At 40.4% G+C, this 144,179-nt stretch overlaps 5 protein-coding genes, 1 non-coding gene and 2 pseudogenes across 16 annotated transcripts; 3 read left to right on the plus strand and 5 right to left on the minus strand.

The window, feature by feature from the left end:
* Positions 1 to 9,292: 9,292 nt before the first annotated feature.
* LOC117276826 (small nucleolar RNA R71) lies at positions 9,293 to 9,399 on the minus strand. The gene has a single exon (XR_004507085.1). It is a non-coding gene; the product is annotated as a small nucleolar RNA R71 (small nucleolar RNA).
* Positions 9,400 to 13,125: 3,726 nt separating this feature from the next.
* LOC138902543 (uncharacterized) lies at positions 13,126 to 24,818 on the plus strand (annotated as a pseudogene).
* A 9,066-nt stretch (positions 24,819 to 33,884) lies between these two features.
* LOC104110362 (vicianin hydrolase-like) lies at positions 33,885 to 53,241 on the minus strand. 2 transcript variants are annotated; one of them, XM_009619836.4, is made up of 13 exons: positions 53,038 to 53,241; positions 52,294 to 52,363; positions 39,066 to 39,124; positions 38,907 to 38,982; positions 38,691 to 38,768; positions 38,514 to 38,601; positions 37,151 to 37,403; positions 36,476 to 36,591; positions 35,076 to 35,293; positions 34,898 to 34,929; positions 34,694 to 34,796; positions 34,417 to 34,525; positions 33,885 to 34,327 (listed from the first exon to the last, which is right to left on the minus strand). In XM_009619836.4, exons 1-13 carry the CDS (start codon positions 53,206 to 53,208, stop codon positions 34,150 to 34,152), a joined length of 1,551 nt encoding a protein of 516 aa, XP_009618131.3. In that variant the 5' UTR covers positions 53,209 to 53,241; the 3' UTR covers positions 33,885 to 34,149. The 2 variants fall into 2 exon arrangements, with proteins under 2 accessions (XP_009618131.3, XP_070048169.1); XM_070192068.1 differs by lacking the exon at positions 38,514 to 38,601 and having other exon boundaries at positions 37,151 to 37,380.
* On the plus strand, positions 51,774 to 51,852 carry LOC117280088 (U6 spliceosomal RNA; annotated as a pseudogene).
* Positions 53,242 to 64,439: 11,198 nt separating the features above from the next.
* On the plus strand, positions 64,440 to 68,747 carry LOC104110361 (uncharacterized). 10 transcript variants are annotated; one of them, XM_018775661.3, is made up of 6 exons: positions 64,440 to 64,885; positions 66,047 to 66,226; positions 66,314 to 66,517; positions 66,621 to 66,739; positions 66,844 to 67,285; positions 68,497 to 68,747. In XM_018775661.3, the coding sequence occupies exons 5-6, from the start codon at positions 66,850 to 66,852 to the stop codon at positions 68,613 to 68,615; spliced, it is 555 nt and encodes a 184-aa protein (XP_018631177.1). In that variant the 5' UTR covers positions 64,440 to 64,885; positions 66,047 to 66,226; positions 66,314 to 66,517; positions 66,621 to 66,739; positions 66,844 to 66,849; the 3' UTR covers positions 68,616 to 68,747. The 10 variants fall into 10 exon arrangements, with proteins under 10 accessions (XP_018631177.1, XP_009618128.1, XP_009618121.1 ...); XM_009619833.4 differs by having other exon boundaries at positions 66,621 to 66,655; XM_009619826.4 differs by lacking the exon at positions 66,621 to 66,739 and having other exon boundaries at positions 64,440 to 64,732; positions 64,829 to 64,885.
* LOC108947547 (transcription factor bHLH77-like) lies at positions 64,979 to 65,489 on the minus strand. Its single transcript, XM_070190424.1, has 2 exons — positions 65,316 to 65,489; positions 64,979 to 65,236 (listed from the first exon to the last, which is right to left on the minus strand). The coding sequence occupies exons 1-2, from the start codon at positions 65,487 to 65,489 to the stop codon at positions 64,979 to 64,981; spliced, it is 432 nt and encodes a 143-aa protein (XP_070046525.1).
* A 14,853-nt stretch (positions 68,748 to 83,600) lies between the features above and the next one.
* Positions 83,601 to 85,033, minus strand: LOC138902544 (uncharacterized). The gene is made up of 3 exons (XM_070190425.1): positions 84,389 to 85,033; positions 84,037 to 84,149; positions 83,601 to 83,913 (listed from the first exon to the last, which is right to left on the minus strand). Exons 1-3 carry the CDS (start codon positions 85,031 to 85,033, stop codon positions 83,601 to 83,603), a joined length of 1,071 nt encoding a protein of 356 aa, XP_070046526.1.
* A 37,624-nt stretch (positions 85,034 to 122,657) lies between these two features.
* LOC138902545 (uncharacterized) lies at positions 122,658 to 129,860 on the minus strand. The gene is made up of 2 exons (XM_070190426.1): positions 129,246 to 129,860; positions 122,658 to 122,981 (listed from the first exon to the last, which is right to left on the minus strand). Exons 1-2 carry the CDS (start codon positions 129,858 to 129,860, stop codon positions 122,658 to 122,660), a joined length of 939 nt encoding a protein of 312 aa, XP_070046527.1.
* Between the last annotated feature and the right edge of the window lie 14,319 nt (positions 129,861 to 144,179).

The raw sequence follows: 144,179 nt of genomic DNA on the forward strand, positions 1-144,179 counted from the left end.
TCCATTTGGTTCAGTTTGGTAATTGTTGATCGTAAAGGTTATTGTGGTCTGAACTGTTGATTTGACTGTGCATTGAGTATATGGTACTGATATGGTGGAATAAGGTTGCACACTGCAGCAAGTATAATAAGGGTGGATTGATGTTGTTGAATAAGGCTGAATTTGTACTATAAGTGGAATAAGGGTGGATTGACATGGTGAAATAAGAGTGAATTATGATACTGATATTGACATATGGTGGGATCGGGTTGCGCGCCGAAACATATATATATTATTTACTATTGTTGATATTATTATAGTGAAATAAGAAAGAACTTTGTGTTGTCTGGTGGGATCGGGTTACGCGCCGCAAAAACCTATATATTTTCATTTCTTGAGCTGTGTTGGTTTTTCCGATATTTGTATTTGGATTATTAAAGATTGGTAATTTTGGCCGATACTAGTTTATTCTTGAGGCTGTGGTTATTATTTTTAGTTAGCTGTTCAATTCTGTTCAGTATTCCCATTTTCTGTCATTATTATATACTGCATTCAGGTTGTAGTGTAGGTGACCCGCCTTAGCCTCATCACTACTTTGTCGAGGTTAGGCTCGGCACTTACCAGTACATGGGGTCGGTTGTACTGATACTGCACTCTGTATTTCTGTGTAGCTTTTGGAGTCGGTCCCAGGGGCGACTACTAGATAGCTCGAATCGGACAGCCTACGTAGACTTGAGGTATAGCTGCTCAGCGCCCGCAGCTCCTGGAGTCCCCTTCCTATTTTTATTTAGCTGTTTATCCCTTTTTCAGACAACTTACTATTATTTCAAACCCTTGTATGTACTATTCTAGTAGCTTGTGTATTCGTGACACCAGGTTCAGGGATTTGTAGCAGATGTTTACAGTTTAAGCTTCCCTATTTATAAATTTTGGATTATTGCAGTTGAATCGGTTCCTATTCATTAATAAATTTTAAATTGTTAAAAAGGATAAATTGTTCTAACGTTTGCTTGCCTATCAAGTAAAATTTTAGGTGCCATCACAGTCCCGACGGTGGAAATTTCGGGTCGTGACAAGTTGGTATTAGAGCACTAGGTTACATAGGTCTCACGAGTCACGAGCAAACTTAGTAGAGTCTGGAGGATCAGTACGGAGATGTCTGTACTTATCTTCCGGAGGCTATGGAGTTAGGAACAGTTTTACTTCTATTCTTCTCTGTCGTGCGATTTTATTCTATCATTGCTGACTGGACCCTTTTCTTCTATTCTCTCACAAATGGCGAGAATGCGTACCGCATCTTCAGCTGAGAAGCAGCCAGAGCCCCCAGAGGCAGCTCCTACGAGGGACAGAGGTCGAGGTAGAGGTCGTGCCAGAGGCCGAGGCAGGGGCAAAGCTTAGCCCAGAGCTCGAGCAGCAGCAGGAGCACCAGCAGTGGAGCCTCAGGTAGAGTTTGATGAGGAGGTTCCAGCCTAGGTTGTGCCTGTCAGACCAGCTCAGGCCCAGAGGGGTTCATCGCCACCGAGTGTGGCCCATGCCGGTACATTTCCTGTGGCACCAACCATCTCTCAGGCTGGGGAAGGAGCACAGACTCCTACTACTCACACTCTGGAGCAGATGGCTCCCCAGTTTCAGACTCCAGCAGCCCAGCCAGTTGGGGTAGTTTAGTCGGGCATTGCAGCACAGGCCGACGATGGGTCAGCTATGTCTTTTGAGGCTTTATGGAGATTGGATAGGTTTACCAAGCTCTATCCAGTTCACTTCAGTGTTTCTTCTTTAGAGGATCCCCAGGAGTATCTTGGCAGTTGTCATGAGGTGCTACAGAACATGGGTATAATGGAGACCAATGGGGTCGATTTTGCTGCATTTCAGATGACTGGTTCCACCAAGAAATGGTAGAGAGATTATTTGTTGACCAGACCAGCTGGATCGCCTGCTCTTACTTGGGACCAGTTCTCTCAGCTCTTCCTAGAGAAGTTTCTCCCTATCACATTGATAGAGGAGCATCGTCGTCAGTACGAGCATCTCCAGCAGGGCAGTATGACTGTTACCCAGTATGAAACCCATTTTGTGGATTTGGCCAATCATGCTCTTCTTCTACTTCTTACCTAGAGAGAGAGAGAGAGAGAGAGAGGGTGAGGAGGTTTATCGATGGACTTTCTCAGTCTATCAGGTTGTAGATGGCTAAGGAGACTGGGAGTGAGATTTCTTTTCAGGCGGCTGCCAATGTCACCAGGCGAGTCGAGATGGTTCTTGCACAAGAAGGTCAGGGGTCTGACAAGAGGCCTCGTTCGGTGGGCTCAACGGGGCCTCATCTGGAGGCAGGGGTACTTTTGGTAGAGGCCATCCTCCTAGGTCGTTTCATTAAACACTTCAGGCATCCCATAGTGCTTCAGGGAATCATAGTCCTTTTGTGCCTCATTCCGGACAGCCAGCCTACCGTGCACCACCAGCTCTTATCAGTTCACCTCCTATTTAGAGTTATTACCGTGGTTATCCGGCTTGTTCGGGTCAGTCTCAGTTTTCGTAGCCATAGCAGCAGGATGGATGTTTCGAGTGTGGTGGTTATGGGCATATCAGGAGGACCTGTCTGAGATTATTAGGTATCACGCCATAACATCAGGGTTATCGTGCCATGGTCCCGGCACCAGTTGCTGCACTGCCTGCACAGCCAGCTAGACGCAGGGGTCAGGCAGCCATAGGCAGAGGCCAGACTGTTAGAGGTGGAGGTCAGGCCGTTAGAGGTGGAGGCCAGCCAGCTAGAGGTCGTCCCAGGGATGTGGTTCAGAGTGGTGGGGCTCAGCCCCGATGTTATGCTTTTCCAGCCAGGCATGAGGCTGAGTCATCTAACGCTGTTATCACAGGTACTGTTTCAGTTTGCAGTAGAGATACTTCAGTTCTATTTGACCCGGGTTCTACTTATTCATATGTGTCGTCCTATTTTTCTTCATATTTTGTTATGCCTTGTGATTCTTTGAGTGCTCTTGTGTATATGTCCACTTGTGGGAGATGCTATTATGGTAGATCGTGTTTATCATTCATGTGTGGTTACTATTGGGAGTCTTGAGACTAGTGTAGATCTTCTGCTACTCGATATGGTTGATTTTGATATCATTCTGGGTATGGATTAGTTGTCACCTTATCATGCTATATTGGATTGTCATGCCAAGACGGTGACCTTAGCTTTGCCGGGGTTGCCTCGATTAGAGTAGAGAGGGACTCCTGGCCATTCTACCAGTAGGGTTATTTTTTATGTGAAGGCTCGACATATGGTCGAGAAGGGGTGTCTAGCTTATTTGGCTTATGTTCGTGATTCTAGTGCGGAGGTTCCTTCCATGGATTCAGTACCAGTTGTTCATGAGTTTCCAGAGGTGTTTCCTGCAGATCTGCCGGGGATGCCACCCGGCAGAGATATTGACTTCTGCATTGATTTGGCCCCGGGCACACAGCCATTTCTATTCCGCCATACCGTATGGTCCCACCAGAGTTGAAAAAATTGAAGGAGCAATTGCAAGATTTGCTTGATAAGGGCTTCATTAGACCTAGTGTCTCGCCCTGGGGTGGGTTGTGTTGTTCGTGAAGAAGAAGGATGGAACGATGAGGATGTGCATAGATTATCGGCAGTTGACCAAAGTCATCATGAAGAACAAGTATCCATTGCCAAGGATTGATGAATTATTTGACCAGCCTCAGAGTGCCAAGGTGTTTTCAAAGATTGATTTGAGGTCTGGCTACCATCAGTTGAGGATTCGGGCATCCGATGTCCCTAAAACAGCCTTTCGGACTCGGTATAGGCATTATGAATTTCTAGTGATGTCATTTGGGTTGACAAATGCCCCAGCATCGTTTATGCATTTGATGAACCGGGTGTTCAAGCCTTATCTGGATTCCTTAGTGATTGTGTTTATTGATGATATATTGATCTACTCCCGCAGTCGAGAGGAGAACGAGCAACATCTTCGGATCATCTTCAGACTCTGAGAGACAGCTAGTTATATGCTAAGTTTTCAAAGTGCGAGTTTTGCTTGGATTCAGTCTCTTTCTTGGGGCACATTGTATCAGCATAGGGCATTCAAGTAGACCCGAAGAAGATTGAGGCAGTTCAGAACTGGCCTAGACCTACATCAGCCACGGAGATCCGGAGTTTCTTGGGATTGGCGGCTTATTACGATCGGTTTGTGGAGGGGTTTTCATCTATAGCATCCCCGTTGACCAGGTTGACCCAGAAGGGTGCCCCATTCAGGTGGTCAGACGAGTGTGAGGCGAGCTTTTAGAAGCTCAAGGCTGCTTTGACTAGGACGCCAGTGTTGGTGTTGCCCATAGGTTCAGGATCTTATACGGTATATTATGATGCATCTCGTATTAGACTTGGTGCGGTATTGATACAGGATGGCAAGGTAATTTCATATGCTTCGCGACAGCTGAAGGTTCACCAGAAGAATTACCATGTTCATGATCTAGAGCTGGCAGCCATTGTTCACGCGCTGAAGATTTGGAGGTGCTATCTTTACGGTGTGTCGTGTGAGGTTTTCACGGATCATCGGAGCCTTCAGTATTTTTTCAAGCAAAAGGATCTCAATTTGAGGCAGAGGAGGTGGTTGGAGCTATTCAAAGACTTTGATATCACTATTTTGTACCACCCCGGGAAAGCCAATGTGGTGGCCGACGCCTTGAGTAGAAAGGCAGCGAGTATGGGCAGCCTTGCATACATTCCAGTCGGTGAGAGGCCGCTTGCATCAGATGTTCATACTTTAGCCAACCAGTTTGTGAGGTTGGATATTTCATAGCCCAGACGTGTTCTAGCTTGTACAGTCGCTCGGTCTTCTTTGTTTGAGCGCATCAGAGATCGGTAGTATGACGACTCTCATTTTTTGGTCCTTAGGGACACGGTGCGGCACGGTGATGCCAAGAAGGTTGCGGTTGGAGATGACGGAGTTTTGAGGATGTAAGGTCGTGTTTATGTACCTAATGTGGATGGACTTCGTGAGTTAATTCTAGAAGAAGCCCACAGTTCCCAGGTATTCTATTCGTCCGGGCACCGCTAAGATGTATCGGGACTTACGGCAGCATTATTGGTGGAGGAGGATGAAGAAGGATATAGTTGCATATGTAGCTCGGTGTCTAAATTGTCAGCAAGTAAAGTACGAGCATCAAAGACCTGGTGGTTTGCTTCAGAAAATAGAGATTCCTGAGTGGAAGTGGGAGTGTATCACTATGAATTTCGTTGTTGGACTCCCACGGACTCAAAGGAAGTTCGATGCAGTTTGGGTTATTGTGGATAAGCTAACCAAGTCAACGCATTTCATTCCTGTGGCAGTTACCTATTCTTCAGAGCGGTTGGCATAGATTTACATCCGCAAGATCTTTCGTCTTCATGGTGTGCCTGTGTCTATCATTTCTGATCGAGGTACGCAATTCATCTCGCACTTCTGGAGGGCACTACAGCGTGAGTTGGGCACGCAAGTTGAGTTGAGCACTGCATTTTATCCTCAGACGGACGGACAATCCGAGTGCACTATTCATGTATTGGAGGATATGCTCCGCGCTTGTGTTATAGACTTCGGAGGTTCGTGGGATCATTTCTTGCCGCTTGTGGAGTTTGCCTACAACAACAGCTATCGGTTAAGCATCCAGATGGCTCCCTATATGGCATTATATGGTAGACAGTGTCGATCGCCGATTGGATGGTTTGAGCCGGGGGAGGCTTGGTTATTGGGTACAGATTTGGTACAGGATGGCTTGGATAAGGTCAAGATTATTCATGATAGACTTTGCACAGTGCAATCCAGGCAGAAGAGTTATGCCGACCGTAGATTTCATGATGTTGCATTCATGGTCGGAGAGCGGGTGTTGCTCTGTGTATCACCCATGAAGGGTGTGATGAGGTTTGGAAAGAAGGGCAAGTTGAACCCTAGGTACATCAGACCTTTTGAGATTCTTCAGAGAGTGGGTAAGGTGGCTTACAAGCGCATTGCCATCCATTTTATCATCAGTGCATCCGGTATTCCATGTGTCTATGTTCCGGAAATATCACGGCGATCCGTCCCACGTGTTAGATTTTAGCTCTGTCCAGTTGGAGAAGGATTTGACCTATGAGGAGGAGCCGATGGCTATTTTAGCCCGGTAGGTTCGTCAGTTGAGATCGAAGAGTTATCCTTCCGTTCGAATGCAGTGGATAGGTCAGCCCGTCGAGGCAACTACTTGGGAGTCCGAGTTGGACATGCGGAGTAGATATCCCCACCTTTTCACCAGCCTAGGTACTTTTCTATGTCCGTTCGAGGACGAACGGTTATTTTAGAGGTGGAGAATGTAAAGACATGATAGGTCACTCATTTTTTAGAACCCAATTCTGCACTTTGAAGCCTTAAAAATCTTATTTTCACCCTCCTCGATTTGCGTGCGTAGTCCGGACGTGTTTCTGGAAAGCTTTTATGTTAAAACCTGTGCAAAAAATTATAAAATTTTGCTTTGAAACCTATTTGAGTTGACTGTGGTTGACATTTTGAGAAAACAAACCTGGATCCATATTTTGATGGTCCCGGTGGGTCCATATCGAAATATGGGACCTGGGCATATTCCCAGAATCGAATTCGGAGGTCCCTAACTCGAGTTATGAATTTTTGTTAAAAATTGAAAGTCTGAAAGTTTAATAGTTTTTAAGAATTGACTGATGCTTCGTCTTGTTGATACCGGGTCCGTATTTTGGGTTCGGAGCCCGATACATGCCCGTTATTATATTTATGACTTGTCTGTCGAATTTGGTGAGAAACGGAGTTGATTTGACGTGATTCAGACGTTCGGTTGTGAAAATAGAAGTTTTAAAGCTTTCTTGAAAATTTCCTTTGATTTGGTGTCTGATTCATGGTTCTAGGCGTTATTTGGTGTTTTGATCGCACGAGCGAGTTCATATGAGGTTTTTGGACTTGTGTGCATAATTAATTGGTTTGGAGCCCCGAGGGCTCGAGCGAGTTTCAGATAGGCTACGGGTGTTTTGAACTTAGGAAAATCTGGTTTTTGGGCTTCAGCTGTTATCTGGTATTTTCTTCTTCGCGTTCGCGAAGGTACTCTTGCGAACGCGAAGGGTAAAATGGGGAAGAGTGATTTTCTTCTACGCGATTGCGGTAGCTAGGCCGCGAACGCGAAGCAATGGGGGGTCTTACCCTTCGCGAACGCGGCCAACTTCTCGCGAACGCAAAGCTTGAGGTACCTAGGGAGGGAACACTCGTTCTCCTACGTGAACGTGAGCACTGGCTCGCGAACGCGAAGGCCAAGGGGGAGAAGCCTTCGTGAATGCTAAGGAGGAGTCGCGAACGCGAAAGCCATTTAGGCTGCTACACATCGCGAACGCGGCAGGCCCTTCGCGAACGCGAAAAAGGCCTGACGCCCAAACCTTAAAACATTTTGATGTGTGGCTATTATTCCATAGTTTAGCACATTATTCGCCTTGCATTTTATATGCTTTAATGATAAATTACACTTTATTTGCGCGTAATAGAGTCTATTTTATATGTAGATGAATTGGAGATGAAAGTAGAGCAAAAGGAATAAGTAAAGTCTAAAGAGGGCTCGAAAACAATTGAAAAGAAGAAAGAAAGAAGTGAGCAGCCTACAAATGAAAAGTTGGCGAAGCTAGGCCTAGAGCAGGCGTTAGAGTAGGCTGGGTGAGCCCTTTAGCTCGCGTGGGATCTGGCGACGCCAAGCCTGGGGCGAGCTCCACCTCGCATTAAGGATGGCGAGGTCAGGTCTGGGGCTAGCTTCAGCTCCCGTGAAGCCTCGTGAGGCCAGGTCTGAGGCGCACACATTCCGAACTTTAAAGGCTTATTTCGTCGCCTGGTTTGACTAGGACTTGGCCTACGCGTTTAGGTCTTTTCCTACACATACCTAAAATTCCACTTTTGAAGGACTCTTGGCAATTGGAGGCAAGGATAGCTCGTGGAACAACCGTTGGGAGCTAGACTCATCAATTGCTACATCCGTTTATTCGTACTTTATAATTTAATTATGCAAAATATTGTGGATATTGTTACTATGAGCATGAGTAGCTAAACTCCTAATCTAAGGTTTTGATGGAACCTATTGAAGGATGATTTTCTTGTTACGGTAATATAGATTTGCCGTAGTATTTTCTCTATTTGTTCAACTACAATATAATTGTGGTTGATTGAAGGGCCCTCAATTGGTTGTGCCTATTTGGTATGTATTACTCGGGAGAGAGTGCATATTTAGGTAGTTGTTGAACAACATCACTCCTAACGTATATAAGGGATCAATACGAAGGGTTTAAAGGTGGGATTAGGGATAACGAAATCTTGGTGACATCCGAGTGAGCCGTACTTAATGCCGGCTAGCGTAATTCGGGAGAATATGTCTAGTAAATTGTAGTAATTACTCGAGAGAGAGAGAGTTACGACAGTCAGAGTGCTCATGATCGATAGAGAAGACTTAGGCGAATTTATAGAAAACATAGCGTAAAAGATTCAGACAATAGGGGAAATCACAACCTTAGATCATTCCACAACTTGTCTACAACCCGTTAGTAGTTAGTTATTAATTGTTGTATTTTCATTACGTAATATTTAGTTAGTAAACATCCAAATTATTACTTAAATATTTCTGAAGATTGATTGTGTGAGTTTGTGCGAGTCTAGTAGCTGTGTTTGAAAGGTTAATTCCCTGTGGGATTCGACTCCGGACTTATTAGCCATAATATATTTGCAACGATCGCTTAGTCCTTTTTATAAGGCATAGTTGGGCGTGATCAAATTTTGAACCAAATACATTGAAATTCTAACGTTTGTAATCTTGGGTGCTACAGGTGCATGCCTAGAAACTCTTCAAGAACTAATGCGAATGACCCGATCCACACATGGATGACGTAATAGAAAATCCAAATAAAAGAAATAATGTGAATGACCCGAACAATCAGGGTACGGCGCCTCTTATACCAGAAGCATCCATGTATGATTGGGCACAACCCATCGCCAAAATTCTGGCAACCACAATTGCAGTCCCTCAAATACAAGCGGAATCATTTCAAATCACAAACAACATGCTACATTTGTTGCAGAACAAGGGACTGTTTTCAGGGTCTTACATTGAAGATCCTCAGCAGCATCTAAAAACTTTACTATCGATAAGTATCACACAAAGGCAACTTAATGTGACACCGGAAGCAATAAAGTTGTTATTGTTTCCATTCTCGATGACGGGAGAATCTCAGACTGGGCTTAATTCACTCCCCATAAACTCCATCACTACTTGGGAGGAATTAGTCAAGTAATTTGTAAACAAGTTCTACCCACCCAATAAGACTGCCAAACAAATTGATGAGATATTGAGCTTCAGGCAGAGACCAACAGAAACACTACAAGAAATGTGGGAGAGGTTCAAGGGTATGCTGGTTAAGTGTCCACATCATGGCATTCCAGAGCAAATATTGGGGCAAAGGTTCTACATGGGATTGGCAGACAGCTTAAAGGCCAATGTTGATGCTTCAGCGGGTGGAGCATTTTTGAGCAAATCATTCAGAGAATGCAAGATCCTACTCGATAAAATGGCTTAAAACTCAAGATGGATAACAAGAGACTCTACGATCACTCCTGTAGTTCACTCTGTGGCTTTGGACCCAAACAACTCTATAGCCAAAAATATGGCCACTCTAATGACACAAATGAGTATCCTTACCAAGAAGATTGATGAATCAGGCCAGAAGCAGCAGGTACACATAGTTGATGCGACTAATGGGGGCTTATGTACACCATGCATTAACCAACCTTATGTAAGCTCGTGGAGTGCGGAAGGTGACAACCAGCACTATCAGGAAGATATGAACTATGTAGCCAACTATGGGGGACAGAGGAAAGGTGGTCAGAATTAGTGACAACAGAATCAACAATATAGACCAGCACAACAGCAGTACAATAACAACAACAATCCTGGAGCTATGCGACCATAGGGTCAAGTGGTGCCTTACCAAAGGCAATAGGGTTACCACCAGCAAAATCAACAGCTGGCTTATCAACAATCTCAACAACAACAGATTGTGAGACAAGATGATGGGTTTGCTGAACTTAAGGGAATGCTGGACAGTAATAACAAAATGCTGTGACAACTGATTGGGTCCACTGGAAAAATGCAAGGGAGATTGGACTCACATGAATCAGCGATAAATGGTATTGAGATTCAAATAGGACTGATTTCTATGGCTCTAAACAATCGTCCCCAAGGGACGTTACCTGCAGATACACAAGTCAATCCAAAAGATCAGGGCCCAAAACACCTTATGGCAGTGAGTCCACGAAATGATAGAGACCTAGATCTGGAGCAAGAGATTGCTCACGAAAGCTGACCTATAGAAACACTTGTGCCAGTACCCATTGAGATAGATGATTCAGCAGGGTTAACTGAGGTGACGGTACAACATGCACAAGAGAGCACAAGCAAAGAAAAAGAGGTTGTGAAGGAGACTAAGGTAGCACAAGAAATGACAGTAGAGGCAGTGCTTAAGCAAGATAAAACTCAAATCATAGGAAAGAAGCGACCTCCAACACCATTCCCGCAGAGATTGGCCAAATTTGAGAAGGACGAGCAATATAAGAAATTCATGGAGATGTTGAAACAAATACAGGTGAACATTTCACTGATTGATGTGTTGCGGGAGATGCCTGGGTATGCCAAAATGATGAAAGATTTAATATCTCGCAAATTCGACTTCCATACCTGTCCACTATTACATTGACACAGACCTGTAGTGCAATCATGACGAGACCCATAGATGAGAAGTTGTCAGACCCTAGGGAGTTTCACAATCCCATGCACGATAGGCAGCTATGCTTTTACTAAAGCATTGTGTGATTTAGGGGCAAGCATAAATTTGATGCCCTTGTCTATCTACAAAAGGTTAGGCATTGGAAGAGCTATACCCACATCCATGTTACTACAGATAGCTGACCGGACAGTGAATAGGCCCTCTGGTATCCTTGATGATGTATTAGTACAGATTGGGAAGTTTGTATTCCCAGCAGATTTTGTCATTCTAGACTGCCAGGTTGACGAGGAGATTCCCATAATTTTGGGAAGACCATTCTTGGCCATTGAGAGAGATTTAATTGACTGTGAAACTGGAGAGCTCAAAATGAGGCTAAATGATGAAGAAATAACATTCAACATGCAGAAATCTATGCGGTGACCAAGTGAATTTGCTAACTGCTCTCTAATAGAAGCCGTGGATGTAATTTTGGAGGAGGCAGATGAGACCTTAAATGCTAAAGACCCTCTAGCAGCCTGTCTCTTGAACTTAGATGAAGTAAATAGAATGGATTTGGTGGAGTGGGTGTTGGATCTTGAAGGCCAAGGGTTTTGAAAAAGAGAGCTCGAATTTGAGCCTTTGCACTTAGACGAAAGAAACATTCCTCCAGCTAAGTCATCGATAGAAGAGCCACCAAAGTTGGAACTGAAGCCGCTACCACCTCACCTCAGGTATGCTTTCTTGGGACCTAACTCGACTTTACCTGTTATTCTCATCTGGGTTGTTAGATGTGCAGAAAGAACAACTTTTCAGGTATTGAGTGAGTGTAAAACTGCAATTGGTTCAACCATTACAGACATTAAGGGTAATAGCCCAGCCTTCTGTATGCATAAGATTCTATTGGAAGATGGCCAAAAACCTTCCAGAGAACATCAAAGAAGGCCGAACCACAACATGAAGGAAGTTGTGAAAAAGGAGGTGATAAAATGGTTAGATGCAGGGATCATTTTCTCCATCTCCGATAGCAACTGGATCAACCCAGTCCAACGTGTGCCTAAGAAAGATGGGATGACTGCAGTGAAAAATGAAAACAATGAGTTGATATCAACAAGAACAGTCACGGTATGGCGAATTTGTATGGACTACAAAAGATTGAACAAGGCCACCCGAATACCATTTTCCCTTGCCGTTCATTGATCAAATGCTAGATAGATTGGTTGGGAAGTCCCACTTTTGCTTTCTGGATGGATACTCGGGGTATAATCAAATCTCCATTGCCCCGAAAGATAGAGAGAAAACATCATTCACCTGTCCATTTGGTGTCTACGCATTCCGGAGGATGCGGTTCGGCCTATGCGATGCACCCGCCACATTTCAAAAGTGCATGATGGCCATCTTCACTGATATGGTAGAGGACATCATGGAGGTCTTTATGGATGATTTCTCGATGATGGGAGACTCATTAGATGATTGCCTAAGGAATTTTAAAAGAGTGCTGAAAAGATGTGTCGAGACTAATCTGGTGCTCAATTGGGAAAAGTGCTATTTCATGGTACAGGAAGGTATAGTCTTGGGGCACCTAGTGTCGAGTAAGGGCATTGAGGTAGATCGTGCAAAGGTTGATGTAATCGAAAAGCTTCCACCACCCACTTCCGTCAAAGCAATAAGAAGTTTCCTTGGCCACGCCGGGTTCTATAGACGGTTTATAAAAGATTTTTCCAAAATTACTAACCACTTGTGTAAATTGCTTGAAAAAGATCACCCTTTTGTATTTTCTAATTTGCAGGGTAGCTTTTGAGGAATTGAAAAAGAGGCTGGTGATAGCACCTATCATAGTTGCACCTGACTGGGAGCGACCATTTGAGCTGATGTGTGACGCAAGCGACTATGCTGTGGGAGTAGTGCTTGGGCAGTGCAAAGACAAAGTCATACATCTAATATATTATGCAAGTAGAACTTTGAGTGGTTCGCAACTAAATTATACAATGACAGAGAAGGAGATGCTAGCAGTGGTGTTCACATTTGACAAATTCAAGTCATACCTGATAGGCGCGAAGGTAATTGTTTATACTGACCATGCTGCTCTCAGGTACCTTATTGATAAGAAGGAGTCAAAGCTGAGCCTGATTCGACGGGTGCTACTGCTGCAAGAATTTGACTTGGAAATCCGTATCCGAAAGGAAACGGAGAACCAAGTGGCTGATCACATGTCTATGCTAGAAGTAGCCGAAAAGAAGGTTGAGGGGGAAGAGATTGTGGAGACTTTCCCGGATGAACAACTACTAGCCACGAGTCTTGAGGAAGCGCCATGGTATGCAGACATTGCAAACTAATTGGCAAGCGGTATTGCTCCCTATGACCTTTCCTCTGTTCAAAAGAAAAAGTTCTTTTGTGACTGTCGCATGTATTATTGGGACGAGCCTTATCTGTTTAGGATTTGTGTTGATCATATGATCCGGAGATGTATCCCCAAGATAGACCAATCTTCTATTTTGCAGGCTTGTCACGTGTCACCATATGGTGGCCATTTCGGGGGAGTAAGGACAGCTGCCAAAGTGCTGGAGTCGGGCTTCTACTGGCCGTCATTGTTCAAAGATGAACACTTATGGGTGAAAGGTTGTGACGAATGCCAACGAACCGGGAATATTTCCCGCCGACATGAGATGCCTATGAACCCAATTCAAGAGGTAGAAGTGTTTGATGTATGGGGAATCAATTTCATGGGGCCTTTCGTCAGCTCATATGGCAACAAGTACATACTCGTAGCTGTGGACTATGTGTCAAAATGGATGGAGGCTGCAGCGCTCCCTACAAATGATGCAAAGGGGGTAATTAGTTTTTTGAGAAAGAATATATTCACTCGATTTGGCACTCCAAGGGCAATAATCAGTGACAGAGGCACTCACTTCTGTAATTGAGCCTTCGCAAAGTTGTTAGAAAAATATGATGTACACCACAAGGTTGCCACCCAATATCATCCACAAACGAGTGGGCAAGTGGAAGTTTCGAACAGAGAGATAAAGAGCGTTTTGACAAAGACTGTGAATGCTACAAGAACGAATTGGGCGAGGAAGTTAGATGATACACTCTGGGCCTATCGTACTGCTTTCAAAACTCCGATTGGCATGTCGCCGTATAAATTGGTGTTTGGGAAGGCATGTCACTTACCAGTGAAGTTGGAGCATAGAGCTTTATGGGCATTGAGGTAGTTGAATCTCGATATAGAATCTGCGGGTACAAGTACAGTCACAGAGTTGCACGAGCTTGATGAGTTTCGCTACCATGCTTTTGAGAGCACAAAACTATACAAGGAGAGAATGAAGATGATGCATGATAAAAATATTCTTGAGCGGAGTTTTAATCCCGGAGATATGGTATTGCTAAACAATTCAAGATTGAGGTTATTTTCGGGCAAATTAAAGTCAAGATGTTCATGACCATTTTGTGTGGTAGAGATTCACCCCATTGGTGTCATAGAGATTGCTGCGAAAAATGACTCTAGCACGTTTAGAGTCAATGGGAACAGGTTAAAACATTATTTGGGCATGGATGATGTGAAAGTTGTGTCGGTGACTCATCTTCTCGAGCCACCAATGTTGAGCGAGCCTTAAGGGTGATTACATGCGTCGTGCCGCAACGTTAAATCAGGCACTTCATGGGAGGCAACCCATTGTAATGTTGTATTCGTCGTGCCGCGACGTTAACTAAGGTGCTCATTGGGAGGCAACCTAATTCGTAGTTAATTTTTAGTATAGTTAGAATTTTTCTTTTCGTTTTTAGGTACTAACAAGTTTGCAGGTGATTTTGGCATACCGTACGGAGCACTGTGCGTCGCTTGAAGGAAACCTGGCATGGGAGCTCGCCTCGCATGGGTTGTGGTGAGATGTAACAGGCGATAAAGCTCGCCTCGCATGGGTTTACGCGAGTTTAAACTCGCGTTATATCTGGCGTCGCAAGGTAAGAGGCCAGATGGTTCAAGCGACAAGCCTCGCGCAGCAAGCTCTCTAGCTCGTGTATGACCTCGCGTCGTAAGGGCTAGGGTGAGGTAATAATGCAGGCAGCGCCAGGTAAGTATTTGTCGGGCTTATTTTAATTTTTATTCCCTTATTTGCTTCTAACTCCCTCAATTAAACGCCCAAAACAAAACAAAAACACAAAACCCTAACCTAAAAACCTTCACTCCTCACAAAACACTCACGCAGATACACTGCCCTCACACACTCACGCAACACTGCCACCCTTGCCCCCTCCCAACTCCATTGAAGTCAAGCAAGCTTCTCCTATTTCCTTCACTTGCAACATCAGTACCAAAGCAAATTCTTCCTCTTAAAGCATCTAAGGTATGATTTTTATCTCCTTCCTTTGCAATTTCGAGTTGGATGAAGGTATGAAATTAGACACAAAATTTGGGGGTTGTTCTTCATTGTAATAATGTGTTTGTATGTCCCAACCCCATGAACCCTATAGGAATGGTGTTGCTATTGTATGAACACGTGGTGGTACGGAACGCCCAAGCCGATTTGGGAGGGTGAGGCAATCCCTCACCCCTACAAGCACTCCCATGACACTAGTGCATGCTACGTGTTTGCTATAATGCCTCAATGGCATTCCTTGTCCCCATTGGAGCCCGAGTCTCCGGGATTAATAGACTAGTGTTATGCAGTCATGCACCATGTTAAAATCTTAAGTGTGGGGTGCCTCACTGGTAGCCCGATGCTTTGAAATTGGAGGAAGCACCCATGTGTTGTTGTTTGATTCTCATGATTAAGAAAATACGAGGTGAAGTCAGAGTAACCTCGGTAATTTGGGCATGACCATGTATGTCATATTATAATACAGTTTTAACTGTTTGATGATCACTTGTGTAAGAATGACTATGCCTCCAAGAAAAGACACCGGAAAAGGAAAGGCTACTTCCATTGCTCCGGCTAAAGCAAAGGCAACCTCCGCACCTCCCCCAAAGAAGAGAAAAGGGGGTGAAGCTACCTCCAGACAAGGTGAAGGAGCATAAGCTGTGGCAGCTATAGCAGCCATGCATCCACAACCCCAAGCTGGCGAAAATAATTGAAAAGAAGAAAGAAAGAAATGAGCATCCGACAAATGAAAAGCTGGCGAAGCCAGTCCTAGAGCAGGCGTTAGAGCAGGCTGGGCGATCCCTTTAGCTCGCGTGGGAGCTGGCGAGGCCAGGCCTGGGGCGAGCTCTACCTCGCGTTAAGGCTGGCGAGGCCAGGTCTGGGGCGAGCTTCAGCTCGCGTGAAGCCTCGCGAGGCCAGGTCTGAGGCGCGCACATTCCGAACTTTAAAGGCTTATTTCGTCGTCTGGTTTGACTAGGACTTGGCCTACGCATTTAGGTCTTTTCCTACACATATAAATAGACCTAAAATGCCACTTTTGAAGGACTCTTGGCAATTGGAGGCAAGGATAGCTCATGGAACAACCGTTGGGAGCTAGATTCATCGATTTCTACATCTCTTTATCCGTACTTTGTAATTTAATTATGCAAAATATTATGGATATTGTTATTATGAGCATGAGTAGCTAAACTTCTAATCTAAGGTTTTGATGGAACCTATTGAAGGATGATTTTCTTGTTACGTTAATATATATTTGTCGTAGTATTTTCTCTATTTGTTCAACTACAATATAATTGTGGTTGATTGAAGGGCCCTCAATTGGTTGTGCCTATTTAGTATGTATTACTCAGGAGAGAGTGCATATTTAAGTAGTTGTTGAACAACATCACTCCTAACGTATATGAGGGATCAATACAAAGAGTTTAAAAGTGGGATTAGGGATAACGAAATCTAGGTGCCATCCGAATGAGCCGTACTTAATGTCGGCTAGCGTAATTCGGGAAAATATGTCTAGTAAATTATGGTAATTACTCGGGAGAGAGTTACGATAGTCAGAGTGCTCATGATCGATAGAGAAGACTTAGGCGAATTTATAGAAAACGTAACGGAAAAAGTTTCCGACAATAGGGAAAATCACAACCTTAGATCATTCCACAACTTGTCTACAACCTGTTAGTAGTTAGTTATTAATTGTTACATTTTCATTACGTAATATTTAGTTAGTAAACATCCAAATTGTTACTTAAATATTTTTGAAGATTGATTTCGTGAGTTCGTGCGAGTCTAATAGCTGTGTTTGATAGGTTAATTCCCTGTGGGATTCGACTCCGGACTTATTAGCCGGAATATATTTGCAACAACCGCTTAGTACTTTTTATAAGGCATAGTTAGGCGTGATCACATTTCAAAAATGGGATTTTACCCATTTTTCATAAACTCTCCATTAGAGCTCGGTCTAAGTGCGATTTTGAAGGGAAAACTTAACACTAATTCATAGGTTTGTACTCTTTAACTCATTTTCTTCCATTTCTAACATCACCCATTAAATTCCTAGCCCTAATCTTTGTTCTTTCATGGTAGAAAACTAGGGATTTAGGAAGAATTGGGGTTTTTTTGCAAATTGGGGATTTAGACCTCAATTTGGTGTCGGATTCCGAAATTAATTATATAATCGGGCTCGGGGGTGAATGGGTTAATGGATTTTGGTCCGAACCTCGGGTTTGGACCAAGCGAGCCCGGGTGTTGACTTTTTTAATAATGACCTAAATTGAATCTTTTGCAATCGTGGGTGATTCCTAAGACTTATTTTGAATCGTTTGGTTGGTAATCTGCAAGATATTGTTGGTTCGGAGGCTTGTTTGAAAGGCAATGTTGTGGTTGAGCTTTGAGTGGTCTTTGGAGCGAGGTAAGTGTTGTGTCTAACCTTGACTTGAGGGAATTAGGAACCCTGGAACTATGTGCTATGTGATTCTTATGTGAGTGGCGTATATGCAAGGTGACGAGTGCTTATACGCTGCCGAATTATCTGTTTTTCCTGATTTACCGCTTTTCCTTAATTATTTCATTTCCTGTCTTAACTGTTATATGCTCTAAATGCTTTCCATGCTTAATTGCTACTTGTTATTCAATATCTTCTCCTGTTCACGACGTTAGTTCTTCCATAGTTTCATGATTCCCTGCTATTTGCTTAAATTGACTTACTTACACCTTCTAATTGTCAATTACTGGATTGGTCTCGCTGTGTAGTACTACTCATGTAGATTTTCTACATTGTACGAGGTTTCCATTTGGTTCAGTTTGGTATTTGTTGATCGCAAAGGTTAATGTGGTCTGAACTGTTGATTTGACTGTGCATTGAGTACATGGTACTGATATGATGGTATCGGGCTGCACTATACGGTGGGATCGGGTTGAATGCCGCAACATGTGAAATAAGGGTAGATTGACATGGTGAAATAAGGGTGAATTATGATACTGATATTGACATATGGTGGGATCGGGTTACGCGTTGCGATATATATATATATATATATATATATATATATATATATATATATATATATATATATATATATATATTATATTTATTGTTGTTGATATCGTTACAGTAAATAAGGGAGGATTTTGTGTTGTTTGGTGGGATCGGGTTGCGAGCCGCAACAACCTATATGTTTCCATTTCTTGAGCTGTGTTGGTTTTTCCGGTATTTGTATCTGAATTATTAAAGATTAGTAATTCTGGACGACACTGGTTTATTCTTGAGGCTATGGTTATTATTTTCAGTTGGCTATTTAATTATGTTCAGTATTCTCATTTTCTGTCATTATTATATATTGCGTTCAGGTTGTAGTGTAGGTGACCCGCCTTAGCCTCGTCACTTCTTCGTCGAGGTTAGGTTCGGCACTTACCATGTATATGGGATCGGTTGTACTGATACTCCACTCTGCACTTCTATACAGATTTTGGAGTCGGTCCCAGCGGCGGCTACTAGAGAGCTCGAATCGGACAGCCTACGGAAACTTGAGGTATAGTTGCTCAGCGCCCGCAGCTCCTGTAGTCCCCTTCTTGTTTTTATTTAGCTGTTTATCCCCTTTTCACATAGCTTACTGTTATTTCAAACCCTTGTATGTACTATTCTAGTAGCTTGTGCACTCGTGATACCGGGTTCATGGATTTGTAACAGATGTTTACAGTTTTAGCTTCCGTATTTATAAATTTTGGATTATTGCAGTTGAATCGGTTCCTATTCATTAATAAATTTTAAATTGTTAAAAAGGATAAATTATTTTAACGTTGGCTTGCCTAGCAAGTGAAATGTTAGGCGCCATCACGGTCCCGATGGTGGGAATTCTGGGTCGTGACACCACATGTGTTGCTCTGGCTGTAGTACGAGCCATACCTTGGCCTCTACCACGGCCCCGGCCTCTCGCGGTCCTAACTAGTGGTACTGGTGGCCGTCCGTATGATACGGTCACACGTGTCCTCACCATCTGTGAAAGAATAGAAGAGTCAAGTTCAAATTTGGAAAACAATAAATTCACACGACAAAAAGTTTCCTTTACCAATATATTGTAAAGCTCTCCAAACTCCAGAATTAAAATATTAGTAAAGTATTATTTCCTTACCAATATAATTATAAATGTTAGGAATTATGTGTTTATAAACTCACAAGAAGCAACAAAATAACGACGTTTCAGGTCCAATGGTGTGCATAAAGTTTGAACAATGGAATCAAAAAATACAGATATTTTGTGGCAGAAGTGGAAGAAAGCACAAAGGGAATATGGTAAGATTAGAGTCAAAGCATAAGGTGTGTGTACTAATATTATTATGTTGTTGGTGTCCTAATGTATTTAAACATACACTAAATTTGAATGATGTTATCACCGGAGAAGGAAGAACATTTTCAAAGGAAGATCAATAACTTTTTACAAGACTTGATAGCTTTAGAAATGGAGATAGCTAGAACAACTCGAAGGGGTGGTTAGAGTAAAGAGACTTCAAGGTGAGAAGGATCTATTAGACACTTGAAACAAATCTACGTGATAAGAAGGAAGATTTATCGATAGTACAAAATAAGTTTAACAAATCCAGTGACACTTTATTTGTTCAAGACCGTGAAGACATCAGCTTCTAAAATATGAATTATAGTTTTCCTTAATATAAAGGAATTTGATTCCATTGTGTATTTGAACGTACTTTGTTTTAGTTGGCATATAATCTTAGTACCTTATGATTAAAGAAATTTATGCTATTATTATATATAATTTCAACGAGAATATGCATTATAATGATATTATACTTTCCCCCCTTCTTAATACGATTACTAAACTTAATAGTTATTGAACTAATTTTACTTTGTATTTATAAATCACATGATCACATGATCCAGTGACGATTTATTTGTTAAAGACCGCGAAGATATCAACTTCTAAAATAAAATTGTGTTAGTTGGCATATCATCTTAGTACCCCATTGATTAAAGAAATTTTTGGTATTATTATAATTTCAATGAGAATATGCATTACAATGATTATTATATTTTGCGGTCTTCTTAGAAGATTACTAAACTTAAAAGTTATTGAACTAATTTTAATTTGTATTTATAAATCAAATGACTGCTTAAATAAGCAATTTTCAAATTTATACTTATTGGTTACTCCCGTTGTTTCAATTTAAAAGACACACTTTCCTTATTAGTCTGTTCCAAAAAGAATGACACATTTCTATATTTAGAAAGAATTTAACTTTAAACTTTTTATTTTACATATTTTACCTTTAATGAAAAGTTTTTATAGTCACACAAATATCATGGTGCCACAAAACTTTTGCCCCTTAAACTTTTAGCACCAAATGTTTCAAAAACTTTTATTTTTTTCTTAAATTTTGTGTCAAGTCAAATTAAATCATCTAAATTGAAACGGAGGGAAAATTATTTTACAGTGTGGAATATATTATGTTTGACAGACCTCGCGCGAGTGCAAACCTAGTTAATTTATATGTTAGATTGTGGATTCGATCAGAGAAATATATGCTAATTAACTAATAATAACTCATACTAGCATTAGAAATCATACCTTGATGGCTTGGAGTGATTGGGATTTGGGGTGACATCTCTACCTCTTCCTTTTTCTCTCCTCTCTTTTCTCCCTCTTTCCCTCACTAATTTCTCTCTTCTGTTATCTAATGAGGCGTCCAAGAGCTTTCTATTCCTTCGTACAGATTCAATTATGGGCTTCAACCCAATTTTCCCCTTTTCTTAGAAATGTTTTCCTTCTCTTTCCTCTTTTGTTTTATTCTAAAATGCCCTTTCAATTTACTTTTCGTTTGGGATACTACATCAACAAACGACATTTTTAGATTGTCCAAAGGATGAAGATATATATAGTGAATGTGAAGAATTAATCATTGCTTCAAATGTTCTCTACGTGCTAAAAATTTGAGTGAAGAAGTATATGGGTGTTCATTCGAACTTCAAACGTGAATCTGATAGAAGAACAAATTAAATGTTCCAAACTGAGATCGTTAAGTAAAATCAACCTCCATTATATCAATCAACTAGTCTTGTTTTAATACTACGATAGTGTTCTTTGAGTCAAATGAATGTGATTCAATAAGGTAGAAACCTTGAAGTAGAAGGAAAACTGATTCCCATTAATTTTGTCTCTTACATTAAATTGCTAGCTGTAACGGAAGTTATGCTCAGAAAACAGAACTAACTCGAGCAAAACCAGCTAAGTTGGCAAATACGTATTGCCAACGTTACATCAGTGCTCCAAAGCTTGGATTGGAAGGCGTAAGTGAATATTAAAATGGTCTTCAACTCGGAACAAAACCTACATATTTGTCATTTGATAATCAAGTAAAAAGTACTATAAAATCACCATAGTTAATAATTCAAAATATTTAAAAAGGAATTCAAAAAATCATACTTAAAAAGTTTGACTCCCCAAATACTCCTACTACTTGTTTTCACATAAGAAGAGACAACGGTGAGAGTATAATATAAAGCGTTTCAGTCCTCCATCTAGGACGAAATTAAGTAAATGCTCACCAACTCAGATAGTAACCTCATTTCTACGGAGAGTACAATCCCATTCTAAGCTAGTAGGTTATGAATGGCAGTAGTACAAATGATAATGGGGCATTCCTCATTTATTTTCAATAAATAAAGCTCAATGTCACTTAACTAACACATTGTTGGGATTTTAAGCTTGTGTAGCTTAAAGAGGGTGAATGAGAAATGGAGGAAAAATAAAATATTTGAGTTTCCCTTGGGAAAGGGACATTGTACCATATCGGAGTAAGAAAAGGCTTTTGATGGGTATATATATAATTGCTCTTCTTCTAGCTCTTAAAGAGTTAAGAAAAAGGCAAGCCTCGCGCCGTCGTCGTCGCTCGCTCGCTCGGCTTCGGCTTCGGTCAAAGATCGATTGATTGATTAATCTTTCAATCCGGAATAACCCATGACCCGCGACCCGGTTCGGTCAGGCCCGTTTTCTTTCCCGAATTATTTTAAATATATTTTTCCCGCAATTTTTCAAACACCCCTTTTCAACAGCCATGGCTGTTTCTGAAAGGTTGCAAACCTTTTCAGAAACATTGCCAGCAACTCTATAAATAGAGTTTGAATCCTAGAATCTTTCCTTACGAAATTTTCTGAGCTTCTTCTTCTTCTTCTTCTTCTTCTTCTTCTTCTTCTTCTTCTTCTTCTTCTTCTGCACAATATTTTCCAGTGTGTTTTACGACCATTGAGTGGTTCGCAGTTCATCAGAGTTTTTTGGTACCAATACACTGGCGAGTTAAATCGTTCTATCCTGGGAGGATATATTCGAGCACCTCAGGTACTTGAGGGAAATAATTTCCTCAAGGACACACTGTGTATTCAGTGGGCTCGATTTATTCCTATACTTTTTTTTTTGTTTTTCAGAATCTATTTCGTTAAACAAGTATTACTAACTTTCTGTTTTATTTTTTAAGAAAGTTTAATTGTTTATTAAAGCAATACAAATTTTTATAACATTCTTAAGGAAATTTTTTTTTTTTATTCTATATTTTGTTTGTGGAGATTAAAACCTGTGTGGTTTTTTACTCCTTCTGAATTTTACTATTTTGATTTGAAGATATAAAAAACTTCATCAGAGTATTGAAATTCGTAAAACGATTTGAAGAACATAAAAACTTCATCGTTTTTCTGTGAAACAGTATATAAAAACTTCGGTTTTTATTTATTATACATACTATTTTTGTTAATAACAGTATTGTTTACTGTTCTGAATTTGCCATTAATTGAACTCATCTGTTGTTTACAGTAAGAAATGGCAATTCATAACGGAAATTCTTCTACGACTATTGCGGCAACGACGATAGCCTCGTCAAGCCGGACTACTGTTCCACCGGCAGAGAAACCGGGAAAAATTTTCGGAGCCAACTTCAAAGGATGGCAGCAAAGGGTGTTCTTCTGGCTTACCACACTTGGTATGCAGAAATTCACTAGTGAAGATTATCCAGTGCCTGCTGCGGACATGCCAGACAACGAGAAATTCATGATTGTTGAGGCGTGGAAGCAGGCAGATTTTTTTTTGCAAAGGTTATATCTTAAGCGCTTTAGAGGATGACTTGTACAATGTGTACAGTGCGATGAATACTTCGAAAAAATTATGGGACGCACTTGAGAAGAAGTACAAGACTGAAGATGCATCCTTGAAGAAGTTCGTGGTTGCCAAGTTTCTAAACTATAAAATGATAGACAGTAAAACTGTTGGAACCCAAGTTTAGGAGCTTCAACTTATTTTTCATGACCTTATTGCTGAAGGTATGGTCGTGAATGAAGCATTTCAAGTGGCTGCAATGATTGAAAAATTGCCTCCTTCGTGGAGAGATTTCAAGAACTATCTTAAGCACAAGCGCAAAGAAATGAAGTTGGAAGATCTTGTGATTCGTCTCAAGATTGAGGAAGACAATAAAACAGCCGAGAATAAGTCTCGTGGAAATTCAACGATCATGGGAGCTAATATCGTTGAGGAGACTGCTCCAAAAAGTAAGAAGAGAAAGAGGTCTTCTGGACAGACTAAGGAGCAGAACAAAAAAAAATTCAAGGGCAACTACTACAATTGTGGAAAAACCGATCACAAAGCCCCTGATTGTTGTCTCCTGAAAAAGTGTAAGAAAAAGGGACAGGCCAACATAGTGGAGAAGAATTATGACATTGATGATCTGTGTGCAATGCTTTCGGAATGCAACCTAGTTGGAAATTCGAAGGAGTGGTGGATTGACTCTGGAGCCACTCGACATGTTTGTGCTGTCAAGGAAGCATTTGCGACTTACTCTACTGCTGGTCCCGAAGAAGAGCTTTCCATGGAAAATACTGCAACAACCAAGATTGAAGGTTATGGGAAGATATTCCTGAAGATGACTTCCGGCAAGGTGTTAACGCTCAACAACGTTCTTCATGTTCCTACTATTAGGAAGAATTTAGTTTCTACTTCTTTGCTTGTTAAGAACGGATTCAAATGTGTATTTGTTTCTGATAAAGTTGTTGTAAGTAAAAATGAAATGTATGTTGGAAAGGGCTACCTCACAGAGGGCCTCTTCAAACTAAATGTAATGGTTGTTGACAGTATGAATAAAACTGTAGCTTCTTCTTATTTATTAGAGTCAAATGATTTATGGCATATTCGTTTAGGACATGTCAATTACAAAACCTTGCGGAAGTTAATTAATTTAGAAGTGTTGCCTAAATTCGAGTGTAATAAATCAAAATGTCAAATATGTGTTTAGTCTAAGTTTGTAAAACATCCTTATAAGTCTATTGAAAGGAATTCAAATCCTTTAGACTTAATTCATACTGACATTTGTGATATGAAGTCGACACCATCTCGAGGTGGGAAAAAGTATTTTATTACTTTTATTGACGACTGCACTCGATATTGTTATGTTTATTTGCTTAATAGTAAGGATGAAGCAATTGAAGCATTTAAGCAATACAAGAATGAAGTGGAGAATTAATTGAATAAAAAGATCAAAATGATTAGAAGTGATAGGGGTGGAGAATATGAATTTCCATTTGCAGAAATATGTTCGGAATATGGAATTATCCATCAAACTACTGCACCTTACACACCTCAATCCAATGGAATTGCGGAAAGAAAAAATCGGACATTAAAGGAAATGATGAATTCTTTATTAATAAGTTCCGGATTACTGCAGAGTTTGAGGGGCGAAGCTATCCTTACTGCTAACCGAATACTCAACAGAGTACCCCACAGCAAAACGCAATATATTCCATATGAAAAATAGAAAGGAAGAAAACCCAACTTGAAATATTTCAAAGTGTGGGGGTATCTAGCAAAGGTACAAGTTCCTTTACCTAAAAGGGTTAAAATTGGACCAAAAACTGTTGATTGCATTTTCATTAGATATGCTACAAACAGTAAAGCATGTCGGTTTTTGGTTCATAAATCCGATAATCCCGAAATTCACATTAATACGGTAATGGAATCAGATAATGCTGAATTCTTTGAAAGCATTTATCCGTATAAAACTGAATGTGAGTCGTTAAGTGAAAGACCTAAACGACCTCGGGAAGAACCAAAGGAAAATACTCCAAGTATAGAAGATCCAAGGCGTAGCAAACGTCAAAGAACATCTACTTCCTTTGGACCAGATTTTGTGACATTCTTGCTTGAAAATGAGCCTCAAACTTTTAAAGCAGCTATGTCATCTTCTGATTCAGCGTTTTGGAAAGAGGCAGTCAATAGTGAGATTCAATCAATTTTGGATAACCATACATGGGAATTGGTAGATCTTCCTCCAGGAAATAAGCCTTTAGGTTCGAAATGGATCTTTAAACGGAAAGTGAAAGCTGATGGCACTATTGACAAATATAAGGCAAGACTTGTTGTCAAAGGTTATAGACAAAAGGAAGGCCTTGATTACTTTGACACTTACTCGCCAGTAATGAGGATAACATCTATTAGGGTGTTAGTGGCACTAGCGGTCGTGTATGGTCTTGAAATCCATCAAATGGATTTTAAACAGCTTTCTTAAATGGAGAATTAGAGGAAGAGATTTACATGGAACAACCTGAGAGTTTTGTGGTAACTGGTAAAGAAAAGAAAGTGTGCAAACTTGTTAAGTCACTTTATGGACTTAAACAAGCATCCAAACAATGGCATGCCAAATTTGACCAAACAATGTTGGCAAGTGGGTTTAAAATCAACGAGTGCGACAAATGTGTTTACATTAAAAACACTCCAGGTCATGAAGTCATAGTTTGTTTATATGTTGATGTCATGTTGATAATGAGCAAAAACATGGCAGATATAAATGCTACTAAGCGCATGTTGGCTAGCAAATTCGATATGAAAGACTTAGGAGTTGCTGATGTGATCTTAGGAATCAGAATTCACACGACTCTACAAGGTCTAGCATTATCACAATCTCACTACATTGAAAAGGTACTTGACAAGTTCAAGTATTTGGATTTCAAAATTGCCAAGACTCTAATTGACGTGAGTTATGCACTTCAAAAGAATGAAGGTGAAAGTGACTCACAATTGGATTATGCAAGAGTATTGGGAAGTTTGATGTATATCATGAATTGTACACGACCAGATATAGCATGTGGTATTAGTAAACTGAGTCGGTTTACAAGTAATCCTAATCACATACATTGGATGGCAATGAAATGAGTTTTGGGGTATCTCAAACATACCCAAAATTACGCTTTGCATTATAACAAATATCCCTCCGTGATCGAGGGATATAGTGATGCAAATTGGATCACTGGATCATCTGAAGTTAAATCCACGAGTGGATATGTTTTCACAATTGGGGGTGGAGCAGTGTCTTGGAAATTATCTAAACAAACGTGCATCGCCCGTTCTACAATGGAATCTGAATTCATAGCTTTAGATAAGGCCGGTGAAGAAGCTGAATGGCTCCGGAATTTCTTGGAAGACATTCCATTTTGGCCCAAACCTTTGGCACCTATTTGTATACATTGTGATAGTCAAGCGGCAATAGGCAGGGCAGGGAGCGTTATGTATAACGGAAAATCTCGTCATATACGACGGACACACAATACTGTTAGACAACTACTCTCTAGTGGTATTATCACAATTGACTACATAAAGTCAAGAGATAACGTGTCGGATCCACTTACAAAAGTCCTATCTAGAGAGACAGTTTAAAGATCATCAAAGGGAATGGGGTTAAGATCTAGGACAAGTCATCATGACGGTAACTCTACCTAGCAGACTGGAGATCCCACGAGCTAGGTTCAAAGAGTTCAAACAAAGTTATGAATGACGGTTCAACATTGTCAAATAACTCAACCCATTCTCGTGATGAAGACAATGTTCAGAAATCAAGGTAAAGCATTAAGGCTTTTTGATGAGTCAACAAAGCTTAAAGGTTTTTTAATGATTTGCTAAGTCTGGCAGGAAATGACCAGATAGTGTGTCTATAGGATTACACGTTAAGAAATCACCTATGTGAGTGTGAAGTGTAAGTCGCTTCAAGGGGAATGAAAGTAAAGGCCCATTCTCTAAGCATTCATGAAACCAGGCGGTGTTCATGGCTGAAACGAACACAACCGTGAGAACCATAGATGGTTAAGGATTGATTGTGTGACTTATGTTGTCTAGGTATACAACAAAGCTCGACGGTTCAAAGATATCAAATCTACCGATTGACCGAGTATATCCGATATAAGTGTACTACGGAAAGTTCAAAGGGAAACTTACTTATCCAGATGCAATTAATTCTTGCATGTAAAACACACACGCATCCGTGCATTCCTTTATTTTATAGCCATTCCCCATTCATGTGGGGGATTGTTTGGATTTTAAGCTTGTGTAGCTTAAAGATGGTGAATGAGAAATGGAGGGAAAATGAAATATTTGAGTTTTCCTTGGGAAAGGGACATTGTCCCATATCGGAGGAAGAAAAGGCTTTTGATGGGTATATATATAATTGCTCTTCTTCTAGCTCTTAAAGAGTTAAGAAAAAGGCAAGCTTCGCGCAGTCGTCGTTGCTAGCTCGCTCGGCTCGGCTTCGGCTTCGGCTTCGGCTATGGCTTCGGATTCGGATTTGGATTTGGATTTGGATTTGGTCAAAGATCGATTGATTGATTAATCTTTTTGGACAAAATTCCTTTCAATTATTTAATTAATTATTTAAATAATTAATGAAAAATTCAATCCGGAATAACCCATGACCCGCGACCCGGTTCGGTCAGGCCCATTTTCTTTCCCGGATTATTTTAAATATATTTTTCCCGTAATATTTCAAACACCCCTTTTCAACAGCCATGGCTGTTTCTGAAAGGTTGCAAACCTTTTCAGAAACATTGCTAGCAACTCTATAAATAGAGTTTGAATCCTAGAATCTTTCCTTACGAAATTTTCTGAGCTTCTTCTTCTTCTTCTTCTTCTTCTTCTTCTTCTTCTTCTTCTTCTTCTGCACAATATTTTCTAGTGTATTTTACGACCATTGAGTGGTTCGCAGTTCATCAGAGTTTTTTGATACCAATACACTGGCGAGTTAAATCGTTCTATCCTTGGAGGATATATTCCACCACCTCAGGTACTTGAGGGGAATAATTTTCTTAAGGACACACTGTGTATTCAGTGGGCTCGATTTATTCCTATACTATTTTTTTTGTTTTTCAGAATCTATTTCGTTAAACAAGTATTACTAATTTTTTATTTTTTTTCAGAAAGTTTAATTGTTTATTACGGCAATAAAGAATTTTATAACATTCTTAAGGAAATTTTTTTTTTTATTCTGTATTTTGTTTATGGAGATTAAAACCTGTGTGGTTTTCTACTCCTTCTGAATTTTACTATTTTGATTTGAAGATATAAAAAACTTCATCAGAGTATTGAAATTCGTAAAACGATTTGAAGAACATAAAAACTTCATCGTTTTTCTGTGAAACAGTATATAAAAACTTTGGTTTTTATTTATTATACATACTATTTTTGTTAATAACATGATTGTTTACTGTTCTGATTTTGCCATTAATTGAACTCATCTGTTGTTTACAGTGAGAAATGGCAATTGATAACGAAAATTCTTCTGCGACTATTGCGGCAACAACGATAGCCTCGTCAAGCCGGACTGCTGTTCCACCGGCAGAGAAATCGGGGAAATTTTCCGAAGCCAACTTCAAAGGATGGCAGCAAAGGATGTTCTTCTAGCTTACCACACTTGGTATGCAGAAATTCACTAGTGAAGAATCTCCAGTGCCTGCTGCGGACATGCCAGACAACGAGAAATTCATGATTGTTGAGGCGTGGAAGCAGGCAGATTTTCTTTGCAAAGGTTATATCTTAAGCACTTTAGAGGATGACTTGTACAATATGTACAGTGCGATGAATACTTCGAAAGAATTATGGGACGCACTTGAGAAGAAGTACAAGACTGAAGATGCATCCTTGAACAAGTTCGTGGTTGCCAAGTTTCTAAACTATAAAATGATAGACAGTAAAACTGTTGGAACCCAAGTTTAGGAGCTTCAACTTATTTTTCATGACCTTATTGCTGAAGGTATGGTCGTGAATGAAGCATTTCAAGTGGCTGCAATGATTGAAAAATTGCCTCCTTCGTGGAGAGATTTCAAGAACTATCTTAAGCACAAGCGCAAAGAAATAAAGTTGGAAGATCTTGTGATTCGTCTCAAGATTGAGGAAGACAACAAAACAGCCGAGAAGAAGTCTCGTAGAAATTCAACGATCATGGGAGCTAATATCGCTGAGGAGACTGCTCCAAAAAGTAACAAGAGAAAGAGGTCTTCTGGACAGACTAAGGAGCAGAACAAAAAGAAATTCAAGGGCAGCTGCTACAATTGTGGAAAAATCGGTCACAAAGCCCCTGATTGTCGTCTCCTGAAAAAGTATAAGAAGAAGGGACAGGCCAACATAGTGGAGAAGAATTATGACATTGATGATCTGTGTGCAATGCTTTCGGAATGCAACCTATTTGGAAATCTGAAGGAGTGGTTGATTGACTCTGGAGCCACTCGACATGTTTGTGCTGTCAAGGAAGCATTTGCGACTTACTCTACTGCTGGTCCCGAAGAAGAGCTTTCCATGGGAAATACTGCAACAATCAAGATTGAAGGTTATGGGAAGATATTCCTGAAGATGACTTCCAGCAAGGTGTTAACGCTCAACAACGTTCTTCATGTTCCTACTATTAGGAAGAATTTAGTTTCTACTTCTTTGCTTGTTAAGAACTGATTCAAATGTGTATTTGTTTCTGATAAAGTTGTTGTAAGCAAGAATGAAATGTATGTTGGAAAGGGCTACCTCACAGAGGGCCTCTTCAAACTAAATGTAATGGTTGTTGACAGTATGAATAAAATTGCAGCTTCTTCTTATTTATTGGAGTCAAATAATTTATGGCATATTCGTTTAGGACATGTCAATTATAAAACCTTGCGGAAGTTAATTAATTTAGAAGTATTGCCTAAATTCGAGTGTAATAAATCAAAATGTAAAATATGTGTTTAGTCTAAGTTTGTAAAACATCCTTATAAGTCTATTGAAAGGAATTCAAATCCTTTAGACTTAATTCATACTGACATTTGTGATATGAAGTCGACACCATCTCGAGGTGGGAAAAAGTATTTTATTACTTTTATTGACGACTGCACTCGATATTGTTATGTTTATTTGCTTAATAGTAAGGATGAAGCAATTGAAGCATTTAAGCAATACAAGAATGAAGTGGAGAATCAATTGAATAAAAAGATCAAAATGATTAGAAGTGATAGGGGTGGAGAATATGAATTTCCATTTGCAGAAATATGTTCGGAATATGGAATTATCCATCAAACTACTGCACCTTACACACCTCAATCCAATGGAATTGCGGAAAGAAAAAATCAGACATTAAAGGAAATGATGAATTCTTTATTAATAAGTTCCGGATTACCACAGAGTTTGAGGGGCGAAGCTATCCTTACAGCTAACCGAATACTCAACAGAGTACCCCCACAGCAAAACGCAATCTATTCCATATGAAAAATAGAAAGGAAGAAAATCCAACTTGAAATATTTCAAAGTGTGGGGGTGTCTAGCAAAGGTACAAGTTCCTTTATCTAAAAGGGTTAAAATCGGACCAAAAGCTGTTGATTGTATTTTCATTGGATATGCTACAAATAGTAAAGCATGTCAGTTTTTGGTTCATAAATCCGATAATCCCGAAATTCACATTAATACGGTAATGGAATCAGATAATACTGAATTTTTTGAAAGCATTTATCCGTATAAAACTGAATGTAAGTCGTTAAGTGAAAGACCTAAACGACCTCGGGAAGAACCAAAGGAAAATACTCCAAGTATAGAAGATCCAAGGCGTAGCAAACGTCAAAGAACATCTACTTCCTTTGGACCAGATTTTGTGACATTCTTGCTTGAAAATGAGCCTCAAACTTTTAAAGACGCTATGTCATCTTCTGATTCAGCGTTTGGGAAAGAGGCAGTCAATGGTGAGATTCAATCAATTTTGGATAACCATACATGGGAATTGGTAGATCTTCCTCCAGGAAATAAGCCTTTAGGTTCGAAATGGATCTTTAAACGGAAAGTGAAAGCTGATGGCACTATTGACATATATAAGGCAAGACTTATTATCAAAAGTTATAGACAAAAGGAAGGCCTTGATTACTTTGACACTTACTCGCCAGTAACGAGGATAACATCTATTAGGGTGTTAGTGGCACTAGCGGCCGTGTATGGTCTTGAAATCCATCAAATGGATTTTAAACAGCTTTCTTAAATGGAGAATTAGAGGAAGAGATTTACATGGAACAACCTGAGAGTTTTGTGGTAACTGGTAAAGAAAAGAAAGTGTGCAAACTTGTTAAGTCACTTTATGGACTTAAACAAGCATCCAAACAATGGCATGCCAAATTTGACCAAACAATGTTGGCAAGTGGGTTTAAAATCAACGAGTGCGACAAATGTATTTACATTAAAAACACTCCAGGTCATGAAGTCATTATTTGTTTATATGTTGTTGACATGTTGATAATGAGCAAAAACATGGCAGATATAAATACTACTAAGCGCATGTTGGCTAGCAAATTCGATATGAAAGACTTAGGAGTTGCTGATGTGATCTTAGGAATCAGAATTCATAAGACTCTACAAGGTCTAGCATTATCACAGTCTCACTACATTGAAAAGGTACTTGACAAGTTCAAGTATTTGGATTTCAAAATTGCCAAGACTCCAATTGACGTGAGTTATGCACTTCAAAAGAATGAAGGTGAAAGTGACTCACAATTGGATTATGCAAGAGTATTGGGAAGTTTGATGTATATCATGAATTGTACACGACCAGATATAGCATGTGCTATTAGTAAACTGAGTCGGTTTACAAGTAATCCCAATCACATACATTGGATGGCAATGAAACGAGTTTTGGGGTATCTCAAACATACCCAAAATTACGCTTTGCATTATAACAAATATCCCTCCGTGATCGAGGGATATAGTGATGCAAATTGGATCACTGGATCATCTGAAGTTAAATCCACGAGTGGATATGTTTTCACAATTGGGGGTGGAGCAGTGTCTTGGAAATTATCCAAACAAACGTGCATCGCCCGTTCTACAATGGAATCTGAATTCATAGCATTAGATAAGGCCGGTGAAGAAGCTGAATGGCTCCGGAATTTCTTGGAAGACATTCCATTTTGGCCCAAACCTTTGGCACCTATTTGTATACATTGTGATAGTCAAGCGACAATAGGCAGGGCAGGGAGCGTTATGTATAACGAAAAATCTCGTCATATACGACGGACACACAATACTGTTAGACAACTACTCTCTAGTGGTATTATCACAATTGACTACATAAAGTCAAGAGATAACGTGTCGGATCCACTTACAAAAGTCCTATCTAGAGAGACAGTTTAAAGATCATCAAAGGGAATGGGGTTAAGGTCTAGGACAAGTCATCATGACGGTAACTCTACCTAGCAGACTGGAAAACCCGCAAGCTAGGTTCAAAGAGATCAAACAAAGTTATGAATGACGGTTCAACATTGTCAAATAACTCAACCCATTCTCGTGATGAAGACAATGTTCAGAAATCAAGGTAAAGCATTAAGGCTTTTTGATGAGTTAACAAAGCTTAAAGGTTTTTTAATGATTTGCTAAGTCTGGCAGGAAATGACCAGATAGTGTGTCTATAGGATTACACGTTTAGAAATCACCTATGTGAGTGTGAAGTGTAAGCCGCTTCAAGGGGAATGAAAGTAAAGGCCCATTCTCTAAGCACTCATGAAACCAGGCGGTGTTCATGGCTGAAACGAACACAACCGTGAGAACCATAGATGGTTAAGGATTGATTGTGTGACTTATGTTGTCTAGGTATACAACAAAGCTCGACGGTTCAAAGATATCAAATCTACCGATTGACCGAGTATATCCGATATAAGTTCACTACGGAAAGTTCAAAGGAAAATCTACTTATCTAGATGTAATTAATTCTTGCATGTAAAACACACACGCGTCCGTGCATTCCTTTATTTTATAGTCATTCCCCATTCATGTGGGGGATTGTTGGGATTTTAAGCTTGTGTAGCTTAAAGAGGGTGAATGAGAAATGGAGGAAAAATGAAATATTTGAGTTTTCCTTGGGAAAGGGACATTGTCCCATATCGGAGGAAGAAAAAGCTTTTGATGGGTATATATATAATTGCTCTTCTTCTAGCTCTTAAAGAGTTAAGAAAAAGGCAAGCCTCGCGCCGTCGTCGTCGCTCGCTCGGCTCGGCTTCGGCTTCGACTACGGCTTCGGATTCGGATTCGGATTCGGATTCGGATTTGGATTTGGTCGACGATTGATTGATTAATCTTTTTGGACAAAATTTCTTTCAATTATTTAATTAATTAATTAAATAATTAACGAAAAATTCAATCCGGAGTAACCCATGACCCGCGACCCGGTTCGGTCAGGCCCGTTTTCTTTTCCGAATTATTTTAAATATATTTTTCCCGCAATATTTCAAACACCCCTTTTCAACAGCCATGGCTGTTTCTGAAAGGTTGCAAACCTTTTCAGAAATATTGCCAGCAACTCTATAAATAGAGTTTGAATCCTAGAATCTTTCCTTATGAAATTTTCTGAGCTTCTTCTTCTTCTTCTGCACAATATTTTCCAGTGTATTTTACGACCATTGAGTGGTTCGCAGTTCATCAGAGTTTTTTGGTACCAATACACTGGTGAGTTAAATCGTTCTATCCTGAGAGGATATATTCCAGCACTTCGGGTACTTGAGGGCTCGATTTATTCCTATACTGTTTTTTTTGTTTTTCAGAATCTATTTCGTTAAACAAGTATTACTAACTTTCTGTTTTGTTTTTTCAGAAAGTTTAATTGTTTATTACAGCAATACAGAATTTTATAACACACATGACACTAAGGAAGATCCTCACAAGATCATTACTCTTTAAGGAAAAAAGAACATAAAACAATCAGAAGTGAATAATAAATTGCAGAAGAATGGGTGGGTTGAAATTTGAAGAGCCAGGAGCCAAGTCAGACTCATATTTATTTGCCAGTATTCAAGAGGAACTTGTTGTACCAATAAGCAGATTTCTTGAGGTATCTTTTAAGTCCATTTTTGTAGTCAACAAATGTGATGCCAAATCGGACAGTGAAACCAGCATCCCATTCATAGTCATCTAAGAATGACCATGCAAAATGTCCTTTCACATTTGCCCCCGCCCTGCCAATAATGTAGCAGTTACTTATAAACTCCCAAAACAAAAAAGAAAAATAGGAGAAATGACATAGAAAGAAAAAGAAGAATCTTACTTTATGGCTTTTGACAGAAACCATAGGTGCCCCTCGTAATACCTTATCCTCAAATCATCCTTAAGGGCTTGTTTAAGTGGCAATGTACTATTGTTGGCATCTGCCATTCCTTCAGTTTAATGTCAACGTTAAGATGGATTTAGTTATAAAACACTAACACTATTTACAATTGGCGGAACAAAACAAAAAAGGAAAAGCTAGGTGAGGTCTTTCTGAGAGATAACATTTACTAATTTACGTATAAGATAAAGCAACTTTATTTGAAACAAAAACATACCATTTTCAGTGATGTAAATGGGAGGATTCTTGTACTTTTGCTTGATGTAAAGCATGAGATCATATATTCCTCTTGGATAAATGTAAAGCCAATTCAAGGCAGTCTGCAAGATTAATCAAAATAAGCAAGTTGAACATTCATACTCCAATCAATCCAAAATCAAGTGAGATCAAAAAAGAGAAGAGAGAAAGAGAGGCAAAATACCGGTGTACCGATAGGTTTTCCGTCCTTTTCAGCTGAATAATGAAATACAGAAACGGTTAAAACATTTTGCAAGAAAAAAAAGGGATTCAATTAGTTCTTGTGATAGTTGACAAACAAAATTTAACTTTCAATTAGTAAATAAATTTTCTCAAAGGAACGAATTAATTCCATGACTTACCAGCCATATCTACATGATTGTCTGTGGTGTAGCTAAGATTAACTCTAGGGACAGATAGCATTGGAGATGCATAGTAAGTAGTATAGTAATTCATTCCTAGGAAATCGATCGATCCTTTCACTAACTTTGACTGCTCCAATGTGAATTTCGGGAGCCGACGCCCTACATTAGCTCGCATGCTGGCTGGGTAGTCACCATATGTAATTGGATCCAAAAACCTATACAGTACATATTGTGATTATTTGGATATAAAAATGGCATGAACGTTTGATAAAGCAATCAAAATGGCCAAATTATGGCTAATTATATCAAATTTTGATCAGTTCACGAATCAAGTTATAACGCAAAACTCAGTTCACACTAAAAGTTATTCTCTCCGTTCCAATTTAGGCGAAGGAGTTCGAAGTACGGCGGTTAAACCACCTAATTTTCAGTGTTAATTTGCTCACAGATTCTTCAAAACTTTTAAAACAAAATATATTTGAAGATTACATGAAAAATACTACTACTCTCTATTTCCTATTTAGTACTCCCTCCGTTTCAATTTATGTGTACTTATTTTCTTTTTAGTCTGTGCCAAAAAGAATGACCTCTTTCTTTATTTGAAAATAATTTACATTTATGCAATGATTTATAACCACACAAAATATGTGTGCCTCATTTTACACCAAAAGTTCAAAAGTCTTCTCTTTTTTCTTAAATTTCGTATCATGTGACCAGGAGGTCACGGGGGAGTATGTCCAAGGGAGCATTGGGGTAACTGATAAAGTTATTGTCATGTGACCAGGAGGTCACGGGAATTCGAGCCGTGGAAATAACCTTTTGCAGAAATACAGGGTAAGGCTGTGTACAATAGACCCTTGTGGTCCGATTTTTTCTCGGACCCCGCGCATAGCGGGAGCTTAGTGCACCGGGCTGCCCTTTTTTATGTCCCGATAAGAATTGCACATTTATATATTTAGAAATATTTAACTTAAAACATTCTATTTTATTTTTGATGAGCTTATTATAGTCACTCAAGTGTTTATGATGGCATATTTTAGATCACAAGTTCCACGGATCCTTTTTCTTTTTGAAATTTGTTAAATTGGTATGAAGGAAGAACAAGTGAACGTAATTTTTTATATGTTAAAAAAGTTAACATAGTTTATAGTTCAAAATATTTAAAAAAAAAATTAAAAATTGTATAAAAGATTTACTTAACTCCCCAAATTGTAGCTACTTTACATAAAACGTGATATCTGATTTAAGTAATTATATTCTAGAAAAGCATTGAAACTTTACTTTCGTATATTGGAGTGGGGGAGGGGGTGAGTCGAACGTCTTAAGAAAGTCAACATCGCAATACAAAATAACTTGCAAGGGCACAATAACAAGGGAATCTGGTGCGTACAACTCACCATCCTAGGAAAAAATCAAGAGCTTTTAATTGGGCCTTGCGTCCCGGAGGTGTCTTGGTTTTAGGCACGAACCAGTGAGTCACCAGAGTGACTCCTATCTGTCCTTTCTGAGTTTTCTGCATGTTTTCAGAAAATAAAAAGAATCTAAATATCAAATATGTTTTCACAACTATATTAGATATGAAAAGAATGAAGGATTAAAGGAACATCATTCTTTTCTTCTTTGTTACTTATCACTTGTTTCATTTTACTTTATACGTTTTTCTCCCAAAAAAAAAAAATTTATATTTGAAATTTTATTATTACTTCAGATTTCTAATTTTTCCTATTAATGAAATGCTTTTATAGTCAAAAAAGTTTTATGATATATTTAAAAATACAAATTTAAATAGTTTATAGTGTGTGACAAACTTCTTTCCTATTTAAACTTCGCGGCCACTCAACTACATTCTTATTAATTTTTCATGATATGTAGGGGATAATGTTTTGATTTTATTAATAAAAATCAGCGGCTAAGCAAACTGCCTAGTGGTATTCACTAAGAAAAAACACCTCCTTAATTAGAAAATGAAACATGATGAATAATTACCTGCCAAAATAAATTTCTATGTAGATGATTACTTTGAAAAAAGAAAGATATGCTTGGTCCATCTTTTGATAGAATGTTGAACTGACCTGATATTTTTCTTTATATACTTTGACACCAGTTGCATGGGCAAGAAGCAAGTTATGAGCAACAATATATGGCTCAGTGGCAGAATCACCCTCCGTACAGTTACCAACATAACTCGAACATCTTCCTGGTGCAAAGGTACCTCTTGCATATCCGAACATGCTATAAGATAATGGCTCATTCAATGTGATCCAGTGCTTTACCCTATCACCAAATTCTTTGAAGCAAATGTCTGCATAATCACCAAAGTCTTTCCTGAACGCATGAGCATACAGCTTGAGCTTTCGGTATATATATATATATATGGTTGAGGTATAATTTAGCTAAGTAATTAAAACTATGCTTTATTAATAACTTAAGTTTTAGATGAAATGGTTACACAATATAAAAAAAATGGTATCAAATTGGGCAAGAGTTCATAGGTTCAAAGCTCATCGCTACCTGAGCAGCTAAAATATTTGGGCTTTTAATATATTTGGACGGTCGGGCTCAAATTTGAGATGAAGATAGCAGAGATGAAGATGTTGAGATGGATGTGTGAGCACACCAGATTAGATAGGAATAGAAATGAGGTTATTCGCAATGAGGTTCTTCGCGATAAGGTGAGTGTGACCCCTATTGAGGACAAGATGCGGGAAGCACGGCTTAGGTGATTTGGTCATGTGAGGAGGAGGAGCACAGACGCCCCGGTGAGGAGGTGTGAGAGGTTGACATTGAAGGGCCTAAGGAGAGGTAGAGGTATGCCAAAGAAGATGTGGGGAGAGGTGATTAGGCAAGACATGACGCAACTTCAGTTGGCCGAGAACATGACCCATGATAGGAAGGTATGGAGGTCGAGGATTAGTGTAGTAGAGTAGGTAGTTTAGAGTGTTCATAACAGTAGTATTGGCACGCAGTCTCGCTTTCTATTAATAGTAAGTTTTTATGACTAACCGTCGTTTTCTTTTATTATTGATCACCTTACTGTCTTATTGTTTTTATTCTCCTTTTATATGGCTTTTTGGTACTGTCCGTTCTTGTCTATATTTTCATTAATGTGGTGCTTATGCTCTCCTGAGCCGAGGGTCTATTGGAAATAGTCTCTCTATCCTCACAAGGTAGGGTAAGGCTTACTGACACACTACCCTCCCCAAACCCCACGATGCGGGATAATATTGGGTAAGACCCACATGTATAGTTTTAAAGGTGGATCTGATCCAAAAATCGACCAGCGCACACCCGATTGGAGGAACTGAAAAATTAATTGAGAACAAAACTTATTACCTTGTAGATTGATCACACAATATCATCAGGTACTTATGTAATTCTTTTAAGAAAAAAAAATAGAAGTCATGTTATTTCTGCTCGAATACTTTAACGTCTTACGCTATTTTGGAACTGAGAAACCCTCCATATTCGTCCTCAAGGGTTTGTGGTGTGTCCCAGTGGAAAAGCGTTATAAATGGCGTCAAACCTTTTAAGAATAGAAAAGTTAGAAACCTTATAGTAATGGTTTCGTAAAACTGATAGTACAATATTGGAATGAGATAAAGTTATTAGTACCATTGGAGATAAGCTCATTGATGACATTGTTGTAGAATTTTATGCCTTCTGGATTCACTCCTTTGCTTACTTTCCCATCTAGAACAAGTAAGAAAAAGATTAAGTTCAGCAATCAACTAGTATTAGTTTGCCTCTTTTTCTTTTCACCTCCTTATCTATTTTGTTGTATTTACTGCATATTCCAAATGTGAATTAAACTGGAAAAAGTATCCTTACATGGTAAAATGCGAGACCAAGAGATGGATAACCTGAATGCTTTCATACCAACTTCCTTAAGTAGACGTATATCTTCCTATAACATTTCACAATTATTATTTAATACCCACTAAAACATATAAATACCAGCAGAAAAAGTTTAAATGCGGACCGCCATACCTTGTAACGGTGATAGAAATCAACAGCGACATCTCCGGTAGAACGGTCAAATATTTTTTCTGTAATTTAAGGATTATATATGTGAAGAAAATCTTAAACAAAAACCAGGTTAGAAGCTAAGAATATTGTTTACCCGAAACACGGATAGAGTTAAATTTATACGTAGTTCTAAGGGTACGTGGTATAACTTGGCACAAATCAAAAAAGTAAGTAGAAATATATCGAATATTGACGGTAAAGAATAAAATACGAACCAATATTGAATAGAAAATAATTTTATGAACAAGCAAGATAAATCAATGTATAAAACTCACTAGAGAATAATCTCAACTATATTTCTCTGTGAATAATAATATGTGAATATGAGAGTGTATGAATGCCTTAATGTTGGATGCCTTACAGAAATAATAGCCATTACTCTTATAGTTGAGGGATCATACTTTGGATATAATTAAAAATACATAGAGGGAAACCCAAGATAGATTAGTTTTTCCCTAATTCCCGTCGAGATTCTCTCCTTTAGTGTGGCTGTAATGGCTCTTGTCTCTTGGCTCGATCTTGGTCGGATTTTGTATTGGTCGATTTTCGGATTTAGAGCTCGATATTAACTCTAGCTCAATATTGACTCGAGCTCGATATTGACTCGAGCTCGATATTGACTCGGGGCTCGGTATCGAATCGGGCTTGATAATGGTCGGTCTCTGGCTCTTAAGCTCGATGACATCGCTTCACTTCATAGTTCGATTTGGACTCGAGCTCGGTAAGTGACTTCGAGCTCGGTATTTGATCGGTCCCAGAAATTCGATCTTGGTAACCTGAATTCAGATCTCATCTCGATATTATGAAGATGACCCTCGGTTCATTATGTTCCAATCTTGACTAATCATTCGAAAGTCGAAACCGGTTTTGACCGTATACAGATAGTCCCCTCGTTTCTCGGAAAGAATGTGGCGAGAAACGACGTGATTTTCCAACGGTGTGACTAGATATAAACTGACATTTACATCGAGCCTGACCATGACGTACGTGCTAGATGTCCCGTCGGTTCAATTACTAAGGCATTAAATGCGTGTCAGACGATAGTCGACCATCGTTGACATTGAACTGTCATTGCCAACCCTATAAATAGCTCCTCATTTTACCACTTTTTACTTTTACATCTCCAAATCTTCTAAGTTCCTTTTTGCATTTTCTAAGTTCTTCATCTATAAATTTGTGATTTTCACCGCAGAATCCCTCTTTAGAACACCAAATCTTGTCATCTTCCTCTATCTTCAATCTTCAAATCCAAATGGCAAAAACATTGAAAATCGTTCCTCAAAAAGAAAAAGCTTCTTCTTCGCAGCCCGCCGGCGATAAAACACCGGTGGAGCCATGACCTGAGAAGTGTGTTCCCGGGGTGTATGTTTTTACCTCCGATTTTAAGATCGACAAAGCTTTGCCGGTTCCCGGTCGATGTGAGCTAGTATCGTGGTACATGTGCTCGATAACTAAGGGATATCTTAAACAGGTAAGGAAAGATTGCAACTGGGAGAACAAAGAAGTGATAGCTCCCGAATAAGATAGTACTACCCATGTGAAAGGGTTTTTAAGTGTGTATACTTACCCTTTCACGTTGGGCCTTCTCAACCCTGTTGTCATCGATATTTGCCGCCAATATCAAGTAACCTTAGGCCAAATCCATCCTTCTTTTTGCGGATCGTTATTCTGATCCGCTTTTGTGTGAACAAAGTAGAAAGGATGTCTTTCAACCTCGACTACCTCATTAGATTGTACAGCCTCCACATCTATCGAGGTGGGTTAATAAAAATCTAGTGCCGGGCTACCAAAGTGTTGTTCTCGAGCATAGACGACCACTAGGATCGAGGCTGGATGGGCAGGTTCGTTCAAATGAAGACTTCTGACTTAATACCGACCGAGCAGATGCCGTTTCCCGTGGAATGGAACATGAAGCGTAAGTATAATTTTTACTGTTAGCTCCTATTGTTTCGCTCCTTTATTTTTTTTCTCACCGATATCCTTTTCCGTGATGTAGCAGTTGCTTGGATGCCCGGTACTATTCCTAACCTTAAGATCTGGGTACGGTACCTGGCTTCGACCTTCACATATGCCGAGCGCTCGTAGCGCGACTTATCAAATGGCCGATGGGAGGCTAAAAATCATGGTAAGCCTCTTTTCCATGTCTTCGATGATTCGAACAAAATGACTTTCCTATACTAAAGATGCGGTCATGACGCCCCCCCCCCCCCTGGTGAGGAAGATACTTTGGCCCCGGTTTCGAAACCGGCGAAGTACAACAAGAGAAAAAGGGCCTCTACTTCAGAGGATCCAGAACTTAAGACAAGGACAGCTCGTAAGCCGAGAAAGAATATCATCCCTCTGACCGAAAAATCAATTCGGCCCCTAAGGGATTAAGATGAAGAAAAAGAAGATGACGACTCCGGACAGGTGTCCCGAGCGAAAATGAGCGTCGAGGCTCCAAAAGCTACTGAATCGATGAAGGCCGCAAAGATTCTATTTTGTGATGAGGGAGTCTCGGGAAGCTAATTGGTTGAAGTCCTCGAGTCAATGAGGATTGAAACTACCTCCCACCATAATGAGCCAATGTTGGGTATGACTGCGGTGGCTGGTCTCGAGGCCCCTCGATATCGAGAGAACGCCCCAAGTGATTCACTTGGGGCAATGGAAATTGGAGTCTCCCCGCTTCTCCCTTCGTTTTCTTAGGAAATGATTAGAGAGGCTCGGGCATTGAAGACCCTTTTCTGTCGAAGGAGGCCACGGAAGGGAAGATCCCTTTCGTGATTATTTTACTGGGGTCGAAGATGCTACCGGCCTGAGCTATTTGGAATTCTCGAGGAAGGACTTGGGTGAGTCATCGGACCTTTTTAACGAAGTGCAGCGAGCTCTGAATTGGGTAAGCCTTAACTATCTTGGTTGGTATTATCTCTGTGCTTGTTTTCCTCTTGTTACTTCTTTTCTTTCTGCCTAGGCCTCAGCGCTTAATCGGGAAGAATGTTCTCGGACCCGAGCTGAGCTTAGTCGGTAAGAGGCCGACCTCTGAAGGTTCACGGGGGAGATAAATGCCCTCAAACTTCTTTGTGAGCAAAGAGAAGAGGAGACCAAGGACCTCCGAGCCGAGTTGACCAAGGGTCACCAAGATCAGACCGATCTGACCGAGCAGGTAATGAAAATCTTAAAAACTCATGGGCTCGATTCGGGATCGGAGGCTAATATTTCGATCTCACAATTGCAGCAGAAGCTCGAGATGATCGGGCAGCTCCGTGAGGAGGTCGATATAATAAAGGCAGAAACCTTGGGGTGGAAAGAAGGTATGGACCGCCTTGCTGCAGAGAAAGAGGCTGCTCGAGCCCAATTAACATCGGCCGAAAGTCAACTTCAAGGCATGAAGGAGAGGAGCTCGGTTCAAGCAAGAAAAATAGAGGAACTCGAGGCTCAGTTGGCTTCCGAACTTGCCAAGGCCAAATCTGAAGCTGAAAAAGCAAAGGCCGAGGCAGATGCATTCGTGGCCGTCTATTGGGACGTTGCTGAAGCCACTCAAGTACAACCGAGAGAGGCAGCCGAGACCGCTCAAACTTGAGCATATTGGGTTGCCGAACTCGCCAAATGCCAATCTTGGAGGGAAACCCTCGAGGAAATCCATGCTCGAGGTTTCGATCTTACTGAAGAGATAAAAAATACTAAAGATAATGAAGCTAATGCTGGAACCCTATCTTCCGATGATGATGATGATGAGAGCAAGAGCAGGTATATGAGCGGGGAGGAGCTCGAAGGAGAAGAGACTGCTCCCAGAGATAATCAGGAACCTTAGGGTCTTTTATTTTTGATCTTGTTGTGTAGGGTCCTGATCGGACCTTGTAAACACTCATATATATGAAGATCTTTTCCTTTCCCGACCTGTCTTTGTTTCATTTTCTGCCTTGTGAAAATTTTGTTCATTCATGCCTTAGGAAAGTTTTCATAAGTTCGAGGCTTTAGGCAATTTTGATCGAAGTCGGACCTTGTAGTCTTTATAACCGAGTGAGTGTTTGCTCGATCTCGAAGTAAGAGTAGCCCTTAGGCTTAATAGTCGAGTGAGTATTTGCTCGAACTCGAAGTAAGAGTGGCCTTTAGGCTTAATAGTCCAGTGAGTGTTTGCTCGAACTCGAAGTAATGTAGCCCGTTGGCTTTATAGTCGAGTGAATGATTGCTCGAACTCGAAATAAGAGTGGCCCTTAGGCCTTATGGTCGAGTGAGTGACTTCTCGAACTCGAAGTAATGTAGCCCGTAGGCTTAGTAGTCGAGTGAGTGATTACTCGAACTCGAAGTAAGAGTGGCCTTTAGGCCTTATGGTCGAGTGAGTGACTAGTCGAACGTGAAGTAAGAGTAGCCCTTAGGCTTAATAGTCGAGTCAATATTTGCTTGAACTCGAAGTAATGTAGGCCATAGGCTTAGTAGTCGAGTGAGTGATTGCTCGAACTCGAAGTAAGTATGGCCCTTAGGCCTTATGGTCAAGTGAGTGACTGCTCGAACTCAAAATAAGAGTAGCCCTTAGGCTTAATAGTCGAGTGATTGTTTGATCGAACTCGAAGTAATGTAGCCCGTAGGCTTAGTAGTCGAGTGAGTGATTGCTCGAACTCGAAGTAAGAGTGGCCCATAGGCCTTATGGTCGAGTGAGTGACTGGTCGAACGTGAAATAAGAGTAGCCCTTAGGCTTAATAGTCGAGTGAGTGTTTGCTCGAACTCGAAGTAATGTAGCCCGTAGGCTTAGTAGTCGAGTGAGTGATTGCTCGAACTCAAACTAAGAGTGTCCCTTTGGCTTTATGGTCGAGTGAGTGACTGCTCGATCTCAAAATAAGAGTAGCCCTTAGGCTTAACAGTCGAGTGAGTGTTTACTCGAACTCGAAGTAATGTAGCACATAGGCTTAGTAGTCGAGTGAGTGACTGCTCGAACTCGAAGTAATGTACCCCGTAGGATTCATGTTCGAGTGAGTGATTGCTCGAACTCGACATAAGAGTGGCCCTTAGGCCTTATGGTCGAGTGAGTCACTGATCGAACTCGAAATAAGAGTAGCCCTTAGGCTTAATAGTCGAGTGAGTGTTTGCTCGAACTCGAAGTAATGTAGCCCGCAGGCTTTATGGTCGAGTGAGTTACTGTTCGAACTCGAAATATCAGTAGCCCTTAGGCTTAATAGTCATTTTTTTGGTTGGCAGTCCCCGATTTATACGGTAATGGTCGGCCATTAAGCCTGTTTTCATAATAGATCACGAAATAGAGGATAGATTCTGAGATACGAGATATCGGTAAAGAAGAAATTTATCTTTATGTCATTATACATGTGTTCATGTTTTGTTCCAGGGATCGGGCAAAACTACACGAGAATGGTTCGTTTTGACCATTTGGCTCTTACAAATTTTCCTATCGAAACCGTGTTGTCATAAAGTAACTTCCTTGCATCGAACTTGATAATTGAATTTGATATATTTGAGGGTAATGCCCCCCAGTATCCGAGGTTGATTGTAAAGAGGACTAGGATACTGTTGAATTTGTTCTAAGTTAGCACGATTAATGGTTGCCTCATTAAAAACCTTGCCGAAAAACCCATTTGGGACAAAATCAATTTAAGGGGAAAAGAGTGCAATGCGTACTCTCCGACCTCAACTGGGATCAGGGCTTCGACGCCATAAACCAACGAGAATGGCGTTGCTTCGGTACTGGATTTCGATGTTGTGCGGTATGCTCATAGGACTTCGGGTAGTGTTTCTCTCCATTTTCCTTTGGCGTCGGTCAATCTCTTCTTAAAATTTTGGATGATGGTTTTGTTAGTCGATTCGGCTTGTCCGTTCCTACTGGGATAATACAGTGTTGATAGGATCCTTTTGATTTTGTGGTCTTCTAGAAATTTAGTTACTTTGCTTCCGATGAATTGCTTTCCATTATCACATACAATCTCGGATGGCATACCGAACCGACATATGATGTGGTCCCAAATGAAGTCTATCACTTCCTTTTCTCTGACTTTCTAGAAAGCCTGTGCTTCAACCCATTTATAGAAATAATCAGTCATAAACAAAATAAACTAAGCCTTACCTGGGGCCGATAGGAGGGGGACAACGATGTCCATTCCCCATTTCATGAAAAGCCATGGAGATAGGACCGAGTGGAGTAGCTCCCCGGGTTGATGAATCATGGGAGCATGCCTTTGGCAGTTGTCGCATTTTCGAACGAACTTCCTTGCATCCTTTCCCATATCGATCCAATAATTCCCTGCTCTGATTATTTTGTGCACCAATGAATCGGCACTGGAATGATTTCCACAAGTGCCTTCGTGAATTTCACGTAAGATATAATCGATGTCTCCCGGACCCAAACATATTGCCAGTGGACCATCGAACGTCCTCCTAAATAGGATTCCGTCTTTGGACAAGGTGAACCGTGTTTCCTTTGTGCGTAAAGCCCTCGATTCTTTTGGATCTGACGGAAGCTTACCGTTCTTGAAGTACTCTAAGTATTTGTTTCTCCAGTCCCAGGTTAAACTCGTGGAGTTTATCTCGGCGTGGCCTTCTTCGATTACTGATTTCATGAGTTGTACGACAGTCCCCGAGTTGAGTTCGTCATCCTCGACCGATGAACCTAAGTTTGCAAGAGCGTCGACCTCACTGTTCTGCTCTCAAAGTACATGTTGCAAAGTCCATTCCTTAAATCGATGTAGGGTCACTTGTAATTTATCCAAGTACCTCTGCATTCGATCTTCTCGGACCTCAAAAGTCCCGTTGACTTGATTTACCACGAGGAGGGAATCACATTTAACCTCCACGACCACGACTCCTAAACTTCTAGCTAGTTCGAGACCAGCAATTACGGCCTCATACTCAGCCTCATTATTAGTCAATTTTATAGTTTTAATAGACTGTCTAACTACATAACCTGTGGGTGATTTTAGTACGATTCCCAGTCCGAACCCCATTGCGTTCGAGGCACCGTCCGTAAAGAGGGTCCATACTCTCGAAGAGGTACCCGATTTTATTAGTAATTCTTTTTTAATCTCGGGTACGAATGCCGGCGTAAAGTCAGCCATGAAGTCCGCTAAGATTTGAGATTTGATAGAGGTTCGAGGTCGATACTCGACGTCGTACCCGCCGATCTCTATGGCCCATTTGGCCAACCGACCTGAAAGCTCAGGTTTGTGTAAAATATTTCAAAGAGGATAAGTTGTTACAACATGTATCGGATGGCGGCACTTGAAATATGATTTTAATTTCCTAGAGGCACTTATTAAAGCAAGCGCTAATTTTTCTAAGTGTGAATATTTAGTTTCGGACTCACCTAAAGTTCGACTGACATAATATATAGGGAATTGCGTACCTCGTTCTTCTCGAATTAGGACTCCACTTACCGTTATCTCTGAGATAGCTAGATGCAGATAAATATGTTCGTCTGCCTTCGGGGTATGAAGCAACGGAGGGCTCGATAAATACCATTTTAGCTCTTCCAAAGCCTGCTGACATTACGGAGTCCATGAAAAATTGCTTTTCTTTTTAAGCAGGGAGAAATATCGGTGGCTCCTATCTAAGGACCTCTAAATGAATCGTCCCAGGGCAGCTATCCATCCCTTTAGCCTTTGTACGGCCTTTACATTATCTACCACTGTGATATCCTCAATAGCTTTGATTTTATCGGGGTTAATCTTGATTCCTCGATTGGACACCATGAAACCGAGAATCTTACCCGAGCCAACTCCGAATGCACATTTTTTGGGATTGAGCTTCATATTATATTCCCTTAGTATGTCGAAAGTTTCCTGCAAATGCTTTACATGGTCCTCTGTTCGCAGGGATTTAACTAACATGTCATCAATATAAACCTCCAATGATTTTCCTATTTGCCTTTTGAACATTCGGTTTACTAGGCGTTAATAAGTTGCGCGCATTTTTAAGGCCGAATGACATTACATTATAATAGTAAGTCCCGTACTTAGTTATAAACGAGGTCTTTTCCTGACCCTCCAGGTTCATCTGTATTTGGTTGTACCCGGAATAAGCATCGAGAAAACTGAGAGTCTCGTGGCCGGCCGTGGCATCGAACATACGATTGATATTAGGCAAAGGAAAAGAGTCCTTAGGGCATGCTTTATTCAGGTCTTTATAATCTATACACATTCTAAGTTTGTTCCCCTTTTTAGGGACTACCATCACATTTGCTAGCCATTCGGGATATCTTACTTCCCGAATGGACCCTATTTTAAGAAGTTTGGTTACCTCGTCTTTGATGAAGGCATGTTTGACCTTGGACAGGGGCCTTCTTTTTTGTTTTACCTGGTGGAACTTTGGGTCCAAGCTTAGCTTATGAGTGGTGATTCCCGGTGGGATCCCTGTCATGTCAAGATGGGACCAAGCGAAACAATTTATGTTAGCTATAAGATATTGAATAAGCTTTCTCCTGAGCTCAGGATCTAACCCCGTGCTCAGGTATACCTTCCGTTCGGGCAGATATTCGATTAGTATGACTTGATACAGTTCTTCGATCATTGGAAACTATGAAGGATCAAGGGACCTCGTGTTCATCATCTTCGTAAGTCTTCTGATTCTCTAATTGGGTCGAAGATGACGTTTGTGATTTCTATTTGGTATTCTGTTCCTCCTTCGAATCCGATCCTTTTGCTGATGATAATGATGATATCGAAATCACTTCATCGATGACAAATAATTCTTTTGCATCCGGTTGTTCCCCGTAAACCGTTTTAATTCCCTCCGATGTTGGGAACTTCAAAATTTGGTGGAGGGTCGAGGGTATATCCCTCATATTGTGGATCCCTGGTCTTCCGAATAGGGCGTTGTATCTCATATCACCTTCGATCATGTGGAACTTCATTTCTTGAATGGTCCCGGCCACGTTAACTGGTAGGATTATTTCGCTCTTAGTTGTTTCACATGCCATATTGAATCCGCTTAGTACCAAAGTTACGGGCATGACCTGGTCCTGTAGACCGAGTCTCTCTACGACCCTTGATCGAATGATGTTGGCCGAACTACCTCGATCAATTAACACATGTTTAACTTGAGTTTTATTCATAAGTACAGATATGACCAGTGCATCGTTGTGAGGTTGCATGACTCCTTTTGCATCTTCATCATTAAAGAACTGGGTTCCTACGAGTGCGTAATCCTGATCTCGAGATCGCTTCTCTCTTATAACCGATGTCTTAGTGCGTTTGAGCACCGGCCCCTGAGGGATATCGATCCCACCGATGATCATGTGGATTATGTGTTGTGGATCTTCCTGTTCGTTTTGCCTACTGAAATCCTTGTTTTTAAATAGTTTTTGGCCCTGTCACTTAAACATTCTCGAAGGTGCCCGTTATTGAATAACCGGGCTACCTCCTCTCTTAGTTACCTGCAATATTCCATTCTGTGGCCATGAGTGCCATGATATTCGCACATTTGTTTGGGATTTATGTGGGCAGGATCAGTCTGCAGAGGTTGAGGTCATTTAGTATCTTTGATGCCTCCAATAGGCGACACAATAGCGGATGCATCGATACTGAAGTTATACTACGATAATTGTGGTGCTTCCTTAGGTCCGGTATGCCTGTCGAACCCATTTCTGTTCATCACCCCACGAGACCCTTGGCCTCGATCACTTCTTTTATTGCCTTGTACGGGATTATGTCTTGGTTCGTTCCCCCAGTGGTCTCCACTATATGGTCAATATCGGTCCCTGATCGGCCTTCGTTCTCGATTGATGTCCCTTTTAACAACGGGCCCAAAACCCAACTGGTCATCTTCGACTCTTATTTTGGATTGATACCGATTGTGCACATCGTCCCAAGTAATAGCTGTGTACTCGATTAGGTTATGCTTCAGCCGCCGTGAAGCCATCATGCTTCGTTTGTTTAGACCTTGAGTGAAAGCTAGAACTGCCCAATCATTTGTGACTGGTTGATCCATTCGTTCCATTTGGAAACGAGATACGAATTCTCTTAGTATCGCATTATCCGTTTGTCTTACCTTGAATAGGTCCGATTTCCTGGTCTCGACCTTTATGGCCCCAACATGTGCTTTTATGAAAGAATTGGCAGGCATAGCAAATGAATCGATAGAGTTAGACGGTAAATTATGATACCATATTATTGCTTCCTTTGACAGGGTTTCACCGAATATTTTCAATAATACAGATACGATCTCATCGTCCTCTAGATAGTTCCCTTTAATGGCACATGTGTAAGAGGTGACATGTTCGTTGGGGTCGGTCGTTCCAGTATACTTAGGAATTTCGGGCATGCGAAACTTCTTTGGGAGTGGTTTAGGAGCCGTGCTCGAGGGGAAAGGCTTTTGTACGAATTTTTTGGAATCTAAGCCCTTCAATATCGGTGGTGCCCCCGGGATCTGATCAACCCTGGAGTTATATGTTTCCAATTTTTTTGTCGTTTGCCTCGATCCTTCTTTCTCCTGACTCTATTCGTTTTGTCAGTTCTTCGAACATCTTAACAATTTCGGGATTAGTCCCCGATTCTTGCTCATTTGACCTTACTATAGATGGCCCTATTTTGTGGTTGACTTCTTGGGGTGGACTGGGCTCGAGTCTGGTCGGTGCCTATGTTTGTCTCTATAACTGGGCTATCACTACTTGTTAGCTTGCAACATTTCGAAAATCATATGCAAGCTGATTCTGTTTTTCTCAGCGTTTTAGGTATTCCGAGCTGCACACCGAGTTCCACCTTGAATGCTATTTTCAGGGTCGGAACGTTGGTTCGCCTCAATAGCCACATATGCATTAACGTCTATTGGCTTTTCGACCCGAGCTCCAACAGGATCGACGAGTGACCTTTCACCCCCGGGGGTTAAGTTGTTGTTCTCAATTTGAAGGCCTGCTTTGTTATCGATAGGTAGGGCCATTAATTGAGAGATCGTTGTTTCTAACCTGAAATCAAAGACACTTCCGTTGTAGAGATTCGTACCAAACAACCACTATTATCCTTAGCACTACGGTGGGCACCAAACTGTTTACCCGAAAAATGGAGAGAGTTGAATTTATATGTAGTTCTAAGGGTACGTGGTATAACTTGGCACAAATCAGGAAAGTAAGTAGAAATATATCGAATATTGACTGTAAAGAATAAAATACGAACCAATATTGAATAGAAAGCAATTTCATGAACAAGCAAGATGAATCAATGTATAAATCTCACAAGAGGATAATCTCTACTGTATTTCTCTGTGAATAATAATATCTGAATATGATAGTGTATGAATGCCTTAATGTTGGATGCCTTTCAAAAATAATAGCCATCCCTCTTATAGTGGAGAGATCCTACTTTGGATATAATTAAAAATACATAGCGGGTAACCCATGATAGATTAGTTTTTTCCTAATTTCCGCCGAGATTCTCTCCCTTAATGCGGCTGTAACGGCTCTTGTCTCTTGGCTCGATCTTGGTCGGATTTTGTATTGGTCGATTTCCAAATTTAGAGATCGATATTAACTCGAGCTTGATATTGACTCGGAGCTCGGTATCGAATCGGGCTTGATATTGGTCGGTCTCTGGATCTTAAGCTCGATGACATCGCTTCACTTCATAGTTCGATTTGGACTCGAGTTCGGTAAATGATTTCGAGCTCGGTATTTGATCGGTCCCAGAAATTTGAGCTTGGTAACCTGGATTCAGATCTCATCTCGATATTATAAAGATGACCTTCAGTCCATTATGTTCCAATCTTGACTAATCATACGAAGGTCGAAACCAGTTTTGACCGTATAGAGATAATCCCCTCGTTTCTCGGGAAGAATATGGCGAGAAACGACATGCTAAAATAAGGAATACATGTTACATAAGAAGGCAACTTTCGGATGCATCAAGACGTAGAATCTGGATGCATATTTATAAACTTGGATAGAGAGAAAAAGCTCACTCCACAACAAAAAAAGAGTAAATTAATCTAAATGTACTTTTTGATTTCTACTTTTGCGATAATGATTTATATTAACTAGTTTAAATGTGTAGTTGAGTATATCGATATAGATGATTAGGGACCATTACATGATTTCTTTCTTTATTGAGTTAGCTAAATGTGATCAACAATCATTAATTTTAAGAGCTTACAATTTTTTGTTTAAATTTTAATTAATACTTAACTCAAACGTAATTTTTAATATAATAACTATATTATCTTTTAAAATTTTGTAATTATAGAGATTGGATATACGCGCAATAAGAGACTAGTAAACTTAATAATAGCAGCTCATTGATCTCTTCTAGAACTGTGAGACTAATACTTAGTCAATTGTTTTAATGAAATAGTCCACGGTAATATGCGCATATGATTTGACAATTAAAAACTACATGTCAAATTCAACTGCACTATACTATTATGTTTATTTTTTAAAAGAAAGTACGACGTGCCGGCAATATTCACGCCATATTTTAACTGCTCAACCAACAAGTCACTTAATTACTAGATCTGCTCACAAAAGTTTAGTTTGATCAAGGGTTGACTAATTTTGCCAATGGCTTCCCAAGAATCAATAATGGAAATTACTGTTCATGTTAGTTGAGATTGTATGTTTCTTAACATTGTTTACCCTAGCTTCCCCGCAGTGTTATAAACAATTAATTACATCTCTTCTAGAACTGTTAGACTCTAATACTATGCCAAAACTTTCCCTTTTTGTCATCAATAAAGAAACATACTATGATAAAAGGAATGCCCCTTCAGTAAATGATATAGAGAAGATTAGCATGGTCTCTAAGCAAGAATGACATGCACAAATAGAGAAATGGTTAAGATGATAAAAGGAATTGGAGAGAAAGACTGATTGGATGATTAGCAGGTGCAAGATTGGGTATCAATAAGGGACAGGTCACATAATCCATATACTACCAAAATATAGGATCGTCAGGAAAATTTCTAGCCAGTTTATTGATGTAAGCATTAAGGTAGGTTGTTTAAAATAATGTACTCCCTCCGTTTCATTTTATCTGAATTTATTTTTTTTTTGGTCCGTTCAAAAAAGAATAATTCCTTTTTAAATTTAGAAATAATTCAGCTTAAACTTTTAATTGTACTCTTAATGAGAAGCTTTTATAACCACACAAATACTCTTGACTCAATTTTGACTTGTTTAGGATCACAAATTCAAAAAGTCTTCATTTTTCGTTAAACTTCGTATCCAGTCAAACATGTTCACATAAATTGAAACGGAGGAGTAATATATATAGGATAAAGGGAAAACCTGGGTGCTTGTGCGTGAAAGTATCCCATATACTAGGTCTCCTACCTCCTTGACGAGCTCCTCCTTCAATCTGAGAGTTCATTCAAATCAAAAGAAAAAGAAAAAGAAGACACAAAAGTGAATCTTAGTACATATTATGATACAAGATTTCTATTAGGTTAACTTACTTGGAGTGCACTAAACAGAAAAGAATGATTACATAATAGGATACAAACAGATTAAAAAGTTCTAATTTGTCGGTCTTAGATTGGGGGATGTTGAGGCGAACCCAGAATCTGGAGCCAGTAGGTTCAGAATGAACAGTTTTGCATATGCTATACAATTCAAGGAAAATAAACCAATGGATTCAGCTGAACCTATAGAATGTTGGAGATCAAACTCCTCAAGAGGCATGGAGTGGAAGAAAGCAAGGACGAGGCCGTGGCGGTCATGGAAGAGGAAGAAGTAATGGTAACAACTTCAACAATGAAGTTAAAATCCACCAAACATTCAGAGGTCGTGGTCGTGGACAAAGAGAAGGAAGAGGACATGACTACTATCAATAAAATAATGAATAAATGTATGAGAAATAAAAAATTGAGTATTATAAATTTGGCCATTATTCTAGGAATGTTGTAGCAATATTGAAGTAAAAGCTAACCTTTGTGAATCAATTAAGAAGATACGGGAATGATATAGAAGATATTCTTGTGATAGAGAGGGGGTGTGTGAGAGTTCTGTGGGGACTTTGTATTAATGTTATACCTGGTAAGCAGCTGAAGCAGCACCAAATACGAAATCAGAAGGGAAACTTGTCCTGTTAAAAGGAGAAGCGAATCGCTTTGCCGGGACTGTAGCATTGGTAAGAGCAAAAAGATTAAGAATCAGTACAAGGTAGAAGAAGCAGAAGCTCATCAGGATTCTTCTGATAGCCATTGTTGGTTTGCTTCTTCTACCTATGCTGCAAGTTCTTGTTAATGCAATTGACATTATATATAGAACACAACTGAACATAGGTATGTAAATATACCAATATAAAATCACCACGTGTCACAACAATATAAAATCTCCCATTTGTGCGCCCATTCGTCTATTTTCCTATTCCCTAGTGCAGGACATGATTATAAAAATTTCGCATACTTAATGGGATAGGAAAACTAATTCAAATTAGCCAAATGGAATAGCACGAAATTTTGTACTCCATTCCTTCTTTTTATTTGTCATTTTTCGCAAAAAAAAAGCTGCTTCAGAATATTTCTGTGTACGATCAAAACCGATTCTCAATCATAAAGATTGGTCGAGACGATGACGTCTCGATCGAAGGGTATCCACATAACAAGTTCGGACGAATTCTGGAGTAGGGGCGTCGAATTTCGAGCTATAAGACCGATCGACGGCAAAACTCGGTATCTTTATCGAGCCCGTATCCGAACCGAACTACGAGGCAATACCGACCGACACAGGCCCTGAATATCGATGCCCCAAGGCAGAATCGAGCTCGAACCAAGACCGGGGGTTCGATCTAACACTGAGCTCGAGCCAGTACCAAGCTCGCAAACAAAAGCCGTTACAACCGCACCAAGGGAGAGAATCTTGGCAGGAATCAAGGAAGAGACAAACCATCATGTGTCCTCCATTATATGTATTATTTTATTATGTTGTTATAGATAAAGTAGTGACCATCTATTATGAAAAGGAACATAGACTGCAATAGACCCATCTCCCCCAACATACATTGAGATTTCATGTTGCTCATTGAGCCTTCCTGTTGATTATTCCCACTTTATAGTAAAAATACTTGTATTGTCATTTTTCTATCATAGGAATTTGCGTATCCTTAGAACCATACCTAAATTTGACGTTATCTGATTTTCAGGTAAACAGTTTGGCACCCACCGTGGGGCTAAGAGTAACAGTGATTGTTTGATATAAATCTACAATACACTCCAGCTTACAACCTCAAATCAGCAATGGCTCTACCTATCGACCTCGAAACCGGTCTTCAAGATGAAACCAACAACTTGGCGCCCGGGGCCGGAAGGCTACCTGATGACGGCAACGAGGCTTGATTCGAAGAACCTGAAATTCGAGTCGAAGTACCATTGGATATCAATTCACAAATAGCTCTAGAAGCGAATCAGCGTTCTGAACCGGAAAAAAGCGTTCAGGGCGGTGCTCGACCCATAGCCCGAGACACCCATAACACGGGGAAAATCGAGGTCAGCTTGCGTATGATTTTAAAAATGCTACAAGCCCAACAAGCAGTGATAGCTCAATTGCAGAGCCAAACTCATATGCAAAGCAGGCCGAACTTCAATCCACTTCTTCGAGAAGTCACCCCCAGAACGGAGCCCGCCGTAGTGAAATCAAACAAGCAAGAATCAGGGACCGCTCCTGAAATTGCTAAATTACTCGAGGAACTCACAAAACGAGTCGAAGCCAACGACAAAAAAGTGGAAACATATAATGCTAGGGTCGATCAGATCCCGGGGGCTCCGTCGATGATAAAAGGGCATGATTCGAAAAAATTCCTACAAAAGCCTTTTCCCTCGAGCGCGGCCCCAAAACTAATCCCCAAAAAATTCCGTATGCCCGAAATTCCCAAATATAACAGTACAACCAATCCTAACGAACATGTCACCTCCTACACATATGCCATCAAAGGCAACGATTTGGAGGACGATGAGATCGAATCCGTGTTGTTGAAAAAGTTCGGAGAGACCCTCGCAAATGGAGCAATGATCTGGTACCACAATTTGCCGCCAAATTCCATTGATTCTTTTGCCATGTTAGCATATTCGTTCATAAAAGCACATGCTGGTGCCATAAAGGTCACAACAAGGAAATCAGACCTCTTCAAAGTAAAACAAAGGGGTAACGAAATACTGAGGGAATTCGTATCCCGATTCCAAATGGAACGTATGGATTTGCCACCGGTCACAGACGATTGGGCCGTACAAGATTTCACCCAAGGTTTGAACGGGTTAAGTTCGACAGCATCACGTCGGCTGAAACAAAATTTGATCGAGTACCCGGCAATAACCTGGACAGATGTACACAACCGGTACCAATCAAAAATCAGGGTAGAAGATGATCAATCGGGAGCTCCGTATGGACCCGCGCATCAGAACCGCACAACCGTTAAAAATTAGAGGGAAATCAATAGAGAACAAAGATCGAACAGAGACCGATACTAGCCATACGTCACAGATCGGATGGACAACGGTTCAGCACGTGATACGGTTCGGAACAACCGAAGGACTGATCGGGAGAAAAATTCTCGGGGACTTATAAGCAAGAGCGGTTTTGATAAATATACTGATCCTATAGAAGTTCCTCGATTATCAGAATATAACTTCAGCATTGATACATCCGCCATCGTATCGGCCATCAGACGCATCAAAGATACCAGGTGGCCTCGACCCATGCAGACCGATCCTGCCCAAAGGAATCCCAATCAAATGTGCGAATATCATGGCACCCATGGCCACAAAATGGAAGGTTGCAGGCAATTAAGAGAGGAAGTAGCCCACTTATTTAGCAAAGAACACCTTCGGGAATTTCTGAGTGATAGGGCGAAGAACCATTTTAAGAACAAGGACTTCGGCAAGCAAAACGAGCTACAAGAACCGCAACACGTCATTCACATGATCATCGGCGGTGCCGATGCCCCTCACGGACCGGTGCTTAAATGCTCTAAAACATCGATTGTGAGTGAAAAGCAATCTCAAACTCAAGATTACACACCTATAGGAACTTTGTCCTTCAATGATGAAGATACAGAGGGAGTCATCCAACCCCATAACGATGCACTGGTAATATCCGTACTCATGAATAAAACTAAGATTAAGCGTGTGTTAATTGATCCAGGTAGCTCGGCCAATATCATCAGATCGAGGGTTGTAGAACAGCTCGTCCTACAAGATCAGGTCGTACCCGCAACTCTGGTTCTAAACAGATTCAATATGGCATGTGAAACCACCAAAGGCGAGATTACCCTATCGATAAACGTGGCCGGAACCATCCAGGAAACAAAGTTTCACGTAATCGAAGGCGATATGAGATATAATGCCCTTTTCGGAAGGCCGTGGATCCACAACATGAGAGCCGTACCCTCGACCCTACACCAGGTCCTCAAATTCCCAACATCGAGAGGTGTCAAAATAGTGTACGGAGAATAACCGGCTACAAAGGAAATGTTCTCCGTTGAAGAAGCAAAATCAATATCCTCGTCTTCGCCGATAAAAGGATCAGGTTCAGAAGGAGACATAATCGAAGAGCAGAGCACCAAATAGCAATCACAGACATCGGCTTCGACCCAGTCAGGTAAGCGAAACATTGAAGAAGATGATGATCGATGGATCCCTCGATCCTTCATAACCCCCGATGATTCTGATGCCACCAAATAAACAATTGAGGAACTGGAGCAAATCATACTGATCGAACACTGGCCCGAGCGAAAGGTATACCTGGGAACGGGTTTGAGCCCCAAACTCAGGAAGAAACGCATTCGATTTCTTATCGATAACATCGACTGTTTTGCCTGGTCCCATATAGATATAACAGGGATCCCACCGGACATAACGACGCACCAGCTAAGCTTGGACCCTAGGTTCCGACCGGTGAAGCAAAAAAGAAGACCCCAGTCTGAGGGAAAGCACGCATTCATAAAGGACGAGGTAACCAAACTTCTCAAAATAGGGTCCATTCGGGAGGTAAAATACCCCGAATGGAGCCAATGTGGTTGTAGTACCTAAAAAGGGGAACAAACTTAGAATGTGTGTGGACTATAAAGATTTGAACAAAGCATGCCCCAAAGATTCCTTTCCACTGCCCAACATCGATCGCATGATCGATGCCACGGCCGGCCATGAGATCCTCACCTTTCTCGACGCCTATTCCGGGTATAATCAAATTTAGATGAACCCGGACGACCGGGAAAATACTTCATTTGTGACCCAATATGGAATATATTGTTATAACGTAATGCCCTTCGAGCTAAAAAATGCAGGAGCTACTTATCAACGCCTAGTAAATAAAATGTTCGAAGAAAAAATAGGTAAATACAGGACATGCTAGTTAAGTCCCTGCGCGCAGAGGACTATTTGGCCCATTTGCAGGAAACGTTCGAGATTCTGAGGAAATACAACATGAAGCTCAACCCCGAAAAATGTGCTTTTGGGGTCGGTTCGGGAAAGTTCCTCGACTTCATGGTGTCAAATCGGGGAATCGAGATTAACCCTGATAAAATCAAGGCCATCGAAGACATTACCATCGTGGACAGCGTGAAAGCTGTACAAAGGTTAACGGGAAGAATTGCAGCCTTAGGCCGGGTCATTTCAAAATCATCTGATCGAAGTCACAAATTTTTCTCCCTACTCAAAAGGAAGAACGACTTCGCCTGGACACCAGAATGCCAACAAGTGTTACAGGAATTGAAACGATATCTATCGAGCCCACCACTGGTTCACACTCCAAAAACCGGCGAAAAACTGTACTTGTACTTGACGGTATCGGAAGTCGCCGTAAACAGTGTCCTAGTTCGAAAGGAGCAAGGTACGCAATTTCCCGTTTATTACGTAAGTCGGACCTTAGGAGAAGCGGAAACTAGGTATCCACACTTAGAAAAATTGTCATTTACGCTAGTAAACGCCTCCAGAAAGTTAAGGCCGTACTTTCAATGTCACCCCAAAAGCGTATTAACCACTTGCGCACTCCGTAATATTTTACATAGGCCCGAACTATCAGGACGATTGGCCAAATGGGCCATCGAACTTAGTAGGTACGATATCGAATATCAACCCCGTACGACCATCAAGTCTCAAATTTTAGCAGACTTTGTGGCCGACTTCATGCCAACCCTCGTACCCAAAATCGAAAAAGAACACCTTTTCAAATCAGGTATATCATCAGGGGTATGGACCCTTTTTACAGACGGGGCTTCGAATGTAAAGGGGTCCGGGCTAGGCATAGTTTTGAAACCCCCCACGGGTAACATTATTAGGCAAGCTATTAAAACTATCAGACTAACTAACAACGAGGCCGAGTATGAAGCATGATTGCAGGTCTCGAACTAGCTAGAAACTTGGGAGCAGAAGTCATTGAGGCGCATTGTGACTCTTTGCTGGTGGTGAGTCAAGTGAACAAAACCTTCGAAGTCCGAGAAGGTAGGATGCAAAGGTATTTGGACAGACTGCTTATCACTTTGCACCATTTCAAACAATGGACTCTACGGCATGTTCCGCGAGAATGGAATAATGAGGCCGATGCTCTTGTGAATTTGGGATCGTCGGTCGAGGTAGATGATTTGAGCTCGGGGACTGTCGTTCAACTTTCAAGATCGGTAATCGAAGATGGGCACGCCGAGATAAATTCTACTAGCTTAGCCTGGGATTGGAGAAACAAGTATATTAAATACTTAGAAAACGGAAAGCTCCCATCAAACCATAAAGATTCCAGGACCTTACGGACTAAACCTGCTCAATTTACGTTGGCCACTGACGGAACACTATATCAAAGGACCTACGATGGACCGATGGCAGTATTCTTAGGCCCGGGAGATACCAAATACATCCTCCGGGAAGTGCACGAGGGCACTTCTGGGAATCACTCCGGTGCCGACACATTAGTTCAAAAAGTTATCAGAGCAGGGTACTATTGGATCGATATGAGCAAAGATGCGAAAGAATTTGTTCGTAAATGTGATAAATGTCAAAGGTTTGCGCCAATGATCCATAAAGATGTGATAAATGCTATTCGCTCGGTAGCATTTAATAGAGAATATTCCATGGCATTAAGAGCTAGCAATTACCCGTTACAGGGAATTTGATATTTATGTTCACCGTTATATCTTCATCAATGTCCCTCGTAATTGACATTAAAGAAAGGCACGATCTTAGGACCTCCTTCCCTAGACATAGCTATAAATAGTGAGCTCAGTTATTATTGTAAAGGAGAGGAATTTTCTGGCAAATTTACGCTACATTCTATACAAAGCTTAATACTATCTTATCTTCTTACTCTTTGATTTTGTTGTTGTTGTGCCCAGAAACCTTGTTCCCGGAACTATTGCTTCTACTGTTTCGTCTATATTCTAAGGCTAAGTATTGCATAATGCTTTGATTATTTTATTATTTCAGGATCAAATTAATATATTTTTTAGAAATCACGTATAAATTCAACTGTACCGTTTTACGGATAAACAGTTTGGCACCCACCGTGGGGCCTAGACAGCCGTGTAATTAAATTGATCTTTGCCTTTTTCACTAACGTGCTTTGATTATTTTGTCTTAAAAGAATCATATAAAATGGCAGATAACATTGTTAACAACATGCACAACCCCGAGATTCGAGGGGATCAGCCTCATTTCGAGGACTCAATCAGTGACACCCACAATGAGAGGAATAGTGCCACATCGGTGCATGACATGCAATATCCTCGATATGTTCGGGAGACAACTCCCGATGATGCTGATGAGGAATATGTCGTTGACGAGGTAAGGGTCTTGCAAGAGCAACAGACAATCGCTCTAGGCCACCTCACGCGACATGATAAGGTTATGATGAAGTTGAAGTAGGCTTGGTCGGGAGCTTCAAATAATGCAAACAGACGAGATTCGATTCCTCTTGAGGCTCCCGTGAATCAAACAACGCAGAGGGTCGACAATAACACTCCCAAGTGTGAAATTGGCTCTGATGGGGCAGGGGGAGCAGATCTGGCCTCAATAACAAGAATGATCCCTTCAAGAATGATCTTTTACAGTTTATGAGGGAAGTGAACGCCTGCATGGACCAGATTCCGGGTGCGCCACCAGTGCTGAAAGGTTCGGGCTCGAAAAAGTATACTCAATTGCCATACAAGCCAAGTGCGGCACCAAAGTTAATCCCGAAGCGGTTCAAAATGCCTGAAGTGCCAAAGTATGATGGAACTTCAGACCCCCAGGAGCATATTACCACCCTACACAACGACGGTAAAGGGAAATGATTTAACTCCTCACGAAATTGAATCTGTATTGCTAGAGAAATTTGGAGAAACCCTCACAAACGGAGCCTTGATATGGTATTCACTGTTACCCGATCATTCCATAGACTCCTTTGAAATGCTCGTGAATTCTTTCATCAAGGCTCATGCCGTGGCTAGAAAAGTACAGGCCCAAAAGGCCGACATATTCAGGATTGTGCAAGGAGAGTCCGAGTTGCTACGAGAGTTCGTTACCCCATTCTAGAAGGAGATAATGTTTCCCCTGGCTGTCACGGATGAATGGGCGGCTGAATCATTCACCAAGGGATTGAATCCAAGGAGTTCAGATGCTTCCCAGAAATTGAAGGAAAACCTGCTCGAGTTTCAAGCAATGACCTGGGAAGATGTCCACAATCGGTATGAATCAAAAATAAGGATCGAAGATGATCAAGTTGGTTTTCTATCATCGACCAAAGGACAAGAAAAGAACAGAGAAAAATCAAACGATGATTATGACGCGGACAAACAGACTTCGAGGGGGCGGTCTTTTCCCTACAAATGGAATGAAGGCCGCAACAGAGGTTTCCAGACAGTACACAGGTTCGCCGCTGACAGTAGAACTGATCGCAGTCAGAACAATCGATCACTGCAGAATAAAGAAGCGTCAGGGTCACAAGATCCTTCTTACCCTAAGTTATCGAAATACAACTTCAACATCAGTATAGTGGATTTTGTGTTGGCCATGAGAAACATCAAAGAAGCACGGTTCTCGAAACCAATGAGAATTGATCCCAGCCAGAGGGATCCCAACTTGTGATGTGAATACCACATGATGAATGGCCATCGGACAAGGGACTGTCGACACCTCCGAAAAGAAGTGGCAACATTATTGAAGAATAGTCACCTCAGAGAATTCTTGAGTGACTGAGCTAAGAACAATTATGGTCGTAACAGGGATAACGCGGAACCCTCGAAAGCAGGAGAAGATCCCCCGCGTCAAACAATCAACATGATCTTTGGAGGGAACGATATTAACGAGGTTACCTCTTCAGCAGCAAAGAAGATGAAAGTATCAATAACGCATAGCAAAAGGCTTCGGGAAGACGATATCACTTTTACGGAGGAGGACGCAGACAGATTGTTGCTACCACACAACGATGCACTGGTAATTTTTTAAATGTTCCAGATTTTAAGATTAAACGTGTTATAGTGGATCCAGTAAGTTCGACTAATATCATATAATGGAGAGTATTGGAGCAAGCTAAACTCACCGGAAGAATTATTCCGGCCACAAAGCTCTTCACCGGATTCAACCTCGCAAGTGTGACAACTCGGGGAAAATTTTTATTACTTATGAACGTTAAATGAGTAATGAAAACAACTCTTTTCGAAGTAGTAGATGGTGATATGGGATACAACATCATTCTAGGAAGGCCATGGTTGCACGAGATGAAATCTATACCATCAACATATCATCAATTACTGAAGTTTCCAATGCCTGAAGGAATTAAGCGGATAAGGGATGATCAACCGACGACAAGGGAGATGAATGCAATTTTGGTCTCCAGTAGCAAAGTAAAGGAGCACGTGGTATAACAATTACAAGGACCGACACCTACTCCCGAACTAGATGAAGTTAGCCCAGGGGCGGAGGCGTCGGGATATTACCAGGTGCCAAGATATTTCCCAAGTTCCAGAAGATATTGATGCAACGAAGTCCACATCGGAAGAGCTGGAGCAAGTGGCATTATTTGAAGAATTCCTAGAAAGGAAATTCCTATTGGGGACATGACTGCACCTAGAACTCAGGTCCGACTTTATTAAATTCCTTAAATCTAACACCGATTGTTTTGCATGGTCGCATGAGGATATGACAAGCATCTCAACAGAGGTAGCCATATACAAGTTAAGCTTGGAAACCAACATACCTCCGATAAGATAAAAGAAACGCCCGATTGCCGAAGCCAAGAATAAATTTGTCAAAGAAGAGGTAACCCGCTTATTTAGTATCGGTTTGATCTAAGAGGTAAGATATCCAGACTGGCTAGCCAATGTAGTATTAGTTCCTAAGAAGAACAATAAGTTTTGCATGTGTGTAGATTATAAAGATCTTAACAATGCGTGCCCGAAAGACTCGTTCCCACTGCCAAACATCGATCAAATGATTGATGCCACGACCGGGCACAAGTTATTGAGTTTTCTCAATGCTTATTCCGGGTACAACCAAATTAAGATGAACTCGGAGGATCAGAAAAAGACTTCATTTATAACGAATTTCGGTATATATTGCTATAATGTGATACTCTTTGGGTTGAAAAATGCCGGAGTCACTTATCAATGACTCGTGAACAAGATGTTTGAAAATCAAATAGGAAAAACTATGGAAGTTTATATAGACGATATACTAATTAAATATTTAAACGCATATGATCATCTTAAACATCTGCAAGAAACTTTAGACATCCTAAGGAAGCATAATTTGAAACTTAATCCCGAGAAATGTGCGTTCGGGGTAAGCTCTGGTAAGTTTCTGGGATTTCTGATATCACAAAGGGAATTGAGGTAAACCCCGATAAGATCAAGGCCATAGAAGACATTCCGGACTAACTATCAAATATGGAGGAAGTCCAAAGGCTTACGGGGAGTGCCAGCAGGCTTTGAGGGATTTAAAGAAGTACTTGTCAAGCCCTTCATTGCTTTCAAAACCAAAAGAAGGTGAACTGTTGCTAGTTTATCTCGCAGTCTCGGAAGTTGCGGTAAGTTCAGTTTTAGTCCGAGAGAATGAAGGTACGCAATCTCCAATTTATTATGTTAGTAAAATTTTAACGGGAGCAGAAACTCGCTACCCACATTTGGAGAAACTGGCCTTAGCTCTTGTAGTCGCCACTCTGAAGCTGAGGCCCTACTTCAAATGCCACCCGATAGCCGTGGTGACTACTTTTTCTTTGCGGAATATACTCCATAAAGACAAACTCTCGGATAGATTGGCCAAATGGGCCGTCAAAATGAGTGAGTTCGATATAAAATATAAACCAAGGACTTCAATTAAGTCGCAAGTCTTGGCTGATTTCGTGGCCGATTTTAGTCCGGGATTATTGCCTCTGGCAACCAAGAAGGCAGTAATGGTGTCAGAATCGACATCAGGGGTTTAGACCTTATTTACAAACGGGGCTTCCAACATAAAAGGGCCCGGGCTCGGTATAGTCTTAATCACGTCTTCGGAGGAAACCCTAAGGCAAGCCATCAGAACGGTCCCTTTAACTAACAATGAAGAAGAGTATGAAGCTTTGATTGCAGGGCTCGAGTTGTCCTCGGGACTTGACTCTGAGGTTATCGAAATCAAATGCGACTCACAGCTGGTGGTAAATGCGATCTACAGGATATTCGCGACCAAATAGGAGCGCATGCAACAATACGTGGTAAAGGTTCAGGATCTGTTGGCGCAATTCCGGGAGTGGTCAATTACTCATATCCCAAGGGAAGATAACGCAGAAGCAGACGCATTGGCAAACCAAGGATCATCGACGGAAATAAAGGGATCGGAGTCCGGGGCGGTAGTACAACTAATGAACTCAGTCATGGATACAATGGTTACTATGAGGTAAACTCGACTAATTTGGTTTGGGACTGGAGAAATGAAATCATCGATTATCTCAAACACGGGAAGTTACCTGAAGACCCCAAAGCATCCCGAGCGCTGCGCGCCAAAGCAGTGCGATATAGCTTCAAGAGAGGCCAATTGTATTGAAAATCTTTTCAAGGCCCGCTGGCCCGATGCTTAGGCATCCGAAGCTAACTATGTCATGACAAAGGTTCACGAAGGAAAATCAGCCTATGGCAACAGAGTTGTTGCAACGGTTCAGAAACCGTTGCTATAGAGTTCTTATGGCAACGGTTGTAACCGTTCTAATAAGGCATAGGTACATTCCACACACTTCAATCATATAACCGTTGCATTTGTGTAAAAACCGTTCCCATAGCTATTTTTTTTTTTTGCAACGTTTCTTATAACCGTTCATATAGATGAATCTATTGCAACGGATCTGGGAAACAAAATCAATGGGAACGGTTATTAATCCCTCTTAATTATCCCCCTCCCCCCCCCCCCCCCCCCAAATTTTCCTCCAGCCCGCCAAAACCCCAAATTATTTACATTCGATTTTTTTTTTACTTGTGTTTTTTATGTAATAGTACTACTAATTAATTAAAAGGAGAAAGTAAAATATTAAGCCTCTCTCAAAGCTCACGCCCAATATCTCTGCCAAACCTCGCCCTCGCTGGTGACACCCATGCCAGTGACAGTCCTACGCCGGAGAAAGTCCGTCTGCCAACCTCCGTTAAGCCCACCAAATCTCAGCAAACAATTCTCAACTGTTAACCCTTAATTCGCACCATAAACAACCAGCTCTTTCAAACAATTCGAACCATCCAATAAGTTTAGGTTTTTTTCTCGATTAAGATCGGCTAACCCGTCAAGTTCCATAGATCCCTAATTCAAGGGTTTTGCTCGATTCTCATAAATTTCTGATTTATTTCGCATGTTTTTTTTGTTTTTTTGGTTTTGCAATTTCTCAACAATTGAGCCCTAATTCGCAGATTTCATTCCTCTTTGAAGAAGAATTTGCCACTGGTAACTGTAGAATAAATATCATCGTAAGTTCCTTTACACCAGATTAATTTATTTTAATTTTATTTTTAGGGTATTTGAGCGATGTACTGTTATTGATTGGAAATACACGATTTTTGTTATGCTGTGATCTTTTTTCTTGGGGAATATTGTGCTGATAATTTCACTGATAGACTATGGCTATCCGTAGCTTGTCCTCTCCTTGCTATAACATGAATATAGTCCTTTGATCGCTTATGAGGCTTTTGATTTTGAGTTTCATCACCTTCATTATTTCCCTTTGATTCCTCCATGTTAGCTGCTCCATTTTCTGTCTCATTACCTTCTACTTCTTGTTTACATCGCTTTGTTCTTGCATTATCATCACCTTCACCTCCCTAAAATGAAAATTTGATTAGCCACTAATTGCATTAGTTAAGCAAATCAAAATTATTTCGACTTTATAATAATCCTAACCATGTTTCCATTAGCGGGGGCATCTTCTTTTGTTTCCTCTTGAAGAGTTGTTTTTCTTTTTCTAGTAGAATTCAATTCAGTTGGAGTTTTTGGTCCTGTTTCTCCACTTGGCTCTAAAAGAGACTCATTAGAATTAGTGATAGGCCTGCCCAAATTTGTAGACATCAATTCCATCCTTGTTTGGCCCGAATTATTGATTTGCAAAGGGGATCAAGCTTGCTTCAGAAGGCAATTTTCCATTCCCTAATTGTTGAGCAGATCTATGTGTCAATTCCCCCAATAGACTTGTTCTACCGTTGCAACAATGAAGCTTCTGAAAATAAAAAGAGAAAAAGTGAAAGGTATATAAAGCAAAAAACCAACAACAAGATTCTCTTTAATCACCATAAACACTTTCCTAATGCTACAGTCTTCCTTAACTATACAAATCTTGGTATAGAAGATTAATCTCAGCACCTACAATTTAGTCTCACATGGCCATTTCATTAGCAAATAACTTGACATCAACTTTGTCCATCTATTTCCTCCACTAGTTTGCATGCTTGTGTAGTGATGAATAATGACAAATCGATATATTATTGAATAATATACCATTAAAGTATGAGAAATATTTCTGTCAGATTTTCATACATACTACTAAACTTTGCTTTTTATGTTTGTTTCGTCGAACTTTGCTATAACATGATCTTCAAATACTTGAAGATTAAAGAATATCTTATATATTCTTACAGTAGAAATCAAGTGATGAAGTTGTAAAAGAGTTGAATCAGCCCATTGGTCCAACTGATGAAGTTGTAAGAGGGTTGGGTAGATTTCTCGGCACATTGGCAAGGAATGGGATATTTTATCCGCTTAATATATTTAATTGGAGGAAACTAGACACAATAAATGATATGTGGAAATATGTCAAGGTTTGAAGTTTTCAATTTTTAATTTTCAATAAGCGTGGATGATATTTTATATTTTCTTACACTAATCAAATCGCACCAAATTTGTAGGCAAAATATAACATCCCCGAGGAGGCGAAAACATGGGTTTTTCGTTCTATTCAGGTTGTTTGGTGAAAGTATAAGAATCAATTGAAGAACGACCACTTTGAAGCCTATGCCAATGACGAGCTTCGAATGGAGAATAGGCCGGTAGATGTTTCGGAATCTCACTTTAAGGATCTTCTTAACTATTGGAACTCCGATTCCCACAAAGTAAACTTGAACACTCCAATCGCTGAATATGCTTTCCTTAAATAAAATATGAACTTGTCAGCTTTACATGAAAAGTTTTTCATAGTTTTTTTTATGTAACCAGGAAAAAAAAGAAGGAAACTTCTGATAATCTATCAAGTAAGGACATCTTTTTGTCTACCAGGAAAGTTAAAACCTAGTCGAGTATACAAAAGATCATATGAGGATACAATTAGTAAAATTGTACGAATTTTCTAATTTAAACTTTGTCGAGATCATTTCATAGTTCTTAATTATTGACTTAGTTTTATTTACTTAAGCTCTCTTCTTTTGAATTTGTTATGTAGGATGAAATGGAGAAAATGCAATCAACTCAGGAAAGTGAAGATGACAGTCAATCTGTAGACGCATTTGTATCAGTAATGGGAGTCGAGCATCCAGGTCGTGTAAGATTGTATGGACGTGGGGTTACCAAGACCGTCTTAAAAAGGAAAATGGAAGATTTTGTACCCTCATTAAATGCTACAGAGGACAGGATGCAACAGAAAATTGAGGAAATGGAAGAGAGGATGCAACAAAGGATGTTGGAAAAATTCAATGCACACAAGGATGCTTGGGAACAAAAAATTACACTTAATGTCGTTTCACAACTTCGACGTATTAATCCAGGATTACAAATTGATCATAACATGCTGAATTTTAGTACTCGTTCACCTGGAGAAGCTTCATCTGCTCAACAAAACGCTATTCAACTAATCAATCGCCTCTCTACTGATAGTAACAATAGAGGTTAGTACTTACTCCAAACGTTACACCTCTTCTTTTCTTTCTTTCTTCTTCTACTCCTCCTTATGTTACTTCTTCTACCACAACTCTCTTTCTCTGTTCACAATTTATTTCCTTCTTGTTCGCAACTGAGTGATCTCGCTTAAATAATGGGTATTGAAGTCCGATTAATATAGTAATGTTTTTTCATCTTCTACTGGTTGTGTGGCTTTCGATCTAGGGGCTAGTTTGATGTTGGTTAAGTGGTGAATCTTTAATTAGACTCTATTTGTGTCTTCGTGTGCTATTCGGATATTATAATCTCCTGCTTGACATCTAGTTATTGTTAGTCCATGCTTTTAGCCGATTAATAAATTAGCTTGGTTGTTCTATTGGTTGTTAGTTGTATTAAGTTAGTTTCTCTTGATAAAGATCTGCTAGTATCCATGTTTTAGGATTTAAATGGTTGTTACATGGAAATATGCGAGACACTACTGTTTTGTTACATGGAAATAATTAAGCCAACTATAGTTACTTGTGGTTGAGGTTTGCAGATTTGGTATTGAAGTGCTCATCTTCATTAGGTGAATGCAACTAGTTCTCAGTAGTAATATAGTGGCATAAATGATGTAAATCTTAATTTTCTTCTTGTCTATTGCTATGCCCGATGAAGCGTGTTGGGCCGTCTTTCTTAAGTTGTCGACGTGAAACTCGTGATGAGTATCTATAGTATAATATACTATAGATATTTTTATTGCTGTTATTTCTGTCTTGTTAATGGAGGCATTGCCTGTAAGTTGTAAAATGCTATTTATGAGTTGTAACTTTTAAATGAACCGCACGACATATTTTGAGGTATGCTTCTTATATTGGATTTGATTCATGGAGTTCTTTCCATCATATATATATTTTTAGCAGAATAACGTTAATGAGAATCCATCTATCAACTTGTTGTACGAAATGCTATCAAGTTGCCTCCTACAATTATACATTATGTTAAAAGCTTCATCATTGCAGTTTTGCCTTAAGCTATCCTAAAACAGTACGAAACAATAGTTGATATGGTCAATGCTTTTATCAAGCACAGAAATGTTCTGTAGTCTTACTGCTGCTATAATTTGAAGTGTTTCCCTTCTCAAAATTTTAGAATTGAATTGCTTGCTTTTTCGTTCATGCTTTTGCTTGAATTGTCAACTAGCGCTTGAAGGTAATGACTTGATTTATCTTTTTTATAGGTGGAGAAAATGGTGAAAGGGAAGATGTAGACATTGAATATCTACACCTAACTCAAGAAGATTTTTGGATTATTGCTGGAATTTTAGATGTTTTAAGAATATTTTATGCTAACTCTTGAATTGTAAACGCTTATGCATGCACTTGGGTGGGTTTGAACATTTTGCTTTGATGGATATTAATTACTAGTTGGTTTGACAATTATTTTGGATTGTAAAAGTTTATGAGTAATTTATTATGTGACTTATATAAATTTTGGTGTATTAAAATTTATAATTGTACAACATAGGGATATATATATATATATATATATATATATATATATATATATATATATATATATATATCATAGTTAATTAAGTTGTCGCATAGCCTACCAGAACCGTTGCAATAGGATACAAAATATATTTAAATAGAAAACCGTTGTAAGTAACCGTTGCAATATGAAAAACCGTAACAATAGCATTAGGAAACCGTTGCGATATCTTTAAATAGCCGTTGCAATAGCTTATAAAAGTGTTGCATTAAACCTAATGGTAACGGTTTTAAACCGTTGCAATAGAGGAAAAATAATCGTTACATCAGAAAGAAGAATAAATGTTACGACAGACGACCCTATAGGAACGGTTAATACAACCGTTGCTTCGGAGCTTTTGGCACGCGACCTAGTGGAACGGTCACTAAACCGTTGCAATAGATCAATGGTAACGATTTATTTGTCTATTGCAACGGTTTTGTACGCGTTGCCATAGGCTATTTTTTCAATAGTGGGATATGCGGCAACCACTCTGGTGTAGATTTCTTAGTGCTGAAGTTGGTAAGGGCAGGATATTATTGGCCCCGCATGGAATAAGATGCCAAAGACTTCGTACGAAAATGTGATAAGTGCCAACGCTACGCACCACTAGTGCATCAACCGGCAGAACCCTTACATTTGGTTCTGTCCTCGAGGCCGTTCATGAAATGGGGGATGGACATCATCTGACCACTGCCACCAGCTCACGGAAAGGTAAGATTTCTTTTAATTTTGACTGACTATTTTTCTAAGTGAGTGGAAACAGCCTCTTATCAGAAGATCAGAAAACGCGAAGTGGTGGATTTCTTGTGGGAAAATATAATTTGCAGGTTCGGAATACCAAAAGAGATAGCATGGGATAATGGGCCACATTTTATTGGCGTAAAAGTTACAAAGTTCCTCGAAGATTTAAAAATAAAGAGGATCACATATTCACCCTATCACCCAACGCAAACGGTGAAGCGGAGTCAACGAACAAAGTGATTATTCAAAACCTCAAGAAAAGGTTGGAAGCGGCTAAGGGTAACTGGCTCAAGGAATTACCCGGAGTTCTATGGGCATACCGAACCACAGCCAAGTCGAGCACAGGGAAAAACCCTTTTCCCCTCGTGTACGGTGCAGAAACTTTAATCACGGTGGAAGTAGGGGAATCCACCTCAAGATATTTCCAGGAAGATGAAGAATCGAACAACAAAGCAATATTAGTCAACTTGGAACTACTCGATGAACGCAGGGACTTGGCGCATGTAAGAATGTAGCTCAAAAGCAGAGAGTGGAGCGGTATTATAATAGAAGAGCCAACCTCCGTTATTTCAAAGTACGAGAGTTGGTCCTAAGGAAAGTAACTCAAAACACCCGGTAGCTCAACGCGGGGAAGCTAGGTCCAACGTGGGAAGGCCCCTACCAGGTTTCAACAATTAGAATGTGGCATACCTCAAAAGATATTATTGCTGATGAACATTATCCGATCAGAAAGTATGTGCTGCACTCTTTTTCCCTTCGTTTAGCTTTTTACCCAATTGTGCTTTTCTGGCAAGACTTTTAACGAGGTAGCAACAGAAAGCATACTATGAAGACATCAATAATAAGACCTCTAATAGTAAGGCACACAAGAAAAGATACACTCGGGGATGGTTAGATAATCTTTTTCCCTATAGCAAATTCCCACTGGGAAGTTAATTTTGCTATTGAACAAAGGTTACCCGATCATTCACTAGCACAAACTACTAGAGGGTTGTTAAATAGTCCTTCGCTCGATAACATAAATTCTTATGGGGAAGTAAAGTATGTTACCAAGTTAAGGATTATATAGCAATACATTAGTGAAATCTTCGAAGATACAAGACTTCCAGCATTCCAATTCGTACTCTTCGCATTCGAACACTGGGGGGGGGGGGGGGATGATATGAGGATACGACAACAATGACTACCACATTGATCGGGAAACAAAAAATCGAAAATATAATTTCATCATCGGGACCGGGGACTGTGTGGCTAGCCCCGTAGAAACAAGTTGTACAAGTTAACCACAAGTAATGATAATTTCTTTTCAGCATAGCAAATGCTTATGTACTTTTTGAAAATAGAAGGAATAAAATAAAATGAAATCCTTTTGTTTTTATCTTGTTTCTTGTCTAAACGACGAATTAACTTTGTCATTTGAAGGTTAAACAAGTACTTCAAATGTCAGTGCCATAATGAACATGAGACGTCCTCTTCAAGAACACCGTAAACATAAGAGGTCCCTCTCTTATAAAAATCCTCACGTTAAAGGGTTGGTTCTGGAAGAATTTATGCCCAGAATCAAAATGCCTTCGGGGAAAGATACGCCGAAGCCGTATATGAAAGAATGCAAAAAGTAAACATGCGCAAATACTTATCAAAGCCCTCACGAAAAAGAGCTGATGCCCAGAGCTAAAAATGCTTTCGGGGAGAATACACCCAAGGCTTCACATAATAAGATGCAAAACAGAAAAGCTTGAGCAAAATTATTAAGCAAAAGAAAGAAAATGCAGTGATTAAAGACTTGCATGAATATTCAAATGAAAGGAAGACTCAAACAATACTTGAGCAAAAGATGTTTTTATTTACAAAAACATGTCAAAACGGCACAGGTACAAGAATTGGAAAAAGAAAAGAAAAGAAAAACTGCGGTATCTCTGGAACCAGGAGGAAGAGAAGTGTCCGCCCCCCGAGAGAAGTAGATGGACCCACCGATGGCTCAACATTTTCACCAGTTTGGCCTATTTCAAGGTTTTTCTCCTCATGTTGTACATAGCGTAAGTTATCTCAACAATGAAGAAAGTCGCTTGATGCTCCTTTCTTATCCTCAAATCTTACCCTCAGCGGGCCAATTTCTTGGCTAAGGGTTACCAGTTCTTGCTTGCTTTACTACAAACGAGCCTCCAATACAACAACCTCAAAAGCTTTGGCTTCCCGTTCTGAAAGGTGAGAGACATGTTGCTCCTGCTCTGCCAAAAGCTGATCCCGTGCAGAGGTAATTTCTTTCTTTTCACGAATCAACCTATGAAGGTCCTCGAAAGCAAGAAAGTTCGCCTACAAAGTAAGAAGGAAAAAATTCAGGATATGTTCATACCCAAAAATAGAAGAAGTAATAAAGGAAGAAAAGACCGTACCACTGCGGCGTTGTGCATGGAGAGTGAGAAGCAGCTGCATCAAATGCAGTGCTGGTTATTGGATGCTCGCCAACCAAAGACGACAGGGACCCGATACTCAGCCCCGCAGTATCGGCCACAACAATTGGGTGCCGAAAATGGGAGTTGACATTACCTACCAAATTAAACTCTCCCCAAAATGCCGAGGCATCGTCCTCAGTTGGTGTAACTATCTCAACAGGTCGAGCATCCTGTTGAGATGGTGAGGATCGTCGTTTTCTATGTAGAGAAGCTTCCTCATCACTAGCTTCTTTATCATCATCGATCGTCACGACGTCTATGACTGGCCCGGAAGGAGGGCCAGTCACCATCGCTACCGGAGATGACTCAGGGGGCATCTGTCCTCGCCCTCACATTCTTTTCCCCAGATGCGGAGGAGCGTCTTCTCTTTCGTTGCTTGTCTTCTGGTCGGGGATTCCATAAAGAAACATCTGCTCCCAAAGCAGGCCCGGAGACACCCGTTCAAGTAATCACCTTCTGAAGCAGCCTCGCTACATCATCAGTATAAGCCAAGATATCCTCCTCGGGAACAACAACAGAGCCCACGGGTAGACCTAATTTCCTAGACAAGTTAGAAGGGATCAATCAAGTTCTTCACATGAAAAATTGAAACAAGGTGAGTTTGAATTACCATGATTCTTGGCCTTCCACCCGTATTTAGGGGCCAGTTCTTTCCACAAGTGAGTCTCGGGTATCGTAACGTCCAAGATCTTTTATGACCACCGATCCAAACCTTCAACTACCGGTGGGATCCATCGAGTTGCTAAAACAGGCGAAGGATGGAGGATCATTATGGCTATAGAAAAATATTTAGTAAATGGAAATATTAAACAAAGATCTTACGAATACGGTTCCAAGTGGCCGGAAAGGATGAAGCCGTTGCCGGAATGATATTGTTGGTGGCAGCTGTAATGAACCGTTCCATCCACTCATAGTCGTTGTCATCATCCATGCTAGACAACAGAGCATGGTGGAATTTTGGGAGAATAGAGATTCATAATATAATCTAAGATTAGCTCATCTCCGGTCTCCTAGCACAAACGTCGAAGGCAAGCAACCGTCCTCCACACAGAAGGACTTACTTGTGCCAAACATACTTGGTAGTGGAGGCAAAACTCCGCAATCATGGATTCAAGCTCTCCGCTCAAAGAGAACGCACCCAACATAAAGGGATACGTGTAAAAATATGTAAAACCCTCCTTGGGTAGAGTGACTCGCTCCGATAGATCATGATCAATAATATCCAAGTCATGGAAGCGGCAGTCTTCCTTCACAGCAGGAATGCTAGAAGGACGAATGGAAGAAGGATACCAACTGACGACCCATGTACGAGAGTTAGCAGTAGGGAATTTCTCTTCGAAGTGTTTTGTGGTATTAAGACTTCTAGGAATGATGGATCCCACTGTTGGAGGAGCAGTGTCCTCGGCCTTGTTCTTGCTCTTTGAAAAATCGGTACGCTTTGAGGAAGAAGCCATTGTATGGAAGAAGGAGAAGGTTTATTGTTTGAAGAGAATTAGAGAAAAGATGAAGAGCAAAATGCAAGATAGATAAGGGAAGCTTGAAAAATTATGAAGTGTAAGGGAGAAGGTTGATAAGTATAAGTAATAGTGTTTATTGGGATATCAATAATAGTGTTTTTTCCACAACTAATTCATGCTACAAGCTGATTGACGAAATCTATGCTTCCAAAATTTTTTTTAGGTGGATTTGGAGACTCTACTGTCCAAACAAATATAATTCCTTTTATGGCTATGCTACCATAATAGATTACCATGTAGGCAATATCTTCATCACATTGGTATGAATGTTAACGACTTGTGTACAATCTGTAGGAAGGAACCTGAAAATATTATTCACATATTCCTAAGTTTTACCACTGCAAAGCGTCTGTGGCAAAATATGGGTTTAAATAACTCACTGATATGCACAGATGATGGTAGGTGGCTCGATACACTTAGAGGTCTAAACTCCACGCTCCCTGCTATGCTCATTTCCTGGGATATAATTCTTCCCTTCATTATTTGGAACCTTTGGCTCACAAGAAATAGAAAATAATGAAAACAACACGTGCAATGCTTTGTCTTTATCTTTTGTAATAAATCAAGCCACAGAATACAAGCTACTAACGGAAAGGGACATCAAATTGTCTAGACACATCTCACTTTGCTTACAATGGAGAAAACCACCAAGGGGTTAGTACAAGCTCAATATACATGGAGCTTTCAAAGTTGGAGACTCGCATGGCGGAATTGGTGGCATATAAAAAACTCCAGTGGTGATTGGGTGATGGGTTTTCAAATGAAAACCCACTCAAAATCACGCATTCACTATGAGTTACAAGCCCTCAAGCATTGCCTCCAACTTGCATGAGAACTAAATCTATCTCCACTTGAAGTGGAAACTGATGGAGCACAGGTGATCAATTTCATTAACCATGGATGCCCTACTTAAAGATTCTCTAATAAAAAATTGCAGAATGGAGAAGTTAGTGGTCCGGCATAGCTTCCGTCAAGGGAATGAAGCAGCTCACCTTTTGGCTAAGGAGGCATCTAATGCGCCCAGTATAAATAACCTTAGTCATCTAGTTGTTCCACCACCTTTTGTCACGATCAAGATGCTGGCGGACAAAGATGGTGTTCCTTTTATTAAGTTTGTTTCTCTAAATGCTGGTAGACAGTTGGCCAAGCTAGGTAAGCTCAATGCCATGAATGGCTTATCGTTACAATGTAATGCTCCAATGTTTAGTTTTATTATATTTATTTAAACATAATATAACCTTAAAGCTTTTGAATTGTGCTCTCTATGTTCATATTGTTTACCCGTAAAACATTACAGTTAAATTTGTAATGTGGTTGTAGACAAGCGAATCGATTTGATCGAAGATTGATAAAGAAATAGAACTACAGTTAAGAATTAACGATTTAAATTAAAGAAGATAACAAGCCTAGTTCCGAACTCAGCCTTTCCGAGGGGAAAAAAGTGAAAATAAAGTCTTGCGACCAAACACACACGCAAGTATACATGGTCGTCAAGTAATAAAGTAGTGAGTAGAGTATCGTTCCCACGGAAACTTATGATTAACTTTCGACTAATTCAAACTCAAACAAATTATCTATTCAAGAGATTTTTTCTCAAAATGTGTAAGTAATTAATTAACAACCGAAGAAACTACCAAGCAATTAAATAAACTAGAGATCAACTAAAACATGTAGGCAATTTCGGATAAAAATCAATAGGAGAGGATATTCCAGGATCATGGGCTGGATAAAAATCTTTTTGCGTTCTCGGCTTAAACTGACTAATTGATTTATCTGGTTTGTTGATTGACAAGGTTAATGTTACTTATAAGAATCTGTCGAGTTCTTACTCGCCTATTCAAGTTAACTTAATGCCTATATGTCTATGGAATTAAGACTAACAAGAACGTATTTACACTTCCTATATTTCAACCAAGCAAGACAATTAGGTATATTTCTATCCTAATTGTGAATCCATTCCCCGATGCCCGGGTTCAAGAACTTGCTCTATTTAATCCTATATGCAATCTAGAATTTCCACTTTCGGGTTCAACTCCAGATTCATAAATAGTATTTCACTGTTAGCTACGCATCAAAATAATTAAGAACAAGATTAAAAAAATAACTCATTATTATAAAATCAAACTCGTCAATTCAAACTTCAAACATCAACTTTCATGTAGTACCCACGACCCCAGAACTAACGAGTTTAGCCACGCATGCTCATGGTAGCAATCTTGAGTAATACCCAAGAATACATAAAAATCAATAAAAGAAGGAAAAAATAAGAACTCAAGATGAATTCCGAGGTTTCCAAACTCCGTGATGGCTTTTCTCCGCTTTCTCATGTGTTAGATGACCTAAAAGAAGCGTTTTTGGCTTATATCGCGTACAAAAGTCGTGGGCCAAATCTTTCCTTTACCTATTCCGACTCAGCTTCAGGGATTGATGCTGTAGTGGATGCTTCACGTCTGCCTCAGCTTCAACTTCTCAGCATCGCATGCTCGGGTAGATGCTTCGCATCCACCCTCTGTTCCTTCATCCCTACTGTGCCCAGGTGCGCATGCTAAGACAGATGCCTTCTCCCGACTTCACTGCCAAGGATGCACCAGATACACTTTTTTCCTAGGTTGGATGTGACGCATCCACCCTCTTCTCCTATAGCTGGAGCACCCTTTCTTCATATATTTGCACTCCAAATATCCTAAATGATCACACACAACTCAATTAGTAATAAAACCAATAATTAGCACATGTTGGGCATTTTAAAGATCAAATAGCACCTAAAAGCGGTTAAAATATGAGTAAAGTAACATTATAGCACATAAAAATATGCCCAACATCACCACCCCACACTTAAACCTTTGTTCGTCCTTGAGCAAAGTAGAATCAACCTACAATAGATCGAACAAAATTAAGCTTATCGCTATCAAGCCACACATTTCAATTAATCTCAAGTACCCATGACTTTGGTCGATACCAACAATTAGCCCTTTGGATATGCATTCTCAGACTTTCTTCTCCTTGTTAAAAACATGACAAGAACAATAGTGAACATTTCAAAATAATCAAATAGTAACTTCAGGACATATCAACCTCAGAAACTAACTCCGTAGCATAACTACTTTCATGCCAACTTACTCACTCTGACTGAAGAGCTTAATAAAGTCACCTATCCATCATGAAACATGTGTCCTCACCACAAAAAAATGAGAAATAAACCACACACTCAAATAAAAGTCAAACGTAATTTAAGGACTTCAAACAATAGAAGAAATCACTCACTCTCTCAAAGAAGTTCACATACGCACAAAAGGTACCATAGGCTTGCCATTATGTAAATCTCTACTAATGTAGGCCTGCTCAGTCTAAAATCAATTAGGACTTTATCGTGGTTGCAACGTGGGCTAAGGAACGGGTAGGCTATATATAGAAAATAGTGGTTAACCCTCCTAAGCACTTTAACACGTCAAGTAATCACTTTAAGCGCAACTTTCTTCAACCCAACTTCAATTTCACAACAATATCACCCCAAAAATATTCCGTCTTTCTTTACGCTCTACCTTAACTTACATCCCACTAGCAAGAACAAGACAACAATTTATTCAATAACAACAACAACAACCCAGTATAATCCCACTAGTGGGGTCTGGGGAAGGTAGTTTGTACGCAAACCTTACCCCTACCCTGGGTAGAGAGGCTGTTTCCGATAGACCCTCGGCTCCCTCCTTTCAAGAACTTCCCACCTTGCTCTTGGGGTGACTCGAACTCACAACCTCTTGGTTGGAAGTGGAGGGTGCTCACCACTAGAGAAACCCACTTTTGTCTTAAGACAACAATTTATTCATCCATATATATATATATATTATCTTTTATTATTATTATTATTATTATTTTTTCTTCGATATTTCAATTTTCGCTAGTGGTGTATTATTTTACAAAATAAGTGCACCTTTTTCCCTTTCATTGGTTCCACTCGAAAGCCACCCAAATTCCCTCCTTACTTCTTTTGGCGCGTATTTCACAATTAAAGTATTTTAAGAGGTACAAGGATCAAATATTTTAATTAAGAACAAAAGGGTGTAGGTTCGTACTGTGGGTGCCAAATAAAAGGTCTACAGGCTCAAAATGGCTAACTAGAGATGATTTTATTTGTGATAGCATTACAATTCAAAAAGGATCTAAGAAGGCCTAAAACCATATTTCAAACCGAGCAAAATCTAGGATTTTGCTTCCACTCACATGTAGGGCAAGTTCTAGACACAAATGTACTATATGGAACTATACAAAAATCTCACCACACATTGGAACATGATTCAATTAGGATGGCTACATTCCAACTCTCAATCAAAGCAAGTACAGAGTTAAGCCACAATTTTAATGCACAAGGCATAACAGTTAGCACAAGAGTCAAGAAAATGAGCTTAAGCGTCACAAAAAAAACTATTCTACTTTTCAAGACAAAAATAGTTCTCAAAAACTCAGGGAGAAAGTTATAATCCACATGCTCAAGTCTAATTCTGTTGGTATCAAACAAGTCACTGAATGTGTTGAATTCAGTCCGAGTCTTTATATCCTACACTACTCTAAAAATAAAAAATAATATCCGGTTAAAAAATCCATCCCTTGGAAAAGAACCGATGGCCAAAGAAAAACCATGGGTGATTATTGCCTAATAGATTAAACTTACTAACTACTCAAAGCAAATAGAATATTTTTGTGCTTTTCTTTATTTTTCGGTCAATTTCCTAATACTAACACTAATTCCAAGAATCAAATAAAAATCTTTTTGTATTTTTCCAAGGATCTTAATCCCTTGGGAAAACTATCCAGGTAGTCCGTTGCCGCGAAAAGTCCACTATTTTCTGATTTTTTTTAATAGTGTATCTACCAACTATTATAAGGATACTTACTACAACCAGAAACAACAAGAGACTGAGAGTTACTACTTATAGACGAATTTACTAACTATTACAGGCCATTAATTCAGTGAATACTACAGCCCCAAAAATATCAAAAGCAACAAAGATTGTAATAGTTAAGTACAGTCATCCACACCGAAAATGAATAACCCCCACCCCACACTTAGAACCGTGCATTGTCCCCAATGCATACAAATAAAGTAGAGTAGGGTGATAATAAACTCCCTCAAGTCGATGTGGAGGGATCCTCCGTGGTCTGTGGAGGAGCATTAGAAGCAGTGGTCTGGAAAGCCGGGACGATAGTAGCGGCAACAACTGAGTGAGGATTCGAAGCATCCACGACATCTATCATGGCCCCTCTGGCATAACAATAGCATCTTCATGAATAGGGGGCTCGGTCACAGTCCTATCGTCACTAGGTGGAGCTGAGTCTGTAGCATGTGGCACGGTGGTATCAGTGGGCATGGTGGATGGAGACTCCAGGACTATAGGAGGAACAAAAGTGGATGGTCCAGTAGCGGATGGTGCAAGAAACTATGAAATATCTATATATGTACGTTGGACCAAAGCACGGAGGACTAGTGATACCTCCCTTATCATCGTAGCCCGCTCAGCCTGGACTCGGCTCAGTTTTGTATGAGTCTGAATCAACTCACCTCTAGTGGCACTCAACTCTGCACGAGCCATGATCAACTCAGCCATGTTCTCTTGCATATCAGCTCTCATATGTTCAAACAACTGTTGAATGGTAAACTTAGAAGATCTCCCCTTGTTTGGCTCTAGTACATGAGTAACATCATATGGTCCTGGAGCTTTAGCCTCGATGTCATCATTCTCCTTGTCCCATAGCACTCCCATCTCTGTCAAGTAAGACGATAAGGTATTTGCATAGAACAACCTCCACTTGTAGTTCATCCTGTGCACTGCATCTAGTCATGTATGATAGTTCCCAAGTTGAGCGGGATCCCCTCCAATAAAGCATACAACACTAGTGCTCGGTATCGAGGGACATGCGTTTTGTGTTGGCACGACATCAGGCGATTGCATATGAAATTCAGTACCACACGTGCTAATGCACTCATGAATTCTTTGGCCAGAGAATGGTACTCTACACTTCCACACTTCTAATTTGCAACTTTCCTGGTAGGGAATAGGGCGGACTGAATATGTGAGTAATCACGCTCTTTGCATATACAGTCATACCTGTCCGTTGATGTATGGCACCCCTAAGAACCTATTCAGAGCTTCAGCCGAGACATTGATATCCACCCCTCGTACTCTCACAATGCTACCCCGTAAATGACGCCAATTGGCATAAAGTTCTCTAACAATAGTAAGGTTGGCCTTGCTGTGGCCCTTCAAGATAGGTCCCCATTGTTGCACCTCTCGAATTGATTTAAGAAGATCTGGGTAATTTTTCTTTAGTGCTCTAATATTTATTGGCTTTTCCAGAATATATTTCTTTGAATCTAGGATTTTCTCATAAGCCCAGAATGCTTTTTCACTAAAAAAATTCTTGTCCCAAGAACCTCGGTCAATTGGTTCACCCTCATCTTAATTGCTCATGTTGACATTTGTGAGCTCATAGTCCGAATCAGAATCAAACTCAGATTCTGAGGTAGCCTTATGCTTCCCTTTATTGTTTGGATCAACCTGCTTGGTGTATTTGGTCTGGTGCACCACAAGTTCTCTGAACTCTATCCCATTACTTGGTGCTCTTACTGATGTTTTTGTGGCACCCTTTTTCACAGTCCTCCTCTCTAATGGTTCCTCTTCTTCTTGCTCCTACTCATCAATTAATTGCCTAGTCGGCGTTGCCTTTGCTTTCTCAGTCCGCTTTCTTTTATTCTGTGGGTTTGGAGCACCTGCTGCCTTTCCAGTAGGGTTTTAGGCGGTTGCTTGTCATTATCTCTTTCTTGTTGCTTGGACGTTTTACTCGTTGCTGCCATTGTGAACCTATGTACCTACAAAACAAAGAATTCAATAATTAGTTGGAAGAACATTGAAGTTTTAGATGTGAAGCACATGTGCACAAGTGTGCACTTCCAATCATCCGCACGATTATGCCATTCAATACTTCATTCAAACATAGCCCATGGATTTTAGCGGGAATCAACTAACTGGTAGTACACGAGTGAGCAATGCACTTATAGACATCATTATGCACAACAAGAGATAGATTCAAGTGTTTCTCAAAGCATGTTCTTTTACATACAACAACTCACCTTGAATTTACTCAGCTATATCATCATAAACTTCTCGCAACCCCACACTTAATCTCAAGACATACCAATACGCATAGAGCGCACAAAATTCAAATTGAAGTAACACTTTACAATACAAGCAGTCAAGCAATGTGCTGTATGTTCAGCTTATTAGGACATTCTACCACAGGCTCGAAACACTCCAATTTTATAGATATTGTAGCAGCTTAAGTTCATTTAATTCAGCCCCGGACATGGTCACTCAGAAGCTTAACTGTCATTATATACCTCAAAACAAGATTTAAAGGAGTGACGAGCACCCGTAGCTCCACCACTCTGACAAGGCTGTACACAATCAATCAAATGACCCAACACTTATTCCCTAGCATATACTCGTGTCGCTCGGTTACTCAGACTCGATGCCTAAATTTACCTCTCAGGCATTTAGTCGAACAAGTAAAATGTATGAATTTTGCCCATTTTCTTCCAACAACTGGACAACTTCACCACCCTCCCAAATTTAATGAGATGAAGGGAATTCTAGTTTATCATCTCTCAAACATCACAACCAACAAGAACGATAACCACACGCCTCAAACTTTTTCAGTTCCCCTCTTAGTCTCATGTGTAATATTCAAATTGGTAAGACCTAACCTAGGGGAATTTGGGGTGGGGATTCTGCTGCTACCAGTGAGAGAGAGAAGATATGAGAATTGAGAGAGAGAAGAAGGCGAAGGAATTACCTAACCGTATGATCAATTCGAGCAGTAGTAGTGAGAGGAGATGTGCGAGGAAGAGTGTTTGAGTTGAGTGGAAACGCGTGGGAGAAGGATTTGGGGTTATTAGATGTGAAGTGTAATAAAAATATAAACTTGTTGTGTGCGAGCTTGGACGTGATGCATCCCAGCTGATTTCGTTAATTGTTTCACAGATGCAGACCTTTGCGCGATGGACTCACTTCACTTCCTTGAGCAGTTGGCCCGTCAATATTTTATGCGGAGGGGGATGCATGCATCCACCCTTTTTTCCACTACCTGGAGTTTTTTTTAATTAAAATAAATTACATAAGAGAATTAACTCCTACAAAATCAAAAAAAAATCAAAAATACACAACGAACGGGAAAAGTTAGTAAACTATGAAAACAAAACAAAATGCTTGGGTTGCCTCCCAAGAAGCGCCCGATTTAACGTCGCGGTACGATGCAACATGTTCTTCAAGCATCGGCCAAGTCCATTGAGGTCTTGTGATGTGCAATGTCACCACCCCAATAATGTTTTACTCTCTACCTATTTACCAAGAATGTACCACTTGAACTCGTATCACGCAATTCCACCGCTCCATGAGGCTTCACACTAACCACTTCAAAAGGTCCTGCCTATCGAGACTTAAGCTTTCCGGGGAAGAGCTTCAACCTCGAATTAAACAAGAGAACTTCTTGACTTGGCTCAAACTCGCGATATTAGATGTGCTTATCATGCCACCTCTTGGTCCTTTCTTTATACAATTTGGCATTTTCGTATGCGTGCAATCAAAACTCATCAAGCTTGTTGAGCTGTTACAACCTCTTCTCGCCGGCTAAGTTTATATCCATATTTAGCTTTTTAATCGCCCAATAGGCTTTGTGTTCAAGCTCGACGAGCAAGTGACACGCCTTCCCATAAACCAACTTATACGGAGATGTTCCAATAGGGGTCTTGTATGCAGTTCAATACGCCCATAATGCATCGTCATGCTTTCTGGCCCAGTCCTTCGTATTTCCACTTACCGTTTTATCCAGAATTTGCTTCACCTCTATGTTTGACACTTCTACTTGACCACTCATTTGGGGATGATAGGCAGTGACAACCTTGTGCTTAGCTCCATACTTTTCTAGAACGTTGTTCAACAACTTGTTACAAAAGTGAGTTCCTCCGTCACTTATCAGCACCCTTGGAGTCCCAAAGCGTGTGAAGATGTGCTTTTTACAAAGTTTACAACTACCTTTGCGTCATTAGTAGGAAGAGAAATGGCCTCCACCCACTTAGACACATAGTCGACCGCTAACAATATGTATCTGTGACCATTAGAGTATGGGAACACTCCAATGAAATCAATCCCCCAAACATCAAAAATCTCTACTGCCAAAATATTTTGCAAAGGCATCTCATGCTTCTTCGTGATTGTTCCGGTTCTTTGGCACCTGTCACACTGTTTAACAAAGGCGTGTGCATCCTTAAATAATTTTGGCCAATAGAAACTCGATTGCAGCACTTTTTGGGCGGTTCTATCCCCACCGTGATGACCTCCATATGGAGAAGCGTTACAGTCGTGCAAGATTGCATTCATCTCCTTCTCAGGAACACACTTTTGTACTAACTGATCTGTGCACTGCTTATACAGTAATGGCTCATCCCACAAGTAGAGCCTCATATCATGTAGAAATCTTCTTCTATTATCGGGTGTCAATTCTGTTGGCATCACCCCACTTGCAATAAAATTCACGTAGTCTGCATACCACAGGGCTTCACTCGAGGTGATTGCCGATAATTGCTCATCCGAAAATGTTTCCTTAATCGAACCTCCCTTATCTACATGGTTCCGATTTTTTAATCTGGACAAGTGATCAGCCACTTGATTCTCTATTCCTTTTCGATCTCGGATCTCTAAGTCAAATTCTTGCAAAAAGAGGACCCAACAAATCATCCTCGGTTTGGCATCTCTCTTTTCAAACAGATACCTTATAGCTGAGTGATCGGTGTAGACGATGACTTTGGTTCCCACTAGATAAGAGCTAAATTTGTCAAACGCCCACACCACTGCAAGCAACTCTTTTTTAGTAACGGTGTAGTTCATCTGAGCTAGATTTAGAGTTTTGCTAGCGTAGTAAATGGAGTGAAATTTTTTATTCTTCCTTTGCCCCAAAATAGCTCCTATTTTGTCGTCACTCACATCGCACATCAACTCAAATGTCTGTGCCCAGTCCAAGGCAATGATAATTGGTGCATTCACCAATCATTTCTTCAGCTTCTCAAATGCTTTCAGACAAGTATCATCATATTTGAAGGGGATATCTTTCTCAAGAAGACTGCATATAGGTGAAGAAAATTTTGAAAAATCTTTAATGAAGCGATGATAAAAACTTGCATGGCCCAAGAAACTATGAATGCCCTTAACGGATGTTGGTGGGGGAAATTTCTCAATCGCCTTCACCTTTGCCTTATCCACCTGCAGACCATTTTTGGACACCTTGTTCCCCAAGACTATATCTTTTCGTACCATGAAATGGAACTTCTCCCAGTTTAGCATCAAGTTTGTCTCTTCACACCTAGCAAGCACTTTATCAAGTTTCATTAAACAATTATCAAAAGAACACCCAAACACAGAAAAATCATCCATGAACACTTCTACAAATCTTTCAAGCATGTCAGTAAAAATATCCATCATACACCTTTTAAAAGTCGCAGGTGCATTATAGAAACCAAATGGCATTCTCTTGAATGCATACGTGCCATAAGGACACGTAAATGTGGTCTTCTCTTGGTTCTCTAGGGCTATAACAATCTGATTATACCCCAAATAGTCATCCAGGAAATAATAGTATTCATGTCCAGCTAGTCTATCAAGCATTCAGTCAATAAATGGTAGGGGAAGTGGTGTTTGCGGGTAGAATTATTTAATTTTCTATAATCTATGTAAATTCTCCACCCAATGACAGTTCTTGTCGGAATCAAGTCATTATTTTCATTAACCACTACAATCACCCCCCCTCCCTTCTTAGGCACACATTGGATATGGCTTACCCATTTGCTATCAGTGATTGGAAATACAATACCTGCATTAAGCCACTTAATCACTTCTTTTCTTACCACTTCTTTCATGATTGGATTTAGGCAGTGTTGGTGCTCTATAATTGGCTTGTGTCCTTCCTCCATGACGATTTTATGCATGCTGAAGGCTGGAATAATACCTCTAATTACATACATCATCCACCCAATGGCTCGCTTATGCTCATGCGGCACTTTTAAAAACTTTTCTTCATGCAATTTAGATAAGTCAGAGGAAACAATAACAAGTAGAGTGTCAGAGCCACCCAAATAAGCATATTGAAGGTGAGAGGGCAAAGGTTTAAGTTCCAATTTTGGAGCCTCTTCATTTGACGGCTTTGGTGGAGGCCCACTCAGCCTATTTAAGGGCTCAAAGGGGTTTAATCCTTGAATGTAGACACAAGATGCATCAATATGCATCATCTCCTTAACCTTGTCATCAATTTCCAAGCTATCGAACAACATGAGTGCTTTCTCTAGAGAATCGTCTAGATATACATTCTGATCTATCAGTTTCTCATCCACCTCCACAATAGGTATCATAGAGAGCTCCTCATAATGGCAGGGAAGTTTAATCGCCTTGTAGACATTAAACACCGTCTCCTCATTGTCCACCCTCATAATAATTTTTCCCTCTCTTACTTTAATAATTGCATCACTTGTAGCCAAGAGAGGTCATCCCAATATGATTGGAACTTGTTCATTAGGCTCATAATCTAGGATAATGAAGTCCGTTGGGAAGATGGATTTCCCAATTTGCAGCAACGCATCTTTAATCACTCCCTCAGGGTAAGCTATGGATCTATCATCTAGTTATAACTTCACATTGGTTGGTCTTGGATCTCCCAGACCTAATTGCTTGAACATGGACAAGGGCATTCGATTTATGCTCGCCCCCAAATCACAAAGAGCATGACCCACATCAATATTACCACGCACATGGATGGTGAAGCTGGCAGGGTCCTTGAGCTTTTGAAGAAGCTTGTTTTGGACCCTCGAAGTGCACTCCTCAGTAAGTGTGGCTGTCTCGAATTTTAGTCAATCTCCTCTCGTGAGGCACTATATTTTTGATGTACTTAGAATATTTTGGAATTTCACGAAGTACATCCACCAATGAAATATTTAATTGAACCTGGCTCAACATAGAGAGAAATTTATTAAACATGCTATCATCATTCTTCTTATGTAACCTTTGGGGGAAAGTTGGTGGTGGCCTTGCAGCACTTAGTGGCTCTAAACTTGCATCATCTTTCTTTGGCTTGGGTGTTGCCTTAGAAATCAACTCCCCCTTAGGTATAGGCTTATCTCTTCTCTTCTCTGGTACTTCTTCTAATTCCCTCCCGTTTTTAAGTGTGATTGCATTAACTTGAGGGTTCTTCTCTATATCACTGGGAAGAGCGCCTGCAGGACTAGTATTTTGACTTGACGCTAACTGCCTAACTTTCTCTCAAGATTTTCTGAAATCGGTCCTGAGTTATTGATTGTCAAGCAACAACTTCTTCAACAGGTTATTCGTACTCTCCTCGACTTGCTGGGGTGGCTTCTAAGGTTGACTTTACTTTCCTCGGGGCCTATACAGATTCAAAATCGCCCGATATCCACCCCAGTATAAGTTAGGTTGATTCTTCCAATTTGGGTTGTAAGCGTTCCCATATTGTGCATGCTGATTCATCAGGCCTCTACTATTTTACCCCAAATAATAGATGGATTCAGGATTTGTGGGACATATGTCACTCGTGTGACCTTCACCACATAAATCGCAACAAGTAGACATCTGTTGCACATGTTGCTTCTGTTGCATTTGGTGCATTGTCACTCTATTCATTTGATTTGCTAATTTTGCTATATCTACTTTCATGGCTGAGAAATCATCAAGCTCAATTACACTTGTTGCCTTCTGTTTAAGTGCTCTTCGTGATTCCCCTTCTCCTTGCCAATTATTATCATTAGCAGTAAAATTATTTAGCAGGAGCTAGATTTCACTATAGGGCCTTGACATGCAACTACCTCCACAAGTTGAGTCAAGATTCATCTTTGACGTCTCATCTAACCCATCAACAAAAGTGTGACCCAATACCTCATCAGTCTAATAATGATGTGGGTAGTATCTGAGTAGCTTCTTGTATCTTTCCCAAGCTTGAGGAAGAGTCTTGCCATCCCGTTGTTGGAACCCAAGAATCTGGCTTCTCAGCGACTTTGTCTTTTTGGTGGGAAAAAACTTGATTAAGAATTTTCTTGCTAGATCATCCCAAGTGTAGATCGCGTTCGTGGGCTCCTTTTGCAACCATTCTATGGCTTCCCCCAGCAATGAAAAGGGGAACAATGTCGGCCTGACATAATCCTTGGAAATGTTCGAAAAGTTGTAAGTATCCGTAATTTCCAGGAAGTTCTGAATATGCCGCTGTAGATCTTCATGAGAAAGACCCACATACTGCCCTGTGGATTGAATCAGCTAGACCATGTACTGTTTGAGTTCAAAATGACCCGTGGAATCAGGCTTCACAATAGCCTGAGTCATATTCACAAGATTGGGCCTTGTGGCTTCTATCACCGGTCGCTCTTCATTACCTGCCATCTCTAGTGGTTGTGGTTGAATTACAATGTCCAACTCTCTTTCTGTTCTAGTTCTAGCTTCGAGTTCCCTCCTTACTCTGTGAATTGTTCGTTCTATTTCAGGATCAATAGGAAGGAGGTTGTTCGTGCTTCTACTCCTCCGCATTCAAGAGAAGAGCCCGCGTTAACACAAAAAAGGCAAACTGAAAATTAAAACTTGAAAAAATAACTAATAAAATCTTAACTCAGACAAGTAGCTAATTTCTAAGTCCCCGGCAATGGGGCCAAAAACATGTTGCGACCAAACACACAGGCAAGTATACGTGATCGTTAAGTAATAAAGTAGTGAGTAGAGTATTATTCCCATGGAGACATATGATTAACTTTCGACTAATTCAAACTCAAAGAAATTATCTATTCAAGATATTTTTTCTCAAAATGTGTAATTAATTAATTAACAACCGAAGAAACTACCAAGCAATTAAATAAACTAGAGATCGACTAAAACACGTAGGCAATTTCGGATAAAAATCAATAGTAGAGTATATTCCAGGATCATGGGCTGGCTAACAATCATGTTGCGTTCTCGGCTTAAACTGACTAATTGATTTATCTGGTTTGTTGATTGACAGGGTTTATGTTAGTTGTAAGAATCTGACGAGTTCTTACTCGCCTATTCAAGTTAACTTAATGCCTATATGTCTATTGCATTTACACTTCCTGTATTTCAACCAAGCAAGACAGTTAGGTATATTTTTATCCTAATTGCAAATCTGTTCCCCGATGCCCGGGTTCAAGAACTTGCTCTATTTAATTCTATATGCAATCTAGAATTCTCACTTTCGAGTTCAACTCCAGATTCGTAAATAGTATTTCACTGTTAGCTATGCAGCAAAATAATTAAGAACATGATTATATAAATAACCTATTATGATAAAATCAAACTCGTCAATTCAAACTTCAAACGTCAACATTCATGTAGCACCCATGACCCCAGAACTAACGAGTTTAGCCACGCATGCTCATGGTAGCAATCTCAAGTAATCCCCAAGAATACATAAAAATCAATAAAAGAAGGAAAAGTTAAGAATTCAAGATGAATTATGTGGTTTCCAAACTCTGTGATGGTTTTTCTCTGCTTCCCCGTGTGCTAGATGACCTTAAAGAGGCGTTTTTGGCTTATATATTGCGTACAAAAGTCGTGGGACATAGTTTTCCTTTTCCTATTCTGACTCAGCTTCAGGGATTGATGCTAGAGTGGATGCTTTGCGTCCGCCTCAGCTTCAACTTCTCAGCATCACATGCTGGGGTGGATGCTAAGCATCCACCCTCTGTTCCTTTATCCCTGTTGTGCCCAGGTGCGGATGCTAAGGCGGATGCCTTCTCCCGACTTCACTGCCAAGGATACACCAAATATACTTTTTTCCTAGATTGGATGCGATGTATTCATCCTCTTCTCCTATAACTGGAGCACCTTTTCTTCATATTTTTGCATTCCAAACATCCTAAATCATCACACACAACTCAGTTAGTAATAAAACCAATAATTAACACATGTTGGGCATTTTAAAGATCAAATAGCACCAAAAAGCGGTTAAAATATGAGTAAAGTAACATTATAACACATAAAAATATGCCAAATATCACCACCCCACACTTAAACCTTTGTTCGTTCTTGAGCAAAGTAGAATCAACCTACAATAGATCGAACAAAATTAAGCTTATCCCTGAGAAGTAGAATCAACTTCTCAGCATCACATGCTGGGGTGGATGCGAAGCATCCACCCTCTGTTCCTTTATCCCTGCTGTGCCCAGGTGCGGATGCTAAGGCGGATGCCTTCTCCCGACTTCACTGCCAAGGATGCACCAAATATACTTTTTTCCTAGGTTGGATGCGACGTATTCATCCTCTTCTCCTATAGATGGAGCACCTTTTCTTCATATTTTTACATTTCAAACATCCTAAATCATCACACACAACTCAATTAGTAATAAAACCAATAATTAACACATGTTGGGCATTTTAAATTTCTAATAGCACCAAAGAAAGGTTAAAACATGAGTAAAGTAACATTATAACACAGAAATATGCCCAACATCATAAAGATAAAGCAATGATGAAGCTGCTAAATTGAAAGTTAAATTGTAAAGTATGAAAGCAAAATAGTAAAGTATAGCTTTTGCGTGCAGAATGTTTTATGTCCTCCACAGGAATCGTCGATCTGATATTTATAGCTATCTTAAGGGGGACAAGCTCCTAAAACCAAGTTTTTCTTGAATGAGAATAAACGTGTCATTGATGAATATATAACGGCACGCTTTGAATGCAAATATTCTCTGTAACGACTGCTCATTCAATGCTATCAGATGGCAAACTTTTGAGCTTCTATCGCCGACTAACCGGACCAACCCATTAATTTAAGGGGTATGGGCCGGGATATACTATTTTGACCCACTGAACCGGACCGAACTCGAACCGGTAGCTGACCCAGGGGTCAACCAGCCCAGACCAACTCAAATATATATTCAGACAAGTGATAAAACATTAAATTCAATCATTGACGAAAGAATATAGTACCAGACACTATGAGGCGTCTTTTCGAAATAGTCGAATTTCATATGTTTTAGACTATTAGTTATAGAAATAGTTGAATTCCAAATGTTTCTCAGTTTAATGTAAATAAAGTATGGGTTTTCTTTCATTTTTATTCTGATTTGCTTCAAGGACATGTAGTAATTTCATGTTCGTATATATGTATAAAGTTTGAAATTTTTATCATTTATTAGTTTTTAACTTTTTTTAATTAAATTGAATTCGGCCCATTAGGGCTCGGGGTTAAGGGGTTACGGGTATGGGTCCGAGTCATTGTTTTGATTAATGGGTCAAATTCGGACCGAACCCTATAAGAAAGTGAACCGGCCTGACTCGGTTAAGGACCCACGATCCAAGAGTCAACGGGTTTGGGTTCGGGTCGGGTCGACCTATTTAATAGGTCTACCCGATACCGGTCACACATTTCGCATCTGATATTAGTTATTTCTGACTCGTCCTTTTCCTATCTTCGGTGCCACGCTTATTTTACCATTCGACCACCTGTAATCAACCAATTTTACCCCATACAGATAGTCCCCCTACTTTTTGGTGACGAAACTCAGCGTTACCGGGAAGTAGATGAATATTCCTTTCTTGGCGGATAAGCTCCTGAACAGTCTCTGACATTTCAAGAGACGCACATCTCTTCGCATTTAACACCCCGAACATGTGTTGCCCCGTGATTCAGCAAGTATTTTCGTTGAATTTCGAGGTAATCATGACCAAGATTTTTGCCGTCTCTATCTTCTCCACTGCTCATCATTTTTACTTCTTCACTTTCACTACTTTCATAAACCTTCCATCTTCTCTGCATTTTCTAAGAACTCTTTTACAACCTTTAACTTCCTCAATAACAATTTTACTAACCTTTTGGCACCATGGCTTCATACACTGCTTTCTTCAGAAACAACGATCTTCTCTTTGGTGGAGGCCCAAAGAAAAATAAATACAAGGAGGTCGACATCGAGTTTGATCCTCCCTCTGTTAGAACCATCATACCGTATCATCTCGGCACTGTAAATGATCTTCAAGAAAAACCCATTCTGCAACTTCTCAAGGCCACTGGTTTTGGCCAGTTCGTAGGTACCCCTTCTCTATTCGTCTTTCTAGTATTCCAATTGTGAAGGAGGACTGCAATTTTTCTCAATATTGAAATCCTCCCCCCTCCCTCCCCCCCCCCAATATGGTAGAGCGAGTTACCCACTCCAAGGAGGGATTCATATATGTCTATATGTCTCCCTTCATCTTGGGGCCATTCTCTCTGGGGTCGAGTGAAGGGCTCGACCCAATAATTTTGGAGTTTTGCCATCGATATTAGGTCTTCTTAGCAAATATAGGCCCATCTATATGGAAGATGGTGGCCTTCCTTCGTCAATTGTGCACTGAGACCGGGAAAACCCTAACTCTTGCACATATGATGAACCTTTACACTCCCAAGATTTTCTTTGGGGGAGTATTAAAATTTAGCAAGCGTGGTCACCATTCTCTCCTCACCATCGTAGGCTATGAAAATGACTGTGGATGGATGGAAAGGTTCATCGTTATTACTACTAGGGACATCATCCCAACCACAACCTCAACTTTTTCTGAGTCGTGGAACCTTTTTCGTAAGTATTCGGTTATTTGCTTCCTCTCTTCGTAAAAAGGATAATTTTTTATTTATTTCGCTTCAGCTACCTGTTGGAAGCCACCACGAATTTAAGGTCTGGACCAATGGGTTCAGAAAAGTTTGGACATTACAACTCTAGAATACCGGCGGTGGAAGGAAATGGCCCTCAAATACGGGTGGAAGGCCAAACACCATGCTAAGCCAAGTACTTATTTCTTTTTCCTTGTTCGAACACAAGAAACCTCATTAATAACTTGCTAACTCCATTTTTCTTAATACAGGGCTTCTGTCATCAGCCCCGAGGTCAACGCCTTAGATGACCCCGAGAAGGCTAAAAGGGTTTTGCAAAATGCCCTTGATCAGAGTAGAGCTCGTGGATCTGTCCGAACTTCTGGTAAGGGTGCTTCCTCTTGGAGTCCCCAATCCGAGAACAAGAAATCGAAGAGGAGACGTTCCTCCCCGATTGGGACTCAGGAGAAGTGAGCAAAGAAAACACCAACCAAGCTGGCATTAGTGCCTACAGTGGTCCTTGATAATGAAGGAAAAGCCAGTGATGAAGAGGCTTCCCTTCGCAGGAGAAAAGGATCTTCATCGGCTCAATCTAATGCTCAACCGGGAGAGCTCCAAAACCCACCGACTAATGAAATCCAGGTGCTTTAGGGTGAAATGGGATTAATTGAGAATGTCGTCTCTTGCTTCCCGACCCCTATTTCTGTTTTCGATCCGAGGAGTTCAGACCCTAGGCTTCTTATGTCCTCAACTGTTGAGCAAGCAACAATCACCATCCTTTCTACCACAACCCCTTCTTCTCCTTATATGACAAAAACTTCATGCCCACTTATGCCAGCTGCTCCTCGCCACCAGGACCAATTGCGTCTCCTCCACGTCATTAGTTGATCAGTAAATGGATGCTTCCCCTCCCCGGTCTCCTAACCATGGTTACTTTAGGTACACCTATGTTATGTCTTCTAAGGATCCCCAAGGAAGGCGAATCGCCACTCTTTCAATCTCGAATGAGTTTCATTTACTCTCAAGGCCGGTAGAGCTTGCCAATTATATGAAGCCACTGGCTTAGGCGAAGGATTGAACGACAATGGCTCCCTCTCTAGGGAGTGTCTGATAAACAATATCATGAACAGTGCAACGCAGGTACCATCCTAGTTCCCTTCTATCTTTTTTTTTCCCGTTTATATGCTGTAATGGTAATATTAACTCTAACCTTTTCTTTTTAGGCTAACCTTTTTGCTTCCGAGGGCCTGCAAAGGTTTATCCTTGACAAATAAGGACTTGCTTCCAAGCGGGATCAACTTTTGGCTGAAAGGAACTAGCTTGCCGCAAGCCTCCCGGTGCTGCAAGCTAAAGTTGAACATATGAGTGAGCTCAAGGCTCAGTTGCAGCAAACTGAGCAAGATAGATTGGCCCACAGCCAAAATGCTGCTCAACTGCACAAAGACCTTAGAGAGGCTAAGGCTAAGTGGGTTGAACATCAAGATGTTGTAACCGCTGCTGCCTTCGAGGAGCAAATTAATAATCTAAAGGCCATTTTATCCTCAAAACTAAGGAGGCTAATGCTGCAGAGGAGAAGAGGGTCTGAATGGAAGAGAGGCTTAAGAGGGCCATGGAGCAAAACCAGCTTCACTCAACTACCAACGTTGAGCTTGATTCGCGCTTAAAATCCATGAAGTCTGAAAGAGAAGAGCTACAAGCTGAAATTGATAAACTCCAAGCAAAACTCTAGTATCAAGACGATTCACTCGTCTTCGAGAAAACCTACGCTATATATCATATGAACAAAATACCTTGGAGGAGGCCACCGTAGGAATTGCCAATATATATGATTGCATTGCCCAAGACCGAGAGCTAGAGTTATCCACTTGTGAAAACCTTCCTACTCGTCCTGCTGCGATTGGCTCCTCGAATACTAGTTCCGAGTACTCGAGAATCGAAGGGGAGACTGAACAAGATGAAGGCCCTGAACCAGTAGTGGATCCTTCTTCCTCCACCGGGGGATACATAGATCCTTCTCTCCTTTCGGTTTCTAGCGGCAATGATGTATAATTTTCCTCTTTTTTTTTTATCTCTTTTTAATTATGCCAAAACGTTTTAGTAAGTTTGGAACTTGATAAATAAAAGAATTTTTTGCTTATGTGTTGTGCAAAAATATCCCTTTTATGGTTAGTTTATTAAAACCTCAGGTATTCTTTTATCCGATAGCTTTTGATTCACGGCATAAACTCTTCCGGAATCTACCCTTATATTTATGGTGCTCTTGAAGAGGACGTCTACTATTAATTCCGGCACAAGCATCTGAAGTTTTTGTCAATTTTCAAACGATAAAATTAACTCATCATTTGGACAAGAAATAAGATAAAAATAAAAGGACTTTGTTTTATTCCCTCTATTTTTAAAAGTATATAGACAATCGTTTTCTTAAGTAAATAAAGTTACCAATACGTGTGGCTAACTTGTACAACTATTTCTACGGGGCTAATCATGCAGTCCCTGATCTTGATAAAATATTGATCCCGGTTCTCGCAATCCCCGATTTTCGTGTCACTCCTGGTACCGTATCAAATATTATCCCCCAGTGTTCGAATGCGAAGCATGCGAATTAGAACACTGGAAGTCTTGTACCCAGTTTGCTGCTTTATCGGCGGAGACAACTTGTGAACAGTTAAATAATCCTTTTTTAATAATGGAAGGCAAGGCTTGCCATCGAGCCAAAGATTATTTAACCATCCATGTAGATGTTTAGCATCAATGTGAAAATTTTAGTGCCTTGATATTTAAAGGTCTTGCCTTTGCCGATGACGCTTCCTTCGTAGTATGTTTTTCGTTGCTACCTCATTAAAAACCTTGCCAGAAAAATCTGATTGGGACAAAATCTGTTCAAAAAGAAAAGAGTGCAGCACATACTTTCAGTATTGGAAGAAACCATCAGCAATAAAACCTTTTGAGGTGAGTCACATTCCAATTGCTCGGCAATTTGACTCCATCTTGATTTTTCATATTGGTTCCAACTTCCCGGTGTTGACTTCCTCAGTTCTCCGAGTTACCTTTCTCAAAATAAAATTTCCTACTTTGAAATAATTGAGATTGGTCCTGAGATTATAATACCTCTCCATCCTTTGGTTTCGATCCACCATCTTCACGTGCGCCAAGTCCCGGCGCTCATCGAGAAAATCTAGCTTCACCAGCAACGCTTCATTGTTTTCTCCTTTATTCGCGGGAAAACCTCAAAGTATGCTCCCCCACTTCCACCGGTATCAGAACCTCCGCGCCATATATGGGAGAGAAGTGTGTTTCTCTCGTGCTCGATTCCTCCATTGTCCGATATGCCCATAGCACTCTTGGTAACTTATCGGGCCACTTACCCTTAGCATCTTCTAACTTCTTCTTAAGGTTCTGAATAATTTCCTTATTGATTGATTCTGCCTGTCCGTTAGCACTTGGGTGGTATGGTGAAGACATAATTCTCATGATTTTAACCCTTCCAAAAACTTTGCGACTTTTGAACCTATGAATTGCGTCCCGTTGTCACATGCAATTTTCTTTGGTATTCCAAAACGACATATTATGTGGTCCCATATGAAGTCAACCACTTCACATTCTTTGATCTTTTGGTATGGACCTGCTTCAATCCATTTAATAAAGTAATCAGTTAAACCTAAAAGAAATCTCACCTTTCTGGGGCCCGGTTGTAGAGGACCAACTATGTCTATCCCCCATTTCATGAATGGCCACGGGGACAACACCAAATGCAATGGTTTTGCTTGATGGTACACCAACTGCGCATGACCTTGACATTTGACATATTTTTTAACAAATGCCTTTGCATCATGTTCCATCCGGTGCAAGTAGTAACCTGCCCTGATCAAATTTAGAACTAACGAGTCTGCACCAGAATGATTCCTGCAAACTCCTACGTGAACTTCCCTCATCACGTAGTCCACCTGCCAGGCCCCTAGACACCGGGCCAATGGTCCTTGAAGCAACCTCCTGTATAACTGCCTATTTATGAGACAGTAGCGAGCTGTTTTGGTTCGCAGTGTCCTAGATGCCTTTGAGTCTTCGGGTAATTTACCATGCTTGAGATATTCAATGAACTCGTTCCTCCAGTTCTAAATTAAGTTGGTCGAATTGACTTCGCAGTAACCGTCCATATCCAACACCAAATGCAACAGTTGGATGACCGTACCGAAATCAGATTCTTTCATCTCCGTGGATGCCCCCAAGTAAGACAATCCGTCTCATTGAGATATTCAATGAACTCGTGCATGTTTGAACCTTGTTAAAGTACTGTTGCATGCGTTCTTCCTTCGCGTCGAAGATCTCACACACTTGGTTGACCACCAATTGGGAGTCACATTTTATTTCTATGACCTTGGAGCCTAGTCCCCGGGACATCTCAAGTCCTGCAACCAAAGTCCCGTACTCAACTTCATTGTTATTTAACGGAACAGTTTTAATGGCCTTCCTCTGGGTATCCCCTGAGGGCATGATTAGAACTACCCCGAGATCGGACCCTTTCATGTTGGAGGCTCCGTCCGTAAATAGCGTCCAAACTCCTGATGCCATTTTTGACACCATCACTACTTCCTTAGCAGACAAAGGCATTAACTCGGGACTGAAGCCGGCCACAAAGTCGGCCAAAACGTGCGACTTGATTGGAGTCCTAGGTTTGTACTCAATGTCATTTTCGCTAATTTCAACTGCCCATTTAGCCAAATGGCTTGGCAATTCAAGTTTGTAAAGGACATTACTTACGGGAAAGGTTATCAAAACGGCTTTCGGGTGCACGGGAAATAAGGCCTAAGCTTTCGGGAGGCAACTACGAGAGCTAAGGCCAGCTTTTCGAGGTGCGGATAACATGTCTACGCTCCCAACAATATTTTACTAATGTAATAAACAATTAATTATGTACTTTTTTCCTCTCGAACCAAAACAACACTTACCGCGACTTCCTAGACCGCTAGGTATATTAATAACTGCTCCCCTTCATCGGGTTTCGACAGTAACAGGGGGATGGACAGATACCTTTTTAGGTCTTTCAGTGTATGTTGGTATTCCGGAGTCCATTCGAAATCATTCTTCTTTTTCGAAAGCGAAAAGAAGTTGTGGCACTTTTCTGAGGATCTTGAGATGAACCTGCTTAGAGCCGCCAACCTTCTGGTTAGTCTCTGCACTTCTTTCACACTCATTAGCTGATCCGGGATATCCTCGATAGCTTTGATTTTGTCGGGATTTACCCTGATCCATCTTTGCTAGACTAGGAACCCCAAGAACTTATCGGAACTAACCCCGAACACGCATTTCTCCTGGTTGAGTTTCATGTTATGCTTCCTCAGAATGTTGAAAGTGTCTTGGAGGTGTTTCAAATGATCTACTGCATCTAAAGACTTGACTAATATGTCATCAATTCCATTATTTTGCCTGTCTAATCCTCAAAGATTTTATTAACGAGCCTCTGATAAGTGGCTCCGGCGTTCTTAAACCCATAAGGCATCATATTATAGCAATATGTGCCAAAGTTTGTTATGAAAGAATTTTTTACTGATTCTCTAGATTCATCTTGATTTGATTGTACCCAAAGTACGCATCAAGGAAACTTATTAGCTCGTGTCCAGTAGTCGCATCAATCATTTGATCTATGTTTGACAATAAGAATAAGTCTTTAGGGCACGCCTTATTGAATCATTATAGTCTACGCACATCGTAAATTTGTTATTCTTTTTTAGTATTACAACTACGTTGGCTAATAATCCAGATACTTTACCTCCCAGATTGAACAGATATTGAGTAGTTGAGTTACTTTTTCTTTAACAAACCTGTTCATGACCTCTGCTATCTGGCATTTATTTTGCCTTACCGGTGGAAAGGAAAGTTTGGATCCAGACTTAGATTGTAGACCGCTACCTCCAATGGGATACATATCATATCCAAGTGCGACCACGCAAAGCAGTCAGCGTTAGCTTTATCAAAATTTATAAATTCTGATAAAACTTCCTTTCCAAAAACTTTTCGAACAAGGCCACTTGCTCAAGTTCTTTTGCGATTGACTTGGTCGTATCCGTCTCTTCTGGTACCTGAAAATATCTCAAAACCTGATAGGATTTCAATGGCTCTTCGCTTTTATAGTCTTAATTCAGAAATGGAGAAGGCATCGGTTCCTGTAATTTCTATTTGTTTGACTCTTTCCCCTTGCTGCTGGAAATAGTCACCGCATTCATCTCTCTCACTGCCGGCTGGTCTCCTCTTATTTTTTTGATTCCTTACGACATCGGAGATTTTAATAACTGGTGATACGTTGAGGGTACAGCCTTCATCTCATGTATCCACGGCCTTTCGAGAATTACATTGTAACCCATATCGCCATTCACCACTTCGAATAGATTGGTCTTCATTACTCCTTCGGTGTGTGGTCAGCAAAATCTCTCTTCGGGTTATCATGATTGTCCAGTTGAAGTCGACTAAGTTTTGTTACCGGAACGATACTACCGGTTAATTTCGCTTGTTCCAGGACTCTCCATTGGATGAAGTTGGCTGAACTTCCTGGATCAACCAGAACACGCTTAAGTTTGAAATCTAAAACATTGAAAGAGATTACCAAGGCGTCATTGTGTGGCAGAAGAAGTACGTCAGTGTCCTCCTCCGTGAAGGTGATATCATCTTCCGCGTCTTTCTCGAGTCTCTTGTTGTGAGTCACCGATATCTTTATTTTCTTTGCTCCTGAAAAGGTTACACCATTGACTTCACTTCCCCCGAAGATCATGTTGATAGTCATCCGAGGTGACCCTTTTGCTATCTTCGAAGGTTAGCAGTGTCCCGGCGTCGGCCATAATTACTTTTGGCTCGATCGCTTAAATACTCCTTAAGATGACCATTCTTTAACAATGTCGCCACCTCTTCGCGAGGATGTCCTTAGTCCCCAGTTCTGAGGCCGTGAGTTCCATGGTATTCACACTATATACTGGGATCTCTTTGGCTAGGATCTGATCGGATTGGCTTCGGGAAATGCACTTCATTGATATTTCTCATTATCGATACTAACTGTAACAGGCTGATGTTGAAGTTGTAGTCCAATAACCCGGGATATGCGGATTCTAGGTCCCTTGGCAACTCTTTCTATTGCAATGGCCTGTTGCTCCGGTCACCATCAACTCTTCTGTCGAGAGCGACCCTTTTTCGATGTTTGAAACTTTTTGCTGCTACGCCCATCGGTCATCTCGTATGGTAGAAAACCTCTAAAGGACCGCCGATCCGTATAAAAGTTATTGTTAAACTTATCCTAGTTTTTGTCTCGATTCCTAGATCCGCTACCGGTTCCTCCGACTTCGTCAAAACCGACTTCACCCCTTGGGTATTGTTATCGTTTCTCTGAGCTGTTTGATTTGCGGGAACACTGGGAGGAGCTGGGCCCCTTCCGCTCGCGTTGTTGTTAGTATATGTCAATGCTTGTTTTAATTCTGTCATCACCTTATCCTGTCTCGAGAGGTGAACCATGATTATTCTCTGTTGGTCCCTCAAGAGTTTGACTGTTTTTACGATATGTTCCTCCTCCGCATCATCAGGAGTTGGTTACCGGACAAGCCGAGGATACTGAGCTTCACGAACCGGGTTCATCTTATCACTTTCGTTGTGGGTCTCGCTGATTGAGACATCGTGCTTGGACAATTCTTCCCGTTCAACACGTGCTTCAACGTTGTGTGTGTTGTTGGCGTCACTGGCTGCCATATCTTATTTTTACTAAAAAAAGAACCAAAACTCGTTAGTAATAAATGAACGGACAAAAGCGATTATGCAACTGTCTATGTCCCATGGTGGATGCAAAACTGTTTACCCGTAAAATAGTATAGTTAAATTTATAACAGGGTTGATAGATAAGAAAATCGATTTGATCGAAGAATGATAAAGAAATAGGACTAAAGTTAAGAATTAACGATTGAATTTAAAGAAGATAACAATCTTGATTCCGAACTCAGCCTTTCGGAGAGCAAAAGTGAAAATATAGATAAAGCAATGATGAAGCTGCTAAATTGAGAGCTAAATAGTAAAGTATAAGAGCAAAATAGTAAAGTATAACTTTTGTGTGCAGAATATTTCATGTCCTCTACAGGAATCGTCGATCTGATATTTGGGGACATGCTCCTAAAATCAAGCTCTTCTTTAATGGGAATAAAAGTGTCATTGATGAATATATAACGGCAACCTTGAATGCAAATATTCTCTATAACGACTGCTCATTTAATGCTAGAAAATATTCCCTCATTAATTGTTATCCAATGGCGAACCTCTGAACTTCTATCGTCGACTACATTCCTTTCGGAAACCACCCGATATTGGTCACACACGCCGCATATGGTATTAGTTGTTTCTGACTCGTCCTTTGCCTATCTTCGGTTCCACGCGTCATTTTACCATTCGACCACCTATAATCAACTAATTTTACTTCATACACATATGATAAATATTGTTAAAATTTAGATTAACTATAATTGTTAAATCATGTGATTAAGGATATTTCATAAAGAGAGAAAGATGCTATTGGCAGAATGTGTAGCGTGTTTGTTGACTTAAACGCTATTGACCCGTTTATGTTTCGACGTGCAATTTGATCTCATTATTTAACATAAAAAAAATGATTCAAGCTTCATCTATTTGCACTTAATGAATATTTTAGTTTTACTCATTTGGATTTTAGTCATTAAATTGAACCTTGTATTTATTGAATTGTGTACTTTTGGTTCATCCAACAACTAATTTCGTCAAATTCAATTAATTTAATCTCTAATTGTTATAACCATGTGAGTATGGATATTTCATACCAAGAGAAAGATGTTATTAACCAGACATTGTGGGAACGAAGTTATGTCAATAATTGACCTTTCAAAACCATAAAATTTAGCTTAAATATGTCAAACCTCGAAACTCACAAGCTATAAAAGTATCCCCTGTGCTTCACATCTCTTTATAAAAAAAGAACATAGAACAATATGGATCCTCTGTTTAAAATTTGTTTTTGACCCAATTAAAAATGTGTATGCACCTGTTTAATCATATGATTGAAATGTATTATAGCTCTCTTTATTCATCCAAAAAAAAAAAAAGCAAGGGAAGATAGAATGTTCTCCATAAAGACTCTTTTTCAAAAATAAAAAAAAAAAATGAATGGTTAAAAGGACCAATTATTAAGGAGAATAAAGGAAAAACTATAAGTTGAAAACGATACAAACTTTATGATATAGGGTTGCAATTTGCAAGCATAAAACCGAAGACAAATACAAAGTATAGCATCTAATCCAAAATTGGAAACTAGTATTCCGAAAAAATTAATAATGCATGGATTATAATATAGGAATTGTAATGTAGAGCTATACATGCATTATTTCTTATACTATGTATAGCTTAAAGTAAGTTTCTATTTTTTTAAATGATTATTTAAAACACGAGGGTTATTTTTGTCATTATAGTTGCTTTAGTCCATGTATTACTAATCGTCATATTCTTATTCTACTTTCTATCCCACATAATTCTTATTCTACTTTCTATCCCACATAAAATAATACATAAATTTCTTAATAATTATGCAAGTTTTATTTATGTTAGCAACAAACATGACAACCATATTCTATAAGTAATACTGAAAATATGCAAGTATAAAGAATGCGAACCAAACCAAAAATATACTAGCTCATTAATAAGGGGATTTTTTTTTAATGTTAAATAACTAGATCTGATTGTACATCGGTAACATAAACAGGTCAATATAGCCTAATTAAGTCAACCAAATGAGTGCCACGCTACACGTTCTTCCATTAAACCATGTCGCCTCTTGATTGTTTGCTTATGATCCGTATGTTAATCACGAAGCTGGATCGAATCTTGAGTAGTTAACCATGTTTTTTATATAATTGTTTGAGATTGCTTGATTGTCAAGATCCAAAAGATCCAACTAGTAGTGATAACACATAACCTAACCCGCTAGGTATGCCAAATTAACAACAATCCAATTCAAAATGAGATTTACTGAGAAAATAAATGATGAAATAACTGCACTTTTATAAAAGAATCACAAGGATTGGTAGTACTCCCTTTGTTCCAGTTTATGTGAATCTATTTCTTTTTCGTTCCTTCCAAAAAGAATGACCCCTTTCTAAATTTGGTAACAATTTAGCTTAAACTTACAATTCTACCCTTAATGAGAAGCTTTTATAACCATACAAATACTCTAGGCCCATTTTTGACTTGTTTAGGACCATAAATTTTAAAAATCTTCATTTTTTCTTAAATTTCGTGCCTAGTCAAACAGATTCACATAAATTGGAACGGAGGGAGTACTAATTATGAGTTTCTAAGACTTAGAGTTTACAAAGCTAGTATGAATGAATACATCATTTGTTCGAAATATATATAAACATATTTATAAATGTAAAGCTACCAAGAACAAGATGCAGCTATAACCGAAACGCATGTACATCTTCAATGCCAGTTCCATTCATACAACGCAACATCAGCTCGAAAATCTGCACGCAAGGTGCAGAAGTATAGTGTGAGTACAACCTACCCTATGTGCTCAATAAGTAATAAACCTAACCTTAGGTTGAAAGCAGTGACGAGCTCGGAAAAATGGTCAGAGTCCAACACCAATAACTGAAAATAACTCGTAACAATATAATAAAATCAGTACATGTAATAACTCAAAAGATCTCATGCGCAGCTCGTTCATAGTTACAGAAGAGTAGACATGCTTTCCAGGTAAAACAGAAAAACTTAAATCTTTCACCAGAATTACCAAAATATGTGTATATCGGAAACTGTAATTTTTCCCAAACTTTCAACAACAGATAAGATATTTTATTATCAGATAGCATGAGGAAAGTACATCTCTATGCCTACATGTCAATATCCATGTCAAGTCATCACTTATTATATACCGTATAGCATGAGGAATATACATCTCAATGCCTCATGTCAATGTACATGTCAAATCATGAATGTCAAAATACTATGTAGCATGAGGAAAAATGCATCTTTATGCCTATATTCCAAGTACGCATATCAAATAAATGATTTCACGGTGATAATCCCAGATACTCACACTCTCAGAGTACTCAATCTGCCTATCTCAAACTCCCACTCGTCACATACAATCACTCATCACTGTACGGTACCTGCGCTCACTGCTGGTATGTCAGACTCCGTAGGGGTGGATCCTGCCCAAGCACTAATATAAAGCCATTATGGCCTCCTACGGCATGCAGCCCGATCCCATAATAATAAATAAGCCGATAAGGCATGCTGCGACGTGAAACCAGATCCCTTAAATAGCCAACAAGGCCTGCTGCGGTGTGCAATTCGATCCCATAAATAGCCAATAAGGCCTGCTGCGGCATGCATCCCGATTCCATAAATAGCCCGATAAGGCATGCTGCGACGTGTATCCCGATCCCATAAATATCACTCACAATTCGGCTCTCAGTCCCCAACTTAGTCATCAAAATTTCAAGTCTCACAATCTCGTACCACACAACCCAAACAATGATAACAAGTGATATAACAATGAATGATAAATAGAGACTCAGATATGATATGCAAATGAAGAATCATGTTTGAGTATATGATTTCAGTTAGAGCAGATAACTCAAAACAACAGAGATAGCCTTAATAGGTCTCAACCGAATAAGCGCATAGCCTAAATACGATTTCTAACTAATTCACAGCTCATATAATCAAATAAGTAGGGAGAACATATATGTAACAAGATATAACAGCAAAACAAGTCTGGTCATAGTCTAATAATCAACTAGAATCATGATTTTCTCGGTGCATGCCCACACGCTCGTCACCTCTATACATCTCTTCTAATATAGTTCCTAGGGTTAAATACCCTCAAATCTAAGTTTAGATATCTTACTTACTACGAATAAGTCAAATCCAATACCGAGCAAGTCAAACAATACTCTAGAAATGCCATCCTGCGCGTAACAACCTCCGAACAGCTCGAAACTATCCAAACACAATTCAAATACATCAAATAACACCTAAGGAAACAATCCCAAATGATAAAGGTCAAATTTTTACACATTTACTCAAAGTCAACCTAAAAGTCAAACCCATGCCCGCATCTTGGAACCTGGCAAAACTCACAAAATCTGACAACCTATTCAATTACAAGTCCAACCATACTAATTTCATCCAATTCCGGCTCCGAATCGATGTTCAAAACCTAATTATTCTCTTTAGAAACGTTTTTGATAAGACCTCCCAATTCTCCAATCAAAACATCGATTAATTTTCAAATAAAATACTGGAATCATGTTAAAATACAAAACATGAGATTAGATACTGACCCCTAAGAAAAGACGAGAAGAACGCCGCAAAAATTACTTCAACTGGAGCTCTAGAACTCAAGATATGCTCAAAATACCAAAATAAGGCAATCTGGTTTTTTTATACATAGGCATTTTCGCTTTTGTGCTCAAAAATCCGCACCTGCACATTTTCATCTTTCATTTCTGCTTTTGTTGACGATTTTTCACACTTGCGGGGTCGCAGATGTGGATCCAACTTCGCATATGCGAAGCACTAACACCAGCTCTCTTCTCCGACACTAAAATGAGCATAATTGCCTTATACGATGTCCAAATTCGACGATTCTTTTTGCTATGACTCCATAATTGCGATATAGATATAATGAATCAATCAAAATAGAAATTGGATCTCATTTGCTTAATGTGGTACCATTTATGCTTGAATAAACGACGTCGAAATATAAAAAACGAGCGCAACACAACCCAAACCTATCTAAAACTCACCCGAGCCCCTCGGGACCCCATCCGAACATACTAACAAGTCCCATAACTTAACACGGACTTACTCGAGGTATCAAATCATGTATAACAACATCAAAATCATGAATCGTACCTCAATTTAAGCTTAATGAACTTTCAACTTCCAAAACGTGTGCCAAACCATATCAAATCAACCTAGAATGACCTCAAATTTTGCACATAAGTCCCAATTGAGGTAACGAATCTATTCAAATTCCGGGAACCACAATCTGAACCCCATATCATCAATGTCAGCTCCCGGTCAAACTTATGAAAATTTCAAACCTTCAAATTGGCAACTTTCGCCAAATAGTGCCAAAATCTTATAGAAGCATCCAAATGCAAATCCGGGCATACACCCAAGTCCAAAATCACCATCCGGACCTAACGGATCCATCAAAACTTCGATCCGGGGTCAAATACATAAAAGTCAAACTTAGTCAACTCTTCTAACTTTAAGCTTCATAGTTTAGAATCATTCTTCCAATTCAATCCCGAATCACCTGAAAACCAAAATCGATGGCTCACACGAGTTATAATACATCATATAAAGCTACTCAAGACGTCAAATAGCTGAATGAAATGCAAATGCTCAAAACGACCGGCTGGGTCGTTACATTCTCCCCCACTTAAATATACGTTCGTCCTCGAGCATGCCAAGAGTTTTTCCAAAGCCGTCAAATCACTGTATAACCTTACCATGCATATACCCGGGGTGATCCCACGCCACCCTAATCCATATAAGTCTGACAACACAACATAGCTGAATATCCTTACTTCCACTTTAGTCTGTACACCTTATAACCCATTTTCCAACATCCGAAATTCATTATAGGACCCGAATCTCGCATCTACGTATTGTATAAGTCTGAAATAGTTATATCAAGCTATAACCATAACCCAAGATGTAATCACATGATATACAATATGACTCGCATACTCGTTGCAATAATTTTCGATCATAGTAGCTGCTCAAAAACAAACCCAGTACCGATAAAATAATCCTCATATCAAATAAAACCTCGTTCAAAACCTCCGTACGCTGCCGATAATGAAAGAAACACGCATAAACTAATAACCACTCATCAGACCAACAAGTCATGGAGCTCTCTCTCATCCGACAAGAACCAAAGCCAAATTCTAAGCCGACTTCTGATTTTGTTCTTCCAAACATAACGTAATCAAATCCGATAGTACCCAGGTCCAATGACCTCATCTCATCAAACACAACTATTTTATTGACATGAAACACCAATACAATCTAAGCCACAAACCACGCAATCCGTGCAGCAATCAAGCAACAACACGAATGTACTCGAACATGGAAAAATGACTCAAATGAGAGAACCGTAGCGCAAGCTCCACAAGTACCACCAAAAATGCAATGCTATGAATCCATCACACATAGTAGAAACAAGACACACGAATCTATAACAAAGGATCATATCCCAACATAACCCCGCTGCAATGCATGACCCCATCCAAACACCGGTCCATATGAAATACCTCAAGCCACAATGCTCAAAAAAATCAACAACCACACACAATTCAACATCTAGTACACGAAGTGCATGACCATAACTATGGAGAAGCGAATAACATAATATACCACAGCCCAGAAAGACCATAAACAAGGCGAAATCAACCATTCAACACCCCAGTGACCATCTCGCTCGAATTTCGCTATAAGGCCCAAAAAGAACCGCATCATGTGTGCATATAACAAACAAATCACAACCCCTCGTAGCATAGAAGAGTAACATATAGAACTTATCAGAACACGAAGAGACCCACCACATCATAAGTACCCAAAGAATCGATCATATCCATTACCGTGCTAACCTAACATACTACCAAGTTATCCTATTTCTCTGAGTTCTTTCCGAATTACCCACAAGTAGACACTTCTCCTTGCCAGAACACCACAATCCTTACCCAAAGCTCACCACAAGAGATCCTAGCATAAAACCACATCGCCCTAAGGCCCATAAGTTGTTGCATTCCCTCTTAAGCACTCCAAAGGTACCATAATCGATACACACACTCTGTAGAGACCTTCTGTGAATTTAAAGTTGTTCCTTTTACCTTTTTGATACTAAAATGTAGAATCTATAGTGACACAGAAATACCGCAACTCCCGGCATCATCCAATGCAAATCTCAGATCTTAACCATATACTAATCCGAAAAGTTCTTAATTGTCGCATATAATCTTGAATCCATTAGAACCTTCTCAAAAGTCATCCACTCTGCTCAAATCTCAATTGCACTACCCAAACGGGCTGAACAATTTGAGCCCCATTAGAATAATAACACCCAAATAAGTAACCCACACTCCTAAGAAACCGAGCGAATCCCTTTTCTTAGTTCACTATATCCATCACAAACAGCAACCCTAAACCATTCCAAGGACTTCCATATATCTATATGGTGTAATACATCATGCATCTAGAAATTCCTTACTCATGTCATCTTCAAAATCAATATCTTCAACTCATAACTGATTCACAGTATGCCTCAAATTGATATCAGTATAACACATAAATGTGCAATTAAATCATCGATAGCAGACTCCCCCACTCGGCTCAGAGTCATAGAATAAAACATCCGATAACTTACAATGCCCATACTCTATAACTTCCATAATACCACACTAAGATTCAACTAAATCCATCATAAGGTCATGCCACACAAACTATAAAATTCCTTCTAATCATCTGCTAAGCTCGCATTCATCCTTGTTACAGTCAAGCCAAATTTCCCAAACAATTTAGACTCAAATTGCGACACACATAGCCCACTGATATAAAGAAACTCTGCACATAATCATCATAAGAATCACAAAACCTCAGAACATCCCGCAGGAGATATCCCACCTGCTTAGCCTCAAACTGACATCTCTCTATGCCCTTTCGCAGCCACAATTACTTAATCTTCTTGAGTCTGACCTCATCAACAAGACATGGGAATATACTTCATTCCACAAATAAACAACATGAATGATCCCTCAACATGATCATAACTCGAGACTGTACAACACTTCAAGACAGAAATTAAGCACCCAATAGTCCTTTTCACATCTAAAGAAAACTCTTTTCATCACATGCAAACCATTTGAACCTACCCCGCAGTCACATCATACCCACCATATAATCATCCAACCACTCACCGAGCTATAAATTCCACTCATAGAGACACTACCTGATATATAAGTCCAAAAGCACATGCTCACACAATTGAAATCATTAAGCCCAAACTGCGATCAAAACCCGACCTCAAGTTCTCCAGACTGTCTCATCCCCAAAACACAGAAAATATATATCGCACCTCATCTAATATTGAACGCTCACATACGCATACGAGTGAGTGGAAGGAATTCAAAGAGATACGCTTCAAGCTGAATCAATGTCTCATGATAAGGAATGAAATATGGAAAGTTTATCCTAGATATCCTGTAGCCTCTCGAAGATAGGTATGGACGTCATCATACCCATCCGCAAGACTTTACTAGACATTTTCTCATGACTCGTAGAACCTATGAACCTAGAGCTCTGATACCAACTTCTCACGACCCAAAAAATCCAACTACTCGTGATGTCACCTAACCCAACCCGCTAGGTAAGCCAATTAACAATAATCCAATTCAAAATGAGATTTACTAAGAAAACAAATAATGAAATAACTGAACTTTTATACAAGAATACCAAGGATTGATACTACAAATCATGAGCTTCTAAGACTTAGAGTTAACAAATCAAGTACAATATAAATACATTATCTGTTCGAAATACACATAAACAAATTTATAAATCTAAAGTTACCAAGAATAAGATGCAACTATATGTAGAACACAGGTGCATCTCCAATGCCAGCTCCCGCCATACACAACATAACTCCAAAATCTGCACGCAAGGTATGCGTATGTAGTATGAGTACAACCGACCCCATGTACTCAATAAGTAACAAACCTAACCTTAGATTGAAAGCGGAGACGAGCTCGAAAAGATGGCCAGAGTCCATCACCAATAGCCAAAAATAACTCGTAACAATATAATGAAATCAGTACATGTAATAACTCAAAAGATCTCATGCACAACTCGTTCACAGTTATAGAAGAGTAGATAAGCTTTTCAGGTATAATAGAAAAACCCAAATCTTTCACTGAAATTACCAAAATATGAGTATACAAGAAAACTCTGATTTTTCCCAACCTTCAACAACAGATAAGATATTTCATTATCAGATAGCATGATGAAAGTACATCTCTATGCCTATATGTCACTATGCATGTCAAGTCATCACTTATCATATACCGTCTAGCATGAGGAATACACATCTCAATACCTACATGTCAATATACATGTCAAATCATGAATGTCACAACACTGTGTAGCATGAGGAAAAATGCATCTCTATGCCTACATGCCAAGTACGCATGACAAATGAATGATTTCACGGTGATAATTCCTGATACTCACACTCTCAGAGTACTCAATCTGCCAGTCTTAAAATCCTACTCATCACACAAAATCACTCAACACTGTACGATACATGCGCTCACTGGTGGTATGTCAGACTCCGGAGGGGTGGATCCTACCCAAGCGCTAATATAAAGCCAATATATCTAGGTGCGGCGTGCATCCCGACCCCATAATAATAAATAAGCCGATAAGGCATGTTGCGACGTGCACCCCGATCCCGTAAATAGCTAATAAGGCCTATTGCGATGTGCAGCCTGATCCCATAAATAGCCAATAAGGCTTGCGGCGGCGTGCGGCCTGATCCCATAAATAGCCAATAAGGCCTGCTGCGGCATGCAACCCGATCCCATCAATATCACTCATAATACGGCTCTCAGGCCCCAACTTAGTCATCAATATCTCAAGTCTCACGGGCTCACAATCTCGGACCACTCAGCCAAAACAATGGTAACATGTGATGTAACAATGAATGATGAACAAAGACTTAGATATGATATACAAATAAAGGATCATGACTGGGTATATGATTACAGTTAGAGCAGATAAGTCAAAACAACAGAGGTAGCCTCAAAAGGTCTCAACCGAATAAGTGCATAGCCTAAACATGATTTCTAACATGATTCTCAGCTCATATAATCAAACAAGTAAGGAGAAAATGGATGTAACAAGATATAACAGCAAAACAAGTCCGGTCATAGTCTAATAGTCAAGTAGAATCATGATTTCCCCATGTACGCCTACACGCTCGTCACCTAGCATGTACGTCACATCAATACATCTCTTATAACATAGTTCCTAGTGTTAAATATCCTCAAATACAAGTTTATATATACTACTTACCTCGAACAAGCCAAATCCGAGCAAGCCACAATACTCTAGAAATGCCATCCCGTGTGTAACAACCTCTAAAGGGTTCAAAACTAGCCAAAAGCAACTCAAATACATAAAATAATGCCTAAGGAATCAATCCCAAATGATAAGTTCAAATCTTTACACATTTACTCAAAGTCAACCAAAAAGTCAAATTCGGGCCCGCATCTCGAAACCCGATAAAACTCATAAAATATGACAACCCATTCAATTATGAGTCCAACCATACATATTTCATCTAAGTTTGACTCCTAATCGATGTTCAAAACCCAATTATTATCTTTAGAAAATGTTTTGATAAACCCCCCTAATTCTCCAATTAAAACATAGATTAATTCACAAATGAACTACTGGAATCATGTTAAAATACAAAAATTGAGATTAGATACTTACCCCCATGAAAAGACTAGAAGAACGCACGAAAATCACCTCAATCGGAGCTCTAGAACTCAAGATATGCTTAAAATACCAAAAGAACGTAGTATAATTTTTTTATACATAGGCATTTCCGCTTTTGTGCCCAAAAAGTTGCACCTGTGCTTTTCTAGCTATCATTTCCGCTTTTGTGGACCATTTTTTGCACCTGCGGGGTTGCAGATGCGGACCCAACTTCGCATCTGCGAAGCACCAGCACCGGTTCTCTTCTCTGACACTAAAATAAACATAACTCCCTCATACGATGTCCAAATTCGAAGATTCTCTTTGCTATGACTCTGTAATTACGATACAAATCTTATGTTTCAATCAAAACCGAAATTGTATTTAATTTTCTTAATGTGGTTCCATTTATACTTGAATAAACAGTGTCAAAACATAAAAAATGAGCGCAACACAACCCAAATCTATCCGAAACTTTGCCGATCCCCTCGAGACCCCGTCTGAACATACCAACAAGCTGCATAAAATAACATGAACTTACTCAAGGCTTCAAATCACGCATAACAATATCAAAACCATGAATCGCACCTTAAATCAAACTTAATGAACTTTCAACTTCTAAAACTCGTGCCGAACCATATCAAATCAAACCGGAATGACCTCAAATTTTGCACATAAGTTCCAATAACAAAGCTATTCAAATTCCCAAAACCACAATCTAAACCCGGTATCATCAAAGTCAACTCCCGGTCAAACTTATGATCTTTCCAAACCTTCAAATTGCTAACTTTCGCCAGATAGTGTCGAAAATTTCTAGAAGCATCCAAATGCAAATTTGGGCATACGCCCAAGTCCCATATCACCATATGGACCTAACGGAACCATCAAAACTTCGATCTGGGGTCAAATACACAAAGTCAAACTTGGTCAACTCTTCTAACATTAAGCTTCCTAGTTGAGAATTATTCTTTCAATTCAATCCCGAATCACCTGAAAACTAAAATCGATGACTCACACGAGTCATAATAAATCATATGAAGATACTCAAGACATCAAATAGCTGAACTAAATGCAAATGCTCAAAACAACCGGCTTGGTCGTTACAATGATTCATTTGGGGATTAATTGGAATTAACATGATATTTAGTTTCTTGATGTTTGACTGACATATACACACATACACATATAACAACTGTAGACATTTAAAATTTAATAGATTTGAATTTATAAATTAATTTGGAATATATTTTTAATACAAGATATATTAGTAAAAATAAATATTATAGGCAAAAAAGGGTTAGGGTTCAATCTACGCATACTTCACTAAAGAAGATAAGAATCCACATATATGGGGGAACACGTCATAGGCCAATGTTATGGAAGTAGCAGAGGCAATATATTTTGGAATAGCATGAGTTCGGTAGGTTTGGAGTGACTTACGAGGTTATTTAATGTCACTTTGAGGATGGTATGAATGCCCGAGGAACGGAGACAGAGTACAATAATTTTGTTGTATAATTACAAGGGTGATATTCTAAATTGCAACAACTATAGGGGTTTCTAGCTACTAAGCCACTCTATGAAAGTTTGGGAGAGGGTGGTGGAGATGAGGGTAAGGTGGGGTGTGTCTATTTTTTGAGAAACAGTTTGAATTCATGTCGGGGCGATCGACTACAGAAGCCATTCATCTTATTAGGAGATTGGTGGAAAATATGGGAAGATAAAAAAAGACGTACATATGGTGTTCATCAATCTAGAAAAGACATACTACAAAGTGCCAAAGGAGGTTCTAGAGGTGTACCTGTCACATACACTAGGGTGATTAAGGACATGTACGATGGAGCCAAGACAGGGGTAAAAGAAGTAGAAGGAGACTCGTGACACTTCTCATCAGAGATGAGGTTGCATTCATATCAACTCTTAGCCCATTCCTATTAGTCTTGCTGATTGATAAGTTGACACGACACATTCAAGGGGAGGTACCCTTTGCTTGTTATTTGCAGATGACATAGTACTGATTGACGAAACCCAATGCGATACTAATGATAGGCTAGAGGTATGGAGGCAAACCATGGAGTCCAGAGGCTTGAAGTTGAGCAGAACTAAACCAAAATAGTTGGAGTGCAAATTTAGTGACGTGACTGGGGAGGTTGACATTGAAGTGAGGATAGACACACAAGTCATACCCAAGATAGAAAAATATATGTATCTTGGGCATGTAATCTATGAAAATTGGGAGATTGACGATGTTGTCACACATCGTATTGGACTAGGGTGGATGAAGTGGAGGCTCACATCTGATGTCTTGTGCGACAAGAATGAGCCACAAGACTTAAAGATATGTTTTATAGAGTAGTGGTTATACCGATCAGGTTGTATGGGGTGGTGTGTTGGCTAGTCAAGACCTCTCATGTTCAGAATTTAAAAGTTGCAGAAATGAGGATGCTGAGATAGATATGTAGGAACATTAGGAAAGATAAGTTTAGGAATGAAGATATACATGATAAGGTGGGAGTGTCCTGTGTGGTGGACAAGACGCGGGAAGTAAGGCTAAGATGGTACAGGCACGTGAAGAGGAGATGCACAGATACCCTGGTGAGGAGGTGTGAGAGGTTGGCTATAGCGGGTTTAAGGAGAGGTAGAGGTAGACCGAAGAAGTATTCGGAAGAGGTGATCAGACAAGACATGACACATCTTCAGCTTACCAAGGACATGACCCTTGGTAAGAGGATGTGGAGGTCGAGGATTAGGGTAGTATGTTAGTAAGTAGTCGAGCGTATTCCTATTTCGAACATGCTTCCTTTCATAGCTATAGTATTAGTGTTATCCTCATTTTCCCTATTTATAGATCGCTAGTTATTTCCTTTGCTTCGGTTTTATTTTTTTTGGCTATCGCTACTATTTATCTTTCCGTTGTTCGTTGTCACAACTGTTATGATATTATTTTTGTTGAGCTGAGGGTCTTCCGAAAACAACTTCTCTTCTTTCACAAGATAGAGGTAAGGTCTGCGTACATACTACCCTCCCAGATCACACTTATGGGAATGCATGGATATGTTGTTATTGTTGGGATAACATATTAGGTCAATTATTTAAATCGAATTAAATTGATTTAAATAATATCCAATGGTATTGGATAGCCCAGTTACATGGTCTTCTACTAACTGAATCGACCCATGAAAACCAAGCACGATGACCCAAAAATCTTTCTTGGAGGCTAGTCCATCCCACATCTATATAAATAGGTCATTTCTCTCATTTGAATAGATTAGAAGTTGAAGTCCAACAAAAACACACAAGAGAGCTCGTGGATAAAACGCCACAACTCTCTACAAACTATAAGCATTCAAGCACTCCAACATAAGTTTTAATTATTCAGGATCAACAACAAAGTCAAATCAAATACAAGGCGTTCCAGATCAAGGCTACTTGTTCACCAAAACGTTACTGTTCGTGGCAACTATCAAGACCTTCGTGACATATAGATCAAATATAAATTCAACATCAAGCTCAAAATCCCTTGAATTTATTGTATTTACTATTGGAAAGAAGATTTAGAGGATTCACAGAGATTGTAACATTTAGATAATCTGGAAAGAATACTATGTTTGTTGTAATTATTTCCAGTCCCGATTAATTATTTGGCTTGTAGGCATTTAAAATTTATTAAATTAAATTCATAAATAAATTTGAAATATATTTTAAATAAGAGATATATTAAATCAAATAAATATTATGGGCCAATATATTCGGTTAATTATTTAAATTAATTTAAATAAATACCTAATATAATTGAGCTAACCCATTTAGATGGTCTTTTACTAACAGGGTCGACCCATAAAGAGCAATCCTAATGACCTAGAAGCCTTTATCGGAGGCTACTCCATCCACACATATATAAAGGGGTCATTTCTCTCATTTGAAGAGATCAGAAGTTGAAGTCCAATAAAAATATATAAGGGAGCTTGTGGACCAAATGCCACAAGTCTTTACAAACTACAAGTATTCAAGGATTCAAGCACTACAACACAAATTTAAATGATTCAAGATAAATACAAAGTCAAATCAAATACACAGCTTTCAAGATCACGACTACTTATTTGTAAAACAATTAGTGTTCATAGCAACCATCAAGGCGTTCATGATGGATAGATAAAATTTAAATTTTGGATCAAGCTAAAAGGCCCTTGAACTTACTTTATTTATTGTTGAAAAGAAGAATCAGAGGATTAATAGAGATTTTAAAGCTCAAATTATCATAAATAAAATACTACGATTACTATAATATTTTTCAATCCTAACTAATTTCTTGATGCGAGTTTTATTGTTTATAAATTTTGGCACTAAAGTTCAAGAACATTGAAAAGTCTTCAAAGAAGATCAACTCTAAATTGACTTCCTCCAAGGCTGTTCATTCTAAGTTCTATGATAAAGTGGAAAACATCCTTGATGTTACATGTGTGAGTCTTGTACCAATTACAAGGGGCAAAGAAAGATTTCTAGGACAACAAACACTCTAAGTACCATCTGCATCAATTCTTATTTTCAAATCTTCATCCTAAAATGGAGAAAGATTCTCTACCAATGCATCAGAAGAAGGAACTTGTGTGTTTGGGGAGTTCATAGGTTTGGGGAGTTCATAGGGTTGAGTGGGGGTTGATTTTGATAATATCATACTCGGATATTTATTTCAAAACTTATAATAGGTTCATTTTGTGATTTGGAACTTGTGTGTTCACTTTGGATGTAATTCGGATTGGTTAGGCTTGAATCAGACGCCTGGTTTGAAGTTTGAAAGTTTTTGAACTTAAGAGAAGTTTAATTTGTATTTTGATCTTTGATTTCTTGATGTGATGTTATCGAATGAGCTTGGAGGCTTTGGATAGGTCCGGGTAGTATTTATGGACTTGTTGGTATGATTCAACGGGGTCCTTGGGAAGGTGGGAGGGGGGAGGGGGGGCTCGAGTGTTTTTAGGACCATTGAAAATGGTTTGGGCAGTTCTGGTTCTGCTTCATCACACGTGCAGAGGTTTGGGTGCAGGTGCGAGGTCGCAGGTGTGACTTCTCTGTTGCCTATGCAGACTTGAGGTGTTCTGGGGAAGTTTTGCTTCTGTGAAGAGTGGGTCGCAGATGCGATGACGCACTTGTGGATATTTGGAACATGCATGCGAGGTTGGTGTGCTTAGGGAGTGTGCGCACAAGCGAGGTTTTTGGCCGCACCTATGGTGTCACAGATGAGATACATGTGTCGCAAAATCAAGTAGTCATTAGCTTTAGTGGGACCCGGAGATGCGAGGTTTTGACCGTAGAAGCGATGTCGTAGAAGAGACCAATTTGTCCGCAGATGCAAAAGTTGCTGGGCAGATTTATAATTAGAGGGGTTAGCTTATTTCTCACTATTTGGAGCTTTGGGGCTCGGCTAGAGTCGATGTTTGAGGAGATTTTCATCCCTACTTTGTGGGTAAGTAACTCTCACTTGCATTTGACTATTTGTTTTCAATTGCCATAGATTTATTGTAATGATCCGACCAATTATTTTGCTTTCTAGATGCCTGTTCCCTTATTCAAGACATCCCGTATGTGGTTTTACTATTTTATGACTTGAGGGGATGGTCGGTTTGGTTTGAAAGGGTTCGGGTTAAATTCGGAACACTTAGTTCTATAATAGTGGCCTAAGGTGGCCAAGTTTGACTTGAGTTGACATTTTGAGTAAATGACTTACAAATTGGGATTTTAAGATTCCAATAGGTTCGTAAGATGAGTTTAGTCTTGGTCGTGCATTCGGATCAGGTTTCAGGTGATCCGAGAGCGTTTCAGCGCTTATTATTGAAAGTTGGCATCTTGAAGGTTTTAGAGTTTTCTAAGTTTGGTTTGAAGTAGACTTTTGTGTTATCGATGTCCCTTTGGGATTTCAAGCCTTGGAATAGATTCGCATAGTGATTGTGACTTGTGCGTCAAATTTGGCGTCATTCCGAGTTGTCTAAGTATGATTTGTCATGTTCGGAGCTAGTTGGAAGAAGTTGAAGTTCAAAGGTTGATTAATTTGGTTTTGAGGTGCGATTCTTGGTTTGGATGTCGTTTTATGTGTTTTGAGACTTCGAGTAGGTCTGGATTATGTATATGGACTCGTTGGTATAATTGGACGGGGTCCAGGGTGGCTCGGGTGAGTTTCGGACCATGCGAAGTAAGGTTGAAGTTGGAAGATTTTCTGGTTCTTGTTTTGTTCTTTGTGAGCGCGGAGGGAGTCTTGCATTCACGATGAAGGATTTTGGGTTGGGGCATTTTTGGGCTTCACGTTCGCAGTTAGGGCATCGCGATCGCGGAGCTTTGGGGTCAGTGGCCTACACGTTCACGGTCATTGGGTCACGTTCGCATAGAGGAAGTCCGGCTGGGGCGATGGCAGGCCTTGGCCTTCGCATTCGCAAAGTTCCGCTCGCGTTCGCGAAGGGTAAGCCAGGTTAGGCATCACAATCACGAAGCCCTTGTCGCATTCGTGATGAAGACTTTTGGGATGATTTTAGCTTTTCCTTCACGATCATGAAGTGGCTTCCGCGATCCCAAAGAAGGAATACCTGGGCAAAGCACTTTTTAATTACGGGACTTAGGCTCTTTTTTCTCATTCCTCATTTTTGCTGGCCGAGTTTGGAGCTTCTTGGAGGAGGATTTTCATCAATCACTATAAGTTGAGTGATTTCCACCTAATGTGAGTTAAATGCATGGATTATGAGTAGATTCTAACATAGAAATTAGTAGAATTTTGATATTTTGTTGAAAAACCTAGGGTTTAGTAAAAGTGGGATTTAACCACAAAATGGATTATATAATTGGGTATAAATTATATATTTGAGTTCGTAAGGTCATGGGTAACAATTATCTATGAAAATATCTAGAATCCGGGCATGTGGGCTGGGGGTTACTTTTCTGAACTTTTCGAGCGAGGTTGTGAAATTAATCTAATAGTTAAATTATCAACTTTTAAAAATATATTGATTCATTTATGCGTGATTTGACTAGTTTTGTGTCACGGCCCAATTTTTCCTCTGTTGGGTATCATGATGGCATATAGTATTAGGGACTAGGTAAGCATAACATTTACTGAATAACAACAATAATTAAATAACATCTAACAATTTTTGAAATAAAAATCTCTATAAAAGTTACAACTCCCAAAAACCGGTAGTACAAGTTATAAGCTCTACAGAGTTTGTTATAATTTTTTAAATACAACTGTTTGAAATAAATTAAACAGTGTGAATACATATCAGAAGGTGACTCCGAAGCTTGCGAACGCAGCAACAGGTTTACCTTGAGTCTCCTCAACAACAATCCGCAAAACTAGCTAATGATCAACTAACTTCGAAATACCTGGATCTGCACAAAATAAATGTGCAGAAGTGTAGTATGAGTACACCACGGCAGTACCCAACAAGTAGCAAGACTAACCTCAGTGGAGTAGTGACGAGAAACAGTCAAGACACCTACTAGACTAAATAACCTGAACAAGTGTAGGTATAGGAGTAACGGAGTATGATATCTATATAAAGACTACGCGAAGCGGCAAATAATACGGTAATTGTAATAAGGAGGGAAAATAACAACTATCAGCGGAACACCATAATAATTTCATAGAAGAATGAACGGGAACACAACCTAAATCTGATAATCACAGTTACAAAAAGGACAAGTAACAACTCAACAAAACGACCGCTTTCACACAAGGTTTTAGTCAATAGACTCCACGAGGTATTGAACCTCATAATATTCACAACTCACGGGTCCCAATACCTGAACCCTAACACTTAGCATCCTATTCTCTCATTACAATTTATAACCGCACTGATCACTCACGTGCCAAATAGAGTCATTCTCACATAGAAGGCAATTAAACAAGGATGTACATCTATACTCAACAATATCAAGAATCCTCTTTAACCGATAAGAGCGCTTAACTACGTGTATGCTTGTGCAAGTATTCTAACATAGTTCATGCCAGCTAGTAAGTATTGGAAAAGAAATGGACAACACATAGAATGCTTTCTCATAACTTCCCACAAGATAAAGCTCACACAGGTAAGTGTACCACTACACAACATCAACAACAACAATGCCCTTAGGCCATCACAAGTCGTCACATATCAATCCCTGACATAGCCCACCTAGTCTCGCCACGTGTGCAATAGTAAAGTAAATGCGCGCCTTGTCTCACCACACTTGCATAATAATCTTCCCAACCTGTCTCACCACATTCGTAACCCACATATATATATATATATATATATATATATCCCGCCTTGTCACGCTGCATGTGCAAATACCAATCTTAACAATAACACAGCAGAAACCTCGTGCAACCCAATAACACTCGCACGGCAGAAACCTCGTGCAACCCAATAGCAACAATCGCACAGCAGAAACCTCGTGCATCACAATAACAACAACCGCACGGCAGAAACCTCATACATCAAAATAACAACAACCGCATGGTAGAAACCTCGTGCATCACAACAATAAGTAAAACAACAAGTACAACAACAATAATGACAATGATACAAGGGTACGATAAATAAGTCAATTCAGAGACTCCAGAACTCAAAGAAACAGAGGAACTATATCACAAGGAGTAGCCACAATAGAGAATGCTAGTCATAATAAGAACAACTCAACAAGAAAGGAAATACTGTGTAACAACGGTCCACAATATACAGTTCGACAACGAGGGAGCTAACACAAGTCGAATAATTCCAAATAAGGACAATCACTAAATTATAGGATATCTAACTTCTTTTAAGGTTGGGCCATTAGGAAAGAGATACAACAAATTCAATAAGGATAAGCAACAGAAAGATAATCTTAGTCTTAATTAAGGGTGAACAATTACAGAAGAGATAATTATAACTTCAAATAAAGCTACGCAGTTAGCGAAAAGATAACATGGCAATGGAAGAGATAACAATTTCAATTAAGGCACATATGAATCAAGTAAACAGTAAGAAAGGATCATGAAGCAATTGATTCTAATTAAGCAGGTAAAGGTGAAACTAGTAATTAAAGAACGTAATCATAACAAGTACAACTGCATATTCAATGAATGCAAGGACCTAGGAACCCTAAAAAGGCCAATTTCAACAAATAAGTCAGAGCACGTATTCGTCACCTCGTTTACACGGACTGCAATCAACACAGAAGATTCAAATATTAAGGGTTAGTTCCCCCACACAAGGTTAGGCAAGATACTTACCTCAAAGAAGACAGACCGATACTCAAAAATGAACTTCTCGGGTGAAATAGCCTCCGGACGGCTCAAATCTAACCAAAATAACTTCGAAGCACAAATAAAACTCATAAGAAACTATTCCAGATCATAAAGCATTAGTCTTTATCAAAATCTAAAAATTGGCCCAAAAGTCGACCCCTGGGCCCGCACCTCGGAACCCGACAAATTTCACAAAACTCGAACACCCATTCCGATACGAGTTCAACCATACTAAAATTATCAAATTTCGATACCAATTAGTCCCTCAAATCATGATTTTTCATTTTGAAATTGTTTTTCAAAAACCTCCATTTTCCTCAACTCAAAACACAAATTAAATGATAAGAATAAAGTTAAAATCATGGAATATAATAAATTCTAGGTGAAGAACACTTACCCAATCGATTTGCTTGAAAAACCCTCAAAATAGAGAACTTTATATTCTGCCCAGGTATTTGTACATCGCGATCGCGGAACAAATAGTGCAATCGCAAAGAAGAAAAATAGCAACTGCCGAAATGAATTACGCGATCATGTAAGGAACAGTGCCAACGCGAAGAGGGAAAAATGTTGGGGCCAAGTACTACACTACGTGACCGCGTGAGTGCGCATGCGATCGCGAAAGGGGAAGGGTAAAATTACCAACTGTTACAGCTGAGCTATGCGAACGCGGGCAATGAAGTGAGAACACAGAGAAGGGAGAAGCACACGTACGTGATCGCGAACAGGACTACGCGAACGCAAAGAAGGAATGGTCAGCCTACCAAACAAGCCTCTGCGATCGCGGCTTCAGCTATCCGATCGCATAGAAGGGGACACCAGATATCAGCACAGCTATACCAATCAATGAGAAAATGGCCTGTAGCCCATCCGAAACACACCCGAGGCCCCCGGGACCCCGTCTAAACACACCAACAAGTTCCATAACCTAACACGGACTCGCTCAAGGTCTCAAATTACATCAAAACAATATCGAAACTATGAATCGCACCATGAATCGAACTTATGAACTTTTAAATCTTTCAACTTCTAAAACTCGCGCCGAAACCTATCAAATCAACCCGGAATGACGTCAAATTTTGCAAGCGATTTCCAAATAAAATAACAGAGCTATTCCAACTCTCGGAATCGCATTCCGACCTCGATATCACCAAAGTCAATCCTTGGTCAAAATTCTCAACCATCAAAACTTCAACTTTTCCAACTTTGCCGAAATGCTTCAAATCACCCTACGGACCTCCAAATCCAAATCCGGACGGGCGCCTAAGTCCAAAATCACCATACGAAGCGGTTGAAATTATCCAAAACCTATTCCAGAGCCGTTAACACAAAGTCAAATTCTGGTCAACTCTTACCGCTTAAGCTTCTAAAACTTGAATCCTTCTTCTGATTTGACTCCGAATTATTCGATAACTGAACTAGACCACGCACGCAAATCAATACATATAAATACAAAGCTGCTCAAGACCTTATGCCGCCGAATGGGACTTAAATTCTTAAAATGACTGGCCGGGTCGTTGCATCCTCCCCTTCTTAAACAAACGTCCGTCCTTGAACGTGCCAAGAATCGCCTCGACGTGTTCAAATCACTGAATGCACATATCCAACATACACCCACGGGTGACCCCACATCACCTCAATCGACATAAGCCTGATGACACCATCTCAACCGTAATTTATCCTTTCTAGCAACACCGATAAGCCTTAGTTGTTGAGATGAGTGGGGTTGCTTTTACTACGTTCCAGCTTAAGGGAGTGGCTTATCAGTGGTGGCGGACGTATGAGTTGGTTAGCCCGGCCGAGTCAACTTCACTTACATGGGTTCAGTTTTCAGAGATGTTCCTGAGAAAGATTGTACCTCAGTCCCTTCGAGATACATGGCGCGCGGAGTTTGAGCAACTGTGTCAGGGCACTATGTCAGTATCAGAGTATGCCGTTAGATTCAGTTATTTGGCTAGACATGCCCCTGATTTGGTCATTACAGTTAGGGAGCGAGTCCATAGGTTCATAGAGGGGCTTAGGCATGATATTCGGTTCAGCATGGCTCGGGAGTTAGAGTCGGATATTTCCTTTTGGTAGGTGGCAGGGATCGCTCGCCGAATAGAGGGTATGTAGGACCAGGAGAGAGAGGGCATACGAGGTCAGGAGAGAGAGGATAGGGAGACGAGGAGGCCTCGTAGATCGGAGAGGTCCACTGGTCCTTATTTTAGAGGTAGGGTACGACATGGTAGAAGTTTTGTGGGTCAGCTAGTTCAGTTTGTACTTCAGGCTTCGCACATTGTTTCAGGTGCTCATGGGTCTCAGAGTTATTAAACCGCACAGTTCCCACATCCACGTCAGTAGATAGGTTGCTTTGAGTATGGAGATACCAGCCACATGGTGCGAGATTGTCCCAGACTTCGGACAGATGTGTCACAGCGAGGGATTCAGATGAGTACAGGGCTCCTAAGAGGGGGAGGCCCAGCCCGTTGATGTGTTTCATATAGTAAGCTTGAGGTCGCTGCACTAGATAATTCCATACATGTATGCTTTTGATTTGTTACAGAGGGGCACTATTCGTACTTTGTTTCAGTTCTACTTATCGGGGTGAGTCCTCTATTTGTTGCTCCACCTATGGATGAGTTCATGACTTAGTATTCTGTGTATCTATTTGCCCATGTTGGGAGATTCTATGAGCGGTATCCCATGTCTATCATTTGTTTTTATCCATTATTGAGAGTTGCGAGGCTAGAAGTGAATTTTTTTGTCCATTATGGTAGGTTTGATGTGATTCCTGAGCAATTTTGGTTACGATTTGTGATTTTATACTCTACCGGGGTAAGAGTTTAGTAAGTGTTGTGATTTTATTGGCAGAATTGAGTTAGTGGAAGATTTCCATTGGTATGATGTGTATTCGACTTGTGATTCAGAGTTGAGGGTGAGACCCTCGCGATTCCATGTGATTATATGTTTGAGTCGGGCTGCGTGCCACGATGGAAGTTATATCAGGATGAGATCCTTGTGATTTGTTCATATACTTTTATTTTTCTTTTTAAATTGATTTGTAGGATGGTATTCATAGAGAGTTGTGCATGTCGGGCTTGTTTGATATTTCTCTTATGTGTTTCTCTTTACATATTCAGTCATTTTTCCTTCTGTGCTTCTTGAGTTTTAGCTTGCGGGGTGTGTGCCCGGTGGTGTTAGTTGTGACTTGTTGATTCGGGTGTATAGTTAAGAGGTATTCATGTTTCCTGCATCTTTGTCAGTGTTATGGATGTTTGAAATAGGGTTCTAACGGATATGAGGCTAATTGCCGGTGCTGGGTTTGATTACGGGCAGCTATTGTGATAAGAAATGTTATTATGGGCCTATGTGTGGCGTGTCATGATGAGTGGCTGTACCTTGTGGGTGTAAGCATGAGTTGTTGCAGCTGGTTGAGACTGATACCAGGTATGGCTTTAGAATCGGGTCTTTTGGAGACGAACGGAAGGTGAGAATTTTGACTCGGAGAATGCAATGGCACTCCTCTAGAAAACCCTTAGCATCCTCTGAAGCTAAACCACTGAAAGTAGGAGGGTCATATTTCTTGAACCTTGCAAGTTAAGCTGCTCTTCCTCAGATGTTGCTGCCCTGTCCGCGGGCTGGACTGGAACCACAGGCTGTGTCGCTATGACACCTGGAACCTGACCAACGTGGACTGCTACTCTGGAGTGTGGGCGACAGGAGTCTGGGTTCCTCCCCCGGTCTGTGAAGTAGCTGGTGCAACCGAAATCAACCCCGCCTGAGCCAATATACCAAACATGCTCAGGAACTGTGCTAAGGTCTCCTGAAGTCCGGGGGTAATGACAGGCGCCTCTGATACCTGCCCCCCAACTGGAACTACTAGCAGTTCCTCAACTGCTGCTCTGGTAGGTGCCCTAGTTGCGGTACGTGCTCCTCGTCGGCCTCTGTCTCTGCCCCTACCCCTAGCGATATCCGCTCTGGGGGTAACGTCATCAAGAACTGCAGTTCGTGTCATCACCATCTGTGAGAGAATGGAAATGACAAAAGCTCAAACTTTGAGATCAATGAACTCGCACGATAGGAATGAAGGAAGTGAGACTGTCCTAATAGTTCTATAGCCTCTCGTAGATAAGTACAGACGTCTCCGTACCGATCCACAAGACTATACTAAACTCGCTTATGACTCGTAGCACCTATGAACCTAGAGCTCTGATACCAACTTGTCATGACCCAATTTTCCCTCCATTGGGTATCGTAATGGCACCTAGTCTTAGGGATTAGGTAAGCCTAACATTAACTGAATAACAACAATAATTAAATAACATCTATCAATTTTTGAAATAAAAATTTCTATAAAACTTACAACTCTCAAAAACCGGTAGTACAAGTCATAAGCTCTACGGAGTTTGTTTCAATTTTCTAAATATAGCTGTTTTAAATAAAGTAAATAGTGTGAATACAAATCAGAAGATGACTCTGAAGCCTGCGAATGCAGTAGCAGGTTTACCTTGAGTCTTCACACCAATAATCCGCACAACTAGGTAATGATCAACTGACTTCGAAATACCTGGATCTGCACAAAACAAATGTGCAGAAGTGTAGTATGAATACACCACAGGTACCCAGCAAGTATCAAGACTAACCGTAGTGGAGTATTGATGAGAAACAGTCAAGACACCTACTGGACTAAATAACCTGAACAAGTGTAGGTATAGGAGTAACAGAGTATGATATCTACATAAAGACTATGTGAAGCGGCAAATAATACGGTAATTGTAATAAGGAGGGAAAACAACAACTATCAGCGGAACACCATAATAATGTCATAGAAGAATGAACGGGAACACAACCTAAATCTGATAATCACAGATACAAAAAGGACAAGTAACAACTCAACAAAACAACCGCTTTCACACAAGGTTTTAGTCAATAGACTCCACGAGGTATCGAACCTCATAATATTCACAACTCACGGGTCCCAATACCTGAACCCTAACACTTAGCATCCTGTGCTCTCATTATAATTTATAACCGCACTGACAACTCATGTGCCAAATATAGTCATTCTCACATAGAAGGAAATTAAACAAGGATGTACATCTATACTCAACAATATCAAGAATCCTCTTTAACTGATAAGAGTGCTTACCTATGTATATGCTTGTGCAAGTATTCTAACATAGTTCATGCCAACTAGTAAGTATTGGAAAAGAAATAGACAGCACGTAGAATGTTTTCTCAATACTTTCCACAAGATAAAGCTCACACAGATAAGTGTACCACTACACAACATCAACAACAACAATGCCCCCAGGCCATCACAAGTCATCACATATCAATCCCTGACATAGCCCACCTAGTCTCGCCACGTGTGCAATAGTAAAGTAAATGCGCACCTTGTCTCGCCACACGTGCATAATAATCTTCCCACCTTGTCTCACCACATTCGTAACCCACATATATATATATAGCCCGCCTTGGCACGCCGCATGTGCAAATACCAATATTAACAATAACACGGCAGAAACCTCGTGCAACCCAATAACACTCGCACGGAAGAAACCTCGTGCATCACAATAACAATAACCGCACGACAGGAACCTCGTACATCATAATAACAACAACCGCAGGGTAGAAACCTCGTGCATCACAACAACAAGTACAACAGCAACAATGACAATGATACAAGGGTACGACAAATAAGTCAATTAAGAGACTCCAGAACTCAAAGAAACAAAGGAACTATGTCACAAGGAGTAGCCACAGTAGTGAATGCTAGTCATAATAAGAACAACTCAACAAGAAAGGAAATACTGTGTAACAACGATCCATAATATACAGTTCGACAACGAGAGAGCTAACACAAGTCGAATAACTCCAAATAAGGACAGTCACTAAATTATAGGATATCTAACTTCTTTTAAGGTTGGGCAATTAGGAAAGAGATACAACAAATTCAATAAGGATAAGTAGCAGAAAGATAATCTTAGCCTTAATTAAGGGTGAACAATTACAAAAGAGATAATTATAACTTCAAATAAAGATACGCAATTAGGGAAATGATAACATGGCAATGGAAGAGATAACAATTTCAATTAGGGCACATATGAATCAAGTAAACAGTAAGAGTGGATTATGAAGAAATTAATTCTAATTAAGCAGGTAAAGGTGAAACTAGTAATTAAGGAATGTAATCATAACAAGTACAACTGCATATTCAATGAATGCAAGTGTCACGCCCCGAACCTAGGAGCGAGACAAGCACCCCGTGCCTCACCTAACCTGGCGTACCAAATTGCGACTAAGGGACTCTGAACACATAATGTCATACTTTGGCCATGGGGCAACCTTGCAAGACAATTTGTGAAGCAAAATATAAAACTGAATGGAAACTAGCGCTAACTAAATATCAATATAAAGCTAGGCCGACAAGGCCGTCATAGCTACTACAGCTGACAAACCACCAATTTATACAAACCCAACATACTGCACTAACCAACAGGATATGCCTACAAGCCTCTACTGATAGATGTACTGTGATCGGAACAGGGCCCCGACCTACCCATAACATATATACAGATATACATAAGATGTACACAAAACTCTAGACCTGGCAACTCCGAAAGACGTGGAGCTTACCGATCAGGCGGAACTCGGGAAACACCTACTGAGGAGGTCTACCCGTCTGTCTGTCTGAACCTGCACGCATGAAATGCAGCGCCCCCAAAAAAGGGACGTCAGTACGAAATAATGTACCGAGTATGTAAGGCAATAAAATAACTGAAATCTGAAACTGAACTGATAATATGATAACTGAAATTAACTGGGAGTCAAAGATGATCTGGAGATATACTTACCTGCTGATACTGACTCAACTCCTTCAATATAGTAAGTAAAATAATTGTACGGCCTTATAAGGCTCGGTATATATAACTGCTCTGCCATAGTAGGCTCGCTCATAGGCGCTCGGCCATACTAGGCTATGTATCTCGACCATGCTGGGCTCGCTCATAGGCGCTCGGCCACAGTAGGCTCGGTATATAACTTTCCATCTGATCAGAGGTTGCCCAATAGGGGCCTGCCCATCGATTATAGCTCGATGGTAATGAAAATACTGTAATACTGTATATATAGGCTTGCTGCTCTCTTGACTGGAAGAAGACAATACTATATTGAATATAGAATCTCGATAAGGAATAATATTGTAACTTATGAGACTAGAATAGTGTGAATAAATTCATGAATATGAACTTCTCTTTTTGTCTCATTACTAACACATGTAGCTACGAGATCATGCCAAAATGAAGGAAGGCTTAGCCTTAACATACCTTATCACAATCTTTCCAATCACCAAGTTGAACTCACCTCTTCGCACCTTAATCTACAAGAATGATAATAATACTATCGTTAAGTTACGAAAGGTACAACTATCGCACAACGAACGACAAACCTATTTTGTATTAAAACGGGCAGCATCTCCCCTATAATATGCCCTTCCTCCAACTTCAAGATAACACCAACAATACAAGAACAGAACAATAACAACATATATACATCATTTTCCAGCCCTATATACACCATCAAATACTACAAAATAGCCCAACACACCCCAATCTCTTCGTACACAAAACGACCACCGTAGTAGTGTCAAACAACCCGAAAATGTTATGACGAACGACCAGCCAACCACCCTACATTTATATGGTGTTTATAAACCCCCTTCCTCCTCCAAAACTCCACAAAATAGTAGTAAAACACGCAGCCAAACAGCAACACAAAACAGTCCACAAAACAGTCCGCTACAAGTGAATAACTCGAACTCACGGCTTCCGATCACCGTCCCGTGAGTTCTTACAAGTATAGAACGACTTACCATGAATTTACAGAAGAAAAAATGGATGAAAGAGAGCAGTAAACTCACCTTATTTGTTGGATAACTCAGCTCCTATCTTGGTTCTTCAAACTCTAAGTTTTACCTCCAATTGGAACTTGAAAGGGAGAGAAAATCAATTAGGGTTTGTGGGAAATTTTTGGGAGGATTCTTTGCAGAGCTTATGTCTGGTTATTATGCTCTATTTTAAGTCTAATATATGAAGAAAATAGGCCCTTAAAAGTCCTCTTTGGACGACCCGAAATGGCCCATTTTTGGGCTTTCATTTAAGCAAGTAGGTGACACACCTACTTGTCACCTAGCAGCTTGCGCAGTATCTCAAAAATGCACATATCTCTCTACTCCGATGTTGTATTGACAAATGGTTTAATGCGTTGGAAAATAGACTCATATATATTTAATTTGATGGGTGGAACACACCATAACTCTAAGTATATTGGGAGAAAATCGCAGTTACATTTGACCCAAAGTTTCAGTAAAACTTATGAATGTAACTTGTGATGACTTTCATCGACTTTTGTTCCACAACTCGCTTGACATCAAAACATAACACACGGATGTCATACAAATAATATAAATCATAACATAATCTCCTTATCATGTTAATCACCCTAGTCTCACCCCAAAGGTACATGTTATAACATTTCCAACTTGTCGACTTTCGATGAAACATTGTTTTATTTAATTGCTTTAGCTTCTGAACTGTCCAACCCTCTTTGTACTTGTTGTTCATGATCTTCAATATTTGTAACCTCAGAGGTAACATGATTAACTTACTTTATATACTTTTAAATATTATCTCATTTTTTTGTCCTACATTAGTTTGCTTACGACGCATTTTTACGTACGAAAATATAGGGTGTAACATCACTCCCCCCTTGGGAACGTTCGTCCTCGAATGTTTACTCTTGGAGACTTTGGAAACTTTTTCCAGAGTATCCTTCGTACACTAGGTTAAAACCAACCTGCACGTAGCCAGAAACATACTATGCATGCCACACATGGCCAATCTTTATAAATAGCAGCAATTTGCCTCACCGACCGTAAATCATAAATATTGAAAGTGAAAAATAAAAGCTTACCTGATGACCTGCTAGCCTACATAGAGCTATGTTGTAGCGTCCCATCTCGAACCATATCTTCATTTTGAAATAGGTGGGGGTATTTAGACTTCATTTCTTCCTCCGATTCCCACGTCATCTCTTCTACATTCTTGCTCCTCCATAAAACCTTTACGGAAGCTACCTCCTTATTTTGTAGATTGCGGATTTGTCGGTCTAGGATGGCAACTGGAATTTCCTTGTATGACAAGTCCTCTGTAATCTGTACATCATCTGTGGGCACCACTCGGGTAGGATCGCCAATGCACTTCCGTAGCATAGATACGTGAAAAACCGGATGGACAGACTCCAATTCTGAGGGCAACTCTAACTCATAAGCTACTTGGCCCACTCTCCGAATGATCCTATAAGGCCCAATATACCGTGGGCTAAGTTTTCCTTTCTTGCCAAACCTCATCACGCCCTTCATAGGTGATACCTTTAAGAATACCCAGTCATTAATCCTGAACTCTAAGTCTCGTCGTCGCATGTCAGAATATGACTTCTGACGACTCTGAGCTGTCAACAGTCGCTCACTGATAACCTTTACTTTCTCTATGGCCTGCTGAACCAGGTCTGGCCCATGTAACCCAGATTCTCCAACATCAAACCACCCTATAGGAGATCTGCACTTACGCCCATACAAAGCCTCGTACGGAGCCATCTGGATACTGGAGTGGTAACTGTTATTATATGCAAACTCGATAAGAGGTAGATGTTCATCCCAACTTCTTTTAAAATCCAACACACATACTCGTAACATATCCTCGAGCGTCTGAATTGTGCGCTCGGCTTGTCCATCAGTCTGTGGATGAAAAGCTGTGCTGAGATTCACCTGAGTCCCTAGACCTCTCTGAAATGACCTCCAAAAATGTGCTGTAAACTGAGCCCCACGGTCAGATATAATAGAAACTGGTACTCCGTGTAGCCGCACTATCTCCTTAATATATAACTTTGCATAATCTTCTGCTGTATATGTAGATCTGACCGGTAGGAAGTGTGCTAATTTCGTGAGCCTATCGACTATCACCCATATAGAATCGAACTTACAATTAGAACGAGGTAAACCCGTGATAAAGTCCATGTTTATCGCCTTCCATTTCCATGTCGGGATCTCTATAGTCTTCATTAGCCCTCCAGGCTTCTGGTGTTCTATCTTCACTTGCTGGCAACTAGTACATTGGGCGACAAACTCAGCAATGTTCTTCTTCATATCATTCCACCAGTACACATCCTTAATGTCATGATACATCTTCGTTGATCCAGGATGGATGGAATACCATGAATAATGTGCCTCTGACATAATCTTGTCTCGTAGCCCTGCTACATCTGGAACACACAAACGACCCCTGTATCTGAGAACCCCATCTCCCTTGAGCTCTAACAATGGCTTCTTCTGCTGCGGAACTCGCTCTCTCAACTCGACCAACTCTGGGTCCTCGTACTGCCTTTCCTTGACTTCAGCTATGAGGGATGATTTTGCAGTGTTTTGGATTACAACTCCACCATCCTCAGAATCTACTAACCGAACCCCCAACGAAGCCAATTGATGAATCTCTCTAGCTAATTGTCTTTTCTCGGGCTCTACATGTGCTAAGCTACCCATAGATCGGCGACTTAAGGCATCTGCTACAACATTAGCTTTCCCTGGATGGTAGAGAATGTTAACATCGTAATCTTTCAATAACTCAAGCCATCGCCTCTGTCGCAAATTCAACTCTTTCTGCTTGAAAATATATTGTAGGCTTTTATGATCAGTAAATATATCAACATGAACACCATATAAATAATGCCGCCATATCTTAAGTGCATGGACAACCGCAGCTAACTCGAGGTCGTGGGTCGGATAATTCCTCTCGTGCTTCCTCAACTGCCTTGAAGCATACGCAATTACCTTCCCATGTTGCATCAGGACACATCCTAACCCGACACCTGATGCATCACAATACACGGCATAACCCTCTAGACCCTCTGGAAGTGTTAGAACTGGAGCTGAGGTCAACCTGTTCTTAAGCTCTTGGAAACTCCGCTCACAAGCCTCTGTCCATTGAAACTTAGTTTCTTTCTGTGTCAACTTCGTCAATGGTGCCGAAAGGGAAGAAAAACCCTCTACGAACCTCCGATAGTATCCTGCTAAGCCTAGAAAGCTACGAACCTCTATCGGAGTGGTAGGTCTAGGCCAAGATTTCACGGCCTCAATCTTCTGAGTGTCCACCTTTATCCCTTCATCTGATACAATATGCCCCAAGAATGCTACAGACTTCAACCAGAACTCACATTTAGAAAACTTAGCATACAACTTACGATCACGGAGGGTTTGGAGTACCGCTCGCAGGTGGTCCGCATGCTCATCCTCTGAACGGGAATAAACCAGAATATCATCAATAAATACTATCACGAACAAATCTAAAAATGGTCGGAATAGGCTATTCATCAAGTCCATAAATACAGCGGGTGCATTAGTCAACCCGAAGGACATGACAAGGAACTCGGAGTGGCCATATCGGGTCCTGAAGGCTGTCTTCGAAATATCTTTTTCCCGAACTCTGACTTGGTGGTACCCCGACCTCAAATCTATCTTTGAAAAGCATCTAGCCCCCTGCAACTAATCAAATAAGTCATCGATCCTTGGAAGTGGATACTTATTCTTAATAGTTACCTTGTTCAGCTGCCTATAATCGATACACATCCTCAGCGAGCCGTCTTTCTTCCGCACAAATAGTACTGGTGCACCCCAAGGTGAGGTACTGGGCCTAATGTAACCTTTCTCCAGCAAATCTTTTAACTGCTCCTTCAACTCCTTCAATTGGGCAGGTGCCATTCTATACGGAGGGACGAATATTGGTTGAGTTCCTGGAAGCAAATCGATGCTAAAATCAATCTCTCGCTCTGGAGGAATACCTGGAAGCTCATCTGGAAACACATCTGCATACTCTTTGACTATGGGAATAGACTGAAGTGTAGGTATCTCAGCATCTGCATCTCTAACTCGCACAATATGATAAATGCACCCTTTTGCGATCATTTTCCTCGCCTTCAGATAGGAAATAAACCTACCTCTGGGTGTTGGTGTATTACCTACCCATTCAAGGACTGGCTCACCCGGAAAATGAAATTTGGCTGCCTTTGCTCGGCAATCAACTGTGGCATAGCAAGCTGCCAACCAGTCCATGCCCATGATAGCATCAAAATCCATCATCTCTAGCTCAACTAGGTCAGCTGAGGTCTGACAACTACAAATTGTCACCGTACAACCTCGGTAAACCCGTCTAGCAATAATCGATTCTCCGACCGGTGTAGATACCGCAAAAGGATCACTTAGTATTTCAGGCACTATACCAAACTTCCTCGTGACAAATGGGGTAATATACGATAAAGTAGATCCTGGGTCTATCAAAGCATAAGCATCGTGAGAGCAAATGGTTAATATACCTGTCACAACGTCTGGTGAAGACTCCTGGTCCTGTCGACCCGCTAAAGCATAGATACGGTTCTGATTACCACCTGAACTGGAACCTCTACCTCAACCTCGACCTCTACCAGCTGAAGACTGAGACTCGCGCCTTGAAGGATGCACGGACATAGATGATCCTGTTGCTGAACTCGCTGGTTGTGCCATTCCCCCCGAATCTTTATTTGGGCAATCTAGCATCATATGCCCCGGACGCCCACATATATAACAAGCATCAGAACCTGCTCGGCATTGGCCCAAGTGTCCTCTACCACAGATGTCACACCGCGGAGGAAATGACCATGTCTGCGCAGAACCTCGTTGTCGCTGCAAACCCGACGCCCGTGAGCTCTCACCTGGTCCTGACTGAGTATAGCGGTCATACCCGTAACCCTGTAACTGAGGTGGCGGAGGCCTAGGTGGCCGTCCGAAGTACTGGGTCCTATAACTACCCTGAGATTGCTCCTGAGACCTGGGAAATCTCATCCTCTTACGTTGCCCTTGCTCAGCCCTCTCTGTACCCTGCTGCCGACGCCTACCCCTTTCTATATTCTGGGCGAATGCCTGAATCCGGGAGATATCCATACTATCCTGCAATGCAGCGGTGGCACATGCCTCGGTTAACTCTGGGGCTAACCCTGCTATAAACCTGTGAATCCTGTCCCGCATAGTAGAAACTATGGATGGTGCATATCTGGCCAATGAGTCAAAACGGAGACTATACTCTCGAACACTCATATTACCCTGCTTGAGGGCTAGAAACTGATCGACTCGAGCCTGTCGGATCTCCCGCGGTAAGTACTGGTCAAGGAAAGCATCTGAAAAATTCTCCCAAATAGCTGGAGGTGTATCACGTCCCCTGGACCTCTCCCATCCCTCATACCAAAGGATGGCTATATCTCGGAGTCGAAAAGCTGCTAGCTCAACTGCCTCTTTCTCCGTGGCATGCATAACACGAAAGATCCTGTGAAGCTGATCTATGAAATCCTGCGGGTCCTCCCTCTGATCTGTCCCCGTGAACTCTGGGGGACTCAAAGCAATAAACTCTCGGACCCTTGAACTCCCAGACCCCTCAGAAGTTCCTGCACTAGCTGATGCCCTAGCATGTTGCTGGGTAGCTACCAACTGTGTCAACAAATGCACCGCACTCCTTAAGTCCTGATCTGATGGAAGTGGAGGGGGAACTGGATGTGCGGTTTCCCTAGGAATCTCCGTAGTTGGTGGAGGAGCCGGTAATGGCTGAGTAGGGGTCTCCCCTTGAGCCTCAGACTGGGCCCCATCTACTGGGGGTACCCTGTTGGTCCCCTCACCTACTACTGTATCTCTCCTCTGGCTAGCCGTAGTCTTCCTAGTCACCATCATCTGTGCATGCAAACACCAACACATAAGTTTAATTCAAATTTCCTATAACTCAGTTCTATAGCACGATTTAGATTTCAAAGAAGTGTAACCAACTCCTAAATGCCCTGTAGTTCCTTGCTTATATAATGTGGTGCACAACACATCTATAAACAAGACCCTACTAGACACGGCTTGTAGACTCCCTAGGACAGAACTGCTCTGATACCAAGTTTGTCACGCCCCGAACCTAGGAGCGAGACAAGCACCCCGTGCCTCACCTAACCTGGCGTACCAAATTGCGACTAAGGGACTCTGAACACATAATGTCATACTTTGGCCATGGGGCCACCTTGCAAGACAATTTGCGAAGCAAAATATAAAACTGAATGGAAACTAGCGCTAACTAAATATCAATATAAAGCTAGGCCGACAAGGCCGTCATAGCTACTACAGCTGACAAACCACCAATTTATACAAACCCAACATACTGCACTAACCAACAGGATATGCCTACAAGCCTCTACTGATAGATGTACTGTGATCGGAATAGGGCCCCGACCTACCCATAACATATATACAATATACATAAGATGTACACAAAACTCTAGACCTGGCAACTCCGAAAGACGTGGAGCTTACCGATCAGGCGGAACTCGGGAAACACCTACTGAGGAGGTCTACCCGTCTGTCTGTCTGAACCTGCACGCATGAAATGCAGCGCCCCCAAAAAAGGGACGTCAGTACGAAATAATGTACCGAGTATGTAAGGCAATAAAATAACTGAAATCTGAAACTGAACTGATAATATGATAACTGAAATTAACTGGGAGTCAAAGATGATCTGGAGATATACTTACCTGCTGATACTGACTCAACTCCTTCAATATAGTAAGTAAAATAATTGTACGGCCTTATAAGGCTCGGTATATATAACTGCTCTGCCATAGTAGGCTCGCTCATAGGCGCTCGGCCATACTAGGCTATGTATCTCGACCATGCTGGGCTCGCTCATAGGCGCTCGGCCACAGTAGGCTCGGTATATAACTTTCCATCTGATCAGAGGTTGCCCAATAGGGGCCTGCCCATCGATTATAGCTCGATGGTAATGAAAATACTGTAATACTGTATATATAGGCTTGCTGCTCTCTTGACTGGAAGAAGACAATACTATATTGAATATAGAATCTCGATAAGGAATAATATTGTAACTTATGAGACTAGAATAATGTGAATAAATTCATGAATATGAACTTCTCTTTTTGTCTCATTACTAACACATGTAGCTACGAGATCATGCCAAAATGAAGGAAGGCTTAGCCTTAACATACCTTATCACAATCTTTCCAATCACCAAGTTGAACTCACCTCTTCGCACCTTAATCTACAAGAATGATAATAATACTATCGTTAAGTTACGAAAGGTACAACTATCGCACAACGAACGACAAACCTATTTTGTATTAAAACGGGCAGCATCTCCCCTATAATATGCCCTTCCTCCAACTTCAAGATAACACCAACAATACAAGGACAGAACAATAACAACATATATACATCATTTTCCAGCCCTATATACACCATCAAATACTACAAAACAGCCCAACACACCCCAATCTCTTCGTACACAAAACGACCACCGTAGTAGTGTCAAACAACCCGAAAATGTTATGACGAACGACCAGCCAACCACCCTACATTTATATGGTGTTTATAAACCCCCTTCCTCCTCCAAAACTCCACAAAATAGTAGTAAAACACGCAGCCAAACAGCAACACAAAACAGTCCACAAAACAGTCCGCTACAAGTGAATAACTCGAACTCACGGCTTCCGATCACCGTCCCGTGAGTTCTTACAAGTATAGAACGACTTACCATGAATTTACAGAAGAAAAAATGGATGAAAGAGAGCAGTAAACTCACCTTATTTGTTGGATAACTCAGCTCCTATCTTGGTTCTTCAAACTCTAAGTTTTACCTCCAATTGGAACTTGAAAGGGAGAGAAAATCAATTAGGGTTTGTGGGAAATTTTTGGGAGGATTCTTTGCAGAGCTTATGTCTGGTTATTATGCTCTATTTTAAGTCTAATATATGAAGAAAATAGGCCCTTAAAAGTCCTCTTTGGACGACCCGAAATGGCCTATTTTTGGGCTTTCATTTAAGCAAGTAGGTGACACACCTACTTGTCACCTAGCAGCTTGCGCAGTATCTCAAAAATGCACATATCTCTCTACTCCGATGTCGTATTGACAAATGGTTTAATGCGTTGGAAAATAGACTCATATATATTTAATTTGATGGGTGGAACACACCATAACTCTAAGTATATTGGGAGAAAATCGCAGTTACATTTGACCCAAAGTTTCAGTAAAACTTATGAATGTAACTTGTGATGACTTTCATCGACTTTTGTTCCACAACTCGCTTGACATCAAAACATAACACACGGATGTCATACAAATAATATAAATCATAACATAATCTCCTTATCATGTTAATCACCCTAGTCTCACCCCAAAGGTACATGTTATAACATTTCCAACTTGTCGACTTTCGATGAAACATTGTTTTATTTAATTGCTTTAGCTTCTGAACTGTCCAACCCTCTTTGTACTTGTTGTTCATGATCTTCAATATTTGTAACCTCAGAGGTAACATGATTAACTTACTTTATATACTTTTAAATATTATCTCATTTTTTTGTCCTACATTAGTTTGCTTACGACGCATTTTTACGTACGAAAATATAGGGTGTAACAGCAAGGACCTAGGAACCCTTAGAAGGCCAATTTCAACAAATAAGTCCGAGAACGTACTAGTCACCTCGTGTACACGGACTACAAACAACACAAAAGACTCAAATCCTAAGGGGTAGTTCCCCCATACAAGATTAGGCAAGATACTTACCTCAAAGAAGACAAACTGATACTCAAAAATGAACTTCTCGAGTGAAATGGCCTCCGGACGGCTCAAATCTAACCAAAATAACTTCAAAGCACAAACAAAACTCATAAGAAACTATTCCGGATCATAAAGCTTCAATCGTTATCAAAATCTGAAAATCAGTCTAAAAGTCGACCCCCGGGACCGCACCTCAGAACCCGATAAATTGCACTAAACCCGAACACCCATTCTGATACGAGTTCAACCATACTAAAATTATCAAATTTTGATACCAATTCGTCCCTCAAATCATGATTTTTCATTTTGAAAGATTTCTTCAAAAACCTCCATTTTCCTCAACTCAAATCACAAATTAAATGATAAAAATAAAGATAAAATCATGGAATATAATAAATTCTAGGTGAAGAACACTTACCCAATTGATTTACTTGAAAAACCCACAAAGAATCACTCAAAACCGAGCTCTAGAACTCCAAAAATGTTAAAAATGGCTAACCCTAAGAATAGAGAACTTTATATTCTGCCCACGTATTTGTACATCGCGATCGCGGAACTAATACTGCGATCGCGAAGAAGAAACTGCTCGACCATCTGGTAACTAAACTCGACCATGTACGCAAATCAATACACAAAATACGAAGCTGCTCAAGACCTTATGCCGTCGAACGGGACTTAAATTCTTAAAACGACCGGCTGGGTCGTTACATCCTCCAACTCTTAAACAAACGTTCGTCCTCGAACGTGCCAAGAATCGCCTCGACGTGTTCAAATCACTTAATGCATATATCCAACATACACCCACGGGTGACCCCACGTCACCCCAATCTACATAAGCCTTACGACACCATCTCACCCGTAATTTATCCTTTCTACCTACACCGATAAGACTTAGAGTCAAAATTCTCACCTTTCGTTTATCTCCAAAAGACCCGATTCTAAATCCACACCCAGTATCAGTCTCAACCAGTTGCAAAAACTCATGCTTACACCCACAAGGTATGACCACTCAATATGACACACCACACATAGGCCCATAATAACATTTCTGATCACAAGACCTCGTAACTATACACCCGAATCAACAAGTCACAACTAACACCACCGGGTACACACCTCGCAAGCTGAAACTCAAGAAGCACAGAATGAAATATGACTGAATATGTAAAGAGAAACACATAAGATAAATATCAAACAAGCCCGACAGGCACAACTCTCTATGAGTACCATCCTACAAATCAATTTAAAAGGAAAAATTAAAGTATATGAACAAATCACAAGGATATCATCCTGATATAACTTCCATCGCGGTATGCAGCCCGACTCAGACATATCAAATCACATGGAATCGTGAGGGTCTCACCCTCAAATCTGAATCACAAGTCGAATACATATCATACCAATGGAAATCTTCCACTAACTCAATTCTGCAATAGTAAAGTAAATGCCCGCCTTGTCTCGCCACACATGCATAATAATGTTCCCACCTTGTCTCGCCACATGTGCAACCCACATATATATATAGCCCGCCTTGTCATGTCGCATGTGCAAATATCAATATTAACAATAGAACGACAGAAACCTCGTGTAACCCAATAACACTCGCACAGCAGAAACCTCTTGCATCAAAATAATAACAACCACACGACAGAAATATCATGCATCATAATAACAACAACTGCACGGCAGAAACATCGTGCATCACAATAATAACAATCGTACGGCAGAAACCTTGTGCATCACAACAACAAGTACAACATCAACAATGACATTGATACAAGGGTACGATAAATAAGTCCATTTTGAGATTCCAGAACTCAAAGAAATGGAGGAGCTATGTTACAAGGAGTAGCCACAATAGAGAATGTTAGTCATAATAAGAACATCTCAATAAGAAAGGAAATACTATGCAACAACGGTCCACAATATACAGTTCGACAACGAGGGAGCTAACACAAGTCGAATAATTCCAAATAAAGACATTCACTAAATTATAGGATATCTAACTTCTTTTAAGGTTGGGCAATTAGGAAAGAGATACAACAAATTCAATAAGGATAAGCAGCAGAAAGATAATCTTAGCCTCAATTAAGGGTGAACAATTACAGAAGAGAATTATAACTTCAAATAAAGATACGCAGTTAGGGAAAAGATAACATAGCAATGGAAAAGATAACAATTTCAATTTAGGCACATATGAATCAAGTAAACAGTAAGAGTGGATCATGAAGCAATTGATTCTAATTAAGTAGGTAAAAGTGAAACTAGTAATTAAGGAACGTAATCATAACAAGTATAACTGCATATTCAATGAATGCAAGGACCTCGGAACCCCAAAAAGGCCAATTTCAACAAATAAGTTCGAGCATGTACTCGTCACCACGCGTACACGGACTACAATCAACTCAGAGGACTCAAATCCTAAGGGGTAGTTCCCCCACACCAGGTTAGGCAAGATACTTACCTCAAAGAAGACACACCGATACTCAAAAATGAACTTCTCTGGTGAAATGGCCTCCAGACGACTCAAATCTAACCAAAATAACTTCAAAGCACAAATAAAACCCATAAGAAACTATTCCGGATCATGAAGCTTTAATCTTTATCAAAATCTAAAAATCGGCCGAAAAGTCGACCCCCGGGACAGCACCTCGGAACCCGACAGATTTTACAAAACCCGAACACCCATTCCAATACGAGTTCAACCATACTAAAATTACCAAATTCAGATACCAATTCGTCCCTCAAATCATGATTTTTTATTTTAAAAGTTTTCTTCAAAAACCTCCATTTTCCTCAACACAAAACACAAATTAAATGATAAAAATAAAGATAAAATTATGGAATATAATAAATTCTAGGTAAAGAACACTTACCCAATCGATTTGCTTGAAAAACCCACAAAGAATCGCTCAAAACCGAGCTCTAAAACTCCAAAAATGTTAAAAATGGCTAACCCTCGCAATAGAGAACTTTATATTCTGCCCAGGTATTTGTACATCGTGATCGCGGAACAAATAGTGCGATTACAAAGAAGAAAAATAGCAACTGCCGAAATGAATTACGCGATCGCGAACAAGACTACGCGAATGCAAAGAAGGAATGGTTAGCCCACCAAACAAGCCTTCGCGATCGCGGATTCAGCTACGCGATCGCATAGAAGGGGACACCTGATATCGGTACAGCTATACCAAACAATGAGAAAATGGCCCGTAGCCGATCCGAAACACACCCGAGGCCCTCGGGACCCCGTCTAAACACACCAACAAGTTCTATAACCGAACACAGACTCGCTCGAGATCTCAAATCACATAAAACAACATCAAATCTACAAATCGCACTATGAATCGAACTTATGAACTTTCAAATCTTCCAACTTCTAAAACTCGCGCCGAAACCTATCAAATCAACCCGAAATGACGTCAAATTTTGTAGGCAAGTCTCAAAATAACATAACGGAGTTGTTCCAACTCTCGAAATCACATTCCGACCCCGATATAACAAAAGTCAACTCTTGGACAAACCTCTCAACCTTCAAAACTTCAACTTTTCCAACTTTCGCCGAAATGGTTCAAATCACCCTACGGACCTCCAAATCCAAATCTGGATGCACCCTAAGTCAAAAATCACCATACGAAGCTGTTGAAATCATCCAAAACCCATTCCAAAGCCGTTTGCATAAAGTTAAATTTTGGTCAACTCTTACCGCTTAAGCTTCCAAAACTTGAATCCTTCTACCGATTTGACTCTGAATCATCCGGTAACTGAACTTGACCACGCATGCAAATAAATATACATAATATGAAGCTGCTAAAGACCTTATACCTCCGAACATGACTTATATTCTCAAAATGACCGGTCGGGTCGTTACAATTTGGGTTGCTTGGTGTTGTTTTAAGGCGACTAGTGAGGTTTCAGAGCTGAGTAGAGTACATGGAAGCAAGGTAAGTCTCTTATCTAATCTTGTGAGAGGGAAATTATCCCTGTAGGTATTATAATTGTTGTGTGCTACTTGTTATGGGTGCTACGTACGTTCAAGGTGACGAGATTTTGTACGTACCTAAAAATCATGATTATGTCCAGGTAGACTTTGGACTCTACCATGCCTTATTTGCACTACTTGAACTAAACTTGTTAGTTTAATTAAATAAATTCATAATTGAGATTGGATTAGAGTTTATGTTAGACCAAGCCTCTTCACCTTGAGTTTTGGCAGGATACTTAATTGTTGCTAAAAATAATGTTTTCTTTATGTTCCTATCCTTGTATTGTAGTTATGTGACCTGTAATTCAGAATGTTACCTCCATTCTTGTGGATCAGGCCGAACGCCTCGGCAGTGCTGTGAAATAGCATTATGGATCAAGACGTACAACCTCAGCAATATATTTGTGATGCGTCCATGGGTCGGGCCGAACGACCTCAGCAGTGTACACTATTATTAGGGATCAGGACGTACGACCTCGACATATTTTGTGCGTATTATTTCTAGGAGTCCGAATATACATGAGCTTTCCTTCTTGACTTGATACTTGATATTTACTTGACGTTCCTTATGTGTTAGAGATAGCATATGGTACTTGAGGATTTCACATTATTATTATGTTAAAGGACAATGTTAGTTACTATTATTTAGTCCATCGCTACTTATTGTGTTTCATGTCTGCCTTTATTTCATGCATTTTATTTATTGGACCACTAGTAAGTGTCGATGTCAACCCCTCGTCACTACTTCTTCGAGGTTAGACTAGACACTTACTAGGTACGCGTTGATTTACGTACTCATACTACACTTCTGCACTAATTATGCGTGTATTGAGGAAAGTAATTCAGTCGGTCATACAGGCGCGCATACACACAGCCATGGTTCACCATTGGCTTCGCTAACGGCAATGTCAGATGCCATCTTGGCCAATGATGGGAATTGGGTCGTGACAACTTGGTATCAGAGTAGTAGGTTCACATAGGTCTCATGAGTCATAGGCAGTCCTAGTAGAGTCTTGTGGATTGGTGCAGAGACGTCCGTACTTATCTTAGAGAGGCTATAGGGCGTTAGGAATCTTCTCTTTCTTCATATCCTATCGTACAATTGATGTTGTATTAAGTATCTTTCTCTTATTCTCTCATAGATGGTGAGAACGTGCACGACAGCGGTACCCGATGGTAAAAGGGCTGCTCCCCCAGCCGTCATAGGTAGAGGAAGAGGCCGAGGGAGGGACACAACTCTTGCTAGAGGATGAGGGCATCGTAAAGTTTCTCCTGTAGTACTACTAGTGGATCTAGTGGAGAATCCTGTTATTGAGCAGGATGAGGTTCCTGCAGCAGAGCTGGCCCCGACAGACTTTATGGTTGCACCAGGATTTTAGGAGGTCGTGGGTTGTATGCTATGGTTCATGGATTATATGACTTAGGCTAGACTATTCCCAGCAGATCCAACCACATCTCAAGCGGGAGGGAGAGCACAGACTCTATCGCTCATATGCCAAGCCACGTCGCTGTTGTGTATCAGACCCTAGGTGCACTGCTTGGGGGCAGGGTTCATCTGGCTACAATGGTTAGATCTGAGCCTAAACTGGCCACGATCATTGAGGAGAAGAAGCGGTTGGACGAGGCTTCATCCTCCTCTCTTTTGTGGTGAGTAGTCAGAGGACCCCCAGGATTGCATTGTCCGTTGTAGGGAGAGGCTGCATAATATGCGGGTAATAGAGTCCAATGGGGTGGACATCACCATATTTCAATAGGTCGGGAAGCCCTACAAATATGGCAGTCTTATCTCGAGAGAAGAACAACAGGTTTACCTCTCTTGACTTGGGACTAGTTCACACATCTCTTTTTAGAGAGTTATATTCCACCCTCACAGAGGGAAGAGTTACGGGTCAGTTCGTGCAGCTCTAGCTGGGTCTGATTTTAGTGAGCAGCTAGGAAGGGATATTCTATGAGTTGTCTCATCATGCAGTTATCATATTTTCACAAATGTAGAGAGAGTTCAGAGGTTTATTGCAGGCTTGCACTAAGGTATCCAGGTTTCTATGGATCGAAAGGCTTAGATATGAGCTCCTTACAATGAGGTTGTAGAGATAGCTCGGAGGATTGAGCGTATCTATAACCAGGGCTGAGATTTTACATCAAGGGATAAGCGCCCCCGACATTCTAGGGGATAAGGTCAGTACACGAGGGGGCAGCCTAGCAGGCCCATGTATTCCGCACCATCGCCTGCTCGGGGTGCTCCAGCACTACCCTACTTCAGCGCCATTTCAGAAAGAACCTACCACCCACCACCTATTCAGGGTTCCTACAGTGGGAATTCAGGTCATCAGGGTTTGACCCAAGGTCAGCAACTTTTTGTATCGAGAGGTTCCTTCGAGTGCGAGGAGCTTGGCCACGTGAGGAGAGTTTGCTGCAGGCTTCGAAGCAAGGCAGTTCAGTAGGGCCATCAGCCTAAAATTACCGTACCAGCTGGTGCACCGCCCATCTAGCTGGCCAGGGGCAAAGGGCATGTGGGTAGGGATTGCCCCAAAGGTGGAGGCTAGATAGATGGTGCTCCGGCTAGATTCTATGGCTTTCTAACCAGACTAGATGCAGTAGCCTCAGACGCCGTGATCACATGTATTATTTCTATCTGCCATAAGAATGCTTCAGTACTTTTCGATCCAGGGTCTAATTGTTCATATGTATATTATCTATTTTCTCTTTATTTGGATGTACCCAATGAGTCCTTGAGTGTTCCTTTATATGTGTCCACACCTGTGGGTGATTTTGTTGTGTTGAATTGGGTAGACCTATCCTATGTAGTGACTTTCTGTGGTTATGAGACCAATGCGAATCTTCTATTGCTTGATATGACTGACTTTGAGGTCATCTTAGGCATGGACTGGTTATCTCCATACAACGACGTTCTTGATTACCATGCCAGGACTGTTACCTTGGATGCTAGATTTGCTAGGTTGGAGTGGAGAGGCTAATCTATTAGTACATCCAGTGACTGACACATGGCCGAGAAGAGTTGTTTGGCCTATCTGGCCTTTGTTCAAGATACTATTGTGGAGATTCCCACGATAGATTTAGTGCCCATGGTGCGGGAGTTTTCTGATGTATTTCCTTCTGATCTACCAGGCATGCCACTGGATCATGATATCGATTTCGGCAGTGATTTGGCGTTAGTAAACTTGCTTATCTCTATTCTTCCTTATCGTATGGCTCCAGTGGAGTAGAGAGAGTTGAAGGAGTGGCTTCAGGAGTTGCTCAAAAAGGGGTTCATCAGGCCAAGTGTGTCACCTTAGGGTGCACCTGTATTATTTTTAAAGAAGGATAGGAGTATGCGGATGTGCATTGATTATTGCCAGCTGAACAAAGTCACCATGAAGAATAACTACCCATTTTCGATGATTGTTTTGATAAGCTACATGGTGCTAGGGTGTTCTCGAAGATCAACTTGAGTTTTGGGTATCATCAGCTAAGGATTCGTGCTTCACATGTTCCGAAGATGGCTTTCCGGACTAGATGTGGGCACTATAAGTTTCTAGTGATGTCCATCAGCTTGACTAATGCTCCAGTAACATTTATGGATTTGATGAATCAGGTGTTCAGGTCATATCTTGACTCATTTGTCATTGTGTTCATTGATGACATGTTGATCTTTCAGAATCTCAATTCAGATAGTCAGATGTTTGCGAGGCGAGCTTTCTGAAGCTTAGGACCAGATTGACTATAGCACTAGTGTTGGTTTTGCCCTACGGTTCAGGGATGTATACTGTGTATTATGACGCTTCACACATTGGTCTGGGTTATGTATTGATGCAGGAGGGGTGAGTTTTTGCATATGATTCACGCGAGTTGAAGCCCCATGAGAAGAATTACCCTGTGCACGAATTAGAGTTGGTTGCGATAGTTTATGCTCTTATGATCTGGAGGAATTATCTTTATGCAGTGTCGTGTGAGGCTTACACCGATCACCGTAGTTTGTAGCATTTGTTTAAGCAGAGGCATCTTGATATGAGGCAACATATGTGGCTTGAGTTACTGAAGGATTATAATATTACCATCCTCTATTATTTGGGCAAGGCGAATGTGGTCGTGAATGCCATGAGCAGAAAAGCCGAGAGTATGGGGTAGTTTGGCATTAATTTCAGTAGAGGAGAGGCCATTGGCTTTGGTCATACAGTCCTTAACTAACCGACTTGCGAGGTTGGATATTTCAGAGCCCAGTCGAGTCTTTGCATGCATTGTGGCTCAGGTGGTTACTATCGGTTATGATGGTGTTCTACGACACCGAGGTCTCTTATGTGTTCCAAATATTGATGGCCTGGGGGAGGCGATTCTAGAGGAGGCACATAGTTCGAGTTATTCTATTCATCCAGGATCCACAAAGATGTATCGTGACCTGAGGAATCATTACTGGTGGCGGTGGATAAAGTAGGACGTAGTTGAGTATGTGGCAAAATGTCTAAATTGCCAGTATGTTAAGTACGAGCACCAGAGGCCAGGTGGCTTACTTTAGCAGATGGTCATACCGGAGTGGAAGTAAGAGTGCATCACTAT

This window comes from Nicotiana tomentosiformis, chromosome 12, assembly GCF_000390325.3.
Source record: "Nicotiana tomentosiformis chromosome 12, ASM39032v3, whole genome shotgun sequence".
Lineage (NCBI taxonomy): Eukaryota > Viridiplantae > Streptophyta > Magnoliopsida > Solanales > Solanaceae > Nicotiana > Nicotiana tomentosiformis.

Coding starts and splice junctions, on each gene's coding strand:
- LOC104110362 (XM_009619836.4), bottom strand. CDS start 53,208: ATGGCTATCAGAAGAATCCTGATGAGCTTCTGCTTCTTCTACCTTGTA. Junction 39,125..52,293: donor TTTCACGCACAAGCACCCAG/GTTTTCCCTTTA, acceptor CTTAAATTACAG/AAAAAATATTTGACCGTTCT. Junction 38,769..38,906: donor TTGGTCTCGCATTTTACCAT/GTAAGGATACTT, acceptor TACTTGTTCTAG/ATGGGAAAGTAAGCAAAGGA.
- LOC108947547 (XM_070190424.1), bottom strand. CDS start 65,489: ATGGAATTGATGTCTACAAATTTGGGCAGGCCTATCACTAATTCTAAT. Junction 65,237..65,315: donor CCCCCGCTAATGGAAACATG/GTTAGGATTATT, acceptor TTTTCATTTTAG/GGAGGTGAAGGTGATGATAA.
- LOC104110361 (XM_070191684.1), top strand. CDS start 66,440: ATGGAGAATAGGCCGGTAGATGTTTCGGAATCTCACTTTAAGGATCTT. Junction 66,518..66,843: donor GGAACTCCGATTCCCACAAA/GTAAACTTGAAC, acceptor TTTGTTATGTAG/GATGAAATGGAGAAAATGCA. Junction 67,286..68,496: donor TACTGATAGTAACAATAGAG/GTTAGTACTTAC, acceptor TCTTTTTTATAG/GTGGAGAAAATGGTGAAAGG.
- LOC138902544 (XM_070190425.1), bottom strand. CDS start 85,033: ATGAGGGTGGACAATGAGGAGACGGTGTTTAATGTCTACAAGGCGATT. Junction 84,150..84,388: donor CAATCACTGATAGCAAATGG/GTAAGCCATATC, acceptor GGGTATAATCAG/ATTGTTATAGCCCTAGAGAA. Junction 83,914..84,036: donor GCACCTGCGACTTTTAAAAG/GTGTATGATGGA, acceptor AGTGCTTGCTAG/GTGTGAAGAGACAAACTTGA.
- LOC138902545 (XM_070190426.1), bottom strand. CDS start 129,860: ATGCAACATGGGAAGGTAATTGCGTATGCTTCAAGGCAGTTGAGGAAG. Junction 122,982..129,245: donor GAGACAAGATTATGTCAGAG/GCACATTATTCA, acceptor ATTCTCTCACAG/ATGGTGATGACACGAACTGC.